We start from the raw sequence: 133735 nt of genomic DNA, 5'->3' as shown, positions 1-133735 counted from the left end.
ATTGGGGAAACATCCCTGGGTGCAGCTGCCTGTGGGTAGAGCTCTGCCTTCACCCAATTCCTGCTCTGGAAATCTTGCTCAGGTCTGGATGTGATGGAAATCTTACTGGAGATGCTCCTACCAGTCTCTGCTCCCTCTCAGAGGCTGACAATACCAGAGTCCCTCTCTTAGTTGGCTTTTATTTCCCACTCCTAGAAAAGAAGACTGGAAAAGAAAAGAAGAGCAAAAAAGCATCTTTGGAAGGGGAGCCTGCAGCAGATGGCTCTGCTGAGGTTCACAAGAAGAAGAAGAAGGTATGTGTCACACCCTGGGCTGTGGTGCTCACCCCAGCAGAAGTGAACAGAGCCATGTCCTGGCCTTGCTGGCAGTGCAGGGAAGCCCACAGTTCACTGTGGCCAGTCTGGAGACACCCTGACCTTTGGCTGGGGTTAGAGTGGCTCAAAGGCCTTGTTCCTGTATTGCTGCCCTAGGAGATTCCTTTCCCTGGAATGCTCAAACCCAGGGACCCTTTTGGTGGCAAAGGACTTGGCCCTGTCTAAGGAGCAAGTGCTGCTCTCCAGCTGCCTGCTCATCTCATTCTCAGCAGAAGCTGGATTCCTGAGGCCTTGGTAGACTTCTGCATCCCATCCCAAGGGCTTGAAGGGTGACAGAGGGAGACTACAGGATGTTCCTTGTGGTGGTGGCTGCCACCTCTGCAGGGACATGTCCATGAAACCTCTCTGGCTTTGCTGGGTCCTTCATGTCTGTGGTGCAAGTGATGCTGATGTATTTTCTCCCCTTTCCATTTTAGAAGAAGAAAGGAGCTGATCCTGAAGGATTGTGAGAAGGTACATGGCCTGTGGGGACGGGCCATTGGCACCCTGAGCGGCGTCACCTTGGCCACATGCAGAACTCCTGGGCCAGATTTGGGAAGACAAAAAGAGCCCTCTGAGAGCTCCCTGAGCCAGCCTGGCCTTGGATCAGAGGGCCAGGGAGTGGAGCAGTGTGAGGAAGGTCGTGCAGCTGTGTGCTGGCTTCTCTGGATGTGGGTGACCTCAACTCTTTAGCTGCTGAGATGTCCAGCCTGGGTGTTGCTGACCTCTGTCACAGCAGAGATGAGTGGCCTCTGGCAGTGTCTGTCTGTCCCTGCTGACCCCAGGGAGCTTGGAAAAGTGATGGGATTGGATGGTGATGTTGTAGCCACCTGCAAGTGGACCAGCTGCCTTTGCCCACGCTCTGCTCAGCTGTAAGGCTGCTCTCCTCCTCCCCATCCCTAACTTTTAACTCCTCTCCCCAAAGGTACCGCATTCCTGTGATTAAAGATTTATGGGTGAAGATCAAACAGAAGAGAGGAAAAGGAAGCTCACCTGGAGAATTCCAACTTTTTTTAAAATAGTAATTTATAATTTCTTTTAACTGTGACTTTTAGAACAGTTGTGTAACTTTCTGCCTCCTCCTGCCCTGCTGAGGCTCAGAGATGTGTTTATAGTCCCTCCAAATGGAATGGAAGTGGAGGAGGCAGTTTGACCAGAGCAGAGCATAAACTGCTTTTCCCCTTGTTGCCACCCAGCCATCCCTTTCTCTTACCACAGAGCTATATTTTTGAGAAAAACTTTTACCTTTTTTCCCCTTTTCCTGTGACGTGTGGTGTCAGTCCTTTTGCTACTACAAAGAAAGCTCTTGGATTTCCTTTTTACTCTGACACTGACAGCAGTGATTATCATGTCCCTGGAGTTGCACTGAACAGTTGTGTCCAGCAGCTGTTCTCAGCCAAGGCAGAGTCAGTTTTTGTGTTGTTTTTTTTTTTATGAAATACAAAATAAAAAAAACAACAGACAGATTTTTGTTCAGCTGGTTTCAGGGGAGGCCAAGGCTGGCTGGCTCTGGAGGATGTTATGGGTGGGAGAGCAGAGCCCAGGTCTGCCTGTCTGGGGCAGGGGGACCCCAGGGCCCCAGTGACACCAAACAAGGGATGGGACAAGGAACACAGTCCTGGGTGGAGACACAGCTGTCCAAGTGCCTGCAGAGATTTTTCTTGATCTCTTTTTTGTTAAGTTTAATTTCTTTATAACCTCAGACAGCTGCAAACAACGCACGAAGCCCTGCTGGAGTTGCTTACAAGGCTTTGTTATTCAAAAAGTTTATTTGAGATTATTAGCTTGTGAGATCATTTGTGAAGGAACAATCAGATATAGAAAGGAAAATCAGCCCCTCTGCCTATGGTTACCCACTGCTGAGGCTGTAGGCGAATCTCTGTACAAACCTGAGCACTCCACAATAAAAACCCACTTACTCCAGGAATCTAACAGGGCTCCAGCCTACAGCAATCAGTTAAGAAGCTGGTGGGGGTTATTTGGCTGCTTTTAATATTTGTTCAGTCTAAGGAAGCTTAAATTCTTCAGCAGGGGTGAGCTGCACTGCTGCCTGGGTGTTGTTGGAGGTTGAGTCAAAGAGAACAGGATTTGTGGATCTGAGGTGGTTGAAATAATTTTCCAGCCTGCTCTAACCACCTTCTGAGGGGACTCTGATGGTGGTGGCAGCTGTGCAGCCATGCCCACTGTTAACTGCCTTGGAAAAGCAATGTAAGAGCAGAAAAAGAAAAAATGAATCAGGAGCTGAAGGAGCAGGGATGCTGAAGGCAACTGCTGGCATCCTCTTCTACTCTCCTGTGGGGCAACAAGAGGAGGTACTCAGTAGAACAGCTCAAGGACTTCCCAAAACCTCTCTGCAGCAGTCCCCAGGACTCGGGGGGCTCTTGGACACTCACCTTTGCTTGGGGTCAGCTTAAGCATGTCGACCCCAGAGAAGATCATCTCCTCTGGGTCTGGGGTGCCAGCAGCAGCACTGGGAGCAGCAGTGCCTGCAAAGGGAGGGCAGGATATGGGTGCTGGACCCTGGGGCTGCCCCATCACCCACCCCCATCCCTCTGAGGGCAGCAGGGCCCCCAGTGCTGAGTGGGGGGCAAGGGGGGCTCATGGAAAGCCCTGACTGCACACCTCAGCTCCAGCTACCCACGGGGGGCTGTGGGGTTTGGGGTCCCTTAAAGCCTCGACATCCTGGCACTGGATGGGTGAGGGGTGCTCCCTGAAGCCTGGATGCCCACCTCTCCTAGCTCTCTCCCCAGGATGCCCACCTCTCCTTCCTCTGCATCCCCTCCCTGGCCACCTACCAGGGCAGTCCAGCTTTCCCCGAGTGGCAGTGCCCTCAATCTTGGTGCCATTTTTGTAGCAGCACCAGCAGTAGCCAGCGGAGGGGAGGCACTGCTTGGGCAGGTAGTCGCCGTTCTCATCGCACTGGGGGCGGAAGTGGCCCAGCAGATCGCTCCCAAAAGCTGCCTCTGCTTGGCACTTAGTTAGCACTAGGGCAACAGAAACACAGGGGACACTCCATCAGCCCCCAGGCCCTTCCCCTCAGCGGGAGATTCTGTCCACAAACAGTTAAAGGTGAACAAGCCCTGCTCAGGGACATTTCTGAGGTTCTTGGTCTGACCAGGGATGGAGGATTTGGGGTGGGGCTCCAGCCTTTTGTTCACCCTACAGGCAGAGATGTTCTGTGATGTCCCAACAGCCACAAAACAGGGGTTCCCCACAGAACAAATAGGTCCATGTGAGATATCCCATGCCAGCATCTCCCTGCCTGTGCCCAGCTCCGCAGCCCCATCCCCAATACCTTTCTCTGCTGGGATTGTCTTGCGGTCCTCAGCCTGGGGGTTGTTGGCCATCAGGAACAGCAGCCACTTGTGCATCCAGGACTCGAAGGACTGCAATGAGAGGGTCCAGCACATTAATGGGCATGGGGGAAGTTCACCCCAGGGCAGCCATGTCCTGAGCTCTGGCTTGGACAGGGAAGGTGGTGAACACCATCCCCTCCTCTGGGTGGGAGCAGCCCAAGCCTGGCTAAAGCCAGACGTTGTTTATCCTGATAAATGTCCCTTCCCAAAGCACTCCTGGACAGGAGGCAGGTGGGACAGGATGACAGTGACAAGCACTGACCTTCCAGTCCATATGATTCATGGTGCTTCTCAGGTGCTTCAAGTTGTCCATCAGGTTGTCCTTCAGCTCCGGGAACTTCCTGCTGGGGTCTCCTTGCTGTAGAGCAACCACCACAGAGAGGGCAAAGAAAAATGAGGTGGGAGGGTGGGGGTTGGAGTTCTGCAGGATCAGCCAGACATGCTGCAGGAGGTCAGAGCTCCCACCAGCCCTGAGCACCCCCAGAGACCCCAGACCAGGGCAGGGAGCAGGGGACCTTACCAGCAGCAGGTGCTTCACGATGTCCTCGGTTTTGTTGCTAGCAGGGGCCTTAAACATAAGAGAAAAGGCAAAGGGGCAGTGTGAGCACGGCAGCAAGGCCTGAGGGCAGCAGGGATGCCAAGCAGTGGTGGACTTCTCTTACCGAAAGGTCTTCAAAGGATGCAGGATGCAGGACATTCATCACCAGAGGTGTGTTTGCCTTGGCCATCTTCATCTTATTCACTGGCATGGCATCTGCCGAGGAGGGAGAACTGTGAGGGGACCCAACTGGGCTGGGTGGTCCAGGAGGGTCCCGGAGGGATTCATCCCTTCTCCCCCTCCACCTCCCTGCCCATGGGGCTACTGACTGCCAGGCAGCTTCCTCTGCAGAGCCTCCAGCTGCAGGTTCTGGGAGGTCTTGGTCAGCTTGCTGATCTGCCCGCTCTGCTGGTACACGTAGTAGACGGTGACAGCCTGGCCGGCGATGAGCAGCGCCACCAGGATGGAGAGCGTGGAGAAGGCGGCTTTGCGCCCCAGCGCAGCCCTGCGGGACACGCGCAGGGAGCTCAGCCGCCCAGCGGCAGGTGACATCCTGCTGTCCCCCCCTCCCGGGGGCTTGCAGCCAGACAAATGCAAATTCCCCCATGGCAGAGAGCAGAAGTGAAACCTCAGCACCCCTCCAGAGCGGGAAGTGAAACCCACAGTGGGGGCGGGGGAAGGGGGGGCACGGGAGGGGGACCGAAGGGCGCTGCCAGGGGATTTTGGGGAACAGCATCACTCTGGGCATCGCCTCTGGGGGATGATGAAGCCGCTTGGAAGGAATCTCGCTGGTCCATGGGGCAGGGGACTCGACTCATGGGATGCTGTTTAAAATGTTGTGCCCGATCCTGCCCCGCTGGCTGAATGTGGCGCTGTCGAGGAGCAGCGGTGCCCGGAGGTCCCCCCCTGTCCCCGCGGCCCGGGGCGGAGCGGACCCTGCCCGGCCCGGGGACAAGTCCCGAGCGGGACGCGCTGCGCGGGCGTCTGCCTGGTGACTGGTGACGTCACAAATCCAGGGCTTCTGATTGGCTGCAAGTTTTGGGTGGGGTGTCCCCCCAGCGGGGGTTGGGACGTGGGGAAGAGTTGGGACATGGGGGGGGACAGGCCCATAAAGCCATTCGGGTCCAGGGTCCGCTCCTGCCCCATGGCCACGCCTTCATCCTGCCCGTCCCACAGTCTCTTCCCACAGCGCTGCTTCCCCCAGAGCTTCAGGCCATGGCTCCACGCCCCACCCTGTGAGCCTGGCCCCCCCCACCGCCACGCCCTGTCCCCTTGGCCCAGCGGGGCAGTGACCCCTTTCATCCCGCTGCCACCCCGTGCCCTCCCAATCCCACAATCACCCAATTCCCCCATCCCACAGCCCCCCGTGCCCCTGCCTTGTCTCACAGACCCTCCCATGACCCTCTTAGCTCCACAGTGCCCCATTCCCACAGCCTGCGCCCCATCTCCTGCCCCACAGTCACTCTGTGCCCCTTTGACCCCACTGTATCCCCTTCCATCCCACAACCATGCAATAACCCCCCCTGCTCCACATCCCCACTGTGCCCACTTTGCCCTCCCCGTGTGCCGCATCCCCGTGTCCCCAGCAGTGGCACCTCTGGGTGTCCCCAACGCTGAGCACACCACTGGCGCGGTCAGAGATGAGGTCCCGCTGCTCCTCAGCCATGGCTCCGTTGGGGTCCCCGAAGAGAATGAGCACCCCGAGAGAGGCTTCTGGAAATACCCTCGGGTCCCCACCCCGCCCTGACACCCGGGGGGGGGGAAGCAAAAAAAAATGTCCTATTGGCTGCTGGCACTTGCATCACTCGTTGTCAGGCAGAGCTCTGCTGCAGAGGTCTCCAGTTCAGAGATGATGCTGGACACAACCCTGAGCTCCACGGCCGCTCTGTGGGGCTTCACTGCCCACCCCACGCCACCAGCAGGTCACCGTGCCCCGCTGGTGACACCGGTGCCAGGGGCCCAGAGGCTCTGGTACCCCCAGGGGGGCAGGAGGTGAGAAAAGGGGGGTGGCAATGGGGAGGGTGAGAGGAAAAGTGTGAGGAAGGAAGTGAGGTGCAGAGCTGGGACAGGGGGGTGGGACACCATGGGGAGGACCCCCCACACCAAAAGCTGAGCAGGAGCCTCCGTGGGGGCACAGTGCCAGGGTGCACCCCTCCTCCCGGGTCTCCTCCCCTGCTGCTGGGGAAAAGCTGCACTGGGGCTCAAGCCCCTCCTTGAGGGTCACTCTGGACCCTCCCTGTGTGGGGGCTCTTGGCCAGCGCTTCTCAGGCGGAGGGGATGGTGACTGAAGGATCAAGGGCTTTCAAGCCCTCCTTCCTTCTAGCATTACCCTCTTTGCTTTGCCTGCAGCAGCTTCCAGGGGCTGAACCCCCACAGCCAAGAGAGAAGAAACAGCCCCTCAATGTGAGCAATCCCAAAGCACCAGTGAGAGCAGGGCAATGAGGGTCTCCAGCCCCCCACAGCCCCACAAGGGCCAGGAGCAGCCATCCACACCATAATGCTGTTTTTGGAGGTGTCACACAACGTCCCAGAGCAGCCCAAGGGTAACAGACCCCCATGTCCATGCTGGGCCGAGGGTCACTCTGAGCCCAGCACCAAGCTGGCCCCAGCGTCAGGGCTCAGCACAACCATGGCCAGAGCTCAGCCAAAAGTGAAACTGCAGATGTGGAGGTGAAAGTCCTGCCACAACCTACCTAACCAGGCACCACTGGTTACCTGGCAAACCCCCTGGGGCGAGCAGGGACATGTTTCAGGCAGGACAGCCCTGGGAGAGCAAACGAATGGATCATTACAAAGCACTTAGTAGGGTGGGGTCTCCTGGCAGATGCTGTTCCTGGAGGAAATGTGGTGGGTGATGCTCCTGCTTTCCAGGTGGGAAATTGCAGCCTGGCACAGGGGAAAGGTTTTGGTGCCTGGAGCCTGGTCCTGACCCTGCAACCCATCTGAGAAAGGCCTGGGCACCCAGGGATTCACACAGCACTGCCCCAGGGTGTCCATCAGCCTCACCCCAGGCCTGTAGCAAAGCTGTGTTTAGAAACCATCAGATGGGTTTGAAAAGAAAATAAAAAGGGAGAGGAGATTGAGAGAAAATGGAAGAAACAGAAGTAAAAAAAAAAAAGGAAGAAAAAAAGGGGTGAGGGGAAGAAAGAACACAAAAGCCTTCCATACTTTTTTTGTCTCTGCCCTCATGGACACTGGGACTTTTGGGGGACACACTGGTTTTCCTCACAGCCCCAGCCCACACTCAGCTCCTCATTTTTGGGCCACAATCCCTGCCTGGAGGCCACGCTCCTGGTGCATTCCGTGACCAGCCTCAGCCATAAGGGGAAGCAGAGAAAGTCAGAACAGGAACTTCACAAACAAAACCCCAGCGATTCCATGGAGCTGGGCCGGCTGTGCAAACCACAAACGTGGGTGATAACCTGGGGGTGAGGAACATCCCCTTCCCAGGCAGGCTGAGCCCCTCCAGCCCCAGCCTGGAGGAGGAATGTCAGCCCCAAATCAGCCCCTGCTCCACACACAGACATTTCCAGTCAGTTCTTCAGTGCTTCACACACAGCTTTCTGCCCAGGGCTGTGACACCCGGTGGGTTCTCAGTCTGTGAACTGATTTTCCAGGGAAGACAAAGACACTTTCAGAGAGCAGCTTCCATCCTGTCTGACCCTCCTCACTCTCCCATCACCTGAGGCTGGCAATGAACGGTCACCACCCTGTTACCCCAAGGCTTTGTGTTTGGTGCTGCCCATCAAAAACTTCACAAGTCTTTTTTGAGGACAAAAAAGCCATCTGGAGCAAGGAGTGATTTCAGGACTCTGATGAGGACCAGGCCAGCAGAGCAATTATTTCAGGCAGTGAGGTGGAATAACCCAGTGGGCATTCACAGGGAGTCATTCATCACCAGCTGGGCCTTGTCTCACAGCTCTCAGCCCCAGACCCTGCACAAAGGTTTGGGAACACACCCACATTTCTCACCGAGCCTAAGGTGACACCCTCAGTGACCACTGACTGTGTCTGGGCAGGGAGCACAGCCCCTGAACAGCCCCATGCCCTCCACAGGACGAGCATCCCTGCTGGGGTGACACAGGGTGGGCAGGCAATCACTGAAGACAAGCCAGTTGGGTGAGGCCAGGAGTGTCCAGAGCCAGGAGATCCATCCATGCCACTCTGACAGGAGGGCCTTTCCCTCCAGAAAGCCCCAGGACATGAGCCAGGAAGCTGCTCTTTGCTGGGGCTTTGGTTTCTCTTCCTCATTCATCATTTCCCCTTTGGGGTTATGCATCAACACAGGAAACTGCTTCAAAGACATCAGGTCAGCTAAGAAATCAAAGCAATTTTAACCTTTAACTTTGCAGTGAGCCCAGGCACCAGCTTGCCCATGGCACAGCACTGCCAGAGCAGCACATGGCACAGGCTGGGTGTACAGCAACTCAGCTCAGCCAGCCCTGTGTGCACCTGCATGGCTCCAGCTTCCAAGGACTAAGGGTTAATAGAGCAAATCCACCTTCCCGTGGAGCAGACACCTTCCCCTTTCTACATGTGGTAGAGGCTGAACCAACCTGGACCAGGGTGAGCAGCAGAGGGAGTCAGTGGAAACATCTCCCCCTGCACTCAGATGAGCAGAGCCTGCTGAATTTTTGCTGCAGCAAAGGTCCTGTGTTGGATTTCTGATATAGAGCTCTCCCCAGATGTACCCCATGAAACAACCATGGTGATGTCCCCTGGGACAGAGTAACTCACATGGAACACATAAATCACTAGACTGGAAGAGACCTTTAAGATCACTGAGTCCAACCCAGCCTCAACTAAACCATGGCACTGAGTGCCACATCCAATCTTGCACTAACTGTGGCTTTTTGTAGTGTAAAAAGCATTACTAACAAAATAACCCAAAAACAACCAACCAGAAAAATTGCAACAAACAACTAAAAACCCCACTAGCAGGAGGGAACCTGAAACCCCATCTGCTTGATCTGCCATGCCCTCAGACGTGCCACGCCTGCGTGGCCAACAAGAACAGCAGCTTTCACTGCATGCAAAGTGTATCAAAAACCAGAGTGGAGCTGTTGGTAACAGTGTCCCATTCCCTGCTCCCTCCTCTCTCCTGCCCCCTCCTCCTTCCAGCTCCATGTTGGCTGAGCTGCTTCTGGTTTCATGTTTTTGACATCTCCACAAGGAGTTCAACCACCACTTTAAGGACAGGAAAACTGATCTGAATGGCAAATGGTGCATGTTTAAGGCAGTAAGGGAAGTTTGTTCTAATATTTTCCATGGCCACATATAAAATAACAAATAAAACACTATGGCTGTGCCAAGGGAAATGCTGGCTTAGGAACAGATATCCAGGCACAGAGAGGACTTCTTCCACAGAAAGGGGAAGTGATGCATTAAACAATATTTTGCAGAAAATCCAGCAGCAGTTGCTTGTTCCCAGTCCAGCTTTTCCAGGAGATGGAAGAAGTTATGACTCATTTTAAAAGCAGCTTTTACTATATGAAGCCCAAGACTCCTATGGCTTTGGATCAGCCAGCCTGGTTCCCCTCCAAGCCAGAGACCTTGCTCCACAGCACAAGCCATCTGTGGATGGAATTACCTGAAGCCCCTTGGCTTCTGAGCACACCCCAGTAAGGAAACACAGAGCTAAACCGAGGTTTAAGAGAGCTTTAATAACAGAAGGTGCTGCGCTGGTTACAGACGACGTCCACGGCGACCGCCCTTCCTGCGAGTGCTGTCGGAGGGGATGGGGGTGACATCCTCTGCAGGGAGAGAATCCAGAGCACAGTTACCTTCCAGAGGCACCCCAGAAACCACCTGGGCACAGCCATCACCCAACACCTCAGCACCTGGACACCACAGGAGCTGCACATGTGCAGAAGGAACTCTCTGTTGAAGGTATTTGGAAACTTGCCACAGGCTGGGTACCCTGTGCAAGCAAAAATTCCCATCTCCCATCCCACTTAAACCACACAGCCACAGCAGTTCAAAAGAAACACAGGATGTTTGAAGAATTTTCAGCACAACCACCACCACTGCATCTTGTGACTTCCCCACAAAGTTCAGGAGTCTCCCTACAACAGCTGGAGAACTCCATTATTACTGAGTCACCGAGACCAACCAGGTATTTTTAGGTGCCAGAACAGCCATGTGACATCAGAGGAGCAGCAACAACCTGCTCCAAGCTGGGGTTTGCCCTGCACACAGAAACCTGGGTTCTGAGTGCTGCTCTCACCACCTACTGGTCAATTTAAGGATTTGTTTACATGAAATCCTTTCATTGGTGCCATCTAAGCAGCCATGAAGAAAGACCCGAAGTAAAGATCAAGCAGAGCAATCATTTCACTAAATATTCCCTTTTTTTCTCACTCACCAATGCGGCCAATCTTCATTCCAGAGCGGGCCAGAGCTCTCAGGGCTGACTGAGCACCAGGTCCAGGAGTCTTGGTCCTGGAGGAGAGTCAGAACCAACAACCCCTTTAATGACCCAGAAGCTGCACACAGTTTACAAACAGCCAGGAATATGAAAGGCACACTTTCCCCATGCCAAACCACTCTCTTAGTGCTCCAAACCCATTCACCACCAGCCCCCACAGCCATGTCCCCATCGGTGCCCCAGCCCTGCTGCTGTACCTGTTGCCCCCAGTTGCACGCAGCTTGATGTGCAGGGCAGTGATGCCCAGCTCCTTGCACCTCTGGGCAACGTCCTGGGCTGCCAGCATGGCTGCGTAGGGAGAGGACTCATCTCTGTCTGCCTTCACCTTCATCCCACCGGTCACACGGCAGATGGTTTCCCTACAGAAGGAAAAGGTGATGCTCAAAACAAAGCCATTCCTTGCTCCTCCCCCAAATCAGAACCTATTATTTCCAATGTTACCAGATCAATAAGCCACACAGTACCCTGAACACCATCTTGATCAGAAGAGCTCACCAAGCCACCCAGTTAATGTATATGCACCGTGCATGAAGCTCAGCAGAAACTCAAGGATTTGGGAACCTCTTGCCAAGCCCAGCTTCTGCTTTCACACCCGAAGGAGATGGGCACTGCAGTGAGGTGATTCCTGCCCCATACTCACTTGCCAGACAGATCAGTCACATGGACAAAGGTGTCATTGAAGGAGGCAAAGATGTGGCAGACGCCAAACACATTCTCTCCTTCAGCAACCTGGGGTCCCAGGCTGATGACCTGCTCTTCCTTCTTCTCCTTGCCCTTGCGAGGTGCCATTTCTGAGCAACAACAAAACAGATGTATGAGTGTTGGCAGTTTCTCAGCATTGTTCAAGAATTTTATGAAATTCCTGCTATTTCAACCTTTCACCAAGCAAGAAAAAATGAGTTACCACTGGCAAAACAGAGGTACATTTCTTATAAACCCCTTAATTCCCAGCTTTGCTGAATCCTGGCACACAGGCCATCATCTACTGTGAGTAGATGTTTAGTGGAGTCTCTCCTGCTGCACTTCATGGCAGCTGATGTCCCCAAGTCCCACCACAGCAGTGCACAAGGGAGCTCTTTTCCTTGATAATCAGCAATGCTGAGCACTTCCAATTGTTTACGTGGGTTTAAGATAACAAAACACCAAACCAAACCATTACACAAACCCAGGATTCTCAGAAAGCTGCGAGTCTGTAGACATTTAAGTACCAACTTGGGCTTTTCCATACTACTGGTCTCCCAACCACATCCTTGGGACTAGCCCAGCCAAGTTTCCTGCTCCCGAAGCCTACCCCCAGCGATGGGAGACAGCAGGGGCTGTGCTCGGTTTGATGGCGGCGGATCCTGGGCATCCGCTCCCAAGCACAGAAAAACGGTTCCCTATTGCCCTCTCCTGCCAAACTCCTGCTACAGCCGGCGCCCTGCACAAGGGAGATATCCGGCCGCTGCACAACCCAAACACAACCCAGATCACCCGCGGCCATGCCCCCTCCACCGACTGCCCTGAGCACTATAACATCGATTTACAGCAGTGTCTGCGCGGCCACTTCCATAGCACCGCATCCCCTCCTCGACCCATCCATGGCGCACGGGCTCCACGGACAGCGCTCTCCCCAGCGCAGCGAGGCCCGCATGGAGCACGCAGTACACGCTGTATCGCCGGTATCGAGCTCCGAGCCACGAACGCGCCGCGTTTCGCCGCAGCCCCGACCGCTCAGGGTCCGGGGGAAGGCCGGCCCGGGGCCCAGCAGCCCCAGCCAGGCGCTCCGCTACTCCAGCCCGCGGCTCTCCCGCGGCCCATGGCCCCGCTCCGCCGGGCGCGCCTCCCCCGCGCCCAGCGCGCTGCCCCGCGTAGCCCCCGGTCCCGCGAGGGCGGGCGGCGGGCGCGGAGGCGGCGGCGAGGCGCGGGCGGGCGGATGGCGGCGGATGCGGCGCGGCCCGGACTTACCTGCCCGTCTGCTCCGGCGGCTGCCGCGGAAAGGAAGCGGCGGGGTCAGGGGGCGTGGGTCACCGCCTCACCCGGAAGGGATGGCGGGAGGCGGCGTGTCCGCTGCCGCAGGCGCAGGGCTGTGTCCCCATCCTAGTCCCGATATCTCTGGGTCGGGCCAAACCGTGACCGTCCCTCCCGAGGCCGGGCCGGGCCGGGCTGATCTCCCCGGCATGGCGCGGCCGCCTCTCTCCGCACACAATCAATTCTCCCGCCGGCCCGACCTCCCCAAGATGGCGGCGGCCTTCCCCCGGCTCCCTCCCCAAGATGGCGGCGTGCTCGGGGATGTTTGCGCTCCAGACGGAGCCGGCCCGGTAGAGCTTTGGAAACGAACCGGTTTAAAAAACAACCGGAGGGAAATGGGTGTAATTCCTAATTCCAGCAAGCATCCTGCTCACCCCCGGCCACGCCGCTGCAGCCGGCTGTGCCCCGGCTCAGCTACAGCCAGGTTGGGGTGCAGGCCTTTCTCCCTCGCTCCGCTGTCGGGGCTGAGCATGGTGAGGGGTCCTGGGGGTCTGCAGGCAGCTGCTTGTCCCTGCCGGAGCCCTGACTGCGAGGAGCTGCTGGGGAATTCACCCACAGGGGGATGTGTGTGGTGGTTTAATATGTGTGAGTGGCATATTTTTGTCAAGGAGGTGATGGGAGAGGTTTCAGTCGCGGTGGGTCTCTCAGGAGCTCTGGCAGTGGATGGGAGAAGCAGAGACTGCAGCTGTGAACCATGAGTGATGGTGCAGGAACACCTCCCTGAGCTATGATGGAGGGGGTTTGTTCCTCAACAAAAAGAATGTCAGTTTGTAAAATTTTGCATAAAGGTTGTTCAACAAGGCAATATTTTCTGTTTCCAAGTGATTTAAAAAGTGCTCAGGAGGGTAAGGATGGGGAACACAAAAAACCTTCAGAACAGAGGCACAAAAAATTGAATTTATAGAGCTGATGAAATGCTTCCTGGGCATCATCCGGCCCTGCTTCCAGCTGCTCCACCTGGTGCTGGGCTGCCTCTGGAAAACACAGAGCTCTGAGCCACATGGGCTGGGGTGTGGGTGACAGAGCAGGAGCACCCGTGGTCCCTCCATGGGAACGCCTGACAGAGCTTTAGATCTGCATCCAGAACTGTGCTCAGAGCTGGGCTGGTGGAGGAGAAGCAGCTGGACAAGGGAGGCTCCTTATAACAGCACTGCTAGCGAGGCTGCGCGGTCCAAAGGCCTGGAAACATCTGCAGGGAGGGTCCAGCACCTCTGCATCACTGAGCGCATTTGGTGCTGGCCCGTCAGAAACTTCTGCCTCCCTTCTCATGTCCATCTCCTCTGCAGCTGTGGGGTGCTATGTGTTTTTAGGGTAGCATCCATTTCCCCATATTGCTTATCCAGATTTCCCATACCTTTTCCTTTCTCTGGCCAAACATTCCAGGATGCAAACCTCTGGGCTGCCAGCAGGAAAAAGAGATTTGATCCTTAAGGCTCCTTGTCCTGCTGGCCCACCCACACCCTCGCTGGGATTTTTCCCTGGGAAAGCTCTCTGTGCTCAGCGATGCCACTGTAACTAACCCCTGTCTTGACCCTGTGAACACCTTCACTTGCTCCTGTGCTCGATACACTTTTGCCACTGCATCAGGGATCTTCCTGTTTGGATATTGAAGGAGAGGCTTTTAAAATACACATTGGCAGAGCTGCTGTAATTCCAGCCGGGAGCTCTGATGGCAGCGGCCTGATTTGGAGGAAAGGGGAAGGAAAGAGTCAGCAGCAGAGGTCAGCCTGTGTCAGGGCATGTGTGCTGTGGGTGCCCTGTCTGAGGAGGAGCCTGGAGCTGGTGAGGGGTGCCCAGGCAGCCAGGCAGGCTGGCTTTGTCCCCAGGGAGCCATGTGTGCTGCTCTGCCTGTGACAATCCTCCAAAAGGACGAGCCTATGGATATTCCCCTGGAACAGATGCAAGCCAGAGACAAAGAGACAAGCCTCAACTTATGGGCAACAGGCTGAAATAACCATATGAGCTGCTAAAAGAATTAACCCACTGGTTCAAAATCCTGTGCTGCCCTCAGCCCCAAAGTTGCTGGGAGACAGACTGCTCCACTGGGCAGGATGGAGTTTTCTCCACTCCCTGGGACACATTTGCCCCTTTCACTTTGCCTTACACTAGTTCTGGTGTGTCTGCAAGGGAGCTGCCTGTCCTGCAAAATGTTCCTGGGGCTGGAACGCCCGTTCCTGCCAGCCTGTCCTGCTGCTGAGGACAGCGCTGAGAGCATTCCCTGGCTGGGATGAGAAGGGAGGGGGCTTCCAGCAGGGGCTGCAAGGATTGCGTCCTCCAGCCTGGCTGGGAAGGATGCTCAGGCCACTGTGGGGTTAGTGCCAGAGATGATGTGTATTTGCTTTGAGAAATCCCCCAGATTTAGTTCCTTAATGGGTAATTAACATTCCAGCTGCTCCTTGGTAATAGCCTCTCCAGCCCATGGGAAACCCACAGACATGGTGACGCTGCAGGCGGATTTCATAACTCAGCTGGTGACTAAACGAAAAAGGGCAGGCAAAAGGGAATGCTGCTCCTGACATCTTCTCCTGCCGGGCTTTGGCCTTGGGGTAAACTGGTTCAGGCTGAGTGGGGTCAGTGGCAAGTGAGTGGCCTGACCTGCAAAGGCCCCAGCTCCGGGCTTCCCACAAGAAGGAATTTTTGGTGCTCAGATATCACTGTTTCCATGGCTATGACTTGTTCCCATGAGCCATGGACCAGTGGCCTTACTGGTGGCCTTGAAACAGAGACTGGAACTGGAAGAGGCCAAAATTCCCCCTGCAGCAGGCTGAACCCCATCTGTCTGCCTGAAAGGGAGCAGAGTCTGCAGTTGGGGCTCTCTAACAGACCCCTCAGGATGGCATCTCTCCTCTAACAGCCACCACAAAGAGACATTCAGGGTCCCAATTGCATCATTCACAGGTGAAAAAAAAAAACCAAACTTTTCCATTTGCTTTTAAGGCCATTTTTAGTTTCAAGAAGGGCAGTTGGTGCATGCAAACATGTAAAATGATGTGTCAGAAACAGGCGTAGGAAGATTAAAACAAAAATCTCCAATGCTGAAGTTAAAGCACTTAAGGAATTGGCAGAGACTTCAAGAGCGAGTTTCTGGTCCTAATGAAGTCGGTGGAAGTGCTGCCATGGACTTCAAGGGGACCATAATGTGGCTGTAACTCAGTAGGGAGCTGGAAGTGTTGATTAATAAATTGGAAACAATGCAGAGGAAAGCCGCTGAACCGCTTTCTGACAGATGTGCTGAAGAAGAGCCTGTAGCTTAAAGCACGCAGGAAAGGAATTGGTTTCCTTTGTGTTTGCAAACAGAAGACAGGCAAGAAAAAAAGCTACCTGATACTCATGTAAAATGGCAAAGCTGGTATTAATAAATCCCAGTGACTTTCTGAGCAGCTTTCTGTTTCCAGTGAATCGTTTCTTCTTAAAAAAAAAAAAAAAAAGGTATTCACAAATGCCAGACCTAGAATTCAACAAATTCCTTTTTCTCAGAAGAAATTATTCAGTGGAAAACTTTACCACTTGAGACTGTGGATTCTGCAGATTGTTCTTGGAGTTTGGTGCGTGCCTTTGATTACTCATTGCTGGCTTTTTGCTCAATGATTTGTGCATGAATCTCCTCTGGCGGAGGTTAGTGTGGCCTCAGAATGCTGTTCCCAGGGGAGATACTTTTTTCAGGCTGAGTTTGCAAATCATTTAAGGCTGAAAAAAAAGTAATCCCTTTAATACCCTTTACAGCAGTTCACAGTTGAAAAACTTGCTGTTTGTCCCTTTTTGTTTTCTGAGCTTTCAAGTAACTTTGGCATTTGAAAAATATTCAGGGATCTTCAGAGAAAATGCTTGTGAGGGAAGTGAAATGTTTAAGGATAAGAAGCCTTTGACTTCAATGAACACTTAGAAAATTTCCAACCATAATAGTCTGCCATTCTTTGCGTCTATTTCCCTTCAATTTCCTTTCTTGTTTTCCTTTTGTTTGTTTATCTGCTTGTTGCATTTGATTGAAATTGCTTCCTCGACTCTTGTTCAGTCGGAAGCTCTCCCAGGGTATGCTGCCTAAACCAAACCCAGCAGACCTTCTGCCACATCTCATCCCCGTGGGCTGGACATGAAACTTGTCCCCATGGGCTGGACACGAAACCAGGGTTGTCTTAGTGCCCCACATCCCTTCTAACGTGGGCAGTGAGACAGACCTGGGCGGCTGAGTGGGTGATTAACTCTGGACCTGAGCGTGTCTCCGCATGCCGGCACAGTCGCCAGCAGCCTCCGAGGGCAGGGCAGGAATGGAGCAGCTCATTTCCCCCCTTTCTGAGGAATGAAGGGAATTTTGTGGTGTGTGCATGCAAGTTGGGGGCAGCCAGCCAGTAACTTGGATGTGGCCCTTGAGCTTATCTTGAAGTCAGGGAGGAAAAGCTGAAACGATGTGATACCAGCACCCTGAAATGATACCTGGGTTCTGCAGATGGGCAGGAGGCTGGGGACAACCTCAGGTTTGACCGGCCTTAGAAATCTGACACAAAGGGTGTGTGCACACTGGGGGAAGGACGAAAAGGCTCTGGGTAGGAGCCTGACACCCCAGCTACACCAAACACAGAGCCTGGGCCATACCCTTTGGACGCCCCATCGTGCTCATCCCGGCAAACAGTGGGAACGTGGGGGCCTGGCGGGAGCATCGCCGAGCACCACGATCATCACAGGCACCCGGGGCGCGGGGATCTGAGCCCTCCCGCCGGGGGATTACGGCCCGGCAGCTCACGGTCACCGGGGCCGGAGGGGCGCGGAGCGGGGGCTGCGCTGGGCGGGGCGGGGGCAGCCCCGAGCCCCGCGCTGCCCCCGGCGCTGTCCCGGGCCAGCCCCGCTCCGGCCGAGCCGCGGAGCCCCGCGCGGCCCCCGGGCGGTGCTGGCGGGGGGCGGCGGGGGCGGTGCCTGCCCGGGCGGCGGGCGGGACGCGCCGAGCGGGGCCGGGCCGGAGGAGCGGGCGGCGGCGGCGGCCTGGCGGAGCGGAGCGGAGGGGAGCGGAGAGCAGCGGGCCCGGCGGCGGCAGGTACGGCCCGAGCGGGGCGGCGGCGCAGACAAAGGGCGGGCGGGGGAGCGGGCGGGCGGCAGCGCGGGCCGGGCCCGCCGGGCCTCGCACCGCCCCGGCCGGGCTGCGCCGGGAACCGGGCCCGGCGGTGCTCCCGTCCCCCGCCAACGGCGGCACACCCCGCCCGGCCCCGCGGCGGAACGGCCCGGTGCCCTCGGGAGGAGCCGGCCCGGGTGGAGCGGGGGGCCGGCGGGAGCCCCCCGAGCCGAACCGCGGCCCCGCCAGGCCGAGGGGTCTCGGGGCTCGGAGGAGGCGGCGAGGCCGCGCCGTGCCCGGGGCTGCCGTGGCCCCGCCGCTCCGGGCACCGCCGCGGAGCACCCGAGGCCAGGCTGCAGCACGGTGCCAGGCGCGGGTGCTTGGCCTGGGGTGTCCCCGCTGCCGAGCAGTGCCAGTGGAGGTGGCTAAAACCGTGTAGGACCAGGGAGCCAGGGCAGCGCGGCCAGGACACCTGAGGGTGCACACCTTGCGCATGGCGCGGCTGGCCCAGCCTGGCTGGCGGTCCCGTGGAGCACCTCACCACCCCCTCTGGAAGACGTCCTGGCATTTTCTCCCCCGCTGGTGAGCTCCTGGGCCGCTCGTGCGTTGCTGTGTGTATTATCTCCCCAAGTCTTTGGGCTTGCCTCTACCACCGCACCAGGCTGTCCCCTGCAGATGGGAGCAGCCCCTGATGCCCGGCCGCACAGAAGCCACACCAGCTTGGGCGACCTTTGGCATCACCTGGAAGACTTTGCTTCCTATCGAGGCTGTGCTCCCTCCCAGCACTGCAGTCATATCCCAGCACCGGGACTCTTCCATCTCATGATCCCAGCCAGCTGCTGCCACAGCACACCATGGGGATGGTTGTCTTCTCACTAACGGTGCTTGCAGGGCTGGGAAACCGGCGCCTTGCAGTGCCCCTTTGTCACCGGCAGCCTTGGAACAGCAGCTCTTCCTGCAGCAAAGCAGCACCTTTGTTACTCACATCTCGACTGTGGTTTTTACTGGGCTGGGCTGGTGAAGATGGGGAGGTGAGCTGCCCCGTGCCTGCTCCTCTCAGCTGCACATGGGGACCACAGCTGAGGAAGCTGTCCTTTTCCAAATAAAACAAGCAGGACAAATTCAATAGGAAATAAGTTCCTCTCTTCTGAGTGAACTTGCCGTGGGTGGAGAAGAAGGAAATTAAACAATAGAAAAAACGTGCGGGGCTTGATATGGCAGGAAAATAAACCCCAGTGCTGGTGGCCTCTGGCAAAATGACCGAGCATCTTCCCTTTGCCTGTGTCAGTGTTCATTTTGGGCAAGGATAGTGAAGGCAAAGCTCATGTTTCCCAGTGCCCCTCCATGGTTGGGGCATCCATGTGTGGGTATGGGGAAGCCAGGACCTCCCCATGCCACCCATTGCCCAGCCCCAGTACATGCCATGACACCTCACCAGCTACAGCCCCCCAAATCTGCCCCTTCCAGCCTGGTGCTGCTGGTACAGGACACAGATGCTGGTGGGGAAGCTCACACACACAAAGCCCTTCCCGCTTCCTGTGCCTTTGGGAAGCTGCTGGGTCTGATATGGTTTTGTTTGGACGGGGTTGGAAAATCCATGCCACCAGCATACTGGCAAACAGACTTTTCCTGACAGGTTGTTTTGGGTTTTTCCCCCCTTCCTGTGTGTCTCTGTCAGTACTGTAGAACAGGATGTATTTAATTCGCTGTTGGTGGTAATTTAAACTGAAGGAAGAAGACACCTCATAAGTCAAAACCCAGGCTGGAATGAAGAGGCAGTGATTAATATTTTCTTCAGTAGCGTGTCATGGTGAAGTATGGCACAGCCGAGTGTGTCCCTGCTGCAGAGTGTCACCATCAGTGCCTGCTTTCATAAGCAGGTTTGATTTTGGGATATCTCTGGGTGCTGGGCTGAGGATGGAGGGCTGTGGTCTCACCAAGTTTCCCATCTTGGCCAGCTTCTGACTGCATGCTGGAGATGGAGCTTCTCTTTTGGCTCTTTGTACTCTGGGGCAGAGTCATGGAGGGTTTCACTTAAAAGGGTTTTTTATTTTGTGTAATTCTGCCTTCTAGATGTACGTTAATGAGCTGTGTTTTTATTTTTGGCTCTTGAGGTAGAGAATAAGGTTAGGACTCCAGACAACAGAAGCAAGATACTAAGTTTATGTGTTTTTTTCTTTGCTTCATGTCCTCAGAGGACAGGGGCTGCCAGTCTATCTCACTGATGTTTCCAACCCTTCCAACTTCAGGACAGCCCTTGACTTCCCTGTGTGTTTTTGGCTGAGGTAGTGGCATTGCTTTGTGCCATTGCCACGTGTATGCTGGTGGTATTGGAACTTGACACAGGGGCAGGAGGACTTGGATAGAGGAAAAATGGGATGCTGCTTTCTTGGAGACCATCGTGTGAGCCTTGAGGGCTGTGGCCAGTCTGCAGGTGCCAGTGGGAGATGGTGCCCTCTGTGCCTGTCCCCAGGTGTGGAGGAGCTGGACAGCCCTTGTGCCAGACCCCTGGAAGGGCTGGATGAGTCTCACCCTGCAGACACGGAGAGATGGTGGCCTGTAGCTTGTGATTCATGTTGCTTTCCTGCAAAAGACACTGTCTGTAATGGCAGAAGACTGATCAACATCGAGCTGTAAATCCCTGTGTGACTGTGGCCGGTGACAGGGGACTGCCACTGGGAGCACCTCAGTTCCCATGCCCTCCCCAAAACCAGCAGGACCTTGCTGCAGCCTCCAGAAACAGGACACTACCTTCTGCACAACCTTCAGGTGGCACAAGCCTTCCTAAAGGGGTTTAGGAAGGCCAAGAGGTCCCTAAATGGGAGGTATCCCAAGAGGAACTGCCCTGGTATTTATGGGTGGGCATGTCGTGAGTTCAGCCCTGCTACTGGTCTGGTCAAAGCTGTGGAATTGGAGGTTGTCTTGGAAAGGTCAAGACTCTCTTCTAGGACCTCTGTCCTGTTGCCCTGCTTCTGCCAGGGAGCCCAAAATATCTTGGAATTTACATTCACTAATGTAAAGCAGGGAAGAAGTGTCTCCTCTCTCTGAGCTTGGGCATGTTGAGGGTTGGATGTAGTGAGGGATGTCCAGCTCAGCTCCCTCTGCCTCATGGGGAGGTGTGTGTCTCACCCCAAAGCTCTGGGTATGCTTAGGAAGGATGGCAGCCCCTAGGATGTTGCTGCTCCTTGGGGTAGCCTGCTGCTGTCCTGGCTCTGCTTCCCATGTCTTGGCAAAACCCAGATACCTGGGTACAGGTATCCAGATACAGGGCTACAAGTAGTAACATTTTAGCCACTTGTCAGCACTCCACCAAGTATTCCCCTTCCTTCCAACACTATCTGCATCTTCACAGCCTTGTGCAGGCCTACAGCCCTAGGGCTTGGAGCTCTTAAAGAAAGGGGATGCATTAAAGAGTGTTAGCCACAGTTCTGAAGTATGGCTGAGTGCTGTCCATGCCTGGACAGTGGCTCAGGCCATTTTCAGTCTCCTCCATCGGCCTTGATCCATCCCTTGCTGTGCTGGTGCACTGCTGGTCTCATGGATTTGCGTCAGAGAGTGGGATTGAGGCCAGGAGGGAAGGAGTTGGTGCAGGTGGGGCATGACAGGTTGGTTCCTCAAGCATTCACTTGCCTTGGAGCCCCTGCAGAGGAGAAGGAGAGGACAGGGCTGATGCTGGAGCAGAAACCAAACCAAAGCAACATACTTATCCTGGACATGCCATTAGGTTCCTGCAGCCTCAGACCTGGGTCTGGAAATAGGGGAGGCAAGAGGCAGCTCAGTTGCTTGTTGGGGGCAAGTGTGGCCTTTGCCAGTGCTGTTCTAGTGGGTGAAAACAAAACAAATCTCAGAAGTGTCCCCTGTGCTTTGTGCCTGTTCCTGCTTCCCTGTGTTTTCCCTGGGCTGCTGAGCTTTGCAGCCTCTGGTACATTTGAAGGGTGACAAAGTTTACATGCAGAGGTAATGTCTTTTATTAGCCTAACTAATACCTTTAGGAAAAAACAGATGTGCTCTTGGGGCTGAGAAATGCCTCAGCGGCCAAAATGTGTCGCTTTTTCCAACTGTGTCCATTGGTCTAATAAAAGATCTGACCTCCAGCCTGTCCTGGCCATGACCTTGGAGCATGCTGGCCCTGGAAGCTCCTGCCTGTGTGTGTCAGTGTGTGCTGCCCAGCCCTTCCCAAAGGACCTGCCCCCCGGGAGCACCCCTGGAACACACCCACGGCACGGCAGGGGCTGCTCTGACCCCTCATTCAGTGCTGGCTGCCAGCACAGGGCCCTGGGGCTGCTTTGGGCTCCTGGCAGCGTCTGCAGCAAAGTGGAGGTCAGAGGCAGCTCAGCAAAGCACTGTGGCATCAGGCAGGATGGATGTGGTGTGACAGGAGCATCCCGGGGAGCCCCTGGGAGGAGGGAGCAGCTCCATCCTTGCAGGGATTTCTCTGGAATGTGGGCACTGGCAGAGGGGGTTGGTTGCTCTGTGTGAGCTGGTCCATGCTGTGGTTTTATGGGTTCTGCTTTGCAAAAGTGCTGGTTTGGGGCTGGGGTAGCACTCACAGGGCAGCCTGTGCTCCCCTGAACAGCTGGCAGGATGGCTCTGCTCTCCTTGCTCTCCTACCAGCTTGGGAAGCTGTCAAGAGAAGGAAGCAGCTGGCCCATCCCGTGGGGCTGGCAGTGCTGCCATGGCTGAGCACAGGGAATCGCTGCTGCCTCAAGGCTCTCTGAGATCCAGTGTCACCCTCACACTCGTGGCAGGACCAGCATCTCTGCAGGGAAAGTCTGCCCAAGCCAAGTGTCAGAGGTAGCAAAAGGTGGCATCGAGGGGTTTTCAGTCCATGTTTTTTAGGTAGGAGTCCTTGTGCGACCTGCCTGTGAGAGGGCAGGCTGCCACTCCAGTGAAATATAAAAATGCATGTGAGATTATTTTCCCCTCATTCTTTTCCTTTTTAAAATGCTTGGGATTCAGACCCAGATTATCCAGAAAGGCTCTTGGGTGCTTGGAAAGCCACAGGAACCGACACGGCACATTTCGGAGCAGGAAAACCCAATTCATTGAGTGGATTTTTTCCCCCTGTGAACCCACTTAAAATTCATGGGGAGTTTTGTCGGTAAGAACCTGTTTCAATTAACAGACAAAAGAAACTCTCCTCGTTAAGCGCCTCTTTCAATTAAGGTTTGGGAGAATTCCCCAAGCTCTGCTCCGAGGCTGTTCCCAAGGATTCAAGGACAAAAAACACCCCTGAGGAGGAGTCACCTGTGAAGGGCTTCTGCTTTTTTGGGGGGGCTGCAGTGGCACAAACACAAACCATAACCTGGCTGTGGAGTGTTGGGGTGTTGGGATGATGTTGGGGATCATCAGTGCTGAGGGATCAGCTGCCCAACCCCATTGTCCCTGGGGTATAGGAAAACTAATGACTGCTGCTAATTGGTGGCCTAGTTTGTGGAGGAGACTGATTTCATGTGGGTGTTGGGAGATGGTGAGGTGCTCGTCCAGATTAGGATGCTGAGGACAAGGAGGGTGGGAGCCACTGCTGCCCCAGGATCAGAAATGGGGTGACGTCTGCAGAGGATTCCTCTGTACAGCCTCACTGATGGGGCTGGGGAACAGAGTGGGAGATGGGGATTAGAAGGGACAGGACCTTGGGATGTGGGTTTGATTTGTGGGGTTTGCTAGAACTAGTCTTAGAAACCCACCAGTTGGGCTTACCAGCTGCTCTGCCATGAGAAGCTTTAATTGTGGACTTCCAGAAACTTAACCCAGTTTTTAGGGATTTAGATTAAAAAAAAAAAAATTCAGGTTTTTTCTCTCCTAAAAATTCAGCATATACATGCCACACACACTCAACCTTGCTTTTTCATCCCTCTCCAGGCAATGAGCTCTTCTCATGATTGTTTTTTTGAAGAAAACCTGAGAAAAACATGACTTTTATCTTTTTCAGTAAAACTGAAGTGCTAACAGGTCTTTGTAGGGGAAAAAAAATGCCTCTTCCAGAGCTGGACACTTTCACTAAAAATAAATTTTTTTAAAGTGAAAATTCTTAACCACTTTCACTGGTCTCATTGCTCATATTGGTTTCTTTCTGCCAGGAACAGGAAGGTGGTGGGCAGGCAAAGCCAGAGGTTTATTTCCAGAGCAGAGTGAGTGTCAGGGGGAAGCTTAGTTCAGCAGTCCAGGTGAATGCTCCAATTGCTCATTTCTGACCAGGCTCTATAAATCAGATCTTAACAAAAAAGATCTGAGAAAAAGGGAGGATCTTCCTGCTGAAGTCCCGCTGGGGTGGAAATTCTCCAGACTTTATAAATCATGGGTGAGTTTTCCTGATACTCCCTTGTGTCTGGTCATACCCAGCCTGTGCAGGAAGGGGAGAAGCTGAGCCATGTGTGTTTGTGGAGGAGCAGCACCAGTGGCTGCCTGTCACTGCCTGTCCCAGGGGCAGCTGCTGGGGCTGCCCTTGTCCATTTTTAACTTGGCACCTCTTGGGCACTGGTGGGAGGCTGGTGTCCTCAGGAAAGGAGCACAGGGATTGTCCCTCTCCCAGAGCAGGGTGTTTTTCTCCCTGGTAGGTTGTAACTACTGTTTGCAAAGCACTTAAGCAGCCTGTGTAATTACTACTAAGATGCTCCTTATCTGGCATTACGAAACCTCTGGCAACTGGGTGACAGGGACAAGCTCCTTTCTGCTCCTCTGTGTCCTTCTCTGTGTTTTCCCCTCTCTGTCTGCTCCTGCCCAGACACTCAGGCTTTGCAGCTTGGCAGGAGGCAAATGGATGTCCCTACAGCTGTCCAGGTCTTTTGAGTCCATCCTAAAGGCTCATCCAGGCTGTCAGGACATGGGAATCATCTTGGTTTTGCAGTGTTTTTATGCTGGGTTTCTCTTCCTGGGCTGTTGTGGCTTCATCTCCGGTGCCCCAGCTCCAGGAGCATCCTAGTGGGATCATCACCCCACCATGCACCACAATAAAGGAGATCATCTCCTGATTGTGCCTTCTCTTGGTCAGTGGGTCCAGCTGTGGCTGGGAGGGAGGAGATGGGGACAGGGACAGCCAGTGGTCCTTGACACCCTGAGATAGCTCCCTTCCCTTGCCAGTGCTTCTCGCTGCCTGCAGATATTTCCAGTCATAGCTGGGATCACTGTCATTTAGAGCTGATAAAGGCAGCAGTGCAGAGGTGGGTGTTTAAAGGCCATTTTTCCATGCCAGTTACTTTTTCATTTTCAAAGCAACCTCCCCTGTCTTGAGCTTGCAGTTGTCTCCTGAATAATGTGATGGCATTAATCTCCTCTCTAAGGACATGCTTAGCTCAGTGGTTTTAGATCTGTAGCCCTCTAAATATTACCAGTGAGTGAAGGGGATTCCCTCTAGAGGGAACTTAAATCTATTAATAATAATTTGGCTGCCTCTTGTGCATCTTTTGCAGGTAGTGCTGATTCCCAGGGCTGCAGGGCACCACTTGGTGATCTCTGGGGATGCTGGTGGGGGTGCCTGAGGTGTGGGAGAGACAGAAGGTGGGGTTGGACAAGCACTATCCACCTGCTGGGGGCCTGAGCCCCAGCCTGGCCAAATTTAGACCTTCCAGTAGCCTTTTGCTTTCAAGTGGGAGGTGCAGCATATGTGTAGGTGGGGCTGATCCATCCACATTCCCTGCAGTGGTTGGAGAGGGGAAGGGAAGTGTTGGAGCGAGCAGGAGTGATTGCAAATCGCTGAGCTGTGCAATGCAATTTAGCATCCTGCCTCTAAATCCTCCTCCATCCATGCTTAACCCCCAGGGCTGGCTCACATGGAGAAGTGGAGCTGGCACGATGGTGAGGAGGTGATTAATCAGCAGTGGTGGGTCTCTCCCTGCAGTGATGAGGAGTGAGAAGCAGGGGTGCCCACCCAAAGGGTGCCAGCAGGAGAGGAGCAGGGTGACCCATCTGGCTGGGATGTTTAGGATGTGGCTTCATCTCTGTGGCTTGAATGTTGGAGGTTTTGGAGCTCCAAGAATTGTGGACCAAGGTTCTTGCACAGAATCTTGAAGTATTTTCTGCATGACAGTGGATGCCTGCTCTTCCCCTTCCACCCTTTCCAAAGTAGTACAAAGGAAATGTGTGAGCAATTTCTTGCTCTGTCACACCCGTGGTTTTGAGCTCTCCTCTTGTTTCTGAGCCATGGGCTTGGGACAGTTGATTTATCCAACATATGGGACTTGTGAACTGCCTGATCTTCACTGCTTGCACCTGCAGCCAGACCTATTCCACCCCCCAATAAATCAAACCCTGCTGTGGTTGTCTTCTGGGATCACTGACCCTTCCTTGTCCTCCAGATCTGTTTGCACTTCCTTACTTATATTCAATCCTTCCATTGCATCTCTGCAAAGTCTCACTGGAATTTAAAGGAAGAGTGCTGTAAGCCACTAATGGAGATGGTTTCATTCCCTCTCATCCCATCCGGTGCCTCCCTGACTTTCTGGGGTGCAGTGGTTCCCCAGGCAGCATTTGTGGAAAATAACTCTGAGCAGGGGGAAACCGCCATCCCCAAACTGCACCAGGGGGTGAGTTTTGTAAAGCTTTATAAACATTTTTCCTTTCCTCCTGCAGCTCTCTTAGATTTGAAAAGTAAAGGGTTTCCCTGTCCCCTGGTTGTGCTCCGTGCCCGCCCTGGGGTCGGATCCGGCTCCGCGGGGCGCTCCAGGCTCCCAGCCACGCCGGGAAGCTGCTTGGATGCTGATTGTGTTTGTCAGGGCAGCCGGATTAAGAGCACAGTGGCTAAGCCTCCTCACTGAGCCTCCTCTCCAGTGGAGTCTGTGCCAGGGCATTGCTCAGAGACCCACGAGAAAAGAGCATTTTCCAGGGCTCTTTCTCCCGGGGTCCTTGATGTGCAGCTGTGGCTGAGCACCTGCCCGGGCATGGGAGCCTGCCAGCACCGATTTTGGGGGCCTGAGGCCTGTGTGTGAGACTCAGGCTGACATTTCCAGCTGGTGCCTTTTAAATAACCACTGTGGTTTTAAAAGGCACCTTAGCAGCATCTAAAAATCAGGTTAAAAGGAAGTTTGACCCCGGCTGTCACCTTGCCAGGTCTTGTGGTTTTTTAAATTTTACCATCTTGTTTCTGTTTTTGTTTTAGAAAAGCTGTTGGTCTCAAGGACTTGTTTTGTGCTTTGGGGCATGAACCTGCTTCCTTCTCTGGCAATGAGCTCTCCCACCACTGCTGGGGCTGTGCAGGGAGGGGTTTGCTGGGCAGGATGCAGCCAGCACCCACTGCGCAGGGGAAAGCCCTGGGCAGGAGCATCCCCACCCTGCAGCATCGCCCCAGAGCCCTTGGCATGCTCCCCGTGGAGGGTTTGCTCTGGCAGTGAACTGGCAGAGCAGGATTCCTGCCTGCTTCCTGCCACACTGGCAGGTCCTTGGGGCAGGATGCTGCCCATCCCAGCCCCAGCTCTCACCTGGCTGCTCTGGGGGTCCAGTGCTGGCCCCCTGCCTGGGCAGGCTTTGACGTGGCAGCCTGGAGAGACTCAGCCAGAGTCTGGCCAGGGATGCTGTCTCCAAAGCCTGATCATTAAGTACCTGTAATTAAAAGCTCTTAGGAGAGAATGGACTAATGAAGCACCCTTGGAAATGGCAGGTGATGCAGATGCAGAGCCCTCTTCCCTGTTTCATGGAGGGTGGAGCAAGGATGGACACACAGTGCTGTCCATCAGCTGCTGGCTCTGGTGCTTGGCATCAAACCCACTGCTGTCATTTGCCTGCCTGTCACTGTGGGAATGCAGCTGCCAGCACCCACTGCTCCTGGCAGATGAAAAATGGAGAGGGAGTGGGATGGCACAGCCAGGGTGCTGGATAATGCATTCCCAGCTCGCTGCATCCCTAGGCAGGGAGATGCAGGGAAGCCTCCCTCAGCACAAACACATCCTTAAAATCAACAGACCTGGAGAAGTGCCCTGTCTCAAAACCCCAGCAGTGCTGTTCTCTCAGGGATGCTGGAGGGGCAGAAGGACTGAGGTGGAACAGACAGGACACACCTCAGGGGGGCTAAAGAGAGAATGTGCAATCTCTCTTGGTTGTGCCTGGAGATCATCCATGTGCACAAAAATAAATTACAAATCAATAAACCCAGGTGTTCCACCATGCCCAGCACAGACAACAAGGGGAGATTGCTGATGTGTCCTGGAGATGGTGAAGGAGGAGACAGTGATGGAGGCTGCAAGGAGACTGGCTGCCAGCAGCACCTACAGAGGCCTGGCTGAAGCAGTGCCATGTTGGCAGGGTTGGGAAGCACTGCCTGGAGCAGGAGCTGCTGCTGGGAAGGGCAGGGATGACAGGATTACCCTGCCAAGTCCCAGCCTGTAATCCACAGTGCCGCTCAACCGGCCACGTTTAATCCTGTTAGGAGCCCGGCTGGTGTCAGCAGGAAGGGTGCTCAGCCACGGTGCTGGCAGGGCACAGGGAGCTCTCCCTGGGAGGAGCAGGGACTCCTGCCCTTGTCCCCAACACTGGTAATGCGTCTGGGGACAGTGCTGTGAGTCACTTCTTTTCCTTAAACACATTGCCCTCATCAGTCTGTCCCCTAGTTGGCTTCACCTTCTGGCAAGCAGTGCTTATTGTTTTCCTTTTCTGTTTTCAAATGAGCCTTTCATAGGGAAGACAGAAATATTCCCAAGGTCCCTTTGGCTCCATGTGGTCACTCCTGCATTCCCATCTCCGTGACCTTGGCTGGCGGCTCCTGGCTCAGCCTTGAGCTGGCAGGCTCCCCATGTCCCTCCTGTGTCCCTCCCTGCCAGCTGAGCTGGGCCATGGGGGCTCAGACCACCCCCCATTCTCCCTGGCAGAGTGCAGCTCCTGCTGGGCACGGGGAAGAATGGCTTGAGGTACCAGATATTCACTGGGGTCTGGGGTCTCCCCTCCATAGCACCTGGTGATGCACCTGCACTTCAGGTACACCCACAGCCTGGATCCCACGGCACGGCCGTGTGCCGCACTCCTGCTGCATCCCTGGTGCCACAGCATTCCTGTGGCAAGCCCTGGCACGCCAGTGAGCTTGTGAGGACTCTGCTGGGGCTGTCAGGCTGGCAGAAACAACAGCGGCAGGTTGGCACTGTCCCTGCCCTCTCATCCCACCCCTCTCTCTCTCTCTCAGGGGAAGCAGGGATCCACCATGCCCGCATTCCCAGCAGGATCCACGCCGAGGTCGCCCGCCGCCCCCTCGCCCCACTGAGGCCATGGAGCTGCTGCTGCTGCTGTTGCTGCCATCACCACAAGAATTTTGGCTCAGCACAGGGACTCTTGGTGCCTCTGCCATGGTGACATGAAGCAGACGGCGAGGGACGCCGGACTGCTGGAGGGGAGAGCCTGCACAGGCAGCCTGCTAGTATTTTAATTTATTAGTAGTATTCAATTTGATTTTACCTGAGTTTTTGTTGGTTGGTTGCTTGCTTCTTCCCCTCCCCGGGGCTCGTGAGGGGAGGGGGCGGGCAGGGGAGAGGAACCCCACCTCACCCAGCGGATGCAAGGATGACTGTGCTGGCCAGGGCCCGGCGGGGTATCTGGCAGCTCTCTCCGCAGGTGGTGTTGCTCCTGCTCTTTGCCTTCTGCCTGCTCAGTGTTTTCGTCTCTGCTTATTATTTATATGGGTGGAAAAGGGGCTTGGAGCCCTCTGGGGACGTGGCGGGGCCGGACTGCGACGAGCCCAAGGTCGCCCCTTCCCGCTTGCTGCCACTGAAGACCCTCAAGGTGGCTGACTCCTCCCGCACGGACCCCTTGGTGCTGGTGTTCGTGGAGAGCCTCTACTCCCAGCTGGGCCAGGAGATTGTGGCCATTTTGGAGTCGAGTCGCTTCAAATACAGGACAGAGATTGCCCCGGGGAAGGGGGACATGCCCACGCTGACCGACAAGGACCGGGGACGCTTTGCGCTCATCATCTACGAGAACATCCTCAAGTACGTCAACCTGGACGCCTGGAACCGGGAGCTGCTGGACAAGTACTGCGTGGAGTACGGTGTGGGCATCATCGGCTTCTTCAAGGTAAGGGGGCACAAGGGGCAAACCAAATCCCATGGCCAGGCCAGATGTGAGCCCTGTGTCCTGCTGCCCCACAGAGACTTTGCCCTCCCCATGCTTTCTACAAGCTGTGTGAGCTGGTGTGGGGCACAGGCTTCTAGCAGAGAAGCTCTCTCTTTGGAAGGGCTGTGTGGCCTTTGAAGATTTTGGGGGAAAAAAACCACACTTCTGGGATCAGTCCAGTTGCTTTTAGCACTTGTTTTCCAGCTGTGACCCTTGCTGGGATTTGCCTAAAGCATGAGCAGATATTTTGCTCATGAGCCCTTCTCCTGCCCAGGGCTCCTAGCCTTGGGGCACTTTGCACATAGAACATGAGCAGGACTGAGTGTGTGAGGGGGATGAGGGCACCCCATTCTCCAGAGAGGAAGGAGAGAACCCAGAACCTGGATCTCAAGGGGTGGTGAGCTGCTGCCTCTGTTGCCATGGCTGTTGGTGAGCCCCTGCCTTGTCCCCAGTGTCCCATCTCCTGTAGCTCCCGTTTTCCCCATGCAGGCCAACGAGAACAGCCTTCTGAGTGCCCAGCTGAAGGGCTTCCCACTCTTCCTCCACTCCAACCTGGCGCTGAAGGACTGCAGCATCAACCCCAAGTCGCCCCTGCTGTACATCACGCGGCCCAGTGAGGTGGAGAAGGGTGTGCTCCCCGGGGAGGACTGGACTGTCTTCCAGTCCAACCACTCCACCTACGAGCCCGTCCTCCTGGCCAAGACCAAGTCAGCTGAGTCCATCCCTCACATGAGCGTGGATGCTGCCCTGCACACCACCGTGATGCAGGACCTGGGCCTCCACGATGGCATTCAGAGGGTGCTCTTCGGCAACAACCTCAACTTCTGGCTGCACAAGTTGGTCTTTGTGGACTCTGTCTCCTTCCTGACTGGCAAGAGGTTGTCTCTGCCCCTTGACCGCTACATCCTGGTGGACATCGATGACATCTTTGTGGGCAAGGAGGGCACACGCATGAAGGTGGAGGATGTCAAGGTGTGTCTGTGCTCTCCTGGCTTGGTGGGCAGGGCTGGACTCTTGTGCTTGCTCAGGGATGCTCCAGCGATGGATTTTCTTGCTCCCCTGTCCCTCTGTGAGGCCACATGCTGAGGACACTTTGCTTTCTCTCCCCTTGTCCCAGGCACTGTTTGACACCCAGAACGAGCTGCGCACCCACATCCCGAACTTCACCTTCAACCTGGGATACTCAGGGAAATTCTTCCACACAGGTGAGAAGGGCAAGGGCACCGCTTCTCCTGGGTGCTGTACAGCTGGTGCTCAGAGAGGATGCTGTTGGGCTGTAGGAGAGTCCTCAGGCATCCCACCCCATTCTTCCATCACCTGGCCACCAAGAGGGGCTGGCCCTCCCCCTGCCCCAGCTGCTCACACAGCTCTCTGTGCTCAGTGGTGACAGCAAGTGTCGTGCCACAGGTACTGATGCTGAGGATGAAGGTGATGACCTGCTGCTGTCCTATGTGAAGGAGTTCTGGTGGTTCCCCCACATGTGGAGCCACATGCAGCCTCACCTCTTCCACAACCAGTCGGTTCTTGCTGAGCAGATGACCTTAAACAAGAAATTCGCTGTTGTGAGTAAAATGCTTCCTGTGGGGTTGCTTGTGGTGAGGGGATGATGGTACAAGAGGAGCAAAGAAGATTCCCAGGGAATACCCCCTTCTTGCGGGAGCAGAGGGACCTGGTGACATTAAGTCATGTCCCCCATGTTGCAGCTGTGTGGGTAAATCCATTTGTACTCTAGTACTAAACTAGAGCTAAAGGATTTATCTGCAGCAGCCAACTTGTTGCTGTGGCAGTGAGCTGCCCCAGTGGCTGTTCAAGGGGAGACTCTGCCCTGCAGCTGTGCTCACCTGGCCTGGAACCGTGGGGATGCAGAGGTGCAGCACAGGGGGATGCTCAGCCTGGCACCGTGTGAATGTGTGCTGGTGATGATGTGGGATCTGGAGCCCTGGCTGTGCTGGGAAGCTCTGGCTGGTGGAAACTCCCTCTACAGGCTGAACTGTCAGGGACATGTTTGGTTTAAAGGGAGCCTCTGACCTTCAGCTTGGTCTTGGGCTGTCCTTTGTGTGGCAACTGACACCAGTTCATTCTGTGATTGACTGAGAGCTGTCTTGAATTTAAACTGGTAAAGCCAGATCTGTTAATAATTGGATCCTATGGCCTAAGAGAGGGATCTTCAACCTAACTTGAATTTATTATCTGATAATTACAAGTGCTTCATTAGAGAGAGACCAGACCTTTCCTGCTTAGGATGGGCAATGTTCCAGCTCAGAATTTCCAGGCTGTTTTGTATCTACTGATACAAACCAATCTGCAGACCTATATAGCTGTACCTCCTCATTCTTCACACAACAGCTTGGCTGTGGTAGTTCTGTGGGTGACAGCAGAAGACAGGGATGAGGATGGTCTGAGTGAAGCAAAGGAGTGGGTGTCCACCCAGCATGGCTGCTCCTGGGCTCCCTTTTGTGGAGACAGCCAGGCTTAGGCAAGGATGCAGAGGCACAAATAGACACTTTGTAGCTGAGAATGGAGAGGGGTTGGTTTGAGATTTTGGGGTCTCCACAGTCACCCATTCCACACTCTGTTCTCTGCAGGAGCATGGCATCCCCACAGACATGGGGTACGCTGTGGCCCCCCACCACTCGGGCGTGTACCCTGTGCACGTGCAGCTGTACGAGGCCTGGAAGCAGGTTTGGTCCATCAGGGTGACGAGCACGGAGGAATATCCACACCTGAAACCCGCCCGCTACCGCCGTGGCTTCATCCACAACGGCATCATGGTGAGTGCTGCCCTTTGTCTCTGGGGCCTCTCTTCTCCTGCCTCCCCCACCAGAACCAGCACCTCGGGACGTGGTTTCTGCGCAGCTCCAGTTTGAGGGGGTTGTTCCCCCTTGCTCATCCTGCATGGGTGAAGCTTGTGTGAGGACAGTTTTTGGTGTTTCCATCTGTCCACATCCTTCCTTTCTGTGTACAGATTCAAGTCAAGGGTGGTGAGGGGCAGTGGAATTGGTCCTGGCCTCTGAGGGATTGAAGCCAGGTTCCCCCTTTTTGTTGGGAAGGGATGGAGACCCAGCTCTCAAAGCCTGGGGGAGGCCATGTGGCCATTTCATTGCCCTGGCTCTCCCACCTGTTCCATCCATATCTTTTTTCCTGCCCCAGGTACTCCCCCGGCAAACCTGTGGCCTGTTCACACACACCATTTTCTACAATGAGTACCCTGGTGGCTCCAGTGAACTGGACAAAATCATCAATGGGGGTGAACTGTTCCTGACTGTCCTCCTGAACCCTGTAAGTACTGCCCAGGGACAGACAGACAGACAGGCAGGCATCTTGCAGGGCTGTCCTGGCCCTGCTGTGGGAGATGTCCCCAGTGTCCTCAGCCAGGGTGAGGCCATTTATGGGATGGCTGCTGGGTGAGGCTCCACTAACCCCTGCTCTGTCCTCTTGGCTTCAGATCAGCATCTTCATGACCCACCTGTCCAACTATGGCAACGACCGCCTGGGCTTGTACACCTTCAAGCACCTGGTCCGCTTCCTCAACTCCTGGACCAACCTGAAGCTGCAGACATTGCCCCCTGTGCAGCTGGCACAGAAATACTTCCAGATCTTTTCCGAGGAGAAGGACCCACTGTGGCAGGTACCCCTGTGCCTATAATAGGGGGGCCCGAGTGACCCTGGACACTTGTCGCCTTCTGATACAAGGCGAGGCGACCGGGGGGTGACCTTTTTTATTGTGCTGGGAGAGGGTAGTGGGGTGCAGCTGGCCCTGCTTCGGGCCTCAGGTAGCTTCCAACCTGGATTTCTTTCTGGTTCCCTTTGTAAGCTGTGCCTTTTCACCTCTCCCTGGATCTGCAGGCAGTGCCAGAAAGGGGTTTGTCCTGTAGACCTGGAGAAAAGCCCAGTCTTTGTCCTGCTTGCTGAGCAGGGTGGCCTCCCCTGTGTCTGCTGGAGAGGCTGAGCAGTGGTGTGGGGTCCCATCCAGGCTGCTCTGTCTCTGATCCTCCACACTGTGTTTCAGGATCCCTGCGAAGACAAACGACACAAGGACATTTGGTCCAAAGAAAAGACCTGTGACCGATTCCCAAAGCTTCTCATCATTGGGCCTCAAAAAACAGGTGATTCCCTTCACCTTCAGTTCTGTGAGCATGCTGGGGGGCTTGGCAGGACCCACAAAGAGCCTGTGTCAGCCCTCCTGCCCTGAAGCAGAGCTTGGAGGGAGGTTTGGCCTGTGTCACCTCCCTCTTTCTGTCTGTCCAAAGGAACCACTGCCCTTTATCTCTTCCTGGGGATGCACCCGGACCTGAGCAGCAACTACCCCAGCTCAGAGACCTTTGAGGAGATACAGTTCTTCAATGGACACAACTATCACAAGGGCATTGACTGGTGGGTCTCTGCATTGTGGGGACTGTGCTATGGGGGAGTGCCCATAACTTTGGGAAGGCGAGCAGTGGTGCTGTGAGGTTTCTCTTCTGAGTGTCTGAGATGTCACCTGTGAGGGCGGTGCTGGGGCCATCTTTTGGTGCCTGTCTGCCAGCCTCACTCTGTGCCTTCCCCAGGTACATGGAATTCTTCCCCATCCCCTCCAACACCACCTCTGACTTCTACTTTGAGAAAAGTGCCAACTACTTTGACTCTGAAGTGGCTCCTCGGCGAGCTGCAGCCCTGCTGTCCAAGGCCAAAATCATCACCATCCTCATCAACCCTGCAGATCGAGCCTACTCCTGGTATCAGGTGAGCCTCTGCCTTTCCCCTGGGTTGGGCAGTCCTGTGGGTTTGGTTTGGGATGTGGGGTGACTGTGGCTGAATGAGGACACGTCGTGGTGGCCTGGGAGCTGCTGGACCTCATGGGCAGCCCAGGATTGGGTTACCCTGGGGAAAAACCTGCCTTGCTCCTGCCTGACAGGAGCTGGGGGTCAGTCTCTTTCTCCGGGCAACAACAGACAGAACAAGAGGTCACAGTCTCAAGCTGCACCAAGGGAGATACAGGCTAGAATTAAGGAGGAAGTTTTTCACAGAAAGAGTGGTCAAATACTGGAATCATCTGCCCAGGGAGATGGTGGAGTCACCATCCCTCGATGTGTTTAAAAAAAGACTGGATGTGGCACTTGGTGCCATGATCTAGTTGAAGTGTTAGAACATGGGTTGGACTCGATGATCTTAAAGGCCTCTTCCAACCTAGAAATTCTGTGATTTTGTGATTCTGTGATTCTGTGACAGCACCAGCGAGCTCACGACGACGTGGTTGCCCTGAAGTACACGTTCCACGAGGTGATCACGGCGGGGCCCGAGGCAGGGCCGCGGCTGCGGGCGCTGCAGAGCCGCTGCCTGGTGCCGGGCTGGTACGCCACTCACATCGAGCGCTGGCTCAGCAGCTACCACGCCAACCAGGTAGGGATGGCAGCAACCTGGCACGCACATCTTCTATGAAAAATCCTTTCCTTAGGATTTTTCCTCCTGAGAAGCTGAGAAGCCTCAGGAACAAAATGTAAACAATGGTTATCTGCTGCTGTGGAATGCAACAGGTGCATCTGTGATTGGCCCATGTTGGTTGTTTCTAATTAATGGCCAATCACAGTGAGCTCTCTGTCCGAGCCACAAGCTTTTGTTATTATTGCTTTTTTTTCTATTCTTAGCTAGCCTTCTGATGAAATCTTTTATTCTATTCTTTTAGTATAGTTTTAATATAATATGTATAATAAAATAATAAATCAAGCCTTCTGAAATGTGGAGTCAGATCCTCCTCTCTTCCCTCATCCTAAGAGCCCTGTGAACACCGTCACAGCAACCAGTCCTACAGCCCTCACCCACGCAAGGATGTGGGGGAAAGAGATCTTGCATCCTTCCCCTGGGAGCTGTTTTTCTTAAACCATTCAAACTACGGGCAGAGGAGTAAAAGTACTTGGAGAAGGGGCAGAGGAGAGGTTCTGTGCAAGAAGGGAGCCTGGTGATGGATAACACACAGTGATGGCCTTGTGTGGGTTGCCACAGCAGGGTTGAAAGGGAGTGGGGGCAGAAGGCTGTGGGTGGCTCTGCTGGGTCACCCAACACTGACCCTCACTCTTGGCCACAGAGCCCTGCGGCTGCCCTGTCTGGTGTCACCATGGCATTGAACAGGACAAAAATAGCAGGTGAAGCTGCCCATAGTTCAGGCTGTCTGCAGGGAAAATGGGAGCTGGATGGCAGCCCTGCTGTGACCCACACAGTGCAGCACTGCTGGAGAGCGTGGGATCAATCCCTGAATGATTTTTCCACTGTTGATTAACCTTATAAAGTCTTATTAGTTGCCTGCTGCTAGTGTAATTGCTGTGTTGCAATCCCAGCTGCCTGTGGGTTGGGTAGCCCTGAGCAGAAGCTCTGATGTTGTCCTGGGTGGGTCCTGGCCCTGGCTTTAGCTGCATTTCATTTTCCAGCAGCCAGTGTAAGGGAGCATCAGGGCACATTGGTATTTAGTAGGTGTCCTGGTGGCAGATTTAGCTCCAAGGTGATCTAAGGTGTGTTAAAGGTGTCCTCTTGCCTCAGGAGAGCAGGGCTGGAGCCAGTGACACCTCACCCCTGTGCCTTGCTCCCTGCAGATCCTGGTGCTGGATGGCAAGCTGCTCCGAACAGAACCCGCCAAAGTGATGGACACGGTCCAGAAATTCCTCGGCGTGACCAACTTCATCGATTATCACAAGACCCTGGCGTGAGTCCTTCCCCAGCTTCTCCTTCCTCCACCCTGCCACTGCTCCCATGCACTGCATTGCCCTGGGGACACTGTCCCAGAGCAGCCCCCAGCCCTGGCCTCTCCACAGAGCTGTTGAGCTGCATGAGGCTGAGCTTTCACCTGAGACTTATCCAAACACTACAGTGAGGTCACTCCAGGCAGCCCAAGAGCAGCCCTGGGCTCCTGGAGGAGATTTCAGCATTTGTGACACAGATGATGGTATTGAGCCCTGGCACTTCATCTCCTCATAAATACATGAGAGGAGCTGCTGGCTGTGTGGCACCTCTGCAGGTGTCACCTTGCTCTGAGCCTTCCATTAAACCCCACTGTGGGAAGCCTCCAGAGCTCCTAGAGAAATAATAATTTACCTCTGCCAGGGCTTGCCTATGTGTGTGTCCACCCAGGTGCTGTGGGGCACTTGAGGGCATCCAGGGACAAAAGTATCACAGAAAATGGTAATTAAACCCAGGTGGACTCTGCTCCCTCATCAGGGCAATGAATGAGCCTTGGTGGACTGCTTATTGCACAGCTGCAGGGGGAACCTGTGGTACCAGGGGGTTGATGACAAGATGTTAGCTGGGCTGTGGATTCCAGAGGTGGAGAAGTTCCTTGTGCAGGTCTGGACAGCAGTGGGACCTGTTGGACAGGTGTGAGTGGGATAAGAGGGCTAAGGCAGAGCTCTCACTTCGCAGGTTTGATCCAAAGAAAGGATTCTGGTGTCAGCTTCTGGATGGAGGAAAAACAAAGTGCTTGGGAAAGAGCAAAGGGAGGAAGTACCCCGAGATGGATTCAGATGTGAGTATGCAGAAAGCCTCCTGGGCTGGCCCTGAGCAGGGCTGTGCTGGGCTGGTGAGCTCCAGGCTGGTCCCCTGACATTTCTCTTTGCTCTCCCATTGCAGTCACGCTCCTTCCTGCGGGACTATTACAGGGACCATAACATAGAGCTCTCCAAGCTGCTGTACAAAATGGGGCAGACTCTGCCCACCTGGCTGCGGGAGGAGCTGCAGAGCACCAGGTAGCTGCTGCTGCCACCCCCAGCAATACCTGAGCGGGGCTGACCCTGTGCCAGCAGGACCTTCTCAGCAATACCTGGCCTTGGAGGGGACCCCAGGAGCACACAGCATCACTGGAGGCTTGGAGGGGATCCCCAGGAGCGTATGGCTGCACCAGAGGCTTGGAGAGGACCCCCAGGAGCACAGGGCTCCACTGGAGGCTGTCTGAGCAGTGATCCAACTCTGCAATCCCTGTGCTCCCACCTCTCTGCCTGCCTCACACCTGTATTTCATTTTAGTTTTCCTTTTTAATTCCTCGTCACTTCCCGCCCTGCTCTGGCATAGGGAGGTGGCACAAATTCCCCCTTTCTCTGCTCAAAATGGGTTACAGCTGCCTTGGGCCTGAGAGCAGCACCAGAGCTGTCCCTCACTTCCTGGTCTGAGGATGGAGGAGCTGTTCTGGGTGCACTGGTGGTGACTTTGCTGAGCTGGAGCAGAGGGATGGAGCTGGTGGAGACCCAAAGCACAGAGGAAACCAGACCCACTCCTGCCATCAGTCTCATGGCAGGAAGCAGGAGAGTCTGCTGGATTCCCCCAGCACCTACTTGGAAAAGCTGAGAACAAGGTGGATTTTTCTTTTAAAGACTGGGGCACAATTTCTTTTGTCATCTCTGTCATCATATTCCAGCTCCTCAAACCTCTGGCTCCCCCTCCATGGGCAGTGTGGTGGGGATGTGGCCTAGCAGGAGAAGGGGCTGGCATGCTGGTCTGGGCATACTGGTCCCAGTTTGCTCATGACCCCCAAGCCCTTCCTGCACTCTTGTACACACGTGGTGTTTCCTGTGGTAAAGCCAAGTGGTGCCCAGCACACCCTGGCATGGAGGAGAGCTCGGGGACAGAGCAGACATTGGGATAAAGGCAATCAGAAGAATGCTGAGAGAACTTCAAACCTCTTGAATATTAAAAACGAAAGTATTTTAATAATGCTGGGTTTTAAGGGGGTGGGGTGGGGGGGTGTTCATTTGGTTCCCGTTTTGCAGGGAGGTGTTTTTTCTTCAGTGCCAGGATTTGTACCTAAACCCCGAGGGTTTTACATGGTCTCTTTGGTCGTTAGACATGACAAGGACAAAGGTCAGAGGGGAAACAGGAAGATTTCCCAGTGGGAGACACATCTTTGTGCCAGTGGAGCTGCACAGAGCTGCAGCCTCTCCCACGCCCTGGGATTGCTGTCAGAGAGAGGAGACTGAGCCATCACGGGTTTGCTGGGATGTGGGCCCACAGTTCCCCTTGGATGGAGCTGCCCTGCAGGGTGTGGGATGGCAGCAGTTCCATGGGAGGGGAGCAATGCCCAGTGCTGCCCGAGGGGGCCAGAGCAGTGGGGTGGATGGGGATGGCAGCAGTTCCATGGGAGGGGAGCAATGCCCAATGCTGTCTCACTGCCCTGCTGGCAGCAGCATTCCCACCTGGACGTTTCACAGGAGCCTTGTAGCCCACCTAGGGCCATGGGGGCTGTGCTGGGGAGGCTCCCGAGCACTGCTGTAGGGTCCTCTTGAGCCAACTGCTAATAAATGGGGGGGCTCTGGTTTTATTTGCTGTTGTTGCCTGTGTCTCTGCTCGCTGGCATGATCCCGCCCTGCCCCTGGGGGTCCTGGCTGCCTTTGGGCCCATCTTTGTGGGGTTTGGAAGGGGCTGTGTGGGAGCAGCTCTCCATGCACGAGGTGGCAGCAGCTCTCCAGTCCCGGATCCGTGCACACTGCACAGCTCCCACAGCCTCCTCCTCCTCCCGGGACAGCATCCAGCACCGCCTGCCCGAGCACAGGGGAGGGATCTGGGGGCCGGGGGTCCCTGCTTGCCTTTCCCCCCTGCCCCACGCTCCATTCCCTGCCTGCCCGAGCCTGCCCGCCCGTCTGCTGCTGCCGCCTCCCCGCTGCCTTCCTGGCCGGCCCCTGCCGAGCGCCGCAGGAAACCAAGACGGAGCCTAATGAATCCCAGACGGCTCTGTTTGAACCTGTCCGAGTGACAAACGACGTGTGGTGCCGAAGGAGCCGCATGGAGGGAGGAGAGGGGGCTGCAGGGGGAGATCTGGGGGGAACGATGGAGCTGCTTGCCCAGGAGAGGAGGCTGCTCATTCCCTGAGCTCATTCCCTGGAGCACATCCCCGCCATGCACCCACCACGGTTCCCTTCCTTGTGTCCCCATGCCCAGGAAGAAGCAGTGTGGCCTCCAGCCCCAGATGAAGTGCAAGGAAAGCTCCATCTTGGCCCTGGGCTGCCCCAGGTGGGCCCAGCTGGTGCTCAGCTTAGTCCTGAATTAATTGCTTGTTAATTAACAGGTTCATAAGCACAGCTCAGCTCCATGCCATGGCCCCGGGGTGCCCGGGAGGATGAGAAGGTCTCTGCCCTCCCACAGCCACAGAAGACCCCTTGGCACCAGTGATGTTTTTTAGCTTCTGCCAAAAATGTGCAAAGTTGGCGAAATCCTTTCTGGGCTGAGCAAGGGCCAGAGGCTGGGCAGCTGCAGCCAGCAGGCTCAAACCCTCACTGCCCCTGGACTGCAGGGCTTGTCTGGGCTGTCCCTGCTGCAGCCTTGTCCTGCAGCCCCGTACCAGAGACCCCACGGCAGCCCCTGCCCAGCTCTGAGCTTCCATGAGCTGCCTGGGGCACTCGTGGCAGTCAGCAGCTCCCTGGGGCTCCCAGAGGAGCAGATGAGGATGCTCCTGGCAGCCCCAGCCTGCAGGCAGGACACAGTGGCCATGATGAGGGTTGCTTTCCAGCCCACAAACTGCTGTGAGGTTGGGTTCACACCTGATGGCTGCACTCTGCACCTTGATTCATCCTGCAGCGTGCCCTGACACGTCCCATATCCTCGTCCTGACACATCCCACCTCCGTGCCCCAACGTGTCCTGTGTCCTCCTGGCTGTTGGGATGTGCCAGGGAATCCCTGCTGGAAATGTCTGCAGGAGGGACAGGGAGCACAGCTGTGCCTGGGCTGCTCTTCCAGGTCAGGGAGTGCTGGTGGTGCCACAGCCCACCCAGGGGCCAGGAGGGACGTGGGCAGGGAGAGATGTGGGCAGGGGGGATGCAGGGAAGGAGGGATGCTGGCGGCAGGATGCAGGGAAGGGATGATGATGATGATGATGATGATGATGATGATGATGTGGCAGCAGGATGCTGGGCTCACCTGGCTGGGCTCAGGGCTGGAGGCTGCAGCTGCAGGCAGTGGGGTAACTGATAGGGATGTGCCACTGAATGCAGGGACGTATGGCCCCCTAACCCTCTCCTTGTCCCCAGCACAGCTGTACAGACCAGGCCAGGATCCCACCCCTAGGTGGGATTTGAGACCCCCAGCTCTGGGAAGGAGGGGTTGGAGAGGGGTTTTGCAGGGAATGAGGTGGCAGTGGCAGCTTTTGGGGTGCATGTTCACCCAGCCAGCTCCTCCTGCCCGCTGCCAGCAGTGCCCTGGCTCCCTGTGGCTGTTGGGATGCAAACCCCTGCAGAGAGATATAGTGCCTTCCATCATCTGGTGAGCAGGGCGAGTGGGGGGACACGAGAGAGAGCTCTTGGATGACTTGAAAGCCATCTCCTGTGTTTGCTCCCCAAAGCAGATGGAGATGGAGGTGCTCAGCAGTTTATGGGTGGGATGGGTTCCTCCTCCATTCACTCTGTGCTCTCCCCAGCCTTCTCAGCCTGCTGAGCCTTGACATTTAAATCAAACTTTACAATGAGACTCAACAGAAATCAGAATTATTTCAATCAAATTATATCTAAACCACAGATTTAGCTTGAAGGAATTTCACTGTCACTCCCCCATCCCTGCTCCTCCAAAGAGGCACACAGAAGGGCCAGAGCCCAGCCAGCACCGGGCTGTCCAAGACCTTGGCTCTGGAATCCATGCAGGAGTCAGGACAGGCCATGGACACTGCTGTCTCACAGGCTGTGTGTGCACCCAGTCAGTAGCAGAGATCCCTGACCATGAGGAGCTCCCTGAGAAAGGTGTCCCCAGCCCAGGTGAGGGTAAAGCAGACACTGCAAATATTTCATACTGTGGCAGGACTGTGAGCACAGGAATAGCTTCACCTCCTTCCACAGCCCTTTGCTGCAAGCTGGGGCCCTCCCAGGGGATCCTGTCATGGACAGGGAGGTGACAGAGGCTCTGGCTGGGGTCATGCTCCTGCTGGGATGATGGGACCCTCATGGAAGGTCAGATTCAGGGCTGTTGAAAGCCTCCTGAGGCCCCAGGTGGTGTCACACAGTGCTGTGTGCTGGGAGGGGACTGTGGCCATGCCAGCCCCCCTGGAGAGCTGTGTCCCTTTGCATCCCCCCACGGCTGCTGGGATGTGACCTTGGCTCTGCAGCCCTGACCCTGCTGCATCCTTGTCATGGGACCTATGATTGGAGGGGAATGATGCCTGGGAGGGGGGAACAGTGCAAGTCAGCAAGTCCTTGAATAAAAGCCATGCAAAATATTTCTTTTAATGCCTCTCATGATTTTGAAGTGACATATTTACACTTTGTGATAAAACAAGACTAAATCCCAGTGTCTGAAAAAGTCAATGTATTTCTTTACATGTTCATTTACCCTTTGACTACAAAGCTGATATAAGTGGTTTTGTAGATCTACATTTTCCTGTAAAGATTTATAGCTCTTGTTTCAAAGATACAAATGTATAGAATGTCTCCTATACATGCAAAGACATTTATATATAAGGTATTTACAACGCCTAAGACTGTAAACACAAATTGCCCATTTTAAATGTCACAGCCCAAATCAGAAAATGCTGGGGATGCAAAATAGACTTGAAATGTCAAAGGACAGATGACGAAAAGATGTTTCTTCCATCTGGGAAAATCCTTATAACCAATTTCCATTAATCCCAGCTTTCCGGTGCTGCAGTTAACCCCGTTGTGTGAGTGCTGTTTGTTCAGAGATGTGCTGATGGGCATCTGGGCCCCTCCAGCCCCCAGAGCATGGGGCTGGTGCCCCCCTCAGCCTGCCCCCCATCCCAGCCCTGCACTGCCCCTCTCCCTGCATCCCCCTGCCCTCCTGAAGGCGCCTTTGTCCCTTCCCCTGTTTGTTATTGGAACCAGGTGTGGCAGCAGCTCCAGCCTGGGGCAGCAGGGGCTCCTTCCCAGGGCTCTGGAGGCAGGGAAGCAGTGGGTTTGTCACCCCCAGAGGGCACAAGGGGATGGATTGAGGGGCAGCACTGAAGGGGTGACCCAAAGTCCTCAGTGCTGGAGGTACTGATGGCTGGCAAAGCTGGAACCAGGCAGGTTTTGCATGAGTGGAAAAAGATAAAGGCTGATAAGGAGGATCTGGTTTAATAATGCAGGGGCCAGCTGGGAGGCAGGCTGGGGTGTCCTGTCACGTCAGGAGGCCGAGGATGAGGAAAGGGTGTGGGGGGATGCTGAGCCCTAAAGAAAAGCAAAGGCAGACACTAAACAAGGCTCCAGACTCTGAGGGGGGCCAAGGGTGACAAGATGTGTGTGATTCTGCCCGTCCTGGCAACTTTTCCTTGAGCAAATCCAGCTTCTGGCCACGTCAATGCAGATGAAACTTGTCTGAGCTCACGGAGAGGCAAATCCCATGCTGGTACCAGCACATTCCCACTGCCAGGGGGCTGGCACTGCTGTGGGGGTGGAACTCAGCCCACACAATCTGTAATTTTCAACCATTCTAATACTTCTCCTTGTCATTTTAAGCCCCGTGGGGACTCGGTGGCCTTTGTTTGCTGGTGCTTTCAGGTTGCTGCCCTCCCCAATGATCCCAGCACTGCCCAGAGCTGCTGGAGCATCCCCAGTGTGTCCCTGCCCTTGTTCCTCCCTGGGGCAGCATCTGCAGCTCCTTTTCAGGGCACACTTGGGGAGCGAGAGAGGAGAAACTCGGGAGCCAGGGCTGCTGGAGGGGCTTTCCAGCTGCAGGCACCGAGCAGGGAAATGTTAAAGGGTTCCCGCTGCTGCACATCTGGCTTGAGTTTCACCGCTGGAGCCTCCCCGCGCATCACGGGGGGCGCCGCTGCCGGAGCCCGCGGGGCCTGGGGAGCCGTGCCGTGGGTCCCAGCGCCGGGGCGGGCAGTGGGGGCTCGGGGTGTCCTTTCCCCCCGAACTGGGGGCTACAGAGCCCATCTCAGCTCCATCTTCCCAGCCCATCCAGGGCGTGAGCAGCCCAGCCCTGCCGACCACCCAGGCGTGCTGGGACCGCCGCTGCTACCCCCGGGACCCTGCCCTGGTCCCTCCTGCCACCTCCACCCACCTCACCGAGGGTGCTTCCCCCCCGCATCCTTCCATGCAGGACATCACCTCCACCCTCCCCTGCCCCGTGTCCGGCAGGGCTGGGGGTGCTGCGCTTGCAGTAAGAGGGGGTTTGGAGCCGCGCAGTGAGCCGGACCCCCAGTCCCGGCTGCCACCAGGGTCTCCTCCCCGGGCCACACACATCCATGTGGATATTTATACAGGAGGGGAGCGAGCATCCAGCCCCGCGCGGCCGCGTGGCTCCCCACGCACACCCCCCCAAGCCGTGCGGACCCAACACGAATCAAACGCCTTGGAATGAGCCAGAATAAATATTTTACGGTAAATTACCTTGGCTAATAATTATAAAAATCTGTTCACATAACCCGGAGCCAGGGAAATGTTTCCAAGCAGCTGGTGACCACATGGGTGACGGTCCCCAGCTCCCCAGCTGGGCTGGGGGACCCCCCTAGCTCGTGGGGAGCAGCTCAGGGTAGGGATGGGGTGGGTCTGGGGTGGGTCTGGGGGGGGTCGGGGGTGGGTGTTCTCCCTGGCTCTGCTGCTGGGGTTGCTGGGGGGTCTGTGAAATCCCATGGAAGGGCTGGAGTCAGGATTTCCTGCAACAGGGACTGCTGATGGGGTTTGAGGATGGGACGGTGTGGGGTGGGGAGGTTCATCTGCCCTTGGGATGGGCTTGTTTTTACCCATTGGACCACTCAGAGATGAGTTTTGGTGTGCAGCCATCCTCCCCAGCCAGCAGGATCCAGATCTGCCCCTGGCCCGCAGCTCTGCTGGGATGGGGCTGTCCCTGGGGGGATGTCTCTTGTCTCGGATTTGGCCCCGCGCTCGGAGCTGGAGCAGGCACATGCCGGGCGAGATCCCCATCCCCGCCCAGCGGGAACTGCGGCTCAGGGAGGGGACCTGGCACAGGGGGTGGAAAGCTCTTTCTGCTTCTTCCCCTCTTTCTTCTTCTTCCAAGGGTTAGTTGGGATGAGCCCAGTGAAAACATGGGCACACATACGCCTGACATCTCCCAGCCCCTTCCTTCTCCTTGCAGGCTGTCTTCTCCTTGTGTCTGTCCCCATTGTGACTCACTGCAGCCTCTTCCAGCCCTCCGGCACTGCCTTGGCCCCATGTCTCCCTGGAGCAATTGGAAAAAAGGGGAGATTTGAGCAGCCAAAACCCACTCACTGCTCGCCCCTTTCCCCAGCCTTTTTCCCTCCCTCCCTGCCCTGATTCAGAGAAAAGAACCGGCTGGATTTCAGGTCAGCACCCGGCCCTGCCTTGCTCAGCTCCCGCGGGCTGATGACTCAGGCATGAGCGGCAGGATCTGCAGCTCCGGCTCCGTCCCAGGCTGGCTCCGCTCCCCCCGGCACGGCTGCACCAACAATGGGGTTGGCCTTGAGCGAGCGGCAGCTCCTGCACGGCCTCCAGAGGGGTCACACCAGCAGCAAGCGAGGGAGGGAAGGGGGGACCCAGCACCCGTCCCCAGCCCGGGGCCTTGGATGTGCCTGCTGAGCACTGAGGGTGAAGGGGCCCTTGCTGGAAAGGGGATGGGCACTCCCAGCCTGGATCTCCGCAGGTGGCTGTGAGCATCCCACCCACACCCCTCGGTGCTGAGGAGCCTGAGGGAGAATTCCCAATTCTCTCTCTGAGTTGGTTGCTGTGTCTCACCAGAGAGCTGTGATCAGCTCCCAGGGGACTCTGCAGCCCCCCAGGAGTGGTACCCCATTCCCTGAGCTCCTGACTGCCCTGTGCTCAGCCCCTGCTCGGTCTCACAGCGAGACGTGCGCGGGCGGCGCGGCCCTTGGCGGAGGGACCTTGGCTCCCAGCGATCAACAGGAAACGGGAGATGGATTTCTCGGCAAACTGGGCTTTCCATAAACAGTCTGAGGGGCCGACCCGCGACGGCGGGAGCAGCACAGAGCCAGGGCTGGGCTTTACAGCTGTTTATCACATTTTTCTGCTCTCGTTTCCTCTCTGGATCAGCGGCTCAGGGTTCCTCTTCTCCCGCGTGCAAACCGGGGATGAGTTGGGCGCTGTTGGATGGGCTGCTGCCATTCCCAGCTGGGACGCTCCTGCTGGAGCAGGATCAGGGCAGGCATTGTCCCATGGGTCCTGTGCCCTGCTCAGCCAGGGTGCAAAGTGCCAGAACAGTCTCCAATCATTCCCAAACATAAACACAGGTCCTGTCAGGCTCCCTTGGCTTTGGAGCACACCAGAACCCACTGGCACACAAGCCTCCAATTTCTCTGCAATCAGGACTTAAGAAAATACAGGCTGACCCCGAGGGCTGAGAAAGGCTGGGTGGAGGGGGGGATGCTGGGCTCTCCACCTGTTTCTCATTAGCAGCAGCTTGTTCAGCGCCAGCCCCGCTCCCCATCCCACCCTGGTGAGCTTGGCAGCTCCACTATTTCCCAGGGATTTCTGCCCGTCTCAAAGAGCTTGAGATGAAAGATTTGGCTGTACAGCATCCCTCCATCCAGCCGTCCATCCCTCCTGGCTGGACAGAGCAGCTCCATAGCCTTGCACCCTCAGTGACCCATGCCCGTGTCCCTGGGCACTGACCCTGACCCAGGAGGGGTGTCGGGGCTGTCCCTGTCCCTGTCCTCATGCCTGCCTTGACCCATGGGACAGCAGGGACTGTGTTGTCGGGTGGTGGAGGTCACTGGGGTCAGCCAGCCCTGCTGGCTCAGCTGAACAAAGGGGCTTTCTTTGGCTGGGGCTCGGGGCGAGCGCCGCCCGTCTGGGAGAGAAGCCGCCTGCGTCACAGGAGACGGGATGGGATGGGGGAGTCCTCCAGAAGGCAGGAAAAGCAGTGGGGCTGCACTGGAGTCCAAGGGGAGCTGCCACTGGGCACCTCAGAGATGAGAGCCTGGAACCCTCGTGCCCACATCCCCTGGCAGGAGGATGCTGGGTGTCCAGGGCTGATGCACGGTCACTGTCCTCATCCCACGATGCCATCGTGGTGCCAGTGGTGCTGCCAGTCTGCCAAGCAACCCCCAGCTTTACAAAATCCATCTGGTTTTGCCTCTGAACGCCACAGAAATGCCCCACAGCAAGGCCAAAGTGGGCACACAGACAGATGTCCAAGCAAAGAGTGAGACACCTGGCGCCACACCAATTCCAGCAGGTCAGCGTTGATGGCAAGTGCCAGCTCCTGGCTCCTCCCCACCATCCCAGGCACAGCCAAAACCATCCCACAAAGGCCAGGCGCGATGCACAGCACAGCAGCAGCTCTGTGCAGCCGTGCAGGCGCTGCTGGCGTGGCCGGCCGTGCGTGCTCTGGCACCAGAACGCACATCCCACTGCCACGTGATGGAGGTGGAACAAAATGTGTTTGCCTGTGGAGAGGGGATGTGGATGGCGGGATGGGGCTGGGAGTGGGGCTGGCAGGGGGGGCAGGATGCTGGGATATGGGACTGGCCAAAGGGGGAAGGCTGCCTGGAAATGGGCTCTGCTGGGCCAGGGCTGTGTTAGGGAGAAAAGCTGGTATGTAGGTGTGCTGGTGCATGGGGACATTGAGCTGGGGAGTGTGTTGAAACAGAAGGGTTTGATTTTTTTCATTTGAAATGGCATTTCTGCTCCCTTGGAGTATAAAATGAAACATTACCAAAAGAGGAAAAAAAAAAGGGGGGGAGAGTCATCAGGAACCATTCCTTCCCACCCTGAAAAATCCCCTTTGTAGTCATATTTTTGCTGCCTTGCTTGTTTTCCAGCCTGGACATGAAGCTGCAGCTCAGAGGCTCCTGTGTCCCTGTGCCATGGCTCTGCTGGCCTCGGGCTGCAGGGCGGGATGGCCCTCAGGGAGCCACACGGTGGGGATGCTCCCATTCCAGGATGCTCCCATTCCAGGATGCTCCCAGGGAATGCAGCAGCATGTGGCGGTGTGTTTGCAACACCCAGTGCCTGGGGGGATACAGCTCAGTGCCCACACTCATGGGAAGTGTAGCCAGGCAGTACCAGATCCTGCAGAGAGGGATGCTTGTGCCCCCTGTGCCTCCTGCCCTGCATCCCAGTCCTCAGCAGGAGCAAGGGCACTGTCAATAAGGGCCAGGAGGTTCGTTCCAAGGAGGAATTGTGCAGGATTTGCTTTTGCAATTGTAAATCCAAACAGCAGCTGGTGTATGGGCCAGCTTTTTGGGAAGAATGCTTCCAGCCACATGGGGCTCTGGAGCTTCCCCCTGGCCTCCCCATGGGGGCAGGACAGGCGAGGGATGAAGGTTCTGGAGGTGCAAAGACATGTTGGGGTTCCTGGCACAGTCCATGCTCCTGCCTGGTCCTGGGAAGCAGTCAAGAAGGATTTGGATCCATATCTCTTCTCCCATAGAATTTGTACCTTGTATTCCCACTTTTTACTCTCTCTGGCAATGTTTGGTTTAATCCATGTTGAAGCCTGCAGGGTGAAGTGTCTGGAGCCATCCCAGCCACAGCCACTGCTCTCCCACACTGGGCACTGTGTCCTCTGTGTGCAAGGGGCACCCAGGGGTGCAGATGCCAATTCCCCCCAGAGCTGGGAGGCTGCTGGGAGAGTCTGCCCCAAGCTTTGCCCCGTCCCCACAACTTCTCAGCTCCCTGCCAGCTCCAGGAGCACTCCAAGCCCCAGACCCTGCTGATTAGAGACATTTAACATTCCTCCCAATGCCAAAGGGATCTTTTATCAGCGGGGTTTTTTTCCTGCAGACTATTTTCTTTGCATGAAAACATTAAATGGCCTGAGAGATAAGGAACAAATTTATAGCAGTTCACACCGAATCAGCCAAGGCACTGGCAAGGAAAAAATGCCTTCCCTCCTGCTACCCGCCTTCCCTCACACGCTCCCCACCCCGGCCGCTTCCTCTCATTCTCTCCAAATTCTACAGACTCCCACGAAAAGCTTGGCCAGCCTGTCCCAGCTTTTCCTGCCCAGGCAGGGCTTGGTGCAAGGTCTCCACTGAGCCAGGGGATTTGGCACAAGGAGGTGCTGGCACAGTCCCATTCATCATCTCCCTGCGATGCTGCTGAGGGCTGCCTTCATGCCAGGGTGATGCAGCCCCGTGTCCAGCAGCCCTGGACATGAGGACAGGATCCTGGACATGAGGATTGGATCCTGGACATGAGGATAGGATCCTGGACATGAAGACAGGATCCTGGACATGAGGATTGGATCCTGGACATGCACTCCCTCCTGGCACGAGAATGGATTCAGTCTGTGCAAAGCCTTGCCTTAAAAACGAGCCAGTCTAAATCTGGGTGGATGTTAACTGTGGGTCTGGGTGAGACCTGTCAGCCCCCCCTTCCCTTCCCCAATAAAGCATCCCTTGTTCCATCCCTGCCGCTGGGAGCTGCTCAGCAAACCAGTCCCGGGGCTCACAGAGCTGTAATGTTTAAGTTACCAAAATCTGCAATAAATTTTCCTAGCAGCCCCCAATCATCTGGCCCCCGTCCGCCAGCGCTGCCGGTTTATGAGCTCTGAAGAGCTATAAAGGCCTTTTACTGGCTGCCTTTTTTATTTCAAATTAGAGTGTGACTGGATAAACACTGGACAAAGTAAGGATTTACTGGGCATCCTGTGTAGAGCAGGGCTGGGGGCTCAGGGACAAGTGGAGCTGTGGTTCCGTGGGATGGACAGCATATCCCAACACCCTGCATGAGTGGCCTCCTGCCTTTCTTCCCCTGGCTGGGCAAAAACACGAGGGCTGGTGAAGGGGAGCCCACTTTGGGAGCCCTCATGTGTGCCAGTCACGAGGTGGGCACCAATGAAAGGCCCCAGTGCTGAGGAATCCACCCAGTCTGGTGAAAACAGCACACATGTGGCCCTCTCCATCTCAGACCACGCTTGGAGTTTTGCCACCAGTGGATGTCCTCTCCTGCCCAGAAGGTCAAAGCCAACATCTCTTCTATGGGAATAAGGCAGGGATGCAGTGCCAAGGACCCTAGACGTCCCCATCCCACCCTGAGGTGGCTGATGGGGGCTGCAGGGGGCAGTGGCAGCCACTGTCTGTGCTCAGGACCTGGTGATGTCCCTTCCCCACTTGCAAAGATGGTGTCACCCATTTTCCAGGCACCATGGTCTGTCCCCAGACACCACAACGGGGGACAGAGGGAGAAAATGGGTAAACAGCATGAGGAGGGTATCCCATGGATATTTCCCAGCCCTTCCCTGTCAGCACCTTGCCTGCTTGCTGCTCCAGGGATGCTCTTGTGTCAGGGAGGGGACACCCACCAGCCCTCCTCAGCCCCTCTCTGCCATTGTTAGCCACAGTTCAAGGGCTCTGCCATGTCCTCAGGACAGGAGGGATATCTGGGGTCTCATGCTGGGGATGTTTGGGTTAGTTTCTCCCACTTCACATCATGCCCAAAGAGCAGGGAAAGGGACATCTCTTTCTTGGCCTCGAGTCTGGGTGCTTGGTTGCTCTTTTGGGGAGACAAAACCATGCAGGGGGTGATCCTGGTGAAGCAGAGCAGTTCTCCAGACTGTAGTTTAGGGTCTCCCCGTTTCTGGGGGGGGTTCCAGGGCAGAGGGGCTGCTTGCTGCTTGCTGCAGCCCCCCAGGACAGGCGCTGTGCCCCGAGCTGAGCTCAGGGCTGCGCTCCCAGCCGCCGCCAGCGCTTGAAGAATATAGGTGGTTAATGCCTTCAGCATGTATGAAATATCCCATATGCTGGGAAACAAAAGGGGCTCTGTGCTATTAAAGTTTCATTTCCCCCCTCCCCTCCTCCCGCCCCTCTCCCCCCGTTCTCGCTGCCCTGCGCGGCTGCAGCGGAGCAGGAGCAGGAGCAGGAGCAGGAGCAGGAGCAGAGCCGGGCGCTGCGGCCCCGGCTCCGGGCACGGCTCCGGGGCAGCGGGACGGGACCCGCTCCGGGCTCGGCCCGAGCGCACGGACAGCAGCCAGCTCCGCTTCCCCAGGGAGACAAGGGGAGGAGAAAGAGGTGAGCGTGGCGGGTGCGAGCATCCCCGGGCTCTCCAGAGGTGCCCCCGATCCGTGGCCATCCCAGCGGGATGCTGGCGGGGCGCGGCTCTCGGTGACCTTGGGGACAGAGCGGTGTCACGCGGCAGCCTCCAGGATGGAGAGGGCTCCCGGCAGAGCGGAGAATCCCGTGGGGTTCTCTGCTTTTCCCGGAGTGCTTTCCTCACCGTGGGTAGCTCCTGGCCCCTCTGTCCTGCCCAGAGTGAGGTGCCCCCCTGCCAGCGCCCAGTGCTTGGCTGGGTGAACTGGGAGCTGGAAGGGGGAGCAGCCCTTTCCCCCAGGACCCTCCGGAGCTGCTGGGGAAAGGATGAGCTGTGGAGAGGAGAAAGGAGGCGGGGGGAGGGAAGGAGAGGGAGGGGAAGGACAGCCAGGGGGCTTGAGGGCAGCAAAACCAGCCCTGTGCCTTGGGGGGAGCCTGGAAGCTCACTGCTGTCCCAGCCCTTCCTTGTGGTCAGAATCCCAGGGTTTCAATGGGGTTTGGCTCCAGCAGCTCCTCGGGCAGCTGGGCACAGGTCCCCCGGGCTCCTGAAGGGGTTAAGAGAGGAGAGGAAAAGCAGAGAAAGAAAAACAGAGTGTTGGGAGAGAGCAGCTCGGTCAGGGGCTGTTTGCACTGGCCTGGATGTGTCCTCGGCGTGTTTATTCCTACTGCACAAGCGGCTGTGCCAGAAGGGAGCCAGACTGCTGAGCACACACACACACACACAGCCACAGCCCAAAATGCTGGGGGACCCCTCTGAGCAGCGAGGTGGTGCTGCCCTGGCCTCAGGGACCCCCAGAGCCCCCAGGAGCACAGGGCTGCTCTTCTGCCTGGGCTGGCCAGGCTCAGCCTTGGGGGAGATCAATGGGAAAGGACCTCATGTCCCAAGGCCACCAGCCTGCTGTGCTGCTGGGGCCAAGGCCTGGGAATGGGCATGTGCTGGGGTTTGGCTGCTTTCCTGGTCTGGAAAGAAAACACTCCCTTCCCCGAGGTGCTCTTTGTTTCCCATGGACAGACCCGTGGGGCTCAGAGGGGCCAAACCCTGCACTCGTGTGCACTCTGTCCCTGTGCTGCTCAAATGTCCTTTATCCTGGGCCTGGCAGCTCCCAGGCTGTGTGCACCCATCTCTGCTCCCAGCTCCCGTCCTGCCTTCCTGGGAGCAGAGCTGGGGCCCGAGGCACAGCCAGGGCTGCAGGTTTGGGAGGCAGCAGGGAGCGCTCCCTGCTCCTTAGCAGCACAGTTCTGCTCCTCAGGGAGATTTAGGGCTTCAGGGATGCCTGGAGGTGATGGTGGGGGGCTCACAGAGGGGAGGACAGAGCTGCTGGGCTCAGCAAACCTTGGCTGAGCTGTCAGATGTGCTATTGACCTTGAATCTCAGGATAACATCCCCTGATCCTGACAGCCCCAGGTCACAGCCCCTGGTTTGTCTGTCCAGGAGGACCCAGGCAGGGCTGTGACAATGTCAAACACGGCTGTGCAACCCAGCAGTGGCTGTGCCTGCCCCCAGGGCTACCTGGGAAGTTCTGCAGCCTGGTTAGAGGCCTGGGGAGCTGGGATGCTCAGACTCAGTTGTCCCAGCTCAGGCAGCCCTGAATGCTCAGAGGTTGTTTAAACTGGATTTTCGAGCCCCTGTGGGGTTTTCTGCTTGGTTGCTGTCTTGTGCTTTGTGTCTGCTGAGGCTGAGCTCCCTGGGGCCGCTGAGGCTGCAGGATGAGCTGTAACTCCATTGCCAGAAAGTTCATCCCACTCATCTCAGGGCTGTGGGATGAGTTCCAACCCCACTGCAGGGTGAGCCCCAACCCCACTGCAGAGGCTGCCCTGTCCTCCCACCCAACCTGGTTTTTGGCCCAACCATCAACAAGAATCTGACATCCAGGGGTGACCCCATCCCCAGAGTGGTCTCCTCCAGGAGCAGGGTTTTGTTCAGTGAGAGTTCCCTCATTCCTCTCCCAGGAAATGTGCTTGGTATTGCCTGGGAAATGCGTGAAGGCGCCGCTGTGCCAGCCCGCCCTCCCTTCCCTTCCCTCCCTTCCCTCCCTCTGGCAGCTGCTGCTGCTGCAGCTCTGAGGGCAAATCTGGGTGTGGGACCTGCTGTGCCAGAGAGCTGGGGTGTTCCTGCAGGATGGGTGAGGAGGGGGAGCTGCCCCGGGCACACAGGGAGGTGTGGAGCCAAAAGCTGCCAGCACCCGGCTTGCCAATCCAGCTCACCCTGCAGCTGTGGTGGTGCCAGTCCTGGGACAGCTGTGCCACGCTGACCAGAGCTTCATTTTCAGTTCATCTTCTCTCTTGGTCCTCTCTGGTTTTTACCATTTGAGCTTTGAAAAGGCTGAGCTGCAGTTTCATCCCTGGCTCCCTGTAGCGATCTGCAGGGGCTCCAGCTGATCCCCCTGTGTCCCATAGCAGCAGGGGAGAGGTCCCTGAGGATGGCCACCCCCCGGTGACACCTTGGGCTGGCATCAGGCTGAGCTGGTGGGACATGGCTTTAGTCCCTGGTGGGACACGGCAAACCCGGTGCTTTGCTCCCCAGAACTGCACGGAGGAGAAGAAGGGCTTGAGGCAGCTGTGGGAGCCAGGCTGGGGTTGTGCTCACCGCCTGGAATGCAGCAGCTGGAGCTGGGGTCAGGGTTCAGGCTGAGCAGAGGGCAGCACAGGCTGGGACCTGCCCTGCGTGGGGCTGTCATGTACTCAGGACATGGGCAGCTCCCAGGATGGCCTGGCTGGGACCCCCAGGTCAGATGGGCCCCACAGCGGTGGCAGGGAGGGGAAGATTCACTGCTGCACCCAGCCAGGAGGGCAGAGCAGGATCAGTGCTGCTTGGCTGGAGTGCACAGACCGATGTTTGGTGGGTGCAAACCCTGTGGAGCACCAGGGTTTATTGGGACTGGGACTGGAACATGGGCTGAGCAGTGGGAGGAGGGGAGTGGGCGTGCTGAGCACCAAAACCTGACCAGAACCCCCTTGGAATGGGGGTGGCAGAATGGGGCAAACACCCTCTGGGGCCGGGCTGGGCTGGCTGTGCCGGGGTACAAACACATTTCAGCCCTCCAAGGGGCAGCATCCCCTTCCTGCTCCCCATCCCGCTCCCCTGCCCTGCCCAGGGAGAGCTCCACTCCCCCCGAACGCGGAGAGCCGAGCCCCGGGCTGGAGGAGCGGTGCAGCAGCTCAGAGGGATGCGCTCTGCCCACATCCAGCCCTTCCTTCCAGCCTGGGGCGGACAGGGAGGGGACACGGTCCAGCTGGCCGGGATGCCACTCTCATCCTCCTCCTCCTCCCTGCCTCTCTCAGCGCTGAATCACGCCCGCAGCCCCCGTGCCCATCCCCGGCATTCCCCTGCTGCCTCCCCGCAGCAGCTGCGGGCTCGGGATGCGGCACAGGGCAGGGACCGGCAGCCGTGCCCAGCCCGTGCCCAGCCCGGGTCCAAGCTGTGTCCATCCTGGGTCCAGCCCGGGTCCAGCCCGTGCCCAGCCCGGGTCCAGCCCGTGTCCAGCCCGTGTCCAGCCCGGTTCCAGCCCGTGCCCAGCCCAGGTCCAAGCTGTGCCCAGCCCGGTTCCAGCCCGTGCCCAGCCCAGTTCCAGCCCGTGCCCAACCCGGTTCCAGCCCGTGGCCAGCCCGTGTCCAGCCCCTGTCCCCGCCGGCCGGCCGGGGTGCTGCGGATCGCAGGGGTTGCACGGGGACAGGAATTCAGGAATGTTGTTTTTTCCATCCCGGTTTCCGTCAGGTAGTAAATCAACGCTGCAAAAGGGTTTTGTTTTCCCCAGCACGCTGCTGTGCCTGCCCTGAGCCAGGACTGAGCCATCCCTGTCCACACTGCCATTGCTCCTCAGGGGCAGGTATCCCTTGTCCTGCCGAGGGAGGCAACCACATCCATCCCATTTTCCTTGTGCCCCTTCCCTGGGCACTGGACCCTGCCAGAGAAGGCTTCCCTCCCTCTGTCCCTCCATCCTGCAGAGCCCAGCTGTGTCCGTCCTTCTGCCATCCCTTCGGGCAGTGAGCAGCCTGGCTCTGCCATGGAAGGATGCTGGGGTGGCACAGGTGACACCTGCAGGGCTCAGCAGTGGCTCCTTGTGCAAGGGACACAGGCTGCTCGGCTGTGCCCTGCCCCAGCACACAGCTCAGCCCTCCTGGCCAGGTATCCAGGGAGCCGGAGGGATATTGGATTGCAGCAGACGGAGCGTGGCTGTGCACAGGGCAGCCAAACGCTGCTGGTGACACCCGAGGTGGCTCCGGTGTCAGCTGAGAGGGCAGAGCTCCCTTACAGCGATGTGGGGCTGCCCCGGGGATGCGGCCGCCCCTCTCCGGAGGGAAAGGGCCACGGGAGGAAGGTGCCACGTGGAGGAGGAAGGTGCCCAGCTCCCCCGAGGGGACACTCAGCTGCTGGCACAGGGGAGGTGTAAAGCTCCCCAGATGTATTCATTGCAGCTGGGCTATTTTGGAAAGGGACCGCGCCGATCTTGTGACTGGAGCTGGGGACTGCAAGTCTGGGCAGCAGGGTCCAGCCTGAGTGACAGCGACCCGCTGCCTGACCCGGGAAACCCGAGAGCCCCGCGGGGCTGGGGCGGCTTCACAGCCCTCCCCGGCTCGTTTCATGGTGATGGAAGCCCAGCGAGGGGCAGGGATGCGGCTGAGAACAGCACGGGAAGCGGGGACAGGGCCAAAGTTTGGGTGTGAATCTGCCCCCCACTTCATGGCGCTCCCGTGGCTGGGTCACTCACAGTCCCCAGGGCTGTCCTGGAGGTGTCCCCCATTATTTTACAGCTGTGCCACCTCCTGTCCCTGCGCTGTGTCTGGGACAGAGCAGCCCAGACCCCCAGCCGGGTGCCGGGAGCAGATGGAGACAAAGGCTCTGAGCAGACCCCGTCTCCCCCGGGCTCGGCAGCCTGAATGCCAGCAACGCCTGCCAAAAATATTTGTGTGGGACGTGGAAAGTTAACTTTAGTTTTCCTTTTTTCAATAGCTGGGGGGGGAGGGTGACAGGGTGTGAGAAAGGCAGGTGGGGGGGCCGTGCATCACTCGCCAGCGAGTGGGCAGGAAGAGAAGTCGAGCAAAAGATCTCCTTGCTGCCAGATTTCAACACTTTGTGAATTGAAGGATTTTTTTGTTGTTGTTATTGTTGTTACTCCCTCCTCAGCACCATTTTCTCGTAGGGACTTGTTGCCATCAGGAATCTTGAGGAGCCTCTCAGATGGACACAGTGAGCAGCTGCTTCTTGGGACTCTGAGCTGGGCACTGCTGCTCTTTTTGGGTGTCCTCTGGAGCTGCACCCCTGAAATGCTGTCTGGAATGACCCCCATCCCTCTTTACAGCCTTTGTTTGCAGGTGGGAGCAATCTCAGCCTGGCTTTGTGGCTGTGGCTGCTGTTGCTGCCTGTTATTGCCAGCACAGTGATGCACCCGAGGCATTTACACGCATCCTACCTGGCTGGTACTCCAACAGGCAGGATCAGCCCAGCAGCTTCTGCTAGAGATCCGTGGCTCTCATAAATATTCCCCTGCTGTGCTGCTGGCAGAGCCCAGGAGCTGTGTCCTGGGGGAAGGAGGCTGCTCTCCATAGCTCTGCCACCATTCCCCAACTCTGTGCCAGGCCCAGCTTAGCCCCCAGTGAGGCATCAGAGGCCTGATTCAGTATTTTGGTGCTGAGAGTGTCCTCAGGGAACACCGCAGCTCGGGTCTCAGCAGGAAGGGTTTGCCTGGGGAGCCCTGGGGCTGTGGGTGTCACTCCCAGGAGATGCCCGTGCGTGGAAGGCGCTCCCACATGGAAGGGAAGCTCTGGAAGAAACTTTCAGGGAGTTCCAGCCCCCCCAGCAAACTGTCAAGGCAGCTCTGGATTGGATGGACATGATTGTGCTGCCCCAGAATCCTGCTCCCCAGGGATAGGGTGAGGAAATGGGAGCGGGGAGATGCAAACCCACCCTGAGAGGTTCTCTGCCCACCCACGCTGGGCTGGGGCTATTTTGGGCAGCTTTCTCTTTGTCCTCATTTGAGATAAACTGGCTCTCTCCAGCTCCAACAACTTGCCGTGTTTCTAAGGAAAGATGTGGGTGGTTTCCTGCAACTATTGATCCCCCAAATTACGTAAAGAGGAGAGTGAAATTTCTTTTTCAGAGAGAAACGTTGACATTTTCTCCTCAGGTTCTCTTTGCAAATCTGTGCTGAATAATTGCAGCGGAGAGGAAGGAATTCAAAAAGGGCAGAAGATTTCCTTTGGGCGTTCTCCAAAAAATGCAGCCTTGTGTTTGGGAAATGCCCGAGCGCCTGCTTTCTAATCTGCTTTCTTTTCCAAAATAACCCTGCTAAGGACAGGAAAAGTTTTGCAGAGAAGCTGTGTGAGCCTCGAGGAAGCTGCAGGGTGTATTCCTGCCAGAGCTTAACCTGTGATATTGACCTGGTGCCTTTTCTTATTTCACTGAGAAACCTCACAATAACTCAGGGAGGGGTGTGGGATGAGCAGGAACCCCTTTTCCTCCCAGCTGGCTGCTAGTTTGGGAAATCCATCATGCTCCACGTGCCCTGGGTGCTGTGCATGTCCCAGGAGGTGCTCCCCAGGACCAGCCTTGCCGTGAGCAGGGCTGGGTGATGCTGTGTGAGAGGACGCACAGGAATTTCCGTGCACTGCAACCCGTATCCTGCCCTGGGAGAGATGACATCCCCCTGTCCCAGCCGATAACTCATCTGTGCTGGTCTTGGCTCCGTCATCCCAGCAGGATTTGTGCCTGGCAGGAGGGAAGTGTGTCTGTCTGCGCTGGTCCTGGCTCCGCATGAGTCACTCAATGGTTAAACACAGTTTAGCTGCACGCTGGAATTTTTCCCTTTTTTGTTCCTGATAACCCTGAGCAACATCCTCAGGGCTTTGGTGCCTGGCTGGACACTCCCAGCTGCAGAGCAGTGGTGCCCCAGGGCTGAGCACTGACAGGGGTGCCACAGCCACATCTGGGCTGGCAAAGCAGGGGGAGCAGGGCACAGGGAGCTGTCCCCAGGGTGAGGATGGATGGATGGATGGATGGATGGATGGATGGATGGATGGATGGATGGATGGACGAGGGTGCTGGGGTGGTGAGCATCGTGGTGGGGTTCGGGCATTTCCAAATGGCATCTCAGGGGGTTCTTCCTCATGAGAAGTGGTGCTGGAACTGGAGTTGGGCTGGGGGTGCTGGGAGCTGCTCCATGGTCATAGGAAATCAGCATTCTCAACACTCTTCCTTCCCTTCACACAGGTCTTTGGATGCTGGTGCTCTGCCTGGAAAAGAGAAATTCCTGCAAAATCCTCCCTGCCAGCCTGCCTGCCCTGGACACATCCCTCCATCCTGGTCTCCAAAACCCGCCTGCCCCTGTGGCACCGTGCCTGATCTTCCTGCAGGAGCAGTGGCTGCCCTCCCTCACGCTGCCCCGGCTCTGAGGGGGGATCCATCCACCCCACTGGCCATGCAGAGCCTGTGGAGTGCCTGTGAGGGCAATCAGTGAAGAAAGATGCTGAGGACAAGGCTGCAGCAGTTCTGCCTCCACGCCCAGCCCGGCTGCCCCATGCCTGGCGAGGCTGAGCAGCGCCCCTGTGTCCGTGGGACAGCCAGGGGGGACACTGGGGGGGACAGGGGCAGCAGAGGGGGGCAGAGCTGCCCTCAGCTCTGGGATGCTGCAGCCTCCGAGGCAGGCGAGCAGGAGGCACAGATGGGACTGCTGGGAGGGAAATCCAGTGGGAGCTGCCAGAGGGACCTCAGGGGGCTCAATGGGGAGGCACCACAGCCCCCAGTGAATGGCAGCAGCCTGGCCTTGGCAGAGGAGCCTGCAGCCCCCACAAAGTGCCCTGGATCTGCCCCAGAGCTGCCCCCCACAGCAGAGAATCCCAGCCAGGAGTGGAAAGTGGTGAAGATCCAACGGGTCCTCATCAACCCTGACTTTGAGCCAAGGAAAACAGGTAAGAGAAACCCCTTTGGCCACTGTCCCCCTGGAAAGGCACTGCTGTGCTCCTGGTGAGAACACCCAGCTCTTCCCAGGGCAGGACTTTCCCTGGGTTTGAGGTCCCAGGCTTCCAGCAGAGCTGCTGGGACTAATTTAGCTTGAGATGATCTCTTTGGCCTTACAAATAAGGAGGAATCTGTGGCTTTTCTCGGGAGGGGGGTGGGAAGGCAGCGGGCGGGTTCCCACTGTCCCCAGGAGCTCAGCCCATCCCTCAGTGGGGCAGGGCCAGGATGGAGCTCCCAGCCCTCACCCTGGCCATGGGGCTGCGTGGGATCCTGCCCAAGAGAGATCAGGAGCAGCTCCTGTGGCACTGTCTGGGACAGGGACACCTCTCCTCCATCAGTTTGGGATGGCCAAGTGTTCCTCACATGGCTTTGGGCCATTTTTGTCAGCCCCTGGTTTAAAAACCAAGCACTTTATTTTAGACTGCTTGGTTCTACAATGCTCTCTGCCATCACCTCACAGCTATTCCTGCCCCATGAGTGTCCCTTCAGCCACAGTGACACCACTACAGGCTCATGCCCAGGGTTCCTGTGGTGCTCCATGCCTGGGATGCCCCACCTCCCTGTGGGAGATGCTCCCACAGCACCCATCCTCTTACAGGCATTGGACCCATTTTTAAACCCCTCTTCCACCCTGATTTCTATTTTGCTCCTGCCCAGCTGTTATCTCAGCTGCCACACCGTGCCAGGTGTGTCCCTGTCCCCATTGGGGGGGGTGGCATTTTGGGATGCTGCTGCTCAGCTCACAGCCCCCAGGCAGCCCCCAGCACTGGGTGGGACCGACTGAGGGTGCTTGACACAAACCCAGTGTCCAGAACGCACTCCCTGCCTTTCTGCAGGGTCAGGCATCCTCCAAAGCAGCGGCCCCTGGATGGGAACGGGCTGGGAAGCTCAGCCAAGCCCTTTGGCTCCCAGCTGCCCCAGCAGCATCGTGTTTCAGGGCTCAGCACACAAACCAGATGGACCCAAATAGTCTTCCCATTTCTCACTGCTCCGGGATGGCAGATCTGTGGTGGGGAAAGGTCAGGCCTGACTCTGTCCAGGCTCAGCATTTTCCTAATCCATGCAGCCATCCAGCGCTTTTGCTGCCAGCCTGGAATTTTAAAGTAACTCAACAGGTTTGTTGGAAAGAGTTTGTCTGTCCCGTTTCCTCCCCCTCCAAGTGAGATCACCAGCAGCCAGTGCCTGCAGGACCCGTCAGACTTTCCAGAGCCTGCAGGCAGGATGTCCCTGAGGGTCCTGGCAGCAGGGACCTTGCCAAAAGCCTCCGGGTTTGGGAGAGAGAGCTTTGGATCAGTGCAGGTGAGAGGGAAGGGCAGGAGCCCTCACAAGTGGCACTGGGGCTGTTCCTGCAGCAGGAGCATCCCTGGGAGGTGTCAGGGGCTTGCTCCTCTTCTCTTTAGCTGCCATGGGGTGCAGGACCCCCCATCTCTTTCAGCTTCTTCAGGAGAAGAGGATGCATTCAGAGTGCATCTAATTAACTCTAATAGTTTATGAAAACATTGGTTTTTTAAGCCAAAGATTGAAGACTAAACCCCTTCTTAGAGTTACCCCACCACTCTATCTCAGGAAGAAAGGATTCAAACCCTCATCTCCAACTCCCAAAGCTGGCATTTTTGACTAAGCTGCTTCCTGACCCTTCCACTAAACAGCCCGAATCACCCCCCAAGACAACCCCTGCACGAGCTCCAACACCACAAACAAAGTCAACAACAATCCTCACCCCCAGTCAAACGCAACCCCACAGCCAGAGTGGTGCAGGCTGGCCCTGGGAGCCAGGAGCCAAACGGGAGCCCCACCTGGAGCTGTGTGGAGCCATCCAGGCGGGTCCCAGGTGCCCCTTTGGTGCCCATCCAGCAGCCCAGGGCCAGGCTGGCTGCTCTCACACATCCAGCACGGCAGCCCGGGCTGGCTGGCACCTCTCAGGGCAGCCTGGGGAGCGCAGGAGCCCCGGGAAGAGGCAGAGCATGGGAGATGCAGGAGGCAGGACTGGTTTCTCTGTCTGGTGTGCAAATAAACGGAAGGTTTCGCTCCCTGGGGGCTGCAGAGCCAGCGCCAGGCTCCCTCAAAAAACCAGGAAAGCACAAAAAAGCAAAGAGGGGCAGGAAGAAAGGAAATTAGAAAGGCAAAAAATCGAGCCAAGAGCTCATCCTGAGGTGTGGACAGGCATGGCAAGGGGGTGAGGCCGGTCTCGCTCTGCAGCCCCAGAGGGGTGGTGGAGGTGATGCTGCCTCCCCAGGGATCCTCTGTGGTTCCCTTGGGAGCAGCCCAGCCCTGGCAGAGGGGACTGAGGGCTGTTCCCAGCAGGTCCCCAGGGCAGTGACGCCCGTGCTGGATTTTTGTCTCTGGATTTTTTACCTCCCTCCAAGCGCTTCAAAACTTTAGCACTGAGGGAACCTGCGGGAAGGGGAAGATCCACACATCCAGCAACGTCTGAAACGTGAGGTGCTGTGAGGGGGAGGAGGGAAAAAGGGTGAGGGGCTGGGAAAGGTTCTGGGATGGGTGAGAGGATGATCAGGACGGTGATAGGGAATGTGCAGGGCTGGGAGAGAGGGATGCCCCCAGAATGGTATAAGGGGATGCCCCGGAGTGGGAAGGGGATGCCCAGGCTGGGGAAGGGGATGCCCAGGCTGGGTTAGGGGATGCCCCGGGCTGGGTAAGGGATGCCCAGGCTGGGTTAGGGGATGCCCAGGCTGGGGAAGGGGATGCCCCGGACTGGGTAAGGGGATGCCCCGGGCTGGGTAAGGGGATGCCCAGGCTTCTCCCCGCCCTCGCAGCGGGCTCAGGGCAGACCCAGCCGGGCCGAGAAGCAGCGGAGCAGGAACATCGGGGGCGGCGGGGCGGCTGCGGGGGGACCCGTCCCGTCCGGTCTGTCTGCCGGTCTGTCGGGGCGGGCAGGGGCAGGGGCAGTGCCGGCGGGACCCGCCACCCCCCCGGGCCGGCCCCCGCCCGCCGCCCCCCCGGGCCCGCTCCGAGGGCGGAGCTGCCGCAACTTTCCTGCCCGCCGCCTCCTCGCCGGTGCAGTCGGGCTGCGCGGGGAGGCGGCACCGGCACCCGGCACCGCGGGTACGGCGGGGCTGGAGGGGTGCGGGGGGCACGGACCGGGGGGCTCCGGGCGGGGGGTGGCACTGCAGAAGGGACGGGGCAGGGAGGCTGTGCGGGCACGCAGCGGGGCTGTCGGGGTCTGGGGGTGTCCGGGGGTGGCAGTGAGCAGGGGGTGCTCAGGGGTCCGGGGCGCACGGGGGGGACGGGAGTGCATGCCCAGGTGTCCCGTGGGTGCCGTGGTGGGCGATGGGCGCACCCAGCCGGGGGCTCAGCGGGGTTTGTGCCCAGGAATGAGCGGGGCAGGTGTCGCTTCCCTCCGCCGGCACCCGGGTGTCCGATGGGGGTGTGGGAGGCACGGCAGAGACACAGCCGGGGACGTGGGGGGACCTGGGGGTCCTTCCCGGGGCTCGCAGGGTCGCATCTCTCAGCTCCTCAGAGTTTCTTCCCAGGCGATGTCCCCTGTCCCCTGCGGCAGGGACGTGACCTCCCCTGGCCGTGCCACCCATGCTGGGGACACGAGGCTGGCCCTGGGCTTGGCAGCCAGCAGGATGGATCCCTTACGGGTTGTGCAAGGGACAGGCCAAGGCCCCGTTGCGTTCCGCCGCCCTCCCCGCTCTGCCCACCCCGCGGGGACACTCGGAGCCGTTTGACCTTCTCGGGGCACCGGCCCGGCGGGGCTGCCCCGGGCCTTGCAGCCCGGGATGGGTCACAGAGAGCTCCAGAGGCTTTGGGCGCAACGGGACCGGGAGGCATTTCCCAGGCAGGATGGATGGAGCACCCGTGGTACCCGGCCGTGGGACGGGCTGGTTCTGCTGCCCTCGGGGTGGATGGATGGCAGGGCTGTCTGGGCTGCTCCAGCCACCTTTTACAAGATAAAATCTTGATTTTAGCCAGCTGGGCAAGGTGCTGCCTCCACCTGTGTGGTGGCAACAGCTTCTTCTTGCCCACTGTGGACACATGTGGGGCTGGGGCTGCTCACTGCATCCCCCAGGAGCTGGGGATGGGCACAGGCAGGCAGCCCCCACTCAATCCCCACCGCCCCTTTCTCCTCCCCTGTGTGGGAATTGGGTGCCCCAGCACTTGCTGCTTGGAGCCTGTGGGGCCATTTCAGCAGGATTTGGGTGCTGAGTGCCAGCCAGGGCTGGGGAGGCAAACAGCTCCAAATCCAGCAAAGCCCCTGCGAACAGAGCACAGGCAGAACTTGCAAGCGCAACGAATTCTCTCGCTGTGCCACATTTTGTCACTGGCACAGGCGCCCGCGTGGAGAGGCCCAGCACAGAGCGTCTGCCAGGCAGGAGGGGCTGATCCCACCACAGCACCCACCACTTGAGCCGGATCTTTTTGGTGCTGCAGGGCCAGCAGGGATGAGAACTTCATGGAGGTTTTGTATCTGGGGCATAGGAGGGCTGGAAGCTGGGAATGAGGCAGAAAATTGTCATCCTTCTGTCCATATGTTTGAATCATATCCGTTTCTAGCTAGCTTAGCTGCCTGTCTGTGCTACCCTCTGTGTTTTCCTAGCTGCAGATTATTTGGGATAACTGGGAGCTGGAGGGGAATGTGTGCACAGGCTGAAATGTGGGTGAGTTGGTACGCGCTGCAAAAAATCCTGCACAGCTGTAGCTGGGGCAAGGGGCCAGCTCGCTGCTCTGCCAAAAAACCTGCTTACATTTCCTCAGTGGCCAAAGTCCTCAATGTTTGGGTGAAAACACTGCATCTCCTCTCCCCAGCCTTGCCTGGCTGTGGATGTGCGCTGGGGTTGGTGTCAGGTGGCACAGAGCGTGTCCCTCTGGAAATGGGGTTGGTCTTGGTTTCACTCTTGGTTTTGCCAGTGGGATTTTGCCAGCAAGAGGCCCCGTTTGGGTTGACCACAGAAGTCCAAGAAATGTTTGGAAATGGGGAAAAGTGTCTGCTTGTTGTGGATGGTGGGTGCTGTGTTAGGTAGGACACCCTGAGCACGGCCAAGCTGGGCAGCAGCACCAGGATGGCTGAGCATCCAGACTTGGGGTGGGCCAGGGACAGAGCCCAAAATGGAGATTTTGGAGTCACCTGCCAGCTCTGACCCTGAGATTTCACGTGTGACACCCTGCAGGTCCCATTAAGGCTTGGGTACCTCTTGTCTTCTTCATACAAGGACTTCTCACCAGGCACAGCTCCCAAGTCACTTTTTCCTTCCTGTGACATCCCAGCCATGTCAGGATCATCAACTTTCACTGAATTTATCAGTTCAGTGAAATTGCAATTTAAGGCCAGATCTTCATCCCATTTCAGCTCTTGGAGTCCACCTTAGGGCAGGATGGGTCACAAGCCATGTCTGAAACAACCTTCACCTCCATTTGGGGTCAGATGGTGATTCCAGCCTTTCCTGGCTGCACTTCAGACATCCTGCTTTAGCACCCTTCAGGGGGATCCATCCTTTGCATGGAAAGCTGAGATGGAAGGAATTCTTTTCCCCCCATCTGTCCAGGAAGTGAGAGTAACAAAAATGCCTTTCATCACCTTCGTCATCCTCTCTCTGGAGGAGAGAGCACTGCACATGCTGTGGGGAGGGTGACTGACAGCTCAGAGAGAAGCTGTTAAGCCCTGCACTCGGGGGATGTTCAGGAAATCACCCCTGGAGCAAGGGAAAACCCACAGAGCAAGTGCCTGTATAAATCTATAGACAGAGATCTATAAATCTGTAGATTGAGATCTATAAATCTATAGAGATCTGTATATCTATAGATAGAGATCTATGAATCTATAGATAGAGATCTATAAATCTACAGATAGAGATCTATAAATCTGTAGATTGAGATCTATAAATCTATAGATAGAGATCTCTAGGCTCCTGTGGCCAGAGCTGGAGTGTGTTAAACCACAATAGCAGCTGGGGCTGCTCTGTGTGCCAGGACTCTGGCAGTTCCATGGGGCACAGGATGCACATGGGGCACCTCCTGCAGCATCCCTGGACCACGGAGAGACCCAGGGAGGGCACAAGGCAGTGGAGAGGGCTGGTGGAGCTCGTTGGCTTGGAAAAAATGGGATATTTGGAAAGGGGAGATGTTTCCTGCCCAAGGGACTGTGGCATGGCAAGCCAGTGTATGGTGTGGGATGGATGGATGGATGGATGGATGGATGGATGGAAGGAAGGAAGGAAGGAAGGAAGGAAGGAAGGAAGGAAGGAAGGAAGGAAGGAAGGAACCGTCACCTGTTGGAATTTGGATTGGGCTCAGGGTAATGGGTGGAAACCAGTTCTCAGTGCCCCTGGACACATGGAGTAATTTTACTTTCTCCTCCTTCCTGCATGGCTTTGGCTGCCTTCAGCCCCACAGCCCTTTTCCCTCTCCTCCCCAGCACCTGGACATTCTCAGTGCATTCAGCTCCCTCCTGCCTGCCTGGGGCTGGGGAAAAGGACCAACCTGAGCTCCCCCGGGGCTGGCAGGAGATGGCAGGGAAGGATGAAGGAATGTTCCCTGTGGCTGGAAGGGGATGTGTGGTGTAGAAACTGCCCCGAGTGACAGAATCCCTCCAGACACCATGGCACATGGATAAAGGGTGAATAACCTCATTCCATGGCTCAAGCTGCAGCAATTTCCTCTGGACTGCCAGAGGCTTCAGTGCTCTTCATCTGTGTCACAAAAGTCGGATGTGAAGAGCAATTCTTACCCCCGGCATCCCCAGCAGTGTCCTGAGGGATTCATTTCCAGTGGAACAGCCCAGGGATGGCCAGTGCTGGGTGGGCTGGGGGCTGCTGGGAGACTGGAGGGGGTGGGTGTGGATGGAAATGGATCGCAGGTGGGGATTTTAGCTGTCAGAGCCCGCCCTGCGGCACACCCTGGCCCGGAGCAAAGCCATGGAGACACCCGGGGGCAAAACCCCGGCGGGCAAATCCCGGAGTCGGTCCCGGCTACGTGGGAGCGTATCTGGCGGCTAGAGCAAGCGGGAACGGGCTGGCCAAGAGCTGAGTCATCCTTCCAGCACGGAGGAGATCCCCCAGGGCCCCTCGTTTGCTGTTAAAAGGCAGTAGCAAGAGCAAGGGGCTGCGAAATGGCTCCGCCGAGAGCTCGGCTTCTGCGGCAGCCCCGGCCGCCTGAGGAGGGAGCGGGGATGGACGCTCCGCTCGGAGCCCGCAGACATCTGGAGCCTGTGGCTGCTTTCTCAAGGGCTCCTTGGCCGCGGTTCGGCTCCGCTTCGGAGATAAAGGCGGCGAGGGTGACCCCGCGGAGCGGAGCCGCGGTGCTGGCCGCCCTCCAGGCAGCCCGGCCGGAGGAAGCAGCGGCCCCGCTCTGTGCGGCCGCCAAAGCAAACAGAAATGGGGCATAAAACAATGCTGGGCGCGAACGGGGGACTCTGACCGCCGGCGACACCGCTGCCGACGTCTCCAGGAGAGTTTCCACTGGCATCTCTGCCCCCTGCCCAGATCAAACCCTCCTGAGGGCTTCATCCTGCACACCTGGGCTGTGCGCAAGGACCTGCCGGGTGCTGAGGGAGGCAGGAGGGATGAAGGGTGAGCAACAGGAGTTGCCCGGTTTCCAGCAGCCCTCCTGCTAACCGTGGGCTTGCTGGAAGGATTTGGCTTAGTCATCCATCCCTTTCCCTCGCTGGTAGGCTGAGCCACTGCTGAAAATATCCTGGAAGAGTCCCAAGCAGCACAGAAGGCAAGAAAATGAGGAACACATGAAGGAAGGGAAGACGGGAAGGGATGGGATGGGAAGGAAAGAAGAGCAGGGCTGGGAGCGGGCTGCCTTGGCCACCCACCTCCCTGCTGGGGCCAGAGCAGAGCAGAGGCACCGTCAGAGCCCTCCTGGCAGTGCCTTTGGAGAGGGGCTGCCCCCTCGCTGGGTGCGGGGCTGATGCCGATGGTGTCTGTGCCCAGCAGTGCCTCGGCAGGGTGGGGGACACTGCCCTTCCCACGGGCGCTTTCGGGGGGGCAAGCTCATAGGAAATGGCTCACGCTGGGAAAATGCATTCCCGGCAGCTCCACATCCTCTCGGTCTCAGGGAAGGGCTGGTGCCCTGACCTTTGTCCGGCGCAGGAGAAGCCCGGCGGCACCGGGCTGGCTCGGGCCAGGCTTTTAGCACATCGCTTTTAGCGCTTGAGTCCCGAGGTGTGAGCGTGGCTCCTCGCTGTGTCCGTGCCTGTGTCCGGCTGGGCAGGACCTGCACAGCCTCTGTCGGCTGCTGCCATCTCGTGTTGCTCCACACATGATTCTCCCACCAGGGCTGCCCACCGGCCTTGCTGGCATCTCCCCCGGGTTTGTGTCCTGCCCGCTGGGGGCTGAGCTTGCCGGCATTCGGGGCCAGGGGCCGGGGGACACACGCTGGCCTCTTCCCCGCCATTGCCTCTGTGAGCCGGGGCCGAAGCCATGTGAGCTGCAACCCGAGACCCGCTCCGAGAAATTCCTTTCCCATGTGGTCAGCGCGGTGGGTGCGCAGAGCCCAGCCGAAACACGGGCTGGGATGGTGGAAATGTCCTGAGTGTCACTGGGTGTCCCCTGGGCTTTCCCATCTGTCCCAGCATCTCTGTGATGGCTGTGCTGGGTCCCCGTTGTCCCCGGATCGTGTATGCCAGCCCCAGTGCATCTCCCCTGCCAGGGAAGAGTCGGGATGCCGGGGGATACCTGGAGGAAGGGCTGCCAGTCCTGGGGGGTTGGATGCCACCCCACATTCCCTCTGAGAGCCCTAATGCCCCTCTCCTCTGTGCCCAGGTCTCTCCCGCAGCGCCAGCCTCTCGGAGAAGGAGCTGAAGGAGGCGAAAGCGCGGAGCCAGCGGATCGCGGCCCAGCTCACCACGGCGCCCGGCCCCAGCTCCAAGGGTGTGCTGCTGTTCCACCGGCGCCGGCAGCGCGTCGAGGGGCTCACGGGGGCCGGGCATGGCGGGGGACAGCCCCTGAGCCCCGCGGAGCCCCGGCCTCGCCAAGGAGCCATGGAGCACAGCCAGGGCCAGGGCATGAAACCGGAGCCTGGCCAGCCCGGCAATCCTGGAGAAGGGATGCTGGCAAACGCCTCCCCGTGCCAGGAGCGTCCTGCCGAAGCCCAGCAGGTGCCACTCAGCGTTTACCTGAAGGAGAACATGGCAGCGGCCGCCACCAACGGCGTGCAGGAGCAGGCGGCCGGCGGGATGGAGAGAGGAATGGAGGGGCTCGGAAATGCAGCAGCCCCTGCGGGCCCGAACCCCCTGCCAGCTTTTGTCCTGCCACAGAGCCCCGAGGAGGGGAAGAACGGCAAAGTGCCCGGTGAAGTTCCCGCTGAGATGCCCGCTGAGGTGCCCCCTGAGATGCCCGCTGAGGTGCCCGCTGAGGTGCCCAGCGCGCCAGCGGGGACAGCCACAGGAATGGCACCCCCAGGCGGGCAGCAGCAGAACGGGACACAGGGCCGGCAGTACTACGAGGTCCATCTCACCCTGGCCAAGCCCAAGCCCGTGAAGAACCGGACAGCCAGACCCTTCGGCACCCAGGCATCCCCCGCCAGCGCCCAGCCGGCCGAGGAGCCCCCCGCCCCCGAGCTGCCCCCACCACCAACCTATGCAGAGACCCTCAGCAGCCCCCCACCCCTCACCCGTGTCCGCTCCCCCCCTGCCTACTCGGCCCTGTACCCCAGCCAGGAGCAGAAGGTGCTGCCGGATCCCCTCCTGAGCTGCGGGGTGAGCGGACCAAACCCCCTGCCCAAAACTGGGATCCTCGAGGAGTCGGCTGCACGCAGAGGCAGCAGAAAGTCCATGTTCACCTTCTTGGAGAAGCCAAAGCTGAGCCCCAACCCCGACCTGCTGGACCTGGTTCAGAGTGCAGACAGCAGGAAGAAGCAGAAGGAACAGGGGGAGCCCAGTGCCGAGGATGAGCCCTTCGCCCTCGGGGCTGAAGCTGCGAACTTTGTCCCCAACAGCACAGCCAGGGGTGTGCAGCACCTCCCACCAGCTGAGGATGCTCCAGCGTGGTCCTCCTGCCTCAAGTCTCCCACCATCCAGCCCAAGAAGAAGCCACAGCCCAGCCACATCCTCACTGAGGCGAGAGGGAAGGGGGCCGAGCTCTTTGCCCGCCGACAGTCCAGGATGGAGAAGTTCATCATTGAGGCCCCCTCCCAGCCCGAGCTGCTGCGGTCGCCATCGCCCACCATGTCCCTGCCTCCCTCCTGGAAGTATGACAACAATGCCTACCTGTCACCCATGGTCTCCAGACGCCCCTCCAAGAGTCCCTGCAGGCCCTCCAAAACCCCTCCTGCATCGCTGTATGGCAACAACCTCATGGAGAGCGAGGTGTCCCAGAAGGAGCTGGAGATCTCCAGGCACCAGCCTTACCAGCTCCAGTCTTCTCTCTTCATCCTCTCCCCATCCAAGGGGCCAGCAAGGTCCCTGCCCCAGGAGGTGCCTCCACCCAGACCCTCTCTTCCCGACTCCTACCCCTGTCCCCAGCAAGCCTCCTGCCCGGCCTCTCCGCTGCCTCCTTCCCCAGTCTGGCATCGCCCCGTGGTGCCCAGCGCCGGCCAGAGCAGTGCCAGCCCCTTCCCCAGCGCTGCCGGGGCTCTGCCCCTGGCCCAGGAGAGCCGAGCCAGCCCTGCGGCCCCGGCCGAGGCGCTGCTGGCCTCGCCCTGCCGCCTGCTGCCGCCGAGGGCTAAGGCGGGGTTCCAGGCACCCCGGCCCTCCTACTCCACCAGGAACGCCGGCATCGAGCCGCAGGTGTGGAAACCTTCCTTGTACTACAAGTAGTGGTGGCAGAGAGAAACACACAGCGGTGCTAGGCTGAGTCCTCCCGAACTACCTGCTCATGGGAGAGCCAAAAGCCAAACCAACCACGAAAAAAAGTTGTGGGGAGGGGGCAGGAAAGAAAATAGAAAAGTGGTTGTGATGTGAGGCTGCAGCGCTGGGACAGTGGGTGACAAGCGCTGCTGAGCCCCTGTGAAAGAGGAGCTGAGGAGTCTCGGGGAGGCAGCAGGAACTGGGCACAGAGGTGCAGGATTCCCAAAGAGGCAGCAGGAGCCTGCCTGTCCCACAGGGCTGCTCTTGCTCTTCTCTCTCCTGGAAACTGTTATGGAGCATCTCACCTCTGGCTCCCTCCTTCCCTCACCTCTGGCTTTTCCACTCTCAGAGCTCTGCCTGCTCCTCCACATCCCCTCTGTCCTGGGCTCTTCTCAGCTCAACCAAAGCAAACCTGGAAGGGACACACTGCCTTTCTGCCTCACTGTGCCTGCTGCTGGTTCTTCTGTTGCTCCTTCAGGATCTGTCCTCGTTTGCTTCCTCGCTGTGGAGGAAGAACTGCATCCCTCGGGGAATGGCAGAGCCCAGTGGCACCGGGCCCAGAGTCCCTGCGGGGTCCCTGTCTCCATGTGGGCTCAGTGTGGCACGGCTGGGATGAGGAGGGTGCCGAGGGCAGGGCTGCTGGGTGATGCTCAGCCCAAGGTTTGTCATCCAGCTGTGCCCCTGCCCATGCCCTCCTGCCACTTTCCCCATGGTGCCAAGTTGCCTTCTGACTGTGCTTTACTTCTCCTGCATTTTCCTTTTCCCCCTTTCTGAATACACTCTCTGCGCTGTCACACCTGGCTCTTCTCTTTCCTGCCGCCTGGGGAGCAGTGCTGGGTGATGGATCCTGGGGCAGTGCAGGGGGGGCTCCGAGCATCCCCCACAGGGAGCCTTTAGGAAGCTGCAGGTATTGACAGGTCCTGGGACATATTCTGGGCAAGGATGATTATCTGCAGGCTCAGCCTGCCCTCATCTCCTTGGTGGGCGAGGGGGTGCAGGATCAAATGAATTTTGGGGACAATTTGCAGGGTGCAATGCACGAGGAGACATCTCCAGCTCCTGTGGGGCTGTGCCGGCATGAATCTTCCCTCGGCACCCTCCTGGCACTGTCCCCCTGCTCTGTCCCTGCATCCCCCCGAGTCACTAACCCGCTCTCTGTCCCTCTCCAGGACAGGCGCTCGTCCCTCCCTGCATCGCCCACCTGGACGCCCCGGCTGGCGCGGCGCCCGGGCAGCCTGGACGGCTGGGCCAGCCCGGCCTCGGTGCCCGAGCTGGACGAGGGACCTCCCACGTCCCCTCCGTGGAGCGAGCGGTCGCTGTCCCCGCTGCGGCAGGACGCGGAGCCCCGCGCCAGCCGGCAGATGCAAGCGCGGCTGGCCAGGAACATCATCAACGCCGCCCGCAGGAAGAGCTCCTCTCCCAAAGCGCTGGGGCTGGAGAGCTCCCGGCCCTTCGCCCCCATCCCCGCCGGGCCCCCCAGCCTGCCCCAATCGCCCCGGCTGGGGCCGAGAGCGCCGGCGCTGCCGGCAGCGGGCAGCGCGCTGGGGAGCCTGGGCAGCCCCTCGCCCACCCACGGGAGCCCCCTGCGATCGCCCGGGGCCGGCAGCCCCCAGCCCTGCGCCTCCCCCGGGACCCCCCGGGCCGCCTGGGCCGAGGGGCGCCGGCTCCTGCTGCCGTCCAGCGCCTCTCCCTGCCCCGTGGCCCGGCTGTCCCCCGTCCCCAAGAGCCCCCTGCCATCCCCCGTGGTGGGCGGGCGCTCCCCGGCCAAGCGCGGCACCTCCCGGTCCCCGACGGACTCGGACGTCTCCCTGGACTCCGAAGACTCGGGGACCAAGAGCCCGGGAATCCACAGCTTCAACCTGTGTCCCCGGGGCTGGAGCAGCAGCCTGCGGCTGAAGGCGGGAGCTCTGCCCTCCGGGGCTCCCTGCACCTCCTAGACAAGCCAGCCCCGGCCAAAAAACCCTCTCCCTGCGCCCGTCAGCCCGGGTGATGCCCCCGCTCATCCCCACCGGGAACACACCAGTCCCCGGGCCTGAGGTCGCCATAAAACAGTGTCCACCCAAAAAACAGTGTCTCCCCAAAACCAGGTCCCTTCGGAGCTGCCACGACCCCTCTGTGTGCCAGCGGGGTCAGGTGCCTCCCGGCCGCCCGCCGTCGCATGGCCCCGCTCTATTTTTACACGCTAACCTTTCGGGGCAGGACTGCGTGCTCAGCAGGCAGGAGCAGAGGGGGGAGCCGGCCCGTCCCTGCCAGCCAGCCAGCCCCATCCCGCAGCCCCAGCCAACATGGGATGGGCTGGGTGGTGCCCCGTGAGCCCTTGTCCCCAGCTCCAGGTGTTATCCCGGGGTGTCACTGCAGATCTGCTTCCCTTTGGAGGGGGGACACATCTGCTGCGGGTGGGCTACATCGATTGGATGCCATGAGCAGGCTCTCCCAGCCTCTGGATTTGGCTGGTGTCAATTAAAATCAGATTTTGGAGAGGAAAATTTAATTTTTAGTTCCAGCCCCCAAGTTCTACACTGCCTTTTTTTTTTTTTAAACTTTTGACTCCTTCTTAAAGAATTCTTCCAAATCTTTCTTTCCCTAGAGACCAAAAGAGCCAAAGTTATTTATTGCCATGTTAAGGGGACTGTTTACAGGTGCCCTCCTGCCCTGCCCAGACCAAGAGGGACAGCCTCACCGTGTACCTGTCCCTGTCCCCCTATCCAAGTTCACCACATCCCATCCCCACTCTGGTGGATGGAGGCACACACAGGAACCAACGGGTGCTGTGACAGCCAGGGCAGGTGGGGAACTGGAGGAGCTGAAGGAAATGGTAGAAGTTGCAGAGGGTTTGAAGGAGGTGTTGGCACAGAAGGCGATTCTGAGGATGTCAGTGTCCCCACACCTTGGGGCCAGCCCTGGAGAGGAGACTGTGTTTGGCCGCCAGAGCTCTGGCATATTCCTGTTCACAGAGCCCATCACCCCTTCCCTTCCCCCAGGACACACTGCTGAAGCCATCCCTGATCCCTGGAGCACCTCCGCACTGCAGCAGCCCCTCCTGGAGCACAGTTCCCATTCCCAGGACACATCTCCCACCCTGGCTCCAGCGGCCACCACAGCCTGCCTTCACCACACCGCTGTATACCCAGTTCTGAAATAAACCTCCGTTATTCCACCCAGGCTGGCTCTGATCTGTCCCCCAGGTGGCCTGGGCGCACATGGCACACTGCCACCTCCTGTTGCTGCCACATGTCCCCAGGGGTCAGCCCTGCTCCGTGCCAGGTGACAGGGTCTGCATCCGTGTGGGTGAGCCCTGCTTCACGCTGGGTTGTGGCGTCCTGGTCCCCAAGGGTCAGAGCCCTGCTCCATGCCAGGACTGTGGCATCCTCATCCCTGTGAGTCAGACCTGCCCCACGCTGGGGTGATGGCATCGCAGTCCCCAAGGGTCACAGCCTTGCTCCGCCCCCTTTCTCAGCCAGAAATAACTTCTGTCCCTGGCTGGACCTTGGCATCTGGGCTGGAGCCCAGCACGGCTTGGGGCGAGCAGCAGGAGCCCGAGGGGGCCGGGACGGGCCAGCAGAGGCCACGGGGTGCTGGTGGCTGCAGCTTGGCTTCAGCCTCATCCCCAGCACAGCAGGAGAAGCATCTTCAGTGCCCCAGAAGCATCTGGGGTATCCCCTGGCCAGGTAGGGAAGGTGAGGCCCCACGTGGGGGTCAGCAGGTGGGTGGGTGCACGGGGCTTGGGGATGTCCTTGGAAAAGGGGACAGCACCACTGTGGGGGTCAGGGTACGGTCTCCCTGGAGGGGGGCAGAGGGAAGGGTGGGGTGCAGGTCCCTGGCTCGTTGTGAGGATGGTCAGTGCTGAGCTCAGAGCTGGCAGGGAGCTGTGCCAGCCACCCCAGCCCCACGGGAACCCCGGCACTGCAGGGCCCTCAGGGGAAGCTGCCCTGCATCAGCCCGAGCTGAGCGGTGCCAGAGGCACCAAACAGGGTGGAACAGCACTTGGGGAGCCGAGTGTCCCAGCAGCACAGGAGGGCTCTGCTGCAGGTGGGCAGCTCAGGGGGATCACACTGGAGCTGGTTTCCAGCCACCTCTCCACATTGGAGCAACCCAGCTGAGTGGTGCCATGACCATTCTTGCTGCTGGCTGGGCTCACCAGCTCCCTGCAGGTTCAGGGCGGCAGCTCCTGCACCCTGGGAGCCAGCAGCTGAAAATAGCTCTGCTAAGGCGGAGGTGCTGGGGGGGCAGTAGCCAGGGCCCCTGCTCAGCCAGCACCTGCTGCTTTGAGGGCACCTAGGGCACGAGGGCAACAGCTCACTGTGGGCAAAGACAGGGGCAAGGACAGTTTCTGCCCTAAAGAAAGGCAGAGAGGAAGAAGGACAGGCAGGGGCTGAGGGACAGCATGATTTGAGTATTCCCTACGTCTGTTGAAGGGGACAGAGAGCGGTGCAAGGAGATGCTTGGGGATGATGCTGAACAGGGGAGATGCTCAGCTGAATCCTAGCACCTCTCTGGGGCATGCCTGGGGCTGACATGTTCCCGTGTTTGGTGTCACTCCTGGAGTGCCTTTCTCTTCCAGATCCAGCCCCCTCGCCCAGAGCTGCCCCAGGAGCACGGCAGCAGGTGATGGCCATCATGAGACCGGGCCCTGAAGATGGTAAGGGGGTGCAGGTGTGTCACCAGCCCAAGGACAGTGCTGCCCTCCCTGCCTAGGGGCCAGATCCAGCTCTGGTTGAGGCCACTTGCCCTGTTTTTGCTGGAACAGTCCATGCACAGGGTGGGAGAGGCTGCTTGAACCTCTGGAGCTCCCTGGTACCCCTCACACTGAGGAAACGCCAGTTTTGTCCCTGGTGTGGGCAAATGGCCCAGCCACAAAACAGAGACCCCAACGAGGGGACACACGGTCTGTGCTGCCTTGGGGGGGTCCCCAACCCTGCATCCTCAGCATCCTCAGCTGTAGCTGTGCTCTCCAGCCTCCTCAGAGCCCCAGCTGGACCTGGGGAAGAAGATCAGCACAACACAGGACCTGATGATCGAGGAGCTCTCCCTGCCCAACAACCGCGGCTCCCGGCTCTTCCAGCAGCGCCAGAAGCGCGTGCAGCGCTTTGTCTTTGAGCGTCCCAGCGGCTCCAGGCAGGTGGGTCTGAGGCCAGCCCTTCCCTGGCCCTTGCAGCCTTTCCAGGGAAAGAATTCCTGAATCCTGCCAGGGTCAGTGGTCTCTCTGCAGGGCAGCCATGGTTGGCTGACTGCTATGCAGAGGTGAGGGCGGAGGAGAGATGTCCTGGTGGGCTGGGCATGGAGATGGGCAAACATGGGGTTCAACATCCACCAAAGAGGGGGATGGTGCTCATCCCCCTCTGCACCCACTGACTGTCTCCTGCAGCTCCCAGGGCAAGGGGCAGGCGGCTCCCACCACCCAGGGAAAGGTGGTCCAGAAGGAACGGTGAATGAACACATGGTGAGTAGATGGAGGAAGCTCTGAGGTGCTTTCAAGCACCCCCTGAGTTCCAGATGGGGCAGGGGGAGCTCCCCCTGTGCCTGTTAACTCTCCCCTCCACAGGCAGGTGAGAATGCTGGGGGCCAGGAGAATTATCACTCCGAGCTCCACGTAGCAGCATCACCCCAAGGTGGCCCCCCAGAAGTACCCAAGAAGTCAGAGAAGGTCCTGCACATGAGCAAAGTGCTGAACCCCAGTGCCCTGGCCCCAGGTAAGTCAAAGCTTCCTGCACCTGAACCCAGCTCTGCTGTGATCCCAGCAACATGGGGCTGGAGGCAGTGAGCTGCTGCTTGCTCAGGGGTCTGCCCAGCCCTCCCCCAGAGATTCTATGTGTACAAATATGTATGTGTAGATACAGAAATATATATATGTTACAGATACTCATTCCTGCCCCAGTAACAGGCCGTGGCCATGCAGAGGCCGGGCTGTTCCCAGCCCCCTGGCTCTGGCCCCAGCACCCACACTGTGTCTCTCCCCTGCACAGGGTACTCCAGCCCCCTCAAAGAGATCCCCCATGAGAAGTTCAATGCCACTGCCATCCCCAAGGGCTACCAGTCCCCATGGCAGGAGCTTTTTGGTGACAGGGACAATGCTGTGTACAGCAAGAACCCGCCGCCCATGAGACCCCCTGCGTGGGACTTCAGGAGCTTCAACAGGTAACAGGGGCTGACACCACCAGCCACAACAGCCCTTGGCCAAGCCCTTCAGTCTCCAGGAGCACCCACCATCCTGCCAGGGAAATGTAACCATTGATGTCCTCTTTATACCCCAGAGGGGCTCAGGATGCTCCTTTCCTACTCAGGAGCTCCTCTGTGGCTCCCTGCTGCCTCCAGCAGCTCTGCCCCAGATCTCCTCTCAGCTCCACTACTGGGCTCACACAGCCTTAAGCAGCTTGATCTCACGGGGTAACCTCAGGGATGAAATTTGGGAGGACCGATTCTTACAAACATGGCCCTGTGGAGTAGGAATCACTCCAGTTCCCAGCTGGGCACAGCTCTGGGCTGCATGGAGGAATGACACAGTGCCAAGTCTCTTTCCTAATTTCCTTAAGGTATTCAAGCAGCTGCTGGAAGCAGTGGGGGTATAAGGTTAATCTTCCCACAGAGTGCTAAGAGGTCACCAGATTCCTTCCAAACACCTGCTGGAGCCCAAAGCCTCCAGGCCAGGGCAAGCTCCCTGCCCTGTGGCTGCTTCTGGGGGAGCACAGCTGGTGCCCCCTCACACCCCCAAATTACACTGGGGTCAAGGGTGGGACCCTGGAGAAAAGGCTGCCAAGACAGATCTCCTTTCTGGAAAGGAGTTTAGTGGGGTCCAGGAGATGGAGATCTGCTGGTAGCAAAGCATCAGCAGCCCATGGCAGAACGAGGAGAACTGAAGTTTTAAGCTGAACATCATCCCAGGGAATCAGCAAAGAGTCTTGTCTGTCCTCCTCCCTGAAAGCCTCTGTGATGAGGATGGAATTACATTGGCTTTGGTGGCCTGGCCAAAGTCATCTTCCAGTAGCCAAGTTCCCACTGGAGTTTCCCCCTGGGACATAGCACTGGTCCCCAGCAGCCCATGTGCCAACAGCAGCAGCAGCTCCCCAGGGCTGGATTTGAAGCGTGCTGTGCTTTCAGCACTTGGCAGAAGGGGCTGTGAGGGACCACAACCCCTCCTTGTGGGAAAAGCCATCCTAAAGGGCAGAAATGAGCCTGGTCACCACCGTCCCTTTGCTGCTCTCCTCCCCCTCAGCCCTGGGGCTTTGCCATGTGGCTGTCCTTGAGGAGTTAGAGCCAAGGAGGGGCTGCAGGGGGAGGACAAGGAGCTGCTGCAGACACTTGGCTCTTTTCTTTCAACATTTAGCCATGTTTCTGCCTCAGGATTTATTTATGGACAGGGACTGAAGCAAGGGCATGTTTCTGAATAATACTCTACCCTGTACCATTTCTCCCCTCTCACACACTGCCTTTCTATTTTAAGTCTTCAACTGTAATTTAATACAGATGGATGCTAATTTAACTCCAAGCCTCTTGCCACCTCCTCTAATTCTTCAGTGAGGCAGGAAGATTCAGAAAGCGAATCTGCTTTTAACTGGGCTTTTCACAATTTTCCAAGCTTTTAAATCACTTCTCAGTTCAAATACCAAGCCACAGACAAACAAACTTTTTGGAACAAGCTGGCTATCGAAAAGCCAGTGGTCTTGCCTAAGGCTAGCTGAATCCCAGCACAGCTCTCATGGGTCACAGAGCAAGGGCAAGTCCACCATCTCCACAACAACTGCGTTAAAGCAGGCTGATTTATCCACAATTTAAAATATTCAGACTGATGCAAAAACCTGGGCCACCTTGCTAAGATGTGCTGCTTTAAGAGAGAGTGAAAACCAAGCTTTGACAAAGACTCTCTTTTCCCAAAAGAAAGTTCCTAGAACAAACTTGTCTCATTTGCCTTTCCCCTCTTATTGCAAAACAGTGCCACGTTATCATGTTCTAGCTGTGCTTCCCAAAGCAAACATTCCCAGTTTTGCCTCACTGATAACTCAGCCCCCATGTGCTGCTCCAAAACCAACATTCTTGGCTTTTTGGGGGCTGGCACACTCTTCCCCAGTCCCTTTCCACATTTCTCCAGAAAGAGATGACAGCTCTTGCTCCACACTGCTCCTCCTGTTAGTCATTGTTCCAAAAGGCAGGATGGAGGCAGGGCCAAGAGAGCTGAAAGTGCTGGTGTGATCCAGAGCAGTGTCAGCCCCAGCCCTCTGCAGGACACAGGAGCTGCAGATGAGGCACTCTCAAGACCAGGGGTTTGTCACTGTCACTGGTCTCTGAGTCTAAGCCCTTCCACGTGCAGAACACTTCCACCAACACCCAGGCATCAAACCTCACTCTTCAGGCTTGAGTTGAGGTGGGCTCTGTACCAGAGAACCACCCCAGTGGGCTGGCAGGGCTCTAACAGTGTCCTGGGGAGGAAGAGGAGGGTTAGGCAATGCAACAGGCATTGCTACATTGTGCTGGGCTCAGTAAGTCCAGACTTGTTTTTTTCTAACACCTTCACAACACGGCCAGCCTCTCTTTGTGACTAAGTGTGCTTCTCCTTGTGCTGCAGGACCCCAGCCCCGTTTGACAGGGCGTTGGTTGGTGAGCTGTTCTCCTTGCCCACTGTGGAGCTGGATAACCTGAGTGTGCTGGAGGCGATTTCCCACAGGCCCAACTTCAACAGGGTGGCCCAAGGCTGGGTGCGGATCCTGCCGGAGAGCGAAGAGCTGTAGCACGTGTTCCCTTCCCCATGGCCACGGATGGTTCCCTCACTGGACTCAGACATGCTCACAGGGGAGGGGAGGGAGGGCAGGAATCCTCCATGTAAGCTCAGCTGGTGGGCTTGGGTTGTCATCTTTGAGTGGGGTTTGAATGAGCTCGAGTGTGGGACCATTCTGAGCTCCCCTTGCAGTCAGTGCCAAGCCAACCAGCCAAGCCCTGGCTGTTACTCCAGCAGATCCCTGCAAGCTCCCATACAAAACATCCCATACAGCCTGTCCTCTCCCCTGCCTCGTGGAAAACAGCAGCACCACCAGCTGCAACACACCAAAGCTGCCTCACTGCATCCTCACTGGCACACGAGACCTGCTTGCACAACTGGTGCTTTTGCAGAGAAATTCCATCTTCAGGACAGCTCTGCATCTGTCATTGCAGTCAGGGCGCAGAGAGGAGGTGATAATGGAAGAGCAGTAATAAAACAAGTTACTTGAGGCACTGGCATGTTTAAAGCAGCTACCTTGAGCTTGGCTGGACAACAAGAACAAATGTTTACCAACACAGCACAGCCATGATAGAGGGGAGAGGAATGCTGGGAGTTGGAAACTTGTGCTCTGTTTTCCAGAAGCTACTGGCTAGCACTTGGCAGCTATTTCCCCTTCCTACTGCTCTTTGCATGCCTTGCTTGAACATCTAATCCAGGCTCTCTGAGTGACTTATGACAGGTTTGCTTCATGTAGTTGGTCAATGATCAGGCCCTGCAGAACCACAGCAGTGTGAGGATGTGCCAGGATGTTCTGGTAACTTCCACACCAGTGGGAAGGAAAAGCAGCACAGCTGTGCCTCCAGAGTAGGCACAGGCTTCCCTGGGAACGTGGAAATCAGCAATGAGGATCCAACTACACCAACATTTCCAGCAGTGACACACACTGGGACATGCAGCTAACAACAGCCTACAGTCACCAGAATACCTGGGGAACCCCATTCACAAAAACCTCTGACTCAACACAGGCTTCCTTCAGTTGCTTTTGTCAGGTTCTTAACATTACCCTTTCTTATACTCCCAAAAGCACCAGGATAAAAGTTCCTTTTTCCACCACTGTGGTTAAATGGGGCAAGTAAACGTTGTGGTAAAATTGCAGTTAGCAGCTGCCTCATTTGTGAAGTTTGTAACGCTGTGCAGAGCAAACCCCACGCAGGGATTCTGCTGCCACAACATATCATTCAGGTGGGAAGCTTTCATTACTCAGTTTCCCACAGAAGCAGGAGGGGGCAAGCAAGCAGAAAGAAAAATGGTTTGTTCCTTAGAAACAATAAATCTGTGATGTTTAATTGCTGCTCTGTTCCAGTTCCATTTCTCTCCTCTTTGTCCAGCATCTGCAGAATCCAGGCACCCTGGGTTACTGGCTGGTTACTGGAAATAATAAATAAATTGGGATGATGTGAAGCCTCCTGCATGCCAAATCTGTCACAGCACTCACAGGTCCTGGCCACAGACACTCTGGACCAGAGCAGTGCAAATGCCACAGCCCTCTCCCATCCACCAGCATGTCCAACACACCCTGGGTGAGCTCTCCCCTGACAAAACCAGATTTACCCACACCCAAAGCCCAGCTCTTTCTCCAGAGAAAGCCAGCCTGTGGTGCCACAAGTTCTACTCCTCCTCTGCTTTGTTTTCTTGTCTTTTCTTAACCAAGAAGTCAGGAAAAAGGAGGGAGGAAAATTCTGTAAAGTGGTAAGGCCAAGCCATGGGTTTGGCAGGTCTGATGAACTCGTTTTTCAACTCTTATTCAGTCCTGGTTTAATACCTCATTAGAATAATACATCATTAGTTACCTGACAGAAAAGTCTCTGGTTACATTTTTACAGTCCATAACATTCCAACTGAGGATATCAAAATGGCTTGAAAAGGGTTTGGTTTTGTTTTTCCAGAAGTTTATTTCAAAAGTGTGCTAATGGGATACACAGATAGCATTGCAATTCTGGTACCCCAGACCCACAGACCCCTGACAGCCCTTCTGTCTGTCCCCCACCCACCCCCCACACTAATAGAAAGACCTGGGACATATCAAGAACCCGATTATAAGTGGAGACACGGAGCTGAGCTTGCCCTGTGGCTGCAAGCAGGGAAATAAGGCATCTCTAGCTCACCCACAGCTCAACATATGGTGCTACCATGGTAACTAGAAAATAACATTTACTTCAAGGATGAGGGTGGCAGGACGTGCTAGGGGCTGCTGTGCTTTCCTGCGTGGGCACCCATCCTCTGGGGATCCTGGGATGGGTAGTGGATGGGGCCTGGGGCTCTCATGAAGGGAGGTGGGGGCCCCATGGCGTGGAACATGTGTGGTCCAAAACCTGCAGAAACAAAAGTTGGCAGCTTCAGGCAAAGCAAAAGAAAACCTGATGTGTGTGTACTGTTGCTTCAAAGTGCTGATACCACAGCTGGCTGACAGCTGTGACCCATAAATGTGCACATCTCCCATCTCCCCAAACTCCTGCCCCTCTTTTCAGTACAACTAGGGCCAATCCCTACCCAATACACATCCTTACAAATAAAAGCTGATGGGGGGACTGGGCAGGTGTCTGTAATAGCCATCTAAATGTTTCCTACTCAACCACAGAGCAGACCAGATGCATCTGTGAGAGTCCAAAATTCCATTAAAAAGAAAAAAAGTATCTCTGGATAGATATATAGAGAGCCAAGGACATGCCAGAATTCAACCATCTGCAAAATTACCCTTTGAAGTTTGGGTTAATGTGGCATTTACACAGCCAGCAAAAGCACTGAGTAGGTCTCAGTACCAGTAACCAACGTGCCTGGGAATTTGCAAGCAAATACCAACCACAACAGGCAGCTCAGTTCAATTAAACTGTGCTGACAGCTCAGTTTAGCTCATCCGTTTACACTGTGTGATCAGGGATGAGGAAAATCAGCTCAGGGCATGCATCAGTAGTGCAGCATGGCCTGGCAGGGAGGAAGAGACTGTCTAACACTGAATTTCACACCCCCTCTGGAGGGGGAGGCACAGGTACCTGGAGGTGGCGGTGGAGCGATGCCAGGAGGGGGTGGCAGGGCAATGTTCACCACGGCTGAAGGGCCACTTGGAGGTAGATTGAAGTAATTTGCAGAAGCCTCCTCTTCTGCAGCTGGAGGAGGGGGGAGGGCTGCAGAAAAAGTACATATAGTTATGGAAAATCTCTCAGGCAAGACAAGCAGAGGTGTCTGCCTTCAGAGATGGAGCACAACCCACGCTTTCACAAGGACAAACTGTTGTTACTATTTGATGTATGAACTGGAGTGAGAAGCTGAACTGCCCTGAAACTCCAGTCACCAATTTCCTTCATCTGAAACCAGCTTTGCTTTGTCCATCATACAACACTCACTGGACACTGAAAGCGTGGGTTGCAAGTATCTGTGAGCTAAGTAAGTTGAATTCAGCTTTAACTTTTCACTCATCACATAAAGAACTCTCTTTTCATCAAGGATCTGCTCCTAGACAAAGCTCATCTCCCATCCAGCTGGATGTGCTGCAAACCTCCTGTAACTGCTCTGGGCTAACCACAGCCTCCACCACCCTGAACTGTCACTGCTCCTGGAAGTTTAACAGCAGTCTCACTGGTGGAAGTGGGTCAGCATTAAGTGTTTCAGGGATGAATACAACTCTCTTACCTCCAGGAAGTCCTGGAACTGGCTCCAGCTTTATCCCCGATTCTGTAGTGCCTTCCTTGTCCTTTTCTTTTCCTCTTGCTGCCTGGGACCTGAAAAACAGACAAAAGTTTGACAGCAAGGATGAGAAAAGCAGGATAAGGAGATATTTACATCACAGTGGCTTCACATTATCTATTCCAGATCTATTTCTTCAGGCCAAAGACGAAAAACTCACAGAACATCAGACAGATGGTACCAAGTTTGCAAACAGTGTTTAGAGGAGATGGACTAGGAGCAAAGCTACCAAAGCTCATCCATAATCCTCAGCCAAGAAATCCCTTATGCTGTTTGCGTCATCTCCAAGCCAGATCCCATTGTAAAAATAAAACCAAAATGCAAGAGGACCCCAAATATTTACCAAACAAGTATCAACTTCTGCATAATACCCAATCCTGCTGGTCAAGACTGTAAACTGAGAGAAGAACTTGCAAATCCTCCAGGCTTCCTGCCCCCACACTCACCTTCCCCATTTGACATTGAGCCTGCGGCCGTTGACGATGAGTTTGTTGAAGGATTTCTCAGCAGCCACCTCTGCAGCCTGCCTGGTGGCAAACTGGATGAAAGCACATTGCTGCCTCTGCACCACCGTGATCGTCCGGATCTCCCCAAACTGGTAGAAGTGATTTCTGTATGGGACAAAAAAAATTATTATGATTCCCCACTCTCCCTAGCCACAGGGTATACAACAGGTGAGATAGGATGCACAGAAACTTTCTCTTCTCCATTTCCAGCTCGAACTAATAATTAGAAATCAATAATCAATCAGTTAATGATAATTAGCCCTCCATGCAATTATGGAGCAATTAAAGCTCTGCAGCAGCTTCTCTCAGTAGCTAGCTAAAGGATACAGGACCTCCTTGTAAAAAGGGTTACACAGTATCCCCAACAGCACAAAGGGATGACTCATCTTTAAAGAGATACATTTTAATCAAAGCATTTGAAATGTGCCTGCTTGTTCTCCAACAAGCTGGCACTCCTCTGCACTTGCCCACCAACCAGTTCCCCATTAGAAAAACCTGAAATCCAGATTTATTTTTGTTCCTCACTTGAAGAGTCATTATCAAAGTGTCAAACAAAAAGGCAAGGTCAATACAAATTCACCAACACACCTGAGATCTGATTCAGTGATGGTATCTCCAAGCCCTCCAACATACAGTGTAGTAATAGTCTTGTCCTCAGGAGGATCTAGACGAGGCATGGTTGATGCTCGTTTCAGAAGTTTGTCAGCCACAGGATCATTAATTCCATAGTAACGATCCTTGATGTTCTGGTCAGCCAGAGGATCATCTGGATCTGTTGGTTTCTCATGTCTAAGGTTCAGCAAACAAAGCACTTTATAACATCAGGCATGACTGAATGGATTAAAATTACTGTAGCTGCCAGTTTCCCTTCTCAAAGCCTCGGGTCACTTATATCCTTAACCCTGTCCACATAAACATGCCAAAATGGAACAAAGCCCTGAAGACTTCAGCTGCAGCCAGGACTGCGTCAAGTTCTGAATGAATAGTGCTTCTGACAGCTCAACACTCAGCACTACAAAACACAAGAGCTGGGTTTGAAACAGCCTCTTGTTCAAATACAAAGATCTCTGCTTGAGGGGACTGACGCCACAAAGGGGAAAAATTGACTACACAAGAGAAGAGCTGCAGTCACTGCTTTGGCAAAGGACGCAGCCAACCAACTTCTCACAAACCAACTTCCACCACAGAGATTCATTTGCTGGCACTGGATGCAAGTGCTGCCCTGACCCAAATCACTGTAGTGTCTCCTGCCCACTGCAGCATCTCCAAGGGAAGCTGCATCTGACTGTGGTGCAGAGATGGACTGTCCAAGCTGTGTCTGTACCTGTAGGGACACTCCTCTCCTCTCTTGCACTCTCCTTTCACCCAGAAGGAACAGATGTGAGGACGGTTGCGTTTGTAGTATGGAGTGGTTCGGGCCAGCTTCAGCAGCATGTCACTGGTAGAAGTAGCTTTTCCTAGTGCACCAACTGGTCTGGTGCCATCAGAATTGGCTATCTAAAAGCAGGCAGAACACAAATAATTGTGTGTATATCAGCACTGAACACTAATGCACTGAATCAGATCAAGCAAGTGGTTTTAAGAGAAGCTAGGTCACTGCTGCCCTTTCCTCCCCACATACAGGCACCCAAAAACCATGATCATGGCTGGCTCACTCACCTCTCGCTCCATGTTCTGGGTGTAGTATTCTTTGTTGACATCAGATTTAGGCATTTCATCCTTAAGGGAGAGTCCTGCATCCCGGACTTGGATAGGCAAACCTAAAATGAAACAAAAAAACCCCAACCAATCCATATGAAGAACAAGCTGAAAGAGCAGAAAGAGTGATTTCTGTAATGTGCAGTGATCAGAGGTAAATCATCTGCTGCTCAGGGAAACCACTCTGCCCTTGAACCTCTGAAGAGACAAGACCTGCTCATCTCAAAGACTGTGCAGTGCCAATTACATGCACACATTTAAAATGATTCCACCAGCTCCCATTTCAGAGGGCAGCTCCCTGTCCTGGAGGAGGTTTTTGGGTACACACCATACTCCAGGTCGAGCAGGCAGGTCTGACAGACATTCTTCAGCTTGCTGCAGGTCTGGCACACTTCTGTCTTCTTGAAGCGCATCCGCACGCCGGGGCACCAGCGGAACACCGTGAAGGGCCTGGCACAAATCTGGGACACAAAGGGGGCACTTGGTTCACTCTGCACACAGCTGCTGTCTGCTCCTGGCCTGGAAACACACTCCAAACTCATCCAGCCTCTCCAAACCCATCCAGCTTCTCCAAACCATAAACACAACTTCTTGGTCCTAAAGCTAAGACTCAGAGCTCAGGAAAAACTCTCATTTCTAATTGGGGTTTTACTTTGACAGGAATAAATGTTAGGGAAGCTGGTTTTTTTGTTGTTGTTGCTGTTTTTCTTTTTATTTATTGCATTTATTTATTTATTTATTTAAATGCAGATCTACTCAAAGATAAATAAATTCTCTTTGACTCCAGGTGATGTCAGTGTGGAGCTTCTAGAGATGAATTACAATGATGGGTACATCAGACACCAGCACAGCAGCAACCTGGAGGAGGTTATGAGAGCTTTGGTGCAGAAGAATGATGTTCCCTCTTATCTCATGGAATGATGCATTTGCTTCCTCTGCAGGTACAGCTTGAGCTCATAATACAATCTCAGTATGTGCAGACTCCAAATTATACCTTTTCTCTACCTCAGATGAAAACTGATAAAAGGGCAAAAACCTCCTTTAATTTCCCTCAGTCCAGGCAACACTGAGTATTTTTTGCTCTTGGAAATAACTGTGGCTTATTTCTTGGACAGCCAACACAAATCACCAAATAGCATGAATAACATTCACAGTAAAACCCAAACTCCAGGTATTTTGCACTTCTCAGTAAAAACAAGAAACTCACCCAAGAAAACATGGATCATTTAAAATCCTGCAATAACTTCATATATAGTACAACAGTATTTGCAAGACCTCATTCTGATACACATGAAAACTTGTTTAGACAAACTCAGGACTTGCTCAGTTATTTTACCATTTTAGAACCAACTGACTATGTCTAACAAGCACAGCAGACCGACCTAAAAATTTAAGTAGCTACATAAATATTTTAAGTTAACCTAGATAAGCACTCTTCTGAAGCTGACAGGTTTTTCATCATTAAAACGGATTGTTCCTAGATCTGCACCAATTTCGACAATCTTTCTTCAAAACACACAAACATACCTTGCATTCTTTTCCATATTTTTCTTTGGTCTGAAATATAGAAAAATAAAAATGAAACATATCATTGATATGATAACACAGTAGGTTTTTTCATATTTCTGCTGCATTTAGATACACTCATCCCTATGTATTTGGTTTACACCTTGGGAAGTCAACAGGACAAAAAATAATAAATTCTAAATACTCTCAATGCACTTTTGGTTTAGAAACTTTCAAGTCACAGAGTACTTCAAGTCCCACCTCCTGTACTGATGAAAGGTGAGAATGAAAAGGAGCATTATCAGCTCTTTTTAAGGAAAGGTGATGTTACATTAAATAACCCATGGAAACAAACAGGTTTAGAAATATCCCCCATAGTAGCACTAGAGTTCTGTTTCATAAGAACAACCCAATCTCTCTCCGAAAATTTGTGGAACATGAATATGAAGGAGATCATGTCAATGTAGGTCACGGGCAACCAGGGCAGGCAGAGAAAAGCAACAGAACATGGACTGACTCACCCTGCACAGAGCAAACCCAGGAAAACAAACAGGAATTTAAACTACCTTCCTAAGTCACTTTTAACTTAATCTTAGAGGTGCATGTTTGTCACATTTTAGAAACTGCACTAATTAGAATTTGAGCAGCTCACAGCTCTCCATGTTGGAGCTTGCCAATACTAAAATTTCATTTTCTACCATTTTCTGCACTCCAGACACTGGAGTGGATCATCTTCTCTCCTTTGTGATTGATTTGTTCTCAAATCACACCCCTAACTGTGATATTACACACCAACAACAGCTGAACCAGATCCTGTTGTGCAGAACCAGCTGTTCAGCAGTGTGTGTTCACTTCAGCACCTCCTCCTGTACCCAGCCCTATTTCAGACCCCAAACCCAGTTTTAGGGCCAGCACAGAGAGAGGGAAGGGCAGCAGGGCCCAACAAGCACCTACCATCCGAATGTAGGGATTTTCTCCAAGACACGTCTGGCACAGGATAGGGAAGTCCTGAATGGAGCAAGAAGAAAATCGGGAATTTGTAACAAGCTCTGCCTCCACAACAGCATTGAAGTCACACTATGAAAAATTATCTAGCTTAACTCAACAGATGATTAAAAGACGCAAATGGATTCAGAGACACTGGGAGAGCTGCAAGCCACAACCCAGGCCCAAATTACTATAATCTGGTCGCTATTGGAACTTGGAGTAAAACTTAGAATAACCAAGTAAAAATCGTGTTCTTGAGATGTGAATCTGTCAGCGCCCGGACTGCAGCAGGCGACACCGCCCCCGTTATCCCTCAGCAGCGATTGCCTGCACTGGGTCCGCTCTGGGGAGGCTTCGGCAGGAAGGGACGCGGCCAGGGGCACCCGAAGGGCCCAGCTCAGCCCCGCAGCCGCTGCAGCCCCTCAGGGCGGCGCGGGGGAAGGAGCGGCGGGCAGCTCGCTCCCTTTGGGCCGCGGGGAGAGCCGGGGAACCGCGGCACAGCCTCAGCCGCAGCTGGCGGGTCCCCAGGGCGGGTGGCAGGTCCCAGGGACGGCAGCGGGTCCCCATGGCGGGTGCCAGCCCCGGGGCCGCCTCCCCGCACTCCGCCCGCCTCGCGGCCTTGCCGCCCCCCGCACTCCCGCGGCGGAGCCGAGCCCGCCGGCCCAGGCCCGCCCCTCCCGGCTGGCCCGGCCCCTCGCGGCCGTCCCGCTCACCGCATCCTCCCAGTTCTGCCGGTTGTACGTGTTGGAGCCCAGCGATGTGGACATGGCGGCCCCGCTCCGCTGCCGGCAGGCGGCGGCCGGAAGTGACGCCACTTCCACCAGCGCCGTGACGGAAAAGGCGGGCTGAGGGAGCGGTGACGTCACAGCGGCAGGGGGCGCTCCAGGCACGGCTGAACGGGCGAGACCACGAGAAATGAAGGGGGGGAGGACGGGGACGAGACCATTGGGAACGGACGGGGGAGCCCCGCCTTTTGTTTTGTTTAAATAACGATTGTTTTGGAATAAGAGGCAGCGCACAGAATCCGAGAGCCACGTGTGGTTTATTGAAGGTCACTACACGACGTCAAGCACAAGGCAACAGGCGCCTGTCGGGGAGCAGGGACAGAGGCAGGGACACGGCAATTCCTTTCCTATGGCCTACAGCACCTGCGGGGAGGGGAAAGCAGCTCGCCGAGCTCAGAGCGCCACAGCCCAGTGCACCTTTTGTTTGTAGTGAAAAGAGCCCAGGTCACGTTGCCTGCAGCAAACCCCAGGCACAGCTCCAGGCCTGGGTCCTGGGAGGTCTTTCTGTGGTGGTGTCCAAGTGCAGCAGCTGCTTTGGCTACTGAACAGGAGAAGTTGTGGCCAGAGGTGAAGTGCTTTGTTATCCGGACAGGGAAAGCCACAGCAGGCACTAGCACTACACATTAACTACTAACTACAAGTCTCAAACTCATGCTGTACATCTGTGTGTCACCTACACAGAGCTGTAAACGTGATGCCTCGCTGCTTTGAGACCCGCTGCAGGGCCAGGGCTGTGAGCTGTGAGCCCCCAGCACACCACAGCAGGCTCCTTCAGCTAAGGGAGATGTTTTGGGGTGCTGCATCACCCCTCCAGAGAGCAGGCAGCCTCATCCTGCCCCTCCATGCAGAGGATTGGCAGAGCCATGGCACAAGCATCATGCCACAGCCATGGCTGGCTGGTGTTCAAGCCTTTCCCAGCACAGCAGCGTGTCAAAGGCCCTCAGAAATGTTTAACAAAGGTCAAGGTCTGAAGTGGGAATGCTCTGCAGGAAGAGCCATCTCACCTGCCTGCACCAGCCATGCACTTCTCAGTAATTCAGTCTCCTGGATACACAGCTCTTAATCACCCATTTTAGCTTGGACTGCAGCCAAATTATACCCTGGGTAAATGACCTTCTGGTACAGTGTGTGTCCTTAACACATAATGAGTTTCCACCTTTACACCTCCCTCCCACCCGCCCTAACTGGAAAAACAAAGATTACAAACCCAAATCACCACTGTAGCTTTATAATTACCAGAACTAATCTTAACTCTCCAGGTTTCATACCCTCATTGCTACAACCCCTAGCAACACAACATTTACTGAGCTGAGGTCTGCCAGGGAGCCTCTCTGGAGCATCCCTGCCTCTCCAGAGCTTTCTGAGCTGCAGCAGCACCTGAATTCCCAGCTTGCAGCACATCCTGCTGCCACACCCAGCTGAGAGGCAGCAGGCTTGGTTGCCAGTCAGATCCATGAACACTACAGTACACTATGTTTAAAGTTTAAAGGCAAACTGATCAACTCCTTTGTGAAAAAACATCTGCCACCTCGGCTAAGCAAGCTACATATGCCAGAGGGGTAGGGCTCTACAGCCCAGCCCAAACAGTTGAGGTACCCTGTGAAGGAGCAGAAAACCAAACTAAAAGATCATGCTGCTGGCAGTAACTTGCCAGGATGCAGAAGGCAGGGACACTCCTTAAAATGTTTGCTTGGGAAGGGCATTGCTCTGTGTGAAAGAGAAGTTGTTCATTATTGGGTATGTAACATCAGGTTTGTGGGCTGAGAAAAAAACAGTATGGCTACTTTTCTGCTGATAAATCCAAATTCAGCCCTAATCCTCTGTTGATAAAGCCCAGTTCAGTGCAAACCTGGAGGGAGATCTTCTTCTGTGCTCTAAGACGTGCTGCAAGTTACTCTAGCCTGGGGCAGTGAGGGGAAGTGGAGTGGTGGTTAGTGGGCACTACACAAGGGGAGAGAGAACAAACCAGCCCAAACCACGGCAGCTCAGCCCCCTCCTGGCAGCTGGCCGGGCCCGTGGCACACCCACACATCACAGGGGAGCTCTGCAGAACCTTTCAGGTGCTTTCTCAGGGTGCCAGTCCATCCAGCCGTCGGGAGCAGCGCTGGGAGCCGCTAGGGGAGCACGGGGCCAAGGCTGAGCTCCACGTGGTGGGTGAGCCAGATCACCTCAGAGGGGTGGTCACCATCCTCGTTGGGCCTGATGGGAGCAGTGAGGTTTTTGAACTCGTGCTTCATCTTGAAACTCACGGTTACCTCGCCCTCTTCTTTCTGCGGGGTGACCTTGATGAAAACTCCCACCTTATTGGCTTTTCTAAAGGCAATAATGCTGCAGGGCAGAACACACAGGAACACTGGGTCAGCCAAGTTCTCCAAGCATTGTTCCAAGTGGAACAATGCTCTCAGAGGAACTCAAACCACACTGGAGACAGACAGGAGGAGAGGGAGTTACTCAAAGAGCTGAGTTTTTAAGGGAGAGGATCCCCACAGGACACTCACTCAGGATCATCCTGGAAGTCTTGAGGCTCTGCCAACTCATCATATTCTGCTGCAGCATCTTTGCCAGCCAGAATAAGCTCCTTAGGAGGAACTGCCACCTGAAACAGAGCAGGGAGAGAAAGAAGCTTTTTAGCACTGCAAGCAGGAGGGCTCTCCTCTTCTGAGGTCTGCTTCATGCAGTTTAAGAGAAAACTGACTCATCCTCAGCTTTTCTCTGCTCCAGGACCACCTGATTACCACCCTGCCAGAGAAATAATAAATTTCTCCCTTGGGTTTTCATTATCAAGGAACAGCCAAAATTTCAAAATACTTAATGAGCAGCTGTTTATATTGGTGACAGTAATTTATGCTCCAAGGAGGGAAATGCAGCACAGTTAGCAGGGGTTGAAGTACATATGAAAAGTGTGTCCTGTGGAAGGACAAATGGGAGTGGTAAACCCATGGGCTTACCCAGCAGGAGGGTACAATCAATACCTTGGCAGTGCTGTTGATGTTATCAGGGTCTCCCTCCTCACACTCCAGCAATGTGACATGTGTGACGTTCTCCACGGGGTTAGTCAGAGTCAGAAGGACTTGGCTCTCCTGGGGAGATTCAGGAATCACAGTTCAAGAAGCAATTGTGCTAAAATTCATTGTTACTGTAAGCACCTCCATCTTCTCTGACTCATCAACACATTCAAAAATTGCATCACATCCTCTCAATGGATGGACAGCAACCAACTCCATCTATAAGAAAGGCACTAATGCCATGCAAAACTTTTAATATAATAAATATGTATTTTGGGAGTCTAGCTGAGATCTCAATTCCACACCCTTTATTCTTTAGACATTGGCAAGTGGTGATGTCACACTGCACAGCAATCTACTGCTGCAGTGACAAGAACATGCAGCATTGCTCTGGCCACTCCCTTAAACCCTGCACCCTCTAAATGGAGTGAGTGGAGCCCTCAGGGAACAATCATCACACCATGCCATCTTCCAAAAAGATCCCACATTCACAGCTCCTGGCTATGTCTCAGCCTAAGACATTTCTGGAAAAGCTACTGACCTTCATGTAGCGCAGGTTGGGAATAGACATGATTCTCACTTCAGGGATGTAGTTACTACAAAACAACAGAGCAAATGACTGTGAGGGACTGTGCTGCTGTCTGTAAAGCTATCAGAGCTTTCCTAAAATGAAAAATGAAGTGTCCTTTTGCTGTATAACCCTAACCCTACAAAGCCCTGCTACAGTCTGGGGCTGGCACAGCAGGCAGTGCTTCTGTCAAACTGCTGAAATCTTTAGTAGATCAGCAAGCAAACCTATTACAGATAAGCTAAATATATTTAAAAAGGTGATTACACCATCCTAAGGGATGACACAATCCCACAAGAGGTCAAAAGAAATTAAAATAGAAGGCAATAACTAAGCATGAACAGGGAGTTGTTGTCCCCAGTTCCCATTTCTTACTTACACAGCAACCAGCTGGATCTTGAATTTGATAGAGGTTGGATTGAATTCTGGTTTGCTCAGGTTATGCTCACATTTCTAGAGAGAAAGGTATTTAAGTCAGCACCAAAGACAGTGTGCAGTCACACACTGAAGAATCAGAACCACAAGTGCTGTGTCACCAGCCATGACATTGCAGCCTCCAGCACAGCACACAAAAACTCTCTGGGGTGTATGTAGCCATCAATGTGCTCAGCTATTGATACTCCAAAATGTCATATCCAGCACAACCTCAGAAACACAAGACTTGGAACTAGTTTTGAAAACACCTGGACACTGACTGCAGCACAAACAACTGCCTTATGCTCCAGAATCCATTAAATAAATGAAGCAGCTAGAAATCCTGATCTCCTCACAGGCTACTCTTCAAATACAAGATCAGTCTGACATTACTTATTTCTGAGAAAATACTCCGCATTTGTTCAGCATCCTGCATATTAAATACTTACAATAATATTGCTCTAGTACTTTAGGAACTAGATAAATAAATATCCATGTATGACTGAGAAAACAAATAGTATAATAAGGGCCACGCAGAGAGCCAACAGCAGAACTTGGATTTAACCCTTGCCTGTCTTCATAGAGCTCTGCTTTGCTTCTGTGAAATACCATCTTCCTGCCTTCACTCCAGTGACATCTTAAGTATCCTGCACTGCCTCTCCCTAATAATTTGTTTGTTGACTTTTGTCCTTAGTAACAGCAATTTTTTTTTATCTCAACTGCACTGGCAGTATTCTTTGACTCTTTGGCTAGGCAGGGCACTAGCACAAACCACCTTTGTATCTTTATGAATCTTTGACAGTGCTGTCCCCCTTTCACAATTATCATCACACCAGAGACATCACAGCCTCCCTCATCCCTCAGTACTGCTACCACTAACTTGGCTGGGAACTTTCAACAACCAGAAGCTTTTGAGCTATTTCTTTTAAAAGAGAAACACAGAGCCCATTTCCCAGCACCTGAGTGCTGAGAGCCTGGAAAGGGCATGTAGGAGTGTGCTCTTTGTTGACAGAGTGACAAAACTATCCTTTGTCTCCTTAAAAAGGAAAGAAGCTCAGAAGTTTCTCTCTTTTATTAGGTAAACAAGCCACCTCATAGGCCTAGAGACTTCACCTCAAGCTTAAAGCTAATTAGACAGAAGCCAAAAAGTCCTGCCTGGGCAACAGATGCAAACAAAAAAACGAATCACTTTTGTAAGGTGTTTTACAAAGAGCAAAGACCTCCTGTACCTAGCTCAGTTTGTCTCCATTTGTTATTTCACCTTTTATGAAACCTTTTTGTTTCCAACACTGCGACAGAAGCCATCCTGCTGATTTTTATGTCTCCAAGCGTGGCTGAGCTACCTTGGGTGTGTTCTAGGCCTCTGGGAGCTCATGAGACCTGGCTGGAGGAGGCTCCTGTAGCAGGGCAGTGCTCAGGATGGAATTGCCTACCCGGCAGCGCAGCGAGCGTTTGATCAGCAGGTGCTTGTGACGGGGGTAGAGCTGGGAAGCGCAGATGGGCTGGAAGTCAGGCTGCAGCAGGCGCTGCCGCAGAGTCGTCACTGGCAGCACAACAGAAAAAGACAAAGAAATGACTCAGGAACTGAAACTGGATTCTACATAAGCACCTCATACTGTGTGGAGATCTGCCACCATCTCTAAGACACTTAATTTCACCTGCACCTCGTAATTCAGAAGGCACTGGCAGCTATCACGTTTCTAGAAATAAATAGAAAGGCAAAAGCTGAATAAAGGGCCGCCCTGACTGGGCACAGTAACATGAGAGCAACATCAGTGCTAGCCCAGGAGAAACTCACATCTTTTTTCGCAGCTGAACTGGGATGGAAACAAGAGTTTTCTAACCATTTGGAACACAGTTCTTTCCCTCACTACAGAAATGAGTTTCACATCTTTGTTACCCTCACAGCTGGGTGCTGCATGAGTACAATACACAGCTTCTTAGCAAGGAGTTTGCATAACTCAGACTCACACGTAGAATTAGAGAAAACAGTTCCCAAAGCAAGAAACTCCCAGCAGCCAAAACCTCCCATGGATTTCTCTCAAAATGCAGGCTCCTCACTGAACCAGTGCCTAAGAGACAAGTGAGCCATCTGGCAGCCCTTCCCTGTCTGTAAGGAATCAAGAATCTTCTTCAGCAGCATCAAACTCACAGTGCCAAGAGCCTCTTGAGAAAAGGAGACCAAGAAGATCTACCCCTTTCCATAAACCTCTCATGAATTTATTGATACTGGCAGACTTTGTAGGCCTGCAGAACTACCAACATCATCCATTCCACTTGGAGCTACCTCAGCTGGAAGCCCACACCACTCCTGTACCTGCTGCTTTATCCTGTTCACATCAAGTCTAACTGATCAATTTACAGTATTTATGGATTAAATTTATGAGTCAGCTAAAGCACTGGCAAGTGTACACAGGCTGTTCCAAGCTGATGTCAAAGAAATGTGCAATTGTTACTCAACAGCCCACTTCTGGTGCCAGATCCCCAGCAGCTGCTATTTCCTTATTTCCTGCTATTATTTGAAAAAGGACATCAGCTTTTTTCTCCATCCAAAAGTTGATGCCTCACACACACAGAAATTAAGGCCAGCAAGAAAATTAAATAACCCTTCAGGCCTTCTGGCTCTGAGCTTTCCATGTACAACAAGAAGCTGAGGCTGCATTCAAAGTTACCATTTAAAAAGTCAAGTATTTCCCAGTATTTCAATCCCAGCATAAAAATGACCAGGAACTTGGGTCATGACAAAATGTCACAGGCTTGTAGGCAATGCCCATATTACAAAATATAAGCCAAAAAGTAACAGAATACTAAGGTTTTACCTTCTGTCAGATTGATTGGTCTTGTGTAGTAATCTTCAGGAAGAGGCTCCACCTCTTCCACTGCATCAGCTGGCTCAATCTTGATCTCCTTGTGGTCTTCTCCTTCTTTCAGGCTGAAGCAAAATAAGGGGCAACTCAGTCATGAAATAGGGCATGTGTGCTCTGACAGCAACTGCATTATAGCCCAAAAGACAGTGAGAGCTGAGACTGCACAACAATAATTGCAACAAGGGTGTGAGCAGTCCCTTGTTCCTCTTGGGAGAAAGCAGAACATCTGGAGCTGCTGCACAGAGATGCCTGAGGATCTGACACCTCTCGAGTGCTCAAAAGGAGAAATCTCCTCTCACTGCTATCTGCTAATTGTCTATCATCTTCCTAGAGCTGCTTTACTCCTCTCTTGCCTACCCCTCCAATGCTCCCCCCAAAGGTAACCCCAACCCTGAGACTCACGAGAGCCCAGCGAGGGCACTGATGGGAGCTCCGGGCCTCTGGCGCTGCAGCCTCGTCCCAAGGCTGTATTTGTCCTACAAGGAAAAAAGGAACTGTCACCCTCAGGTCTGCCCCTGATGGGACACAAAAACCTGCTGCAAACTCATCCTTTGAGCTGCATGACAAGCATGGGGGTAGAAGCAAAGGAAAGCAAAAAGGAAAAGGTATTCAACGCTTCCTAAGATACATTTTTCTGCTTAAACTGTTAGCAAGGAGAAAACAATTCCCACTGCACTACAGATGGGGAAAGACAGATGTGTGTGGCTACTGCTAATAAAGCTTTTTGCTCCTTCCACAAATCACCAGCCTGCACTACTGACACATCTTCCCTGGATATTCTCTTCAGAGCAACTCCATGTCAACTAATGTAGAATGAGAGCTCAGCTGCCAAAAAAAGTGGGTTGATGTGGTTATGCATCCATCTGAAAGGCTCTGTAGCACGACTTGAAGCAGCTGAAAGCTGTTAAAAGCTCCTGCAAGCCTTGTTACCTACAAGTGTCTCTCACCAGCAATAGCTGAGCTACTCCTCAGCTTTCTACAGCTGAGCTGTACCCAGGGTGCTTGGGGGCAGACATCTTCCTTCTGGGCAGGGCTCAAAGCCTGAATTGTCACTAAATGAGATTAGCTACTCTGGTGATTTTTCAAGGATGAGACGGTTAATGTTAGTACCACCTGTCTTGGCCAAGCAGACAGCTGAGTTTCAGGCTAGTTTGGTGAAGGACTGCTTTTCAAGTGTACATTACTTACTCAAAGACACTGTCCTGTTTCTAAACCAACACAAAATATTTTTTGTAACAAATGTTACCCTCTGAAGAGTTTGGCTTCACCTGGGTTTGTTCTAGGCACACCTAAGCCAGAGGCCCTGAGGCATGGTGTAGGATCTGTTACTCCCCTTCAGTTGGTACCATGAGAGCTTTAACACCAGCAGAAACTGTGAAAGGACTTACCACTACATGTATAGTGTGTTGCTGTGGAGAGCCCCCAAAATAGCAGCAGGTAGCAACGGAGACAAAAAATGCAGCCATAAGACACAAGCAAGGGCACAGAGCAAGCACAGTTCATTGAAGTAGCAAGCATATGCAATCACCCAGCTAAACAAAGTGAGCATTTACCTGCCAGGTACAATAAACAAGTCATTCAAGCCACAACCAAGTCTTAAGGTTAACTTCAGTAGAGATTTCAAGGAGAGAAGTGTCAGACAATGCTGATCTATCTGTCACTAAGCTGTGAGATGAACTGTCCTGACAAAGAGATGCCACAGGCAATGTGGCTGCAGCTGGACTGCACTTCACTGCTGGAGAACATATTCCTAGGCATGGCAAGTATAAACCTTCTGGCACTGCTGGGGAGGACTATCAGAGAGAGTAGCAATGTAATACACAGTAATGCATGTAAAAGAATTAATCCCTAAAGAAAGCCTCATTTTCTTCATGTTGTCCTCAATTAGCCAAAGCTGGGCAGCCCTATCATGCTACCGACTGTCTAATTTTCCAGGCTGAGGCTGCTGTGGATCCCTTTTGCTGCTCTGGGAGGATGGCACAGCAGCTCACCGAGAAGGCCAGTGGGACGTAGTTGCGGCGTCGCACCAGCTTCTTCCTGTCCCGCTCGATCTTCTCCTTCTGAGCCAGCTGCTGGTAGTACTCAACCAGCTTGTTAATCTGGAGGGAGGAACAGGGAGCATTGTCACCTCAGCTGCAGCATTTCCTTGTGAACTAGCTGGGGTTCCTGCTGCTTGTTTCACTCTGTTCCTAGTACCAGCTGTATTGTGCAGGATCTACTTCAACAAGTCTGCGTACCTTAATGAGTCTTAACCCACACTGTGGGTGACAAAATGACCCTTCCTTGGAATGATATGTGTTGGAGGGCAGTGTCCAAATCTCACTTTGCAATTCAGCAACTGAGACTTCATTCATGAACTTGCCATGACTGCATAGAGTAATGCCATGTGGCCAGCTCTGAGCAGTTTGGATTGGCAGAGCAAACAGCATCTTTAGCATCTTTTCCCCCCTCCCCAAGGCTGGTCACATTTAGAGTGGAGCCCTAATGGGTAAAAGGGAAGGGTGTTAAAGGTGGAGTTGTGTTTTCCAGATCCTGAACACACTTTTGATTGGAAAACAGCTTTTTTTTTTCCACATACATACACAGCACATTCACCTTAACAGCACCATTAGATAGGTTGGTTTCAACTGAGCTTCTTCTCAAAAGCAGATTTTATACTGTGACATCCTCAGGGAGCCTCTAAGAGGCCTTCCCTCCATTCAAGGTGCAGATTAGGAACTGGAACTGGCATCTGAAGGATTATATAGATGCAGAAAAAGTGATTGAGAGGGCCTGACACTCTAACAGTTCTTTCTGGCTGATGCATTTCAGCCCAAGCACAGCTTTCCCACTCACTTACCCTCTGTGTGTGAGGATTCTCCGGCTCCTGCCAGCCCCCACTCGCTGCAGAAGAGAAGGGAAAAAGCCAAGTCCACAGGAGGTTTCCAGATGCCACACAGAAATCACACAACACTCAACTATCTTGGTGTTATTTATAAAATATGACATTCCTTATTTTTGCTACACCTACCACTGCAATTGTTTAAGTTCATGTCTGTACAAATATACACCTCTGAAAGAGTTGCACAGGCAGGTTTGGCATGAAGGAGCTCTGACATCTTTTATATTGTATTTTTAAACAAATTTTGCTTGAGACATACTCAGGACAGCACCCAGAAGTCACTTCAGCAGCAGGTACTTGTGTTATTATGTGTGTCTCTTATAACTGGCTGCTGCTGTCTCTGCATCCTCAGCTCCATTTTCAGTCACATCAACACTGGAAGTCAGAGGATCTGCTTGGCCTACTCAACCCCACCTGACAGATATTTTCTGTACATTTCATGTACCAAAAAATAGATGAAAGCTTTGTTCTAGTGCTCTTGTGAAGAGAAATGCCAAGTTCAAACACTGACTAGCAACTCTGGAATAAGTCTAAGTGAACAAAAGCGATGGAAAATAAATTAGGTGTTTATGCTGTCAGACTGAGCAGCTTCAAAGCCTGTGAAAGCACACAAACAAGATCTCAGCACTGGGGAGAGTGCACTGACTGAAACAGTTTGACAGTTTTCTCACTAGTCAGGTAACACAGGCATGAAAGTGGGTCACACATTTCACTAACTCAGCTCTTCAGAGGACTCCTCAGCAACTAAGAAGAGTTTTCCTGTGAATTTCCAACTACAACTCCAATCCTTGCCAGATATCAAGTCTATAGCAGTCTGGAGCTAACTGGATTATCTGTTAGCTTCAAAACACAGACTGGGCTCTTGCTGTAACTCAGCTTTGTGTCTGCTCCAGATTGCAAGGCAAGATGTATTCTATTACCATCTGTATGGCAGTTTTCTTTTGTCAAGTGGGCAGTTCTCCTTATCTCTCTCTGAGTGATCACAATCAGTGATTCCCTCCCCTCTGGAGGGGACATCTGCTGATAACAGCTATTGAATGTCACTGCATGGCTGATAAGAACTACAGCATCCCATTGGGAGATGTGAGCCCAGAGGGAGGAGCCAAGCATTGCTACCCAGATATAATCTGGAGATTTTGGAACACCAGCATGGCTTCTCCACTGGATTCCCCAGAGGAGCAGCAGCTGCCTCTTCCTCCACTGGATCTTCAGAGGAAGACTGCACCTTTCTACAGGATCCCTGCTCCAACAGAACCACACCTGACACTGCAGGAGGGCTGCAGCCACATTTCCAATGGGACTGCTGCCAACACCCTGACCAACAGGGTGTCAGGCTGAGTTCTGACTCTGTCAGTGTTGTTCTAGTTTACTCCATTGTTTATTTTATCCTTTTATTTTCTTCCCTATTAAAGAACTGTTATTTCCTGTTCCCATATTTTTTTTTTGCCTAAGAGCCCCTTAATTTAAAATTTATAGCAAGTTGGAGGGGTGGGGAGGGTTTACATTCTCAATTTCAGGGGAGGCTTCTGCCTTCCTTAAGAGATTCCTGTCTTTCCAAACCAAGACAATCTTTGAACTGTCCCTTACCAAGAGACTTGTCTGCCATGTGAGAAATTTGCAAACTTGGCTGGATTCCTCCAAAACTAAAGCTGCCAGCAACTAGGACCCTTCAAACCTTAGAGCCCCAAATGCCACCTTTGATCTCATACCCAGACCATGGGGAAATGACTCTTTTACCCACAGAAAATGGATTGGGTTTGCAGCCGCTCGCCCTGGCCGACAGAGCGGTGCCAAGCTGGAAACTGGCAAACTTTGCTGGAACTGGATTATCTGTTACCTTCAAAACACAAACTGGGCTCATGCTGTCACTCAGTTCTGTGTCTCTGAACTGTCCCTTACCAACAGACTTGTCTGCCATGCCCACATCCCGGGAGGTCCAGCGGCAGAAGCCACAGGCCAGGTAATAGGCTTTCTTCATGGTGGTCTTGGCCGGGTCGTCGGGCAGCGGCGCAGGGATGCTCGTGGCCCGTGTGGAGAGGGTGTGCATGCAGCACGGGCAGTCAAAGCAGTTGGCACACCTGCAAACAGCAAGGCAGGGCTCTGAGAAGAGTGCCAGGCTGAGAGAAATGCTCCCAACAACCACATCAGCACTAAAACAACAGATTGTTAATTCCTAGGCAACAGCGCTAGGGACGACGGGCTGGGACAGGAACTTGGGGCATTCAGAGTCAGCACAGGAGCAGCAGCAGTGAGAAACACAATGTGACACTAAAAATCCTCTGTATTATGAGCTCAGGTCATAAAAATACCCCCAAAAGTCATGAACAGCCCTGTTCATCATGGAAAGACACTTTTCCTGATACATCATGGAAAGACACTTACTCCCCAAAAGAGAAAAAGCCTTTTTTTCCTCCTTGAAGATTATGCCAGCTGGGCTTGGTAAAGACCCTGCAGTCATCACAAGGCTGTTCCTCAACCGTCTTTGTTCCACACATACCTCAGGCTCTTCAGCATTAAAATTAAGTGAATTTAGGTTTATTTTATTATTATCTTTTTCCTGAAGAAGATCCCAGGTTATGGTACCTCTCAGGAGTCTTATCCCTGTGGAAAAAAGCTCTCCAGGAAGACAATTCAGAGTGCCTCAGCACAATCCCTGCTCTAAACTGCTCACAGAAAGATGAGTTTATCCCTGTTTGTTAATCACAGTGGCAACCTAGAGAGAAGTCTCTGAGATCAATTACATATCTTAGGTCTCTAATGACTTCTCCTGACTGGTTTTCTGTTCACATCAGGGAGCTGAACTCATTTGGAGGTGACAGAGGGACTCTGGGTGGATTTCCCATTGCTGAATGCTCCCCAAAACAGACTCCCCAAAACAGACTCAAACACAACAAGCAGCCATGTAATTTTTGAAGAGTTTCAGACAGGGAAGGGATTGTTTTAAATAGAGAGCCTTGATGAAAAAAAAAACTCCAAAGCAACTTTACCTGTTCTTTTTCAGCTTGGCTTCAGCTGAGGGCATGTTTTCCAGGCAGCTGGGGCAGTAGTGAGAGTCAACCTGAAGAAGATACAGCCACATCACACATGTTATCTGGCACATCTTTGTCCAAAAAGCCCCAAACTGCCACATGATCCAACAAGGATCTGTGCCTTGCAACAGCAGGGTGAAGCCAGGGAAGGCTTGAGATGCTTTTTGGTATGCAAAATCTTACCCCATCTCAGCCAGATTTTGATCTTCAATAACATAAATTATAAGGTTTCTTTAGTCAGAATGGATTAAACTACTCCGCCTTGTAAATGGGAAAAGATCAGCTGAGTGTTGACCTTTAGCAATTACCAGAATCTCATTTTTCAGTTTGAACAAGTTTTAACATTTTATTTTCTATTTGGACCTTAATTTATTGTGTCCTCACAGTTACACTGGTCAGATACACGAGTATTTCAGAGGATGCTTTGTATCTCTCAGCTGTCACAGTGAATTTTGTTCATTAAAACAACAGCAGCAAGACTGGGCCCCCTTCTCGAAGAGGAATTCAAAGTGATTATTAAGCATGGCCACGCACAATGACTGCACTGCTCACACCACAGCGAATTCATGACGATACAGCCAGGTCACAAATTCTCCCTTCAGAGGCCTGAACATTCATTGAAGCTGCCTTTTCTGACATCTGGGCTGCACAGTCATTCCTTCAAGGCTTCCCAAATCTGTCACAATGTCTTAATTCAACCATGCTTCCAACAAAAGGAGTCTCGGCGATTTTAATATGACAATTTACGAAGTCAAACCCCTGCTTCACAGCAAAAATCGTAGCTGCAAAAAAAAACCGACACGGGGCGTGGGTCTGGGGGGTCCCTGTGCCCCTCCTCGGCCGGGCCTGATGGGCATGGGTGTGGTGGGGAGGGGTCTAGACCTAAAGGTTGGGTCCCCACGAGGGTGAGGGGTCCCCGCTGAAGGTGAGGGGTCCCCGCAGCCCCGCTCGGGCCCCACCGAGGTTTGGGGGGGTCCCGGCCAGAGCCATTTAGGGGGCCTTGTCCCCAGTGAGGGGAACCGCCCCTGTGCGCTGGCCCCAGCCAATCACAGACCGAGCTCCGCCGACGGACAAGGGCGCACAGCCAATCAACGCGTAGCCCCGCCCCATTCGTCACTCGCGACCAATCCGCGCGCCCCGTTCAGCGCTGCGCCCACCCGCCAGCCGCGCCAACAACCAATAGAAAAGCAGAAAGCGAGTGAGTGGCAGGAGAGCGACCCAATCGCTGCGCGCAGAGAGAGCACCATCCCGCCCGGTCCCGCCCGGTGCGCGGGTGCGGCGCGGCCGGTCCGCCGTTACCTCGTGCGAGACGCACTCGAGCGAGCGGAGCTCGCTGCAGTAGCGGCAGAAGTACAGCTGCGGCAGCGGCGCCCGCAGCTCCTTCTCGCCGCGCACCAGGTACAGCACCCGCTCCGATTGCAGCAGCGACGCCATCTTGGGAAGGGGCGGGCTCCGCCGCGCCGCCGGCTGACGTCACCACGCCGGCCTGGCTACGTGACACTGCGTGGCTGGCAGGGGGTGTGGCCTGTGAGGGGGCGTGGCCTCCCACTAGTGGCACCAAGTGCCACCCGGGGCCACCAAATGCCACCGAGTGCCATCTAATGCCACCCATGGCCACGGTAGCGACACCTTCCTTGGTCCCGGAGCCTCTCCAACCCGGCCTTGGACCCTGTCGGGGGTGGGGCCGCCGCAGCTGGTCCGTGCCAGTGCTCCCTGCCCTCACAGAGCAGGATTTCTCCCCAGTGTCCCATCTGTCCCTGCCTCTGGCAGTGGGAAGCAGCTCCATCTTATCCCGTCACTCCGAGCCCTTGTCCCCAGTTCCTCTCCAGCTCTCTTAGAGCTCCTTCAGGCCCTGGAAGGGGCTCTGAGGTCTCTTGGAGCCGTGCCTTCTCCAGTTTTCCCAGCCTGGCTCCCGAGCAGAGGGGCATAGCCCTCAGAACATCTCCAGGGCCTTCTCTGGAGTCCCCCCAGCAGCTCCGTGTCCTTGTCACGCTGGGGCCCAGAGCTGGACACAGCCCAGGTGGCTCTCACCAGAGCAGAGCAGAGCAGAGAGGGTGATCTTTCACACCCCAAAGGTGGTTTCTCTTCAGTCTCATGTCCACCAAGACAGGATCCTGACAAGAATGAACGTTCCCGTGCAGTGGGATCAGGAGGAAAGCACGAGGTCTGCGGATGCTCTCTGCGTGCAGAGAGAATAAACACATCAGCAGGCTTTAAGAGATCTGAAGCTCGGTGTCTGCACTACAACTGCTTCATTCTCTGCTGAGGGCAGAGCTGGAATCAGCAAACCCCTCCCAGTGTGCTGCTGGAGAGCCCAAACAAGGCAGAGCCAGCCTGGCCTGTGGCCTGAATCCCACCCTCACCCCGGATCCATCCCCACACAGCGCCTGCAGAATGTCCCTGCCCTCTGCCCCACAGGAAAGCCCTGTCCATGAGGATGTGCTGCTGCTCAGATAAAAACCCCACAGTTTTATCCGCCTGCAGCAGCTGGAGGGGCAGAGAGGAGGCTGCCCGTGCCCTGCTCCCACAGAGCTGCATGTCCCGGAGTGCCTGGAGCACCAGCAGTGTGAAAAGTGCATATTATATGGCTCTATGCAGATATTTACTGTATGTATTTTGTTGTATTGATTAGTAGTGCTGTATTAACATTTTAATAGTATGATAAATGTAGTTTTCTAGTTAAAAGGTAACTTTTGTAGTTAAAATAGGAACTGTGTAAGTGGGATATTTTTTTTTTAAGAAAGGAATGAGGTACTCGCACCAGATAGCAGCCACAGGACTGCTAAATCTTTCAGAGAAAAAGAATTTATTGTTCTCTTATCAGAAGAAACTGACTTCTTCCTGCCTCACTCAGGATCGAAGATGCCATTAGGATTAGGAGGAAGAAGATGACAATGACCAGACCGAATCCTTTGTTGGAATGGAATTTATGCATCATGTATGGGATATATGAATATTCAACGGACTGTTGCTTTTAAGGGTTAATCCTTGGTTAACAGGTGTCCTTTTTTGGGCTCGTGCTGCCCAGAAAAAGGTACCTGGACGTCTTTAACTCTTTGTTTCTGTTGTCTCATATTGTCCTAATTCAAATTGTCCAAATTATTATTACTCTAATTGTATTACTATTTTTATAGCCATTTTATTACTATTAAACTTTTAAAATTTTAAAAACAAGTGATTAGTGTTTTTCATAGGAGCATGTGGTAGGGCTTTCCACCACCAGGAACCCAAGAGGTTTCCCTGGGAAAAGGCAGGAGTGAAAGGTGCAGTGTGTGGCTCCCACCATGACTGACACTGAGCTTGTGTCCCAGAAGGAAAGTCAGAGCATCCCATCTTGCTTTTGCCATTCAGCATCACCAGTGGAGTGGAATATTCCGCTGGACAGCAGAAACAGCTTTCCCAGCCGGCGGCTGAGCTCTGTCCCCCCTCTCTCTGGCCGTGTGTCTGTAAATCACCGTGCCTGAGCCCCTGCGGACTGCGGGCACGGCGCTGTGGCTATGGAGGCTCTGGGTGCTCCTGCCCTGGGTCTCGGGGACAAGCGGGTGCCGGTGAGCCCTGCTGAGGCAGGAGGGGACAGGGCAGGGAGGACCCTTTGTTACGGACTATGAAGTGAAATGTCCCCACAGTCCCTCCCTGAGACCTTCGTGTCCAGCTCCAGAGGCACTCCCCCAGTGGAACCCCATTGTGGGAGGGATGAGGTGGAGTGTGTTATTTATCCTGGTGTAGAAAAAACCTCCTGCTTTGCTTTGCCTTTCCTTCCTTCCCTCCCCTTCCTCCTATCCCCTTCCCCTTCTCCCCCCGCGCTGTGCCCCGCGGGCCGGGCCGGGCCGGGCCGGGCCGGGCGGGGCCGGGCGGAGTCTCTCTCTCCCCGGCGGGAGCGTTTCTCTCCCGGCAGGATCCGCCGCTGCCACCGCTGCTCGCCGGAGCTGCAGCAGGAGCCGCCTTCGGAGCGGGAGCCGGAGCCTGGCAGCGCCGCAGGTACGGGGATGCGGGCAGGTGGGACTGGCACGGCACGGGCAGGGCACGCAGGGCACAGAAGGGCACGGACAGGGCACAGGCAGGGCGGGCAGAGCGGGCAGGGCATGCAGGGCACAGAAGGGCACAGCAGGACACAGCAGGGCACAGGGAGAGCACAGACAGAGCACAGACAGGGCACGGCAGCTGCCGCCTCTCCCCCGCGGCATCGTGTCCCCCAGCCCCGAGGAGCCGGGGCAGGACGGCGGCACAGCCGCGGTCCCCGGGCAGGGGGTCCCCGCTCCCCGGCCCCTCCGTCCCCTTGAGCTGATGGATAATCCGTGACTCAGCACGAGGTGTGGATGGGGGGAACACACACGAGGGGTCTTCTGGCTGACTCGACCCCGCCGTGTCCCCGTGACCGGCGGGACACCCGGTTGTGGCTTCCCTTTATCAGTTCCTGTAACAAACAGTAGCAACTAATAGGGAAGTTTTTCCCTAGGCTTTTATCCAGTGCCTTTTAAAGCATGCTGTAAATCCTGCGGGTAATTGAAGGAGCCTTTAGCAAAGGCTCTGGAAGGAGCCCAAGGTGAAAGCTGGACCCGGCCACAGGAGTATCCCTGGAGAGAGCAGCAGGGGACTGGGGGGACTCTGGCTAGGGGAGGGATGGAGGGGGCTGCCCCACCTCCCCTCTGCCTTTTCCCTGCAGGATGGACCTTCCTCACCTCACAAGTCCCACCGACCTCCCCAAGCACATTCTGGATATCTGGGTCATCGTGTTGATCATCCTGGCCACCATCCTCATCATGACAGCGCTGCTGCTGTGCCCGGCCACGGCCGTCATCATCTACCGAGTGTGGACACACCCCACGCGCAACGGCATCGTGTGAGCCACGGGCACGGGGGCACGGCCAGCTCGCTGGGCTGGGGGCCACAGCCATGGCACCCTGTGCCAGGCACCTTCACAGGGCACCCTGAGAGCTGCAGCCTGGCCAGGAGCTGGGGTGAGCCAGCCCAGACCTGCTCCTGCAGCTGGCTCTCGCTGGGTACCCACTCCTCATCTTCCCGCTGAGCTCACGGGGACTGTGGGGGAAATGCCAGCGTGGGCAGCAGTGGGGAGAGGTGTGACTTGGAGGACACATCCAGCTGGGAATATCTCACTCCATGAGAGAGGCAGACTGGTCTCACCTTCACTGGTGACACTGTCTCCTCCCAGGCAAGCAGCAAGGAGTGGAAATGCCTAACAAAGTTATTTCTTCTTTGGAGTCCCAGCTGTCAAGGTGGCTGGGGAAAAAAGAGTCAAAGCAAGATGGATGTGGCTTCTGGTTGTGCATTTAGTGCTTGGCTAAAAGCATCGGTGACAGAGCTTGTGCCGGCTGCACAGCAGATGTGCAGCTGGCACCATCTTCTCCTCTACCCATTATCTGCAGAAATGGTAGGAAAATCCTGCAGGACCCTTGGTTCCTCTGGATCTTGTGGGGCAGACGACTGTGTGCAGTTCCTGCCAGCCCTCCTGTCTACATGCTGGCTGCACTCCCCACTCCTGAGAGTGAGAGCTCCCACTGTTTGCCCAGCACACCAGCCCTGCTGGGGAGTCTGTGTGTGCCTCACCTGGGCAGGCAAAGCAGGAGGAGCAGGTTTGTGCCCAGCCAGTGGCAAGGGATCATGTAAGCTCTTGTACTGCCCTTTGTTATGAAATAAATGGACTTTATCCTTCATGTGAGTGTGTCATGCAGCTCTGTCCACACTGCAGGTGCTGTCTGGCTCTGCAGGATCTGGGATGCATTGCAGCCTCTCCAGAAACCCTCCCTGCTCTGACCTCGTGCCTTGCCTTGCCTCAAGGTCCCTGGAGCCCATCAGGAAGCTCACTGCCAGCCCAGCCCCACGCTCCACACGGGCAAACCTCAGTCTGGAGCCCGTGGGTGGGAAGGATCCCTCAGGACTTTCTGACAGTGGTTGTGGCTGTTTTTATCCCACTCGGGTGACCGGCGCCACTTCCCTCACCCCAGCCTCGTGCCGAGTCAGTGTGGCAGGAGCCCTGGGGCTGAAACGGCGTCGTGGTGACTCACTGCAAGGAAGGTCACAAAATGAGCAGCATGAGTCAGGAAGGATGTGGGGAAACACTACGGTGATGCTGGTGGGAATTGTTTAAATCCAATTTTCTGTGCTGAAAAGAGCAACCAGCCCTGCAGTGTTGGAAACCCTGTGTGGCTTGATCCACAGCATCCAGATTTGGGGTTGCATTGGGTGGTGGGGCCAGAGGGGCAGGAGGTTCCCAGGGAAGCAGGACCTTGGGCAAACACCTCCCACCTTGAGGAGGGAGCCAAGCACAGGGATACAGACCCTGGGAGCAGAAGTGCCTGCACTGGAGCCACTGGCTGTGGTTGTGCTGGGAGGGAGCAGACACTTATTCTTTGGCCAGCCAAACAAAACATATTTCTGTTTTGAGCTGTCAACTCTCTCTTCCCCTCTCGAGTTCCAGAGTTTGAGACAAATAACCAGAGTTATTTTCCTGTTTTTCTTCCTCTCTCCCTCCCTTGCTGGCACAGTGCAGCAGCAGCTGGAGGACATTACAGATGTGCAGGGTGGGAGCAGCCCTGGCTCTGCTCTCCTCCATGCTCCACCCCAGCATTGCTTCCCTGGGGACAATGTGGGGACAGCCAGCAGCACCAGGAATTAGAGCTGAGCAGCTTTGCTATGAGAGGAATAGGGGAGAAGTCACAAACACTGGAGTGGTTTGGAAAGGAAGCCTGGTTTGGAGCAAAACACGAGGAAAAGCATGGAACACCTCCTCCCCCCATCCATGCAACCATCCATGATTGCTGTTCCCACCTCTGCCTTCCCCTTGTCAAGAGCAGCAGAGGGAATTGAGAGATTTCCTTTATTGGTATGAATTTTCTGGGAAGTTTCAAACCCGTGGCAAACATTTCCAGGAAAGGCCTTGGAAAGATGGGTTTGCTCATAACAACAACAAACATGGAGCTAAATGGCAGCAGAGGTAAAGCAGGGAAAAGTCACAACATTTTTTAAAGCATTAAGATGGCGGAAAATGAATTTAAACTGGATTTCCAACACTGTCAAGTTAGAAATTCCTCCTCCAGGATGGAGCAAGATAACAAAATCCCCCTGTGGCCATGGGTTCAGTGCCTGGACAGTGCTGGAGCTTGTGTTTGCATGGAGTTTTGCCAAGGAAAAATGCCTTTCTGCTGAGCAGCGGGTCCTGCTCGGTGATGCTGCAGCAGGCAGGGTGATGTGGGCACTGAGGTGATTCAGCATCCACTGGGATGCTTCTCTGGAGGTGCTGGCATGTGCCTGGAGCTGGCTGCTGGCCCCTGGGGGCTGCTGCTGGGGGAGTCCCAGGTGGGGCACTCCCAGAAGGGAGAAGGGGACACAGCATGCTGGCTCTCATCTTGCCTCCCTTTGCAGGGGGAAGGGGGGCAATGGGCCAGGGGCATTTCCATAGGGAGCAATTCTCCTGGAAAAGGAGGGGATGGCAATGCTGGAGGGGGCAGAGCACAGAGCCTGGGGGCTGTGGGGGCACTCGGGAAGGGGATCCCCTCTCCAAAGGGTGCTGGCACCATGGCCAGCAGAGAGGCTGCTGCTGAGCCAGGGCAGTGTGTGGGAGCACACGGGCTGGGGCAGAGCAGCGAGGGCTGGCTGAGCTGCGGGCTGGCAGCCTGGGGAAGCCTGGTGCTCAAAGAGCTGGGGCCTCTCTCCTGGCAGAACTTGCTTTGCTTTTGCTTCTCGTCACACACTTAGAACAAAGGTTCAGAGGTTGCCCTGGGATTGATGCCAAGCCAGGCTGCCAGAGGGAAGCTGCACTGCTGCTAGCCAGAGCAATGCTGCCTGCTGCTGTCCTGCCACGCTGCTGGCACCATCCCTGTCCCTCTGCATGAAAACACCTCTGGGTCAGCTCTGGGATAACCCCAGCAGGCAGCACTGGATGGTCCCCACCGCTGTTTTCACATTCCTCGTGCTTAGCTGGGGCCCTGCAGCCTGGCACAAGTTCCCTGCAGCCCTGGCACGTGGCTCAGGGGACACCAGGGAGGCTGGTGGCAGTGGCAGTGGCAGCACGGGGGACAGGGAGCTGGAAGTGCCTGGCCTCCCATCCCAGACTGCTGCCAAACATCTGCAGCAGGCGGGGGCTGGCTCCAGATCAGCTCTGGTGGAAAAACAACCGAGCAGGACGGTTCGTGTGAGGGTCAGCCCGCCCTGCACGGCTGCTTTTTGGGGTGGGGGACCCCAATCCTGCAGCATACAGCCTCCAGCATGACGTGGCACAGTGTGTTGGGAACACTGGGTGACATGCCAGGGAAGATCAGTGGCAGACAGGGGGTCCATCACGCTGGGGACACCGAGTGACATGCCCAGGGTGCCAGGGAAGCACAGTGGCAGTGAGAGAGTCCATTGGCTCTGCCTCATTAACTCCTTCCCCATTCCCAGCCTCCACCAAGGCTGATTTGGCACTGGGACCCAAGGAGGAGGGACTTGGATGAACAGGTCCCTTATTTTTATTTTGGTTTTAGGAAAACCGAGTCCAGGAGTGACTCAGACTTTCACTGCTCGTGGCGGGGATCAGGGACACGTGGAAGGGACACAACCACACTGTGCCACACACCACTCTAACTAGATGTGGCTGTTCCTGTGGTGGGAAATGTGGGGCAGGGAGCTCAGTCCTGAGCAGCTCCCCAGACCTGTCCCAGCCCTGTTGCAGGAGGTGGCTCAAGCCCTGGGCAGGCTCAGAAGTGTGAGCTGTGTTGGGAGCACAGCACTGGCACATACTGGTCCTTGTTGGCTGCAGGATGCAGAATGTGCCAGGAGCTGCAGCCCCATGGCCTCAAACCTCCCTAGAGCCTGGGAAGTAGGTGGGGAGGATCAAATGCTGGTTTTGGCAAGGAGCCACCTTGCTCCACTCACAGCCATGTCTGTGAGAGTCACCTGGAGCACCCCTGTGGCTGGCCTGGCTCTTGGCCTGTTGTGATGGGCTCTGTGCAGTGCCCAGGCAGTGGCTGAGCACCCTGAGGGTTTGCCTGGACCTGAGGGACACCCCACACTGCTTGGGCTCCAGGCGGGGCAGAGCTAAGCCATTCCCCCAGCAGCAGTGCAGGTTTAAAGCTTTGGGAAATGCTGCCAGTGACTGAGAAACCCCACAGCTCCCCTGCTCCGTGGCTTTTCTGTGCCTGGGAGATGGACCCCACCCCCAGCCCTCCCACGCCAGCTGAGGCTGCAGTTGGAGCCTCACACCACCAGCATTTCCCAGGACATGATGTTCCTTCTGGTGAGGAACACAGATTGGGAGATTGCTCCCAGCTTCCTCTTAACCCATGGCCTCACTCCCCTTCCTTGGTGGCATCTCCAGCAGCTGGCTCAGTGACAGCATGGAGGCAGGGCTGACCCTGCTTTCTAGCAAAGCCAAAGCTCCTGCTGGCACTCATGGTCCTCCCAGGGCTCACCCCCTGCCACCCCACACTGTCCTCCACCCCAAAACCACAGCTAGCCAGCCTCACTCCAAAACCACAACTCCCCCTGCTCCCCTCCAGCCAGTTAATTCTCCCACTGAATAAATTTTGGGGGGGGATTTCAGGGAATTTACACCTCACCACGGATATTTTCCTTGGAGACAGCCCAGAATAAATGTTCACATTCCTTGGCTAAGCAAGGACCCTGGAAGCTCCTGTCCCTGGGGACACCCAGCAGTGCCCTGCCCTTGGCCCCAGCAGGGTCACCGAGCAGCCACAGCCCCTGGCAGGGGGGATCCTCCTCCGGAGCAGCCTCTGGCAGCGCCTTCCTTCACCGGGCACACAGGAGAGGAGCGGGACCAGCCTTCCCCAGCCTTCCCCAGCCAGCCCAGCCCGAGCAGACATTGGGGGCACCCAGCGAACCCCGATGCTGCTGCTGGGGGGTTTGGTCCCTGCTCCTCGGGTGCCAGCACCCCACTTGGGGGGGAAATGTCACCTGGCTGGGTGGCCTGGGCAGGATGGGGCACCTCTCCCCTCTCCCCCCGTTCCCCCTTCCCCGATATCTCTCCCCCACCGCGCGGGTTTAATCCCGGCTCGGGTGACACATTGCATAAACCCTGGGCACATGCCGCTGCCCCGTGTCCCCCTGGATGCCAGCCCCGGGCGGTGTCTGTCCATGTGTCCGTGTGTCCGTGTGTCCGTCCCAGAGCCCACACGGTTAACGCGGGCCCGGCCCGGCCCCCCCCCGGCCATTGGCTCCCCCCTCGCAGCCCGCAGCTATTTCTCGGCCGCCGCCGGGCTCCGAGGTGACAGCAGGCGACAGCGGCGCTTGTCGCTTGTCCCGGCCGCTGGCCCCGGGCTGTCGGGGGGTGCTGGCACCCCGCACCCCGCACGCAGCCATGGGGCGCTGCTCCCGCAGCAGCAGCTGGATTGTGCCCCTTTTCTTGGCTGGGCTCGTCCAGCTGGGGCGAAGTGAGGAGAGGGAGAAGGTAAGAGCAGGGGGACACGGGGCGGCCCGGGGGGTTTAGGGGCTGTGTGACACCCTGGGGACGCGCCTGCTCCCCGGGCTCTCTGCAGGACTCCCCGGGGCACGGGAGGGACACGGCGGCCCCCTGAGCCCCCCTCCTTCCCCCTGCAATCCCGGTGCCTGGATCACGGGGAGACTTTTTGAGCTGGTTCCTGCCAAGGGCCAAGAATCGCTGCCCTGGAGTTGGGGACAAAGGGGGACAGAGCCTTGTGTCCCCCAAGTGACCTCCCCGGGGCAGAGCACGGGGGCTTTTCCCCCTGCAATGTCCGGGTGGATTCCCCCATGTCGGGAAGGTGTGGGACCCACGGTGTCCCCGCAGCCCAGCGGGCAGGGGCACTGTCACCCCCCAGCCAGGCTCCCCACCCTGCCACAGGGACCCCACAGTCCCACGGAGCCTTCATTCCTCGAGTGCAACCCCTGTGATTTCACCCTTTGCCAGCTCCCAAAATAGCCCCTCGGTGGCACTGGGCTGAGCCTGGGTACCCTGGCGGGGACAGGAGGGGGCTCCTCTGGGTTAACCCCTGTGGGCCCGGATGCAGGGGCTGCTCCAGCCCGACCCTTCCCAGCCCATTCCCCATCCCACCGGCACCCCCTGCCCTGCCCCTGTCCCCCAGGGCTGGTGGGTCCTGTTCCCTTGCCCACAGCCTCGGCATTCTCCCGTGTCCCAGCTGTTTTGCAGCCACTCGCTTTCCTGCTGCTCCCTGCTCGGTAAACATCCCCCAGCTGCAGCCAGACCCCCGCCCCAGCCAGCCCGTTCCGGCAGCGCGACCTTGGCACGCCGCAGCGCGGCTGCTGCCAGCGGCACTCCGGGCAGGGGACACAACGCTGGCAGCTGTCCCGCAGCAGGGCTGGCCCCATTGCCCTGCAGCAGCGCTGGTCCCATTGCCCTGCTGGCCGTGGGGATGGGGAGGGGGTGGCTGGCAGCCCCCAGCCCGCTGCCACAGGATGCTCCTCGCCCCACAGGTGGACTGCTACCCATCGGTGAACGACACCATCTACAGCTACGGGGCCCTGACCATCGATGGGGATGAGTACATCCCCTTCGAGAGGTACAAGGGGAAGACTGTGCTCTTTGTCAACGTAGCCACATACTGAGGCCTGACACTGCAGTATGTTGGTAAGGGTCCTGCAGGGCCCCATGGTCCATTGTGCTTTGGGGAGCTGGGGAAAGGGTTAAGGCCTGGCCTGGCTGGAATGGTCCCAGATGGTAACTGCAGGTGTGGAGGTGTGCCCAGCCCTCTGTTAACCCACTTCTGGCTCTCCTTGCATGCAGAACTGAATGCACTACAAGATGAGCTGAGAAACGAGGGGCTCGTGGTCCTTGGTTTCCCCTCCAACCAATTTGGGAAGCAGGAACCTGGCCAGAACTCAGAGATCCTCCCTGCGCTTAAGTGAGTGCTGTGGTGGGGGCTGTGGGACACCTCTCCCCCAGCAGTGGGAGCCCAGGCTGCAACTGCTGCTGGCTCAGGACCCAAACAAGGGGTTTGGGGACCTGTCACCACCCCTGTGCGAGCACCCAGAGCTGTCCATTGCACAACATCCTGTTCCCTGCTTGTAGGTATGTCCGGCCAGGAGGTGGCTTTGTTCCCAACTTCCAGCTGTTCCAGAAAGGGGATGTGAACGGGGCCAAGGAGCAGAAGATCTTCACCTTCCTGAAGGTGGGTGCTGTGGCAAGGGGAGATGAGGGGGACAGACCCAGTTTGCTTTTCGGAGGGGCAAGGCAGTGATCCATTGGCTCCCTGTTGCAGAACGCCTGTCCCCCGGTGGTGGAGGACTTTGGGAACCCCAACAGGCTCTTCTGGGAGCCTCTGCGGATCCATGACATCAAGTGGAACTTCGAGAAGTTCCTGGTGAGCCCCGAGGGTGTGCCTGTCATGCGCTGGTACCATCGCACCAACATCGCCGTCGTGAAGAAGAACATCATGAGCTACCTGAGGCGGCGGCAGCAGGAGAACCACGACGACCAGTAGAGCCTCGGGCTGCTGGCACGAGGGCCAGCATCCCCCCGGCTGCTTCCCATTCCCTCCCCAGATGTTCCCCAGCAGCAGGAATCACGCCCTGTTCCCTCCATTGCTCCTTTGGCACCCCCCAGTCAGGACGCTGGGCTGAGGATCTCATGGCAGAGACCTCAGTAAATACTTCCAACATCCCTGTGTCCCACCTCCACCCCTGGTGGTGACATCTCCAGCCTGCCCCCCTCCTCTCCACCATCCCGGGCAGTGGGAGGATGCAGGGGGTGGCTGTCCCTGGAGGAGACCACATCTCCATGAAGGCTTGGCCCGAAAGCCCCGGGCTGGGGCGGGCCCGGCCTGAGCGTGCCGAGCACGGAGCAGCTCTTCAGTGCATTCAGGCTGCCCGTGCTCCTGGCACACAGACGTGCTGCTCTCCTGGGCAGGGGTGGCCAGCCCCTCACCAACCCACCAGAGAAACACCAAATAAAGGCTCTGCAAATGTGCAGCCCCACGTGTTGGCCAGGGGTAGGGGAGGCAGAGCGGGGGGAACAGTGGCCAGCCTGGGGGTAGCAGTGTCTGACTGTGGAAACTCAATTTTTTCCACAGAATTATCATCACAGCCCAGCATTTGGGGAGAGGATGAGGAGGGAGTGCAGAGCACAGGTGGGCAAAAAGGGCTGGAAGCAGGACCAAAGACAACCCCCAGTGAGGAGCATACTGGAATCCTGTGCCTCCTGTTGTCACACCTGTGACAGCCACGCTTACAGAAACTAGGTTGTGTTTGTTTTTTCCTCTCCAGACCTATTTTGTGGAGGAAGATTTGCTGTGTGCAATGTCAAAGACTGCCCCCAAGGCCACTGCTGCATGGAAAGGCAGAGGGGGCAGCAGGGGCTTCCCTGCCCTGCAGAGGTGGGGACTGAGCTCAGCACACAGAGGGAGGTGGGGGCACACACTTGGGGCAACAGATCCTGGGGTGCCCAAGCAAGGGTTGGGGTCTCCTTGCACTCAGTCTGTCTCCAAGCACACGGGGACCAACAGCCCTGGTATCCCTCCCTCTCCCCCTCCCCAGAGACTGCCCAGGACAAAACCAGAGAGACTCAGGCACACTTCAGTCCTTAAATAAATACGAAGACACCAACCACCCTCAGGCCGGGCCACGGCTGCGGCCAGCACCTGCCTGCGAGTGTGGGGTCCCCCACCACCGGGAGAGTCCCCGCTGTTCCGCACTCCTCCAGGGGCTCTGCTCTGGGGCAGCTCCTGGCAAACACTGGCTCCTCTTCCCTGAAGACGTGGCTCGAGTCTGTAGCGCTGCCAGGCCAGGCCTGGCTCCTCGTGGGGAAGGGGATGGCTGCAGGGGACTGACCCCATGCTGGCTGTCACCACGATGGCACCTTCAGTCCCTCCTTCATGATATCCTTGGGGGAAGGCGCTGCTGAGCCCCCCACGTGCAGCACATGTCCTTGCACAGGCATTGGCGGCCGGAGGAAGCTCCTGGACACACACACACGGGCACACACACACACCCTACTCCTCTTCCTCTGGTGTCGGAGCGTGGCCGGTCCTTGGCGTTAGGGCAATCCGGGACCTGCCTGTTCTGAGACACAAGAGAGGGGTGGCACAGGGTAAGCACAGCTCTTCATCCTCACACAAGCCCCACAGGAGGGATGCCAGCTGTGGCATGGTTGTTGTCCCTGAGCACCAACTGCCATAACTCCACGAGCTGTTTGGGCTCAGCCTGACTTTAGGTGCTGTGGGGATGCTGGCAGGGATGCAGCAGGCACCAACCCCATGGCAAAATCATCCCCTCAGCTGATGACAGGTGGGGGCTAAGGGAAAATGGCCACTGTCTGGAAAGTTGTGCCCCCATCCCTCCCAGAAGTGCCCCAAGTCTCAGGGTGAAGGATGAGCACCCCTGTCAGGGAGGGTCTGAGCCTTACCCAAGTCCTTGGGGACTGGTTTCACCCCAGCCACTGGTTGGGCGTTCTGGCTGCGAGCCATGGCACAGGGCGGGCGCCAGGGGTACTCAGGCTGTGGGAGGAGATGGAACAGAGACAGGGAATTACCTGCCAAGTGAATCATCAGGCAGCACTCTGACCGACTGACAGCGTGTGAAGAGGAGGAGGAGGGGGAGGAAAGGGGCTGAGCAGTCACATGCCACCAGCACACACGAGCTCAGCTCCCTGCCCTGGGACTCAGTGGCCCTGGAGGGCAGGGAGCCCCAGACCCGCCCACACGTCACCCTCTGCTCCCCCTCCTGCTGGCACAGGTGGAGTCTCACCGGGGGAAAATGGTGGAAGTTCTGTCCTTGCGTGTGCTCGCCGGGCATGGCTGGCGGGTACCGGACCTGCTGCCACTCCTCGTAGCCGTGGTACATGGGGGGAGCCATGGGGGGACTGTACTGGTACTGGTACATGGGGCAGGCTGGGCCCAGCGGCCCCGGGCCTGGCTCGGCGTGCAGCCTCTCTCCAGAAGCCTGCAAGGAGCCAGGACAGATGCTGGGGAGATTCCAAGGGCAGCCCACCGTCACCCATCACCTGCAGCCCCCAGCCCCTCTGCCCAAGGAGGGTTTCCTCCCCTCCCATCCCATCCCATCCCATCCCATCCCATCCCATCCCATCTCTACCTGTTTGTGCTGTTTCAGCAGCTTCTTCAGCTTTTCCTTCTCCTCCTTCTCCCTCTGGCAATCGTCTTTGGAGGCTCGCAGCTGGGAGGAAGAGGGGTTAGTGCAGACCCCACCCTGCCATCCCCCATCTTCATGAGTTAGGGTTGCTGAGGGAATGTCTGCACCAGTCTCCCCCCATCAGACCCTCAGGAGAGGTGCAGAAAGACATGAATGAAAGGAGATTCTCTGGCAGTGACAAGCAAAAAACCCCTCTGGCCTTCCTGTCCTTCAGCCCCTACTCTTAGGTATGTACAGGACTGTGACACTGGGGGTGAGCATTTCTGAGACACATGGGGTTGACACAGGGCTCCCAGAGTGCTGCTAGTAGCACCCAGCACTGCTCACCTGGTTGTTGGAGAGGACCAACTGCTTCTGCAGCTTTTCCAGCTGCTGCTTCAGCTCTTCCTTCTCCTCATTCATCCTCTCCCTGTCACTCCGTTCCCGTTGGAAGTCTTCCTCAAAAATTTTTACCTGGCAGGAAAGAAGAATGTGGGTGCACCTGGCTGAGGGCAGACACCTCCCCTAAGCAACCCCATCACTGTGCTGTCATCCTTGACTCCACCAGCCATGCCAAGCCCCTGTGGGCTGGCTCCATGGCCCATGGCTGCAGTCCTTCCAGATGAATGCCTGGAGGATGCTGAGTTGGGTCCCCAACCCCACCATCCCAGCAGTGACACCTGCCCAGCTGCTGCTGGCACACAGAGCTCTTTGCTTGGAAATTCAGGACATGTATTTCCTTGTCTGTCCCCAATGGCTCTGTGTCCTGCCCTACCTGCTGCTTGAGTAGCTCATTCTGGGTCAGCAGTTCCTGCTGTGGCAGCTTCCCTGCTGGCTCCATGGCAAAGATGGGTGGTGGAGAGGCTTGGACATTAAGGGCCTCTTCTAGTGCCTGGAGAGAAAGAGAGGAGAGCAGGGTCAGAGCAAGTTCAGTGCCCAAGATGTCACAGGAGGACTCTGGGCATGTGCCTAGCATGGGAAGTGGGTATAACTGGGCAGGGGCAAGAAGGACAACAGACTCTCCTTGAACCCCTATTCCTCAGAGCCCAGAGGGATGTGGTGGGCCTCACACAAGTGGCGGGCATGACACAAGTCTCTGCCTGGGCAAGAGTGGGTTATCAGGGTCAGTTTTGGATTTGAGAGAGGTGAAGAAACTGGAGAACATTAAAGACATTTTGCAGTGAGGGGTTGTGCCTTGGCTCTCACCTTGTTCAGCCTCTGGATCTCCTTTTCCTGGTATTCCCGCTGCCTGGTGACCGGAGCCAGCTGCTCCTGCAGGAACCGCATCCTCTGCTGCAGGTCCCTCACCTCCATGGCCAACCTCTCCTTCTCTGCCTGCACGACCCAGGGTGGGGGGAGATCAGTCAGGGCAGGGCAACAGGGCTGGCAGCTCCCTGTCACCCTTCCCAAGGGACTCACCTCCTCTGTTTCAATCCGGGACTTGGCCAGGAGCAGCTTGCGGTCAAAATCCCGTTGCTTTTGCTCCCGCTCCGACTCCAGCTCGGTCACTGCCCTGCGGGCCTCAGCCAGCTCCTGGTGTAGGTCTGTGACCTGCCAGGAGGGAGTGGGGACATTAGCCTGGAAGGACTCACACTGGGGAAAAGGAGGGACACGCAGCCCCCAAACCTCCCTACACCGTTCCCTCTGCCTGCACCCAGCAGGAATGTGCCCTCCAAGCACCCAGCCCTGAGCACCCAGCAGGAATGTGCCCCCCAAGCACCCAGCCCTGAGCACCCAGCAGGAATGTGCCCCCCAAGCACCCAGCCCTGAGCACCCAGCCCTACCTTCTGCTCGTACTTCTGCTTCATGGAGCGGAAATGCTGATCCCATTGTTTATTCACCTCCAGCAGCTGCAGGGAGAGAGGGATGGCTGAACAGGAGCCCAAATCCTGCTATGAACCAGCTGTGGTGGTCCCCAGCAGACTCCTGTCATGAAAGCACTTTGGGGACCAGCTGGATGGAGATCCCAGCTCCAGCAGTGCTTCCCTGCAGCTCTGAAGCCCTGCCCCAGTCTCTCGGTGCCATCCCAGTCCTGTGCCCACTCTGCCCACTCCCCGCCTCCTTAGTGGTGCCTCCCTCCCAGCCTGGTCCTCACCTCCCTGCGCTGGTGCTCCAGGATCTTCACCTTCTTTTCCTTGGCCTCCAGCTCTTCTCTGCCCGGCGCCTTCTCCACCATGGCCCCGCTCTGCTGGACGCGCACGGGGGGGACCCTCAGGGCTTTTGTGGAGGCTGTGCCCAAGGCCGGCTAAACTCGAGCCAGTTCCCCTCCCACTGCCTCCCCCATCCCCCTGAGACCCTGAAAAGTCCTGCTGGTCACACTGGGACAAACTGGGGGCTCGATTAAAATGAGGCCATCTTTGCTGATGTGTCAGCGGGCTCCCTGCCTCCTTCCCAGCCCTCTCCAAGGAGATGCTGCCTCCTCACCTGCTGCTGCTCAGCAGCCTCCCTCTTCCCACTGTCCTGGCTGCTCAGTGTCACCATCCTCCGGAGCTCCTGGTTCTCACACCTGTGGGCAGGAAGAGATGGGTCAGCAGGAAGAAGCTTCCAGGGCAGCCCTGTCCCCATCCACAGAGCCCATCCTCACCTGAGCTTCTCCAGAGCCTGGTTTCTCTGCTCCAGGTCATGCTCCAGCTTGGTGCGCAGCTCCTTGTTCTCACTGTGCAGCGTCTCACACAACGTCTGCAGGGTGAACACTGCCAGTGTGAGGACCATGGCCAGCCCTGGGCCACCCACACCTCCCACCAAGCCACGCTAAGGACGTGGGTGTCCACCTCAGGGTGGGTATGAAGGGTTTGGAGGGAAAAACCACCAGGGGGAAAATCTCCATGAAGTGCCAGCCTTGCTCACCTGCAGGAACGACGTTCTCTGCTCGTTCTTGTGCACCTTGGAGGCCAAGCGCTTGAGCTCGGAGGCCATGTAGCCCATGCGCACAAAGACCTGGTCCTTGCTGGCCTCCTTGGCACAGCCACTCAGCGTGTTCTCCAGCTGCTGCAGCTGGGGCAGCAGGTTGGCATCCTCGCTCGGTGCCTGCTCCAAGTCCTGGGAATGGGATCAAGTGCGGTCAGAGCAGCTAAAGGAGCATTGTAAAGTTCTTCTTAGGGCAGATCAACTTCACGTCCCATGCAGGGCTGTGGTGGGGAGCAGGGCCAGCACCAAGACACTCTGCAGCACCTCTCAGTATGCTGAAAAACTGTGGCAGCTTTGTAAAGGTCTGATTCCCAGCTGCTGGGTATGGCACACGAGTCCCCAGATGGAGGAGCAGCTCATGGATTCCCTGTGCCCCTTGGCAGTCTGAGCAGAACACACTCTCAAATCGCTGTCAGCAATGGAGGCATCTCCAACCTTGGTCTCCTCCACTTGAGCTCTTCCCATCTGCACCAAGACTAAAAATCCCAGCTCCTGAGACTGTCCTCTCTATGTAAATCCTGGTTAGTGCTGGGAGGGGTGGTGGTCTTACCCCAACTCCCATGCTCTCCTTCCACCTGTCCTACTTCTGTGCTCCCTGCTGCTGTGGCATGCCAGGCACCAGGAACCCGAGACCTTTGGCAGGTAACAGCCAAGTGGGTGATGCACCGGATTTAAACAGCAGCTGGGAAAGCCCAGGTCACACCCACCAGTGTCAGGGTGTACCCTGCCCATGGGGAGTGTCCCCAGGAGGTTTATGCTCCCCTGGTATGGTTGGTTAACTCTTCCATAGCCTAGGAGGTGCTGCTGGCACACATGGCACTGCTGGGAGGAGCTGGGGTTGTGCTGCCACACCTGTGCCTGCTCCACTCCCAGCCCCACTGACTCACCTGCTGCCTGTGGGAATGCCCCAGATTGCACCACAGGGGCAGCCCAGTGTGTCCTCAGCACCCTGACCCCGGAGTTTACAGCCCCAAACCTGCTGTGGGAGGGTGTGTGTGGGGCACAGCACAGCCAGCTCCTCCCACCATGTCTGCTGGCAAGGGAGGCAGTGAGGACCCAAGCTGGGAGAATCCAGGTGCAGGCACACGACTTGGACTCAGCTCAGGCACCAGCAGCTGGTGGCCAAGCAGATCCCATTCTGCTCTCCATCACCTCACAGCTGCACCCCAGGAGTGTCCAGTAAGACCCAACCCCTCCAAGAGTCTCTCTGGGCAATGAGAATAGGATGTGCAATGAGAGCATGTCCTCTTACTGGTGCCAGCTGATGTTATTGCCCTTGGGCTCCCCATCCTTTCTCCCCTCCATTTCAGCACACAAAAAAGCAGAGCAGGACAGGATGGGGCAATGACAGTCAGGAGGGCATTCAGGTGGCAGCAAATGGAGCACACAGAGCTTTGGTTAGGGCAGACCCTGTCAGCAGTGACAGGGCTTGGAGGCCTGGTCCTTCCACCCAGTGTGGGCACCAGCAGAACATCAGAGCATCAGTGACAGCTCCCTGGGCTGTCACAGCTCTTCCGTCACTGTCATGTGGCATCTGCAGACATTGGTGTCCCCATATGGCCGGGGCTGCTTCACTGACCCCTCACCCAGGCCAGTTGTGTCTGGGGAAGGACCCTTGCCCAGTTTATCCTCCCTCTGTGCTTTGCCCAAGGGCTTCCTTGACATGGGTCAGCTAGCCCTGCTGGTGCGTGCCTGGGTACAGAGCTGAAGCCCTTCACACCCTCAAACCCCTGACACTGGCTCAGCTTCCCAGCTGCCAACACCAAATCCTGCAGGGAGCAGGGCCACTCACTGCTCTCCTGCCTTCCTGGGGAAACCCCTGTGCTTGGATGGCAGCAATCTGAAACTCTGAGGAGGATCCCTGCAAGGGGAGGCAGCCAGGTCAGAGCTCCCCAGGGAATGGCAGCCCAGGACACCCATCACACAAAGAGAGGAACCACCAGGAGTGCAGCAGGGGAGCTGACCCCTCCTTCCAGGTTCCTCCCTGTTTCTAGAGGCTAAAGGCTTCCTCCTTTTGCTTTAATGAGATGGACAGTGCCTCACTCTGCAGCCATGCCAGCACCAGCTTCCACACTCAGCAGACTCACAGTGGGAGGTGATTTCTGTGCTTCCACATCCGGCTGGGCACTGCCCGGGGCTGCCCGTGCAAAGCTGGGATCGCGGCCGACGGCTGTGGAGAGGGGAGAGGAGGCAGCCATGAGCCTTTTGGAGAGCAGAGCCTCCCTCCTCCCAGCCCAGGGATGCAGACAGCACACCCCTGCAAGCTCAGGCTGATGGATGATTTCTACCCCACCCATGGGGATGGGACAGAAACCTCCTTTCTGGAAACCTCCTCCCTGGTCAAGGGAGGATGGCAGTGGTTTGATACACCACAGAGATGACATGGCTGCAGGGGACCTTCATTCAAGTCTCTTGCACAGCCTTTCCCTTCCCCCAAGCTGAGGATTCTGAGCCATCAGGTTATTCCTCCCCCATGAGCCTCACATCTCCTACCTCCAGTTTCCACCAAGTCCTCCAAGGAAGATGATCCAATCAGCATTTTATTGTCCTTCACAAGGTCCTCTGCCTTCTGCCGCAGCTTGGACGCCTCGACCTGGGACTCCTCCAGAAGCTCTCCTGTTGTGGGCAACAGAAGGGTGCTCAGCCTCCTTCCCCCAGGGCCTGTCCTGCAGTAGCCCCATCCACCAGCACCAAAAACCCCATCTGGCTGGAGCAGCACCCAGAATAGTCCTTCTTCATCTGGAAACAACTATTCTGGGATAAATCCAACGGCAAAGCTGGATCAGCGGCTCACTGGTGTCAGAGATCCTCATGCTGACACACAGAGCACTGGCTACAGGAGGCAGAAGGCACCACTGAGGCTCTCCTCTGCTTCCAAGAAGAGACAAATTTAAGCCTGGTTGGTGGACTTAGAGGTCCAACCTCCCCACTTTGGGGTCTGCCATGAACAATGTGATCCTCCCCCGATGAGGAGGGGCTGCTGTCACACCAGTGAGTCCCTGTCCCAGGTAAGGGCATGGTGACACAACAGGAATCACGAGGCAGGAGGAAATTCGGCTGCAGAGGCAGGACTCAAAGGAGGAAGCTGGCTCACGAGACAGAAAGCAAAACTGGGGGTGGGAGCGGGGGAAGGCTGACAAGGAGAAGAAAGAGGGTGGCACAACTCAGCTGGAACATTTCAACACTGGCATGTTCCTGCTGCTGCAGGGAGCACTCAACAGCAGGTTCCTTGAGAAACACCTGGGAAAAGCCCCTGGCCCAACAGGGTTTGCAGGAGGTGGGGATTTTCATCAAAAGCAGAACTGGTCCCAGCACCCATGAACTCCAAGGAGTTGTCCTCGCTTTGGCACTTGTCTTTTCTTTCCAGCCATTTATTCCAGCATGAAACACCCCAGAGGTTCAGCAAAATTCTTGCTCTTTTTGCACTGCCATGTGAAAAAGCTCAGACATCCTGCTCAACCCTCCAGGACAGGGAGAGCTTTGCTGCTGCTGCCCCAGTGCCAAGACCCCCAGCTCCTACAAGCACCTTTCCACAAGCAAGCAAGCAAGCCCTGGCTCTGTGGGCACAGGCTGGGCTGTCCCAAAGGCAGATCTCATCCCCCTGGCACGCAGCAGTTACCAATAGACTTGATGCCTTGCATCTTCTCCTTCAGGCGGGCGTTCTCCTCCACCAGCCGCTCCAGGGCCGTGCATCCATTCTCCTCTGAGCCCCCACCAGGGTCATAGATATGATAAGGTCCTCTCCCTTCCATGCCTGCTGTTCAGTCACCTGCCTCCCAGCCAGGCATCCCTGCAAGGCAATGCAGCACGGTGTCACCTTTCTCTATGTCCCCTGGTCACAACTCTATGGGGGTCTGGGGTGCTGTGCTGGTGCCTCACTGCTCGCCAGCCAGCCAACAAGTGAGCCAGGTGAAGGCACTTCCCCTGCAGCCCTGCCTGGGGAGAACGGGTGGGGTGACTCACGGCCATGAGAGCTGTCACACGAGCAGGCATCACCAGCAGCCCCACTTGGGGCTGGCTCTCACCCATGCAGGGCACTGCAGTCACAGAGAAATCTGCAGCCTGTGGTTGCTGCATGCCAGGAGAGATGGAGATGCAGCTCAGGAGCATTCACACCAGAGCAAACCTGGCACTGTCACCAGGGCATGCTGCTCAACACATGTATTTCTGGGGTGCATGAAGGCTTGTCAGGGGCTGTCTGGGGACAGGCAGTGTCTGCAACTCCAAAAGACTTAACCAGCAGCTGGGGGGACATTTGGGCAGTATTGGAGATGAGCCCTAGGAGCCAGGCAGTGACCTACTCCTGCTCAGCCAGAAAAACTGGCTGCCAGCAGCATGGCTTCCTGAACTGGGCACAGGAAACATCCAGGCATGAGCCAGGCTGGGAGCAAAGCCCAAGGAGACAAAACACCCACAAGCAGGATGCTGACTGCTTTTCCAATCCCTTGCACTTGTGGGTGGCCTAAGGCCTCCCCCTTGCTGAAGTCTGGCCTGGGGACAGCTGGGCAGGATCCTGGCTCCAGGTCTCACCCATCTCCTGGGGGGATAAAGCAGCAGCTGTGAATCACAGCACAGCTTATCAGACCTATCCCCCCTGATACCAGCTTGTCAGGACACGGAGCAGAGCAGCAGCTGAGAAGGTCGTGGTGCCAGCTGAAGCTGGGATGCTGCCTGGGGGCACAACAGGAGCACCCCAAGGGGCTCTTGTCCCAGCCAAGACAGCTGGTGAGCAGGAGAGGAGGCATTCAGAAAGGGGAAGGGGGTAGTCTGTACCCGAAACTCCCTCAGCCTCAGACTAATGCTCATACCATGAGTGATCCAGGCTGATCTCCAGTTTGGATGACCTGCCTCCCAGGGAGCGGCAGGGACTTTCCAGATGACAGCTGTCACCTGGCAGCATCCACAACTGGAACAGCAATTAATGCCTGCCTCAGCAACAGGGAATCAGCCCAGGCCTCAGCAGCTCTCTGCTTCTGGGAGATGCATTGGTGCCTCTCATCATCCTCCTGCTCTGTGGGTGCTGCCAAGCCCTGCATTGTCTCTGGCCCCTTGATGGGGAGTCAGTGACCCCATCCCAAGCGGCTGGAAGTGTCCCTGGGAGCTGCCCAGCTGTGTGGTGCGGGGTGAGCTGAGGAGAGGCTATTCCTGGAGCCCAGAGCAGCTGACAGGAAGCTGTGGAAGAGCCAGGGCCATTTCTGAGCTGTGGCTCCCAGCGATGGCAGCACTGTCACAGCCAGACTTAAACAGAGGGCAGGTTTGGATCAGGTATAAGGGGGAGATTCTTTACTGCGAGGGGTGAGGCACCAGAACAGGCTGCCCAGAGCAGCTGTGGATGCCCCATCCCTAGAAGTGACCAAGGCCAGGTTGGATGAGCCCAGCCCGCAGCCCAGTGGGACCCTCGTGGCTGGAAAATGCCATCACCTGTGTCCATGCCACCTGGCCAGCCTGGCAGAGGATGGGGACAGTGCCACAGGCTGGCTGGGGACCCGAGCCTGCTTCTCACTGCTGTCCAGTCACCACATGCTGCTCCAGATCTGGGGCTCTGCGAGGAGCTGGGTACCAAACCCACCCTGCAGTGACCACCTTGTGGGGCATCTGCATCCTGCACCAGGATGAGCCCAGGTGTGTGTCAGGGAAGGTAGGAAGAGGAGGAAGAAGAGGGAAGAGCTGCCCTCTCCTGCAGTACCATCTCCCCATGTGGCTTGGAAGCAGCCTGAAATACCAGTCCTCATTCTCTGAATGCCAGACCCCAAACCTGGAGGTTTTCTGCCTTGTCCCATAGCACATGGGAGGTGCCTGTCCCCTGTGCACCCCTGCAGGAATCCCTCAGAGTCCAGCTGCACTGGCCACCCTGCCAAACAGCACACCTCACTCACAGTGATCCCATATTCTCCCAGATGGATGGAGCCACTGCAAGCCTCTGATATTCCCTGTTCTCAAGATTCTATCAAGAACTTTTCTACTCAAGGTCTGTACCCTACCAGGGAGGTTGTAGCAAAGGGACCACAGGAGCTGCTTTCAAACAACAGCTGCAGAGAGGAATTGGACTATCTCCAGCTGACCCTAGCACAGACCAGCCACAAATTCACAGCAAACAATAGCCAGCAAGAGGGAGGGGTTTCCACAGCATTCCAGGCCACCACTGAGAACAGGGTGGGTTTTCCTGGAGTGAAGGCACAGTCCAATTTCTGCAAGGCACTGTTGATACAGAGAGGTCACCCTGGGGTCCAGAGACCAAGTCACCAATCCCAGTCTTGGTTTGCTGTGTATTTTTTTTAAGAGTTCTGACAGCTGAGATTTAGAGTGAAAAATCTCATTTCAATAAAAACACAAGTGGAGGAGAGAGAGACCATACACCAGCACCTAGCGGTGGTTAGATACGCAAAGAAAACACGACTACCACAAACTCCAGCAGAAACCACCAAACCACCAGAAAACACTTCCCTCTTCGCCAGTCAACAGTTCCTAAGGTGATCTGACAATATTTCACAGCCCTGGGGCCTGAGGGCCAGGCTCAGACCGTGGCTGCAGCTCACTGGCTCCGTGCCCAGCCGTTGTCAGAGGCTGCCAGACGGGCACCTGTGGGCGTTGCTGGTTCCACGTGGGACACCAAAACCTTTAGGTAGCAAATTTTTAAGGCAACTCAGCAAAAGTAGAGAATGAGAGTGTGAGCGGGCAGAGGAGGCTCACGGGCAAAGATGAAAGCAGAGTGGTGTTTAAATAGCTGTGCTGTGGCTTGGGAGTGAGCTGGAGCTGTCACTGCTGTCACCCAGAACAGCACGCAGCACTGCCACAGCCATCACTGCTCCAGCCATGCAGAAGCGGCAGAAAGATGTGATTCCTACTTTAAAATTACTCAACACTGAAGATACCAAGGCTTAGGATGCGAAGCCTGTGCAGGAGGGGGCTGGCACTGCTGGGGGGCTGCTTTGGGCAGTGACCCCAGGGTGGGGAGCAGCCTCCCAGAGCTTGGCAGCCCTTCAATTCCCATCCTGCGCTGGGAACCCCCTAAGGAGAAAGGGTTTTTCCTTACTCCAGTGCTCAAGATTCACAGGAAGCCTCCTCCGCAGCAGGATCACAGGAGGTGAAGGCAAATCCCTGCAGGCTGCCAGCATAATTTTCCCATGGCTGGGGCTGCTGGGTCCCCAGCCTGCCTCCTCAGAGGGAAAGCAAAAGCCACACAGACAACATGGAGTGATTTTGTTTCTTTGTTTCATCATTTTACTGGAAAACACTGTAGCCCCCAGACTGGTGTTCTTCTGCATAGGGCTCCAGCAGCTTCCCCCAGACAAGGGAAAACCATTCCTGGACTGCTCTCATTTGCAGGAAAGCAAAAGTAGAGTTTGCTTTAGGAGGCAGCAATAATGAGACTTTTTGGGCACTGCAGTCCACTGGGCTGGGAGTAATAAAAGAAGGGAAAAGCAGGCATTGCAAGGCTCAGGTCTCAGAGGGAAAGGTCTGAACCTCCACTTGCAGTGTGCTGCTCTCCAGCCAGTTAGCCACAAAGAGAGGGCGGGAAAAGCAAGAGCCCTACCAAAAATACAGCAGGTATTAAAGATGTCCCCCAGCCAGAAATCCCACTCTTGCCTCAAAAACCCACCTTCCAAAGAGGCCCCATGAAACAACCTGCTTCTGATGAGGCTGCTCACAAAGAAAATAAAGCATTTCCCTGGGTCTGCCAGGTTTACAAACACAGCTGACCACACACAGCTGCAGAGCTCCTCAGGATGGGCTCAGGCCTCAATGCAGGCAGGACATGCAGCCAGGCATGTGGTGGTGCTCTCCTGGCAGCACGGGGTGGGGATTTATGCAAGACCCTGTCTTCTGCTGCAAAGACATCTGGCTCATCCTGCCTGCTCCACTTCTCCCTGCAGAGCTCAGTAGCATCATGGCTGCTTGTCACAGCACTCCAGAGCAGAACAAGGCACAGCCACCCCTTTCCTTGTAGCCTTTCCCTCGCTTCCAAGCTACTCCTGTCCAGCCAGCCACAACCAAGCTGATAGGTGATAGCAGATAGTGACACCACAAAGCTGCACCAGCGAAGTGCCACCCAAAGTGCAAGAACTGCTGCTTTAAAACAAAATCTGCAATGCCACAAGAGTGGATGGTTCGGTTTCCTCCACCCACGAGAGTTTTGTACCAGCTGCTGGCAAGCAACAACCCACGGCCCTGTGCTAAATAGGTCTGCCTGGCGTAGGTCGGGCTGAAAGGGCGTCGTGGGATTTCTTGCAGAACCAGGAACGATGCCAAAGGCAGCAAAAAGCCTCTCCTGTTTTCCTCTTGCTTGCTTCACCTCACCACAGAAACAGCTCTCAAGGACGTGCCTGGTTGGAGCCTTCCTGTCTCCAGAATTCACCCCAGTGCCCAAAGTCCAGTCTCAGGAATGCTTCAGCTGACAGCGCTCTCCATGAAATGTGCACTCCGAAAGAGCTCGTGGCAGCAGAACAGCTCCCATTCCCCCAGGGGCTGGGAATAACCCACCCAAATGATGGGAATAACCCACCCAAGTGATGGGAATAACCTGCTCATGGGAAAGGGCTGTGTTTGACCTCTTGATACAGGGGACAACCCGTGTGCCAGGGACACAGGCACAGGACAGCCAGATCTCTGAGGGGATGCAGATCCCCATGAGTCCCACCTGGAGCTACTCTCACCCAAAAGCAGCAGCGACAGACGGCATCTTTTCTGTTTGGGTTTTTTGTTCTTTTGGAGGTTTTTTTGGGGTTTTTTTCTGTCTGCCCTCCATGAGGGTCTTGAATGGAATTGAGGGAGGGGAAAGGGGGAGACAAGCTGTGCCTCCCTCCCAACAGAGGAGGATGCTGCCATCCCTACTCCAGCTGTTCGAACCTCTGGATCAGCATCCGCTGCGGGCACACGCGGTTGGCCCAGAGGGAAAAAGTCAAAGGAAAAGGGAACAGCACGGACAGGGGGGTCCCTGAGGCCACGGCCGCCGCGCCCCCCCGGAGGGAGCCCAGGAATCGGCCCTGCCCGGGGGGATCGCACACCGGGGGCAGCCGGGAGGCAGAGGCGTGGGCCCGGGGAAACGCCGGGGTTGTGCAAGGCGGGGCGAGGGAGGAGCGGGGCCGCCCCGGGCACCAGCACCGCCCGGGGGCCGGGGGACCCCCACCCGCACCCCCCGGGCACCGCCGGCAGCACGGACACCCCGCCCGTCCCCCGCCCTGCCCGGCAGAGGGGAAACTGAGGCACGGCACCATTACCGCGACACCGGGCGGCTCCGGGACAATCCCCCGGGGACGGCGCGGCCCCGGCCCCCTCCCGGGCTCTCACCCCGACCACCCGAGAACCGGCCAGACACGGGCAAGGCGCAGCTCCGATCCCGGCAGCTCCCGCCGAGCCGGGCCCCTTCGCTGGGGCGGCGCGACCCCGGTGCCCGTAAGCCCCCGGTGCCCCGGGCAGGGCTCCTGTCCGCGAGGGCGGTAGGGCCCCGCAGCGCTCCGAGCTCACCTGCCGTGCGCCCCACGGCGGGGCCGCCGCCCGGATCGCGGTCGGGGTCGGATCGGGGTCGGGGGTCTCGGTCCGGGTCCCTCCGCTCCGCCACCGGCACCGGCACCGGGTCCGCCCCCGGGAAATTCCCAGCCTGACGGACAGGCGGCGCAGCCAATGGGCGCATGGCGGGGGCTATAAAGGGAAGGGCGGGGAGCTGGTGGGGACCGTGCCCGTCATGGCGGAGGCGCCGTCTCTGTCTCGTATGGGTTCCCTGGGGGTACACGGGGGTCCCGCCCGGCTTTTCGGGGCTCTGAGGGGCGGTGTCAGCCGGCCTGCGCCTTCTTCCTGCGGGAGGTTGCGCTGGCAGGGGAGCGGCGAGGCCGAGCCCTGCAGCGGCTCTCCCGGCTTGTGCAGACACAAAATGGCGGGGCCGGGGGGGCTCCTCCTGTACCCCCTCATGGCTGAGGGGAGGCTGTGCCGAAGCGCTCTGGTGGCCTCGGCCCCGGGAAGGAGGAGCGCGGTGCTGCCAGCTGGCCGAGGCTGGCGTTCCTCTGAGGCACAGAGAATTCCCCAATGAGCCTCCCAAGTTAATGTTAAATGAGGGAATTCCACCCTTTAAGCGGAGTGTGTATTCCAGGGATCCTTTTCTCTGTGCTGCTGCTGCAGTTGTGCCGTGGTCCAGCACCGAAGTCAGCCAGAGGAGCACCAAGCACACGGAACATCTGAGTTCACTCTGCTCTTCGAGACTTACTCAACAGCTACCTGATTTTCTTTGTCCTGTTGGTTTTGCCACAAGGAGAAGGTGGTGGGTTTTTATTAAATATAAGCAACGGACCAGGAATGAAGAAATCTCGCTGTAAGCAGCTGTGCTGCTCTTTGCCTTTGCTCCAGACGTGTCCTCCTTAGGTGACCTGGTGCTGGGTTCATCAAGGACCTTCACTGCAGATTGAGCTGTTTCCAGCTGCCCCAGGCCTGGCTTCTTACTCAGCTGTATTCACACAGCTCCACCACTTCTTGGGGATTTGATGTTTTGGGTCGTAAAAATTAAAACCCCAGAAACTCCTTTTACTGACTGGCCCTTCACTGCCAGTACAACGTCCGCCTGGCAGCCTGGCTGGGTTACGAGAGCTCAGTCCTGATGGGACCCTGACGTGCTCTTTGTGCTCATGTCTGAAGTCTCAGCTGGGGATGAGAGAGCAGGACCTCACACATGCCCAACATCTTCCCTTTTGTTCCCTGAAAGTCTTGTTTTACCCCAACAAGAGGCCCAGTGCTGTTCTGTAAACCCTCAAAAACCTCTCTTCAAAGCTAAATACAGTCCCACTGAACCAGAAAACACTTTGTCTATAAATTAATGCCTCAACCTGCATGAAATAACAAAACCCTGCTTATTTCTTTGAGGAGCAAAAGGGGTGGCTTGTTTTTGCAGCACCCCAAAAGCTGCCTGCCTTCCCCTCGCTCCATCACGGGAAATCTCACACTGAAAAAATCATCGTGCTACTCACCAGCTGGGTCCTGGAGGGGCTGGGGGAGGGAGAGCCCTTCAGAGCAGGAGCTCTGTGCCTGCGATCCCCAAATGCAGGAAGGCTGGCCCAGCTGAGCTTACTTTTAGGCATGGAGAAGGGGAATTCCCCATGATGGAGGTCCCAGACAGCCTCTGTGTGGTTTTGATAGGGAGCCAGGCACCACTTAAAGGGCTCTCCTGTGCTGTTCCTCCCAGGGGCCCTTCGTGTCAGGTATTAGTCAGCAAAAAGGGGAGGGGGGGGAGCTGTCGTAGAGGCTGTGATTCACTTTTGGACAACTGGAGAGCCTCGTTACATCATTTTCCTTGCCTGGTTTCTGGGCAGCTTCACCAGGATTGCAATTGTGCTTTTCCTCAGAGAAACTGCTACACCTGGCAAGAGGCATTGTTGTTCCATGTGTATTTCCATCTCATCCTTGTCCCTGTCTGTAGTCAGAATGGGATGCATCTTTCTGGGGGAGCAGGGAAGAGCTGGGTCTGTTGATGGAGGTGCACAGGTGCTGGTTTTCCTGGGCTGCAGAGAATCCCTGGAAACCATCCACCAGCAGAACTGGCGGTCAGAACCAAGGCTGGAGCCAGCTGGTGCTGGAATAAACACCAGAGCTTTAAATGTTTCTATTTTATAGAGGCTGATTCCAGCTCCCCAGCTCCTTGCCAGCAGGTAGAGTTGTACCTGGCAGGGTGTTTGGTTTACACTTGCCAGGTATGAACTGCAAGGCCCGAAGAAGGCTCGGCTTTAGTCCATCTGGTTTCGGTGGCAGGAGGGTGAGTGCTGGGCAGGAGGGTGAGGAGCTGTGGGTCTGGGGTCTGCCTGCACCTGGGAACCTGTGGATGGCACGGCCTCACTCGATGTATCTCCACCTCTCTAGCCAGCTGGTCTTTGTGTTTTTACCTGAGGTTGTCAGCTCAGGCTGGCCCAAACGCCGGCATGAATTTCACTATGAAAATGAAAGGCTTTTGGTCCTGCTGGTCCTTCCTCGTTCCTTTGGTGCCACCATGCTCCCAGGGGAGAAGACTCCCCTGATGGCAGCTGTGGTTTATGAGCACGCCTGTGTGGCTGTGAGGGTGTGTTCACAGCTGACACGTTGACACACTAGGGGTTTTTTTTTGGTACAGAGATTTGGGTTCAGCACCTTCAGTTGCAGCTCACTGGTGTGAACATGCCCTGATTGCTGCTGTGCTGTGGGAAACAGGCTGAGAAGGAGCACAGGCTGCAGATGGGGGTGGTAGAGCTCCCCTGTCCTCAGGTCCTGCTTGTCACAGATCAAGTCTGGCTTCCTTCAAGTTGATCCCACTCTGGAGTGAGCAGGGTGGGCCCAGTGATGTGAATTCAAAGTGGCATTGGCCCAACAGCTCTTATTGCTCAGAAGCCCCCCTGCCCTCTGCTGCTGGGCAAACAGAGCTCACCTGAACCCTGATGGGACCAGGCAGGATCTGGCTGTCATGGGTGGCTGTGCCAGGAGCAAGGAGCTGGCCCTGGAGCAAGGCAGGAGCAGAGCAGGCAGGGGATGCAGCTGGTTTGGCACAGCATTCCAGGGCCACTCGGGGCTCAGCTCTGCCGGTGGATCCCTCTCAGATCAGCAGCTGGGGGCTGCTGTTTGTGCAGTGCTGGTGGGATGTGTCCCAGTGCTCTGGCAGCAGCAGCGAAAGGAAGCAGGAGGCCGACAGTGACGCTGTGAGAGTGGGGAGGAAGCTCTGGCTGCAGGAGGGGATTTCCAGAACATTGTGATCTGCTGCTTATGCAAATCAGAAACTCAAATTAACCTGGCAGGATGGGAGGGCTCTGGGATGGAGGGCAAGGGAGAGGCAGGGGAGGGAGCCTGGGATAGTTGGCTGCTGGGAGGGCAGAGGGGAGTATGGAAGGGATCAAGATAGGGGAGAGGGGAGGTATTGGGGAACATTCCTGCTCCACCAAGCCTCTGCAGTACCCTGCCTTCATGGGGGGCTGGATCACACCCTGGCTTTCCAGGGATTCTGCACTGCTTTACCTTCTCACTGAATGAGGGCTCCCTTCTTCCTCTGCCTCTGGCATGTGAGGCCAGGCTCAGTATCACCCATTTCACAGGAGATCAGCACCTCCTGCCATCCTCTCCCTCCTTCACAGTCAGCAGGATGGGCTGTGGTGGGACCTGGTGCAGTCCCATAGTGGGACCAAAAACTGTGGGAACCAGGTGTGGGATTGCTCAGAGGATTTCCTTGCATGACTTAAGCTTTGAATAATTTGGAATCTCATTGTACAAAACCAGCAATAGGCACAGAGGGGATTTTCCCCTCTTCCTCTCTCCCCAGGCTGTGTCTCATCCAGTTGCAATACCTGAGAACAGGGCTCAGCAGCAGTCATCGTGTCCTGTAGAGCTGCTCCAGAGATATGGGAACAGTCCTGGAGAGCTCAGCTGTTTCTCCAGCCCCAGCTCTCCACCTCCCAAGGCTGAAGGCTGGGTTTCTCCCTTCAGAGGGCAGGTGGGATGGAAGTCCCTCACATTGCTTTAAGGATTTAGGCCAGCATCACATGTGCCTCTGTGGCTCCTCCTCTCCAGGGGCTGGCAGCAGAGAGGATCTTTAGTGGCTGACTCAGAGCAGAGGTCCAGCCCTCTCTGAGCAGCGAACATGGGCTCGTGGGGTTTTCTGGATGTTGCAACCTGTGAAATCTGGCCTTGGCTTTGCCTGGAAGCGAGCCCTTGCCCCCGACATTGCTGGGCAATGTGCAAAGTGTAAATCCCAGGCTCTTCCCTGCAGTACCCCTGAAAGCTAAAGCGTGGATGGCCAGCACGGACATGCCTCCAGCCCTTACCCTGCTCACAGCCTTGCTGATTTTTCCCCCTTCCTTTCCTAGCCTTCTTTGAAACGCTTACCTCCCTGTTGATCTCAGAGGTTAGGCATGAGATTTGTACTGATTGCTCTCAGATTGGGTGGGTTGGAGCCAGAACAGGGAGCAGAGGTGTTCATGAACAGTGGTGTTATGAAGTCTATTTCTTCTGGAGACTGGGGTGCTACAGGGATAGGGATGAAGCTGCTTTATGAGTGAGTCCCAGAGGCCATGCTAGTGCTTCCCAATATCCCATCATCCTCCTGGCATTGCCTTAGGATAGGTAGCTCTGCTGAGCTCAGGCCAGTTTGTGGTTCTTTGTAGGGCAGACCCAACCCCAGCATGGGGCAGGTGCTGAAATAACCTCTGCTCAAATGGAGTATTGACTGTGCTGAGTATTTGCAGCAATTAAAATACCACCAGCTGTTTTCTGCTCCAGCTGAAACAGCAGGTGCTGCAGGAGATGGATTATTATGGCACTGGGGCAAGACAAAGGATTTTTGTCTGCAGGACTTTTCCAGAAGAGAGAGTTGTTCAAGGAGGAAGCCCCATCTCACTGTCCCTTCCTGTGCCCAGACATTGTGTGACTCTGCTATCTTGTCTGCATTGTAGGAGCAGCCTGCAGCAGGCACCAGGGAAATTCCTGCCCTTGGGAACAGTGTACTTTGATCAGCCAGTCCTCCTGGTGGTGGCATCACCCTGAGCTGGGCTGGGGACTGGCCCTGAGGGGCTGACTTGTGGTCCTGTGCCACATCCACACTGTGGGTGGTGAATGGCCCTGGCCATTGGTGTACAGCAATTGTGGTACACCAGAAAATTCACTGATAAATAGTGTATTTCCCAGGAGTGTTTACCCCTGAGAACATCTCCCCTGTACAAACCCCTTGAGTGTGTTTTGGTGACAAGAATGAAGCAGATGGTGGTTCACGTGTCATGGCCCTGTGCTAACACGGAGCAGGGTTCCCCCTGCTCTGGAGGAACAGGGCTCCACTGCCCCAAATCCAGCTCTGCCAGGGGTGATGGGCTATCACCCAAGCATCACAGCTTCCTTGGGCCTTCCTCACTGCTGAGCCCTGTTCCCAGCTGCAGGAAGGTGCCCAGCTCTGCTCCCTGCAGTCTCTGTGCCACCCTCGTCTCCAGAAGGCTCTGCTGCAAAGCTCGGAGCTCAGTGTGGGGCCGCAGGAAGAGATAGGCAGATGAAGGTTGGGGTTACATCCTCCCTTCAAAGCAACTTCTGCAGCTGCTCAGTCTTTGCAGCAGGTTCCTGGCCAAGCAGGTGATCTGTAGGCTGCTGCAGGTGTGGGGTATGTTGAGCCCCCAAGATGCTGTCTGAACAGGGATGCCCAATCCTACTTACAGAGACCAGACAGAGGAACGCATATCTCTATGGGGAGGGTGAAAAAGCTTCAACCAGACTGTTTTCCACCAAGAAAGGTTATTTTGTTACAAGGGGATGTTTTACAGGAAGGCATCAAGGGAATTTTTAGTGGGATAATACCCAGCTGAGTTGTTTCAGCTTCCCTGGTTTGTCTCTACATGTTGCTGCTTCTTGACCTCAGCTGGTTTTGAAGTGTTGTAATAATATTGTGTTATTATTCCTAACACTGCTTTGATATTTTGAAGGTGAAGCTTTCCTCACCCAGCTGTTCTGAGGAAGACTAGGGTATTCACAACTTTTTGTTCTGACTTGGAAACAATTGAAAGTGCTGGAATTTCCCGCTTTTGGAAATTCCAGTTCTTTTCTCCCGAGTGTTGGGGGAAGTGCAAACTAACTGTTTGGGGGTGTAGCCTGTATGGCATGTGCCTTTCTACTGCTTCTTCAGCAGCTTGAAAGCACAGGAAACCGCGTGTGAGGACGGGTGGATGCCATCAAGTCTGATTTGTATCTCTGGTTTATGAAAGCATCATCCACACAACGGCATGAACCCTGCCGGGGATTTTCAGAGGCATGAAGTGAAGCCCTTGGTGAAGTCCCTGCACTGCTGCCAGCCCCACATGCATTTTGAGCCCCTGTCTCAGCAGAA

General features: G+C 55.9%; 11 protein-coding genes across 17 annotated transcripts in view; 6 read left to right on the top strand and 5 right to left on the bottom strand.

The window, feature by feature from the left end:
• The window catches only part of TCOF1 (treacle ribosome biogenesis factor 1), a 19668-nt gene extending 17904 nt beyond the window's left edge, over positions 1–1764 (top strand). For all 3 annotated transcript variants that reach the window (XM_054288169.1, XM_054288168.1, XM_054288167.1), the window contains exons 16-17: positions 196–293; positions 791–1764. In XM_054288169.1, coding sequence (XP_054144144.1) covers positions 196–293; positions 791–823 — 131 coding nt within the window. In that variant the 3' untranslated portion in view covers positions 824–1764. The remainder of the gene's footprint in view (positions 1–195; positions 294–790) is intronic.
• A 321-nt stretch (positions 1765–2085) lies between these two features.
• CD74 (CD74 molecule) lies at positions 2086–5937 on the bottom strand. Its single transcript, XM_054287988.1, has 9 exons — positions 5843–5937; positions 4577–4752; positions 4363–4463; positions 4230–4277; positions 3972–4067; positions 3649–3739; positions 3149–3337; positions 2747–2839; positions 2086–2645 (listed from the first exon to the last, which is right to left on the bottom strand). Exons 1-9 carry the CDS (start codon positions 5911–5913, stop codon positions 2638–2640), a joined length of 873 nt encoding a protein of 290 aa, XP_054143963.1. The 5' UTR covers positions 5914–5937; the 3' UTR covers positions 2086–2637.
• Positions 5938–9891: 3954 nt separating this feature from the next.
• RPS14 (ribosomal protein S14) lies at positions 9892–12724 on the bottom strand. The gene is made up of 5 exons (XM_054288009.1): positions 12622–12724; positions 11315–11465; positions 10872–11033; positions 10612–10688; positions 9892–10000 (listed from the first exon to the last, which is right to left on the bottom strand). Exons 2-5 carry the CDS (start codon positions 11461–11463, stop codon positions 9933–9935), a joined length of 456 nt encoding a protein of 151 aa, XP_054143984.1. The 5' UTR covers positions 11464–11465; positions 12622–12724; the 3' UTR covers positions 9892–9932.
• Positions 12725–28834: 16110 nt separating this feature from the next.
• On the top strand, positions 28835–38446 carry NDST1 (N-deacetylase and N-sulfotransferase 1). Its single transcript, XM_054287685.1, has 14 exons — positions 28835–29713; positions 30242–30724; positions 30870–30957; positions 31160–31314; positions 32338–32523; positions 32903–33031; positions 33198–33380; positions 33762–33858; positions 34003–34126; positions 34300–34474; positions 34961–35131; positions 36316–36425; positions 37139–37241; positions 37346–38446. The coding sequence occupies exons 1-14, from the start codon at positions 29204–29206 to the stop codon at positions 37463–37465; spliced, it is 2634 nt and encodes an 877-aa protein (XP_054143660.1). The 5' UTR covers positions 28835–29203; the 3' UTR covers positions 37466–38446.
• A 19807-nt stretch (positions 38447–58253) lies between these two features.
• On the top strand, positions 58254–71558 carry SYNPO (synaptopodin). The gene is made up of 4 exons (XM_054288264.1): positions 58254–58500; positions 61304–61612; positions 67279–69242; positions 70472–71558. Exons 1-4 carry the CDS (start codon positions 58254–58256, stop codon positions 71237–71239), a joined length of 3288 nt encoding a protein of 1095 aa, XP_054144239.1. The 3' UTR covers positions 71240–71558.
• Positions 71559–73910: 2352 nt separating this feature from the next.
• MYOZ3 (myozenin 3) lies at positions 73911–78022 on the top strand. Its single transcript, XM_054288233.1, has 6 exons — positions 73911–73941; positions 74258–74421; positions 74668–74742; positions 74845–74992; positions 75266–75437; positions 77860–78022. The coding sequence occupies exons 1-6, from the start codon at positions 73911–73913 to the stop codon at positions 78020–78022; spliced, it is 753 nt and encodes a 250-aa protein (XP_054144208.1).
• Positions 78023–80016: 1994 nt separating this feature from the next.
• Positions 80017–87226, bottom strand: RBM22 (RNA binding motif protein 22). Its single transcript, XM_054287896.1, has 11 exons — positions 87143–87226; positions 86397–86450; positions 85464–85493; positions 84265–84397; positions 83898–83998; positions 83563–83735; positions 82827–83027; positions 82179–82343; positions 81679–81767; positions 81042–81173; positions 80017–80363 (listed from the first exon to the last, which is right to left on the bottom strand). The coding sequence occupies exons 1-11, from the start codon at positions 87194–87196 to the stop codon at positions 80233–80235; spliced, it is 1263 nt and encodes a 420-aa protein (XP_054143871.1). The 5' UTR covers positions 87197–87226; the 3' UTR covers positions 80017–80232.
• Positions 87227–88382: 1156 nt separating this feature from the next.
• DCTN4 (dynactin subunit 4) lies at positions 88383–101455 on the bottom strand. Of its 2 annotated transcripts, XM_054288062.1 has the most exons (14): positions 101278–101455; positions 99937–100007; positions 98849–99027; positions 96908–96951; positions 96060–96167; positions 95457–95477; positions 94471–94544; positions 94021–94133; positions 92635–92744; positions 91167–91240; positions 90761–90815; positions 90187–90294; positions 89713–89810; positions 88383–89542 (listed from the first exon to the last, which is right to left on the bottom strand). In XM_054288062.1, the coding sequence occupies exons 1-14, from the start codon at positions 101410–101412 to the stop codon at positions 89329–89331; spliced, it is 1404 nt and encodes a 467-aa protein (XP_054144037.1). In that variant the 5' UTR covers positions 101413–101455; the 3' UTR covers positions 88383–89328. The 2 variants fall into 2 exon arrangements, with proteins under 2 accessions (XP_054144037.1, XP_054144038.1); XM_054288063.1 differs by lacking the exon at positions 95457–95477.
• A 2469-nt stretch (positions 101456–103924) lies between these two features.
• SMIM3 (small integral membrane protein 3) lies at positions 103925–105547 on the top strand. Its single transcript, XM_054288173.1, has 2 exons — positions 103925–103956; positions 104642–105547. The coding sequence occupies exon 2, from the start codon at positions 104643–104645 to the stop codon at positions 104820–104822; it is 180 nt and encodes a 59-aa protein (XP_054144148.1). The 5' UTR covers positions 103925–103956; position 104642; the 3' UTR covers positions 104823–105547.
• Positions 105548–110175: 4628 nt separating this feature from the next.
• GPX3 (glutathione peroxidase 3) lies at positions 110176–112868 on the top strand. The gene is made up of 5 exons (XM_054288006.1): positions 110176–110380; positions 111382–111535; positions 111692–111809; positions 111977–112076; positions 112167–112868. The coding sequence occupies exons 1-5, from the start codon at positions 110291–110293 to the stop codon at positions 112386–112388; spliced, it is 684 nt and encodes a 227-aa protein (XP_054143981.1). The 5' UTR covers positions 110176–110290; the 3' UTR covers positions 112389–112868.
• Positions 112869–113472: 604 nt separating this feature from the next.
• Positions 113473–127490, bottom strand: TNIP1 (TNFAIP3 interacting protein 1). 4 transcript variants are annotated; one of them, XM_054287791.1, is made up of 17 exons: positions 127402–127490; positions 121556–121726; positions 120430–120552; positions 120024–120106; positions 117877–118068; positions 117614–117708; positions 117454–117535; positions 117125–117217; positions 116814–116879; positions 116449–116580; positions 116236–116364; positions 115805–115921; positions 115378–115503; positions 114994–115074; positions 114649–114843; positions 114308–114398; positions 113473–113964 (listed from the first exon to the last, which is right to left on the bottom strand). In XM_054287791.1, exons 2-17 carry the CDS (start codon positions 121686–121688, stop codon positions 113939–113941), a joined length of 1764 nt encoding a protein of 587 aa, XP_054143766.1. In that variant the 5' UTR covers positions 121689–121726; positions 127402–127490; the 3' UTR covers positions 113473–113938. The 4 variants fall into 4 exon arrangements, with proteins under 4 accessions (XP_054143766.1, XP_054143764.1, XP_054143765.1 ...); XM_054287789.1 differs by having other exon boundaries at positions 113473–113959; XM_054287790.1 differs by having other exon boundaries at positions 113473–113959; positions 117125–117214.
• Between the last annotated feature and the right edge of the window lie 6245 nt (positions 127491–133735).

Source organism: Melozone crissalis, unplaced genomic scaffold, assembly GCF_028551555.1.
Source record: "Melozone crissalis strain CALT ecotype California unplaced genomic scaffold, PUWL_Pcris_2 ptg000061l_1, whole genome shotgun sequence".
NCBI classification, from domain to species: domain Eukaryota; kingdom Metazoa; phylum Chordata; class Aves; order Passeriformes; family Passerellidae; genus Melozone; species Melozone crissalis.
Note: the sequence above shows the minus strand (reverse complement) of the source record. Positions and strands in the feature narration are given on the sequence as shown.

What these genes read in the sequence shown, in the direction of transcription:
- CD74 (XM_054287988.1), bottom strand. Translation starts at nt 5,913, where the DNA reads ATGGCTGAGGAGCAGCGGGACCTCATCTCTGACCGCGCCAGTGGTGTG. An exon ending in GCAGAGGAAGCTGCCTGGCA is followed by an intron (nt 4,464 to 4,576) that starts GTCAGTAGCCCC and finishes CCTCCTCGGCAG; the next exon opens with ATGCCATGCCAGTGAATAAG. An exon ending in AAGACCTTTCGGTAAGAGAA is followed by an intron (nt 4,278 to 4,362) that starts GTCCACCACTGC and finishes CTTATGTTTAAG; the next exon opens with GCCCCTGCTAGCAACAAAAC.
- RPS14 (XM_054288009.1), bottom strand. Translation starts at nt 11,463, where the DNA reads ATGGCACCTCGCAAGGGCAAGGAGAAGAAGGAAGAGCAGGTCATCAGC. An exon ending in GTGACTGATCTGTCTGGCAA is followed by an intron (nt 11,034 to 11,314) that starts GTGAGTATGGGG and finishes TTCCTTCTGTAG; the next exon opens with GGAAACCATCTGCCGTGTGA. An exon ending in CGTGCAACTGGGGGCAACAG is followed by an intron (nt 10,689 to 10,871) that starts GTACAGCAGCAG and finishes ACTCTCCTCCAG; the next exon opens with GACCAAGACTCCTGGACCTG.
- NDST1 (XM_054287685.1), top strand. Translation starts at nt 29,204, where the DNA reads ATGACTGTGCTGGCCAGGGCCCGGCGGGGTATCTGGCAGCTCTCTCCG. An exon ending in GCATCATCGGCTTCTTCAAG is followed by an intron (nt 29,714 to 30,241) that starts GTAAGGGGGCAC and finishes TTCCCCATGCAG; the next exon opens with GCCAACGAGAACAGCCTTCT. An exon ending in TGACTGTCCTCCTGAACCCT is followed by an intron (nt 33,032 to 33,197) that starts GTAAGTACTGCC and finishes TCTTGGCTTCAG; the next exon opens with ATCAGCATCTTCATGACCCA.
- SYNPO (XM_054288264.1), top strand. Translation starts at nt 58,254, where the DNA reads ATGGGACTGCTGGGAGGGAAATCCAGTGGGAGCTGCCAGAGGGACCTC. An exon ending in ACCGGCACCCGGCACCGCGG is followed by an intron (nt 61,613 to 67,278) that starts GTACGGCGGGGC and finishes CTCTGTGCCCAG; the next exon opens with GTCTCTCCCGCAGCGCCAGC. An exon ending in ACGCCGGCATCGAGCCGCAG is followed by an intron (nt 69,243 to 70,471) that starts GTGTGGAAACCT and finishes GTCCCTCTCCAG; the next exon opens with GACAGGCGCTCGTCCCTCCC.
- MYOZ3 (XM_054288233.1), top strand. Translation starts at nt 73,911, where the DNA reads ATGGCCATCATGAGACCGGGCCCTGAAGATG. An exon ending in GAGACCGGGCCCTGAAGATG is followed by an intron (nt 73,942 to 74,257) that starts GTAAGGGGGTGC and finishes TGTGCTCTCCAG; the next exon opens with CCTCCTCAGAGCCCCAGCTG. An exon ending in CCCCAGTGCCCTGGCCCCAG is followed by an intron (nt 74,993 to 75,265) that starts GTAAGTCAAAGC and finishes TCCCCTGCACAG; the next exon opens with GGTACTCCAGCCCCCTCAAA.
- RBM22 (XM_054287896.1), bottom strand. Translation starts at nt 87,196, where the DNA reads ATGTCCACATCGCTGGGCTCCAACACGTACAACCGGCAGAACTGGGAG. An exon ending in GGCAGAACTGGGAGGATGCG is followed by an intron (nt 86,451 to 87,142) that starts GTGAGCGGGACG and finishes TGCTCCATTCAG; the next exon opens with GACTTCCCTATCCTGTGCCA. An exon ending in ATCACTGAATCAGATCTCAG is followed by an intron (nt 82,344 to 82,826) that starts GTGTGTTGGTGA and finishes TGTCCCATACAG; the next exon opens with AAATCACTTCTACCAGTTTG.
- DCTN4 (XM_054288062.1), bottom strand. Translation starts at nt 101,412, where the DNA reads ATGGCGTCGCTGCTGCAATCGGAGCGGGTGCTGTACCTGGTGCGCGGC. An exon ending in GCCAAGCTGAAAAAGAACAG is followed by an intron (nt 99,028 to 99,936) that starts GTAAAGTTGCTT and finishes TGCTGTTTGCAG; the next exon opens with GTGTGCCAACTGCTTTGACT. An exon ending in ACGTCCCACTGGCCTTCTCG is followed by an intron (nt 95,478 to 96,059) that starts GTGAGCTGCTGT and finishes GGCTCTCCACAG; the next exon opens with CAACACACTATACATGTAGT.
- SMIM3 (XM_054288173.1), top strand. Translation starts at nt 104,643, where the DNA reads ATGGACCTTCCTCACCTCACAAGTCCCACCGACCTCCCCAAGCACATT.
- TNIP1 (XM_054287789.1), bottom strand. Translation starts at nt 121,688, where the DNA reads ATGGAAGGGAGAGGACCTTATCATATCTATGACCCTGGTGGGGGCTCA. An exon ending in GCAAGGCATCAAGTCTATTG is followed by an intron (nt 120,553 to 121,555) that starts GTAACTGCTGCG and finishes TGCCCACAACAG; the next exon opens with GAGAGCTTCTGGAGGAGTCC. An exon ending in CACAGAAATCACCTCCCACT is followed by an intron (nt 118,069 to 120,023) that starts GTGAGTCTGCTG and finishes TCCCATTCCCAG; the next exon opens with GACTTGGAGCAGGCACCGAG.